Source organism: Choloepus didactylus, chromosome 6 (assembly GCF_015220235.1).
Source record: "Choloepus didactylus isolate mChoDid1 chromosome 6, mChoDid1.pri, whole genome shotgun sequence".
Classification (NCBI taxonomy): Eukaryota; Metazoa; Chordata; class Mammalia; order Pilosa; family Megalonychidae; genus Choloepus; species Choloepus didactylus.
The window spans coordinates 43,036,517-43,180,695 of record NC_051312.1 but is presented as its reverse complement, the minus strand read 5'-3'; the positions used below and the strand labels follow the sequence as shown (position 1 = coordinate 43,180,695).

At 37.8% G+C, this 144,179-nt stretch overlaps 3 protein-coding genes and 1 pseudogene across 4 annotated transcripts; 3 read left to right on the top strand and 1 right to left on the bottom strand.

Moving 5' to 3' along the window:
- Positions 1–32,069: 32,069 nt before the first annotated feature.
- Positions 32,070–35,201, top strand: RAG1 (recombination activating 1). The gene has a single exon (XM_037838020.1). The coding sequence runs from the start codon at positions 32,070–32,072 to the stop codon at positions 35,199–35,201; it is 3,132 nt and encodes a 1,043-aa protein (XP_037693948.1).
- Positions 35,202–47,515: 12,314 nt separating this feature from the next.
- On the bottom strand, positions 47,516–49,096 carry RAG2 (recombination activating 2). Its single transcript, XM_037841732.1, has one exon. It carries the CDS (start codon positions 49,094–49,096, stop codon positions 47,516–47,518), a length of 1,581 nt encoding a protein of 526 aa, XP_037697660.1.
- Positions 49,097–49,419: 323 nt separating this feature from the next.
- On the top strand, positions 49,420–118,598 carry LOC119538366 (intraflagellar transport associated protein). 2 transcript variants are annotated; one of them, XM_037841278.1, is made up of 8 exons: positions 49,445–49,570; positions 62,206–62,319; positions 66,435–66,590; positions 87,785–87,939; positions 89,191–89,262; positions 90,812–90,878; positions 109,877–110,016; positions 116,938–118,598. In XM_037841278.1, exons 3-8 carry the CDS (start codon positions 66,458–66,460, stop codon positions 117,079–117,081), a joined length of 711 nt encoding a protein of 236 aa, XP_037697206.1. In that variant the 5' UTR covers positions 49,445–49,570; positions 62,206–62,319; positions 66,435–66,457; the 3' UTR covers positions 117,082–118,598. The 2 variants fall into 2 exon arrangements, with proteins under 2 accessions (XP_037697205.1, XP_037697206.1); XM_037841277.1 differs by lacking the exon at positions 62,206–62,319 and having other exon boundaries at positions 49,420–49,570.
- Positions 118,599–121,529: 2,931 nt separating this feature from the next.
- LOC119536918 lies at positions 121,530–122,409 on the top strand (annotated as a pseudogene).
- The last annotated feature ends 21,770 nt before the right edge of the window (positions 122,410–144,179 follow it).

Sequence of the window (144,179 nt, the reverse complement as noted above, 5' to 3'; positions counted from 1 at the left end):
AGAAAGGTTCAGTACTAAAGAGATTCAGTATGGGTACATTAAAAGACATTAAGAGAGAGGAGGAAAAAATATATGTGAAAAACATAAACCAAAGGATAGGATGGCTGATTCAAGAAATGCCTTCACAGTAATAACATTGAATGTAAATGGATTAAACTTCCCAATTAAAAGATATAGACTGGCAGAATGGATCAAAAAATATGAACCATCAATATGTTGCATACAAGAGACTCATCTTAGACACAGGGACACAAAGAAATTGAAAGTGAAGGGATGGGAAAAATATTTCATGCAAGCTACAGCCAAAAGAAATCAGGAGTAGCAATATTAATCTCAGACAAAATAGACTTTAAATGCAAGGATGTTATGAGAGACAAAGAAAGCCACTACATAGTAATAAAAGGGGCAATTCAACAAGAAGAAATAACAATAATAAATGTTTATGCACCGAATCATGGTGCCACAAAATACATGAGACAAACACTGGCAAAACTGAAGGATGCAATGGATGTTTCCACAATAATTGTGGGAGACTTCAACACATCACTCTCTCCTATAGATAGATCAACCAGACAGAAGACAAATATGGAAACTGAAAACCTTAACAATCTGATAAATGAATTTGATTTTACAGACATATATAGAACATTACATCCCAAATCACCAGGATACACATTCTCCTCTAGTGATCACGGAACTTTCTCCAGAATAGATCATATGCTGGGACATAAAACAAGCCTCAATAAATTAAAAAAAAATTGGAATTATTCAAGGCACATTCTCTGACCACAATGGAATACAATTAGAAGTCAATAACCATTAGAGACTTAGAAAATTCACAAACACCTGGAGGTTAAACAACACACTCCTAAAATAAGTGGTTTGTAATGTAGCATGTAGGGGAACTATCAATAGAGAGCAATTAATGAAGGGGGAATGATAACCCAATAAGAATAGATAAGCTATCGTGGGTAAATTTAACATTCTGGGAATGCCCAGGAATGACTATGGTTTGTTAATTTCTGATGGGTATGGTAGGAACAAGTTCACAGAAATGGAGATTCCCTTAAAACAATAAGGTTGAACACCTTTTTATATATTTGTGATCAATCTGGATATCCTGCTTTACAAAGTGCCCATTTTTCTATTAGGTTTTATATCTTCCTATTATTGACATGACAGACTTATTTTTATATTTCTGTATATAAGTTTTTTTAATGAATTATAAGTGTTGCAGATGTTGTTTCCCAAACTAATATTGCTTTTCAGTTTCTTAATGGAATTTTTGTAACTGTAACTTCTTAACTTGAATGTACTCCAGCTTATCCTTTATAGTTAGTTCTATGATTAGTGTTTTAAAATATTTTAAGGAGCTGGTGGAGAATGCAGGGATGTTGGGCTTCCCCACCTCAATGGTTGCTGATGTGCTTAGACACAGGAGACTGATGGTTTAATGGACTGAGCCCTTTACCATGGGACTTGCCCTTCGCAAGACTGTGACTGCAAAGGAGAGGCCAGGCCTGCCTATAATTGTGCCTAAGAGCCCCCTCCTGAATGCCTCTTTGTTTTTCAGATGTGGCCCTCTCTCTCTATCTAAGCCAACTTGGCAGGTGAAATCACTGCCCTCCCCTCTACGTGGGATCTAACACCCAGGGGAGTGAATCTCCCTGGCAACATGGAATATGACTCCCGGGGAGGAATCTAGACCTGGCATCATGGGATGGAGAACATCTTCTTGACCAAAAGGGGGATGTGAAAGGAAATGAAATAAGTTTCAGTGGCAGAGAGATTCTAAAGGAGCCAAGAGGTCACTCTGGTGGGCACTCTTATGCACAATATAGACAACCCTTTTTAGGTTCCAATGAATTGGAATAGCTAGCAGCAAATACCTGAAACTATCAAACTGCAACCCAGAACCCATGAATCTTGAAGAAGATTGTATAAAAATGTAGCTTATGAGGGGTGACAATGTGATTGGGAAAGCCATATGGACCACATTCCCCTTTGTCCAGTTTATGGATGGATGAGTAGAAAAATGGGGGAAGAAAAAAAACACTCAGTGTTCTTTTTTACTTTAATTGTTCTTTTTCACTTTAATTTTTATTCTTATTATTTTTGTGTGTGTGGTAATGAAAAGTCAAAAATTAATTTTGGTGATGTGTGCACAACTATATAATGGTACTGTAAACAACTGAATGTATGCTTTGTTTTGTATGACTGCATGGTATATGAATATATCTCAATAAAAATGAATTAAGAGGCATTGGGGAGGAGGCTTTTAGGCAAAGTTATAGGCAGGCCTAGCATCTCCTTTGCAGTCTTCCCAAGGGCAAGTCCAAGGGCCACTCCTGTGGTAGAAGGCTCAGCCCATCAAACCACCAGTCCCCTATGTCTGTGAGCACATTAGCAACCATTGAGCGGGGGAAGCCCAACACCCCTGAATTCTCCACCAGCTCCTCAAGGGGGCTCTGCATATTTTTTTCATTTTTTTTTAAATCAACTTTTTTTTAAAATTAACTATATCAAAAAAAATAAAAAAACATACAGTAAAAAAAACATTTCAAAGAAACAGCATAACAAGGGAGTAAGAAGAAGACAACTAACCTAAAATAACTACTTTACTTCCAACATGTTCCTACTCTACCCCAAGAAAATAACCTAATATAGCAACATTTCTGTGAACTTGTTCCTACCATACCTATCAGAAATTAACAAACTATAGTCATTCCTGGGCATTCCCAGAACATTAAATTTACCCACGATAGCTTATCTGTTCTTATTGGGTTATCATTCCCCCTCCATTAATTGCTCTCTATCACTAGTTCCCTTACATTCTACATTACAAACCATTTATTTTACATTTTTCAATGTTCACATTAGTGGTAGCATATAATATTTCTTTTTTTGTGCCTGGCTTATTTTGCTCAGCATTATGTCTTCAAGGTTCATACATGTTGTCATATGTTTCACGACATCATTCCTTCTTACTGCCGTGTAGTATTCCATCCTGTGTATAGACCACATTTTATTTATCCACTCATCTGTTGAAGGACATTTGGGTTGTTTCCATCTCTTGGTGATTGTGAATAATGCTGCTATGAACATTGGCTTGCAAATATCTGTTCGTGTCACTGCTTTCAGATCTTCCAGGTATATACCAAGAAGTTCAATCGCTGGATCAAAGGGTAACTCTATATCTAGTTTTCTAAGGAACTGCCAGACTGACTTCTAGAGTGGCTGAACCATTATACAGTCCCACCAACAATGGATAAGAGTTCCAATTTCTCCATATCCTCTCCAACATCTGTAGTTTCCTGTTTGTTTAATGGCAGCCATTCTAATTGGTGTGAGATGGTATCTCATTGTGGTCTTAATTTGCATCTCTCTAATAGTTAGTGAAGCTGAACATTTTTTCATGTGTTTCTTGGCCATTTGTATTTCCTCTTCAGAGAACTGTCTCTTCATATCTTTTGCCGATTTTATAATTGGGCTGTCTGTAGTATTGTCACTGAGTTGTAGGATTTCTTTATATATGCAAGATATCAGTCTTTTGTCGGATACATGGTTTCCAAAAAGTTTTTCCCATTGAGTTGGCTGCCTCTTCACCTTTTTGACAAATTCCTTTGAGGTACAGAAACTTCTAAGCTTGAGGAGTTCCCATTTATCTATTTTTTGTTTTGTTGCTTGTGCTTTGGGTGTAAAGTCTAGGAAGTGGCCACCTAATACAAGGTCTTGAAGATGTTTCCCTACATTATCTTCTAGGAGTTTTATGGTACTGTCTTTTATATTGAGACCTTTGATTCACTTTAAGTTAATTTTTGTGTAGGGTATGAGGTAGGGGTCCTCTTTCATTCTTTTGGATATGGATATCTAACTCTCCCAGCCCCATTTGTTGAATAGACTGTTATGTCCCAATTCAGAGGCTTTGGGGGCCTTATCAAAGATCAGTCGGCCATAGATCTGGGGGTCTATCTCCGAATTCTCAATTCAATCCCATTGATCAATATGTCCGTCTTTGTGCCAGTACCATGCTGTACTGTCTACTGCGGCTTTATAATAAGCTTCAAAGTCAGGGAGTGTAAGTCCTCCCACTTCATTTTTCTTTTTTAGAGTGTTTTTAGCAATTCAAGGCATCTATCCTTTCCAAATAAATTTGATAACTAGCTTTTCCAAGTCTGCAAAGTAGGTTGTTGGAATTTTGATTGGGATCGCATTGAATCTGTAGATGAGTTTGGGTAGAATTGGTATCTTAATGACATTTAGCCTTCCTATCCATGAGCATGGAATATTTTCCCATCTTTTAAGGTCCTCTTCTATTTCTTTTTGTAGACTTACGTAGTTTTCTTTGTATAGGTCTTTCACATCTTTGGTTAAGTTTATTCCTAGGTTCTTGATGTTTTTAGTTGCTATTGAAAATGGTATCTTTTTCTTGAGTGTCTCTTTACTTTGTTCATTTCTAGCATATAGAAAATTACTGACTTATGTGCATTATTCTTGTATCCGTCTACTTTGCTAAATTTGTTTATTAGCTCAAGTAGCTGTTTCATTGATTTCTCAGGGTTTTCCAGAGATAAGATCATATCATCTGCAAATAATGACACTTTTACTTCTTCTTTTCCAATTTGGTGCCTTTTATTTCTTTGTCTTGCTGGATTGCCCTGGCTAGCACTTCTGGCCCAATGTTGAATAACAATGGTGACAGCGGGCATCCTTGTCTTGTTCCTGATCTTAGAGGGAAGGCTTTCAGTCTCTCACCACTGAGTACTATGCTGGCTGTGGGTTTTTCATATATGCTTATCATATTGAGGAAGTTTCCTTCAATTCCTACCTTTTGGAGTGTTTTTATCAAAAAGGGATGTTAGAATTTGTTGAATGTTTTTTCAGCATCTAATGAAATGATCATTTGATTTTTCTCTTTTGATTTGTTAATGTGCTGTAATACACTGATTGATTTTCTAATGTTGAACCATCCTTGCATGTCTGGAATGAACCCCACTTGGTCATGGTGTATGATTTTTTTAATGTGTCTTTGGATTCAATTTGCACATATTTTGTTGAGAATTTTTGCATTTATATTCATTAGTGAGATAGGCCTGTAGTTTTCTTTTTTTATAGCATCTTTGCCTGGTTTTGATATTAGATTGATGTTAGCTTCATAAAATGTGTTAGGTACTGTTCCATTTTCTTCAATGTTTTGAAAGAGTTTAAGTAAGATTGGTGTCAGTTCTTTCTGGAAAATTTGGTAGAATTCCCCTGTGAAGCCATCTGGCCCCGGGCATTTATTTGTGGGAAGCTTTTTGATGACTGATTGGATCTCTTTGCTTGTGCTTGGTTGGTTGAGGTCTTCTGTTTCTTCTCTGGTCAGTCTATGTTGTTCATATGTTTCCAGGAAATTGTCCATTTCCTCTACATTATCCAGTTTGTTGGCATACAGTTGTTCATAGTATCCTCTTATAATTTTAAAAATTTCTTTGGGATCCACAGTAATGTCACCTTTCTCATTCATTATTTTGTTTATATGCATCTTCTCTCTTTTTGATTTTGTCAGTCTAGCTAGGGTCTTGTCAATCTTGTTGATCTTCTCAAACAATCCACTTGGTGTTATTTATTCTCTCCATTTTTTTTTTTTTGTTCTCTCTGTCATTTATTTCTGCGTTAATCCTTATAATTTCTTTTCTTCTACTTGGTTTAGGGTTGGTTTGCTGTACATTTTCTAGCTTCTTCAGTTGCTCCATAAGTTCTGTGATTTTAGCTCCTTCTGCCTTTAATATAAAATGTCCAAATATAAGACTCATTGGTGTCCCAGAAGGGGAAGAGAAAGGTAAAGGTCTAGGAAGTGTATTCAAAGAAATTTATATTATCTATCATATCCCTGAGGTCCATTTTGATTTTTTTGATTTTTTTCCCCATTCTTTCGTTCTTTCATTTTCCATTTTGTCATCCTCGATGTCACTGATTTGCTGTTCAGCTTCCTCTAGTCTTGTACTATGAGTATCCATAATCTTTTTAATTTGGTCGACAGTTTATTTCCATAAGATCATCTATTTTTTTATTTACTCTTGCAATTTTTTTCTTTATGCTCTTCTAGGTTCTTCTTCATGTCCTCTATAAGACATGTCTTAGGTTTTCCCTTCACAGAGCTCTTACACATCTTAATAATTTCTTTGCTAAGTACCCTATTTTTTTTCTGCTTTTGTAAATAGGATCTTTTCTTTCATTTATTTTTTTAAGTAGTTGCTAGATATGTTGGCTATTTTGTGGGTGTAATTTTTTTTTCTGTTGATTCTTCTGCATTTTTCAGGCATGCCATTACTCGTCATCTGCAGATGATGGTAAATTTCTTCACCTTTTCCAGTTTTATACCCCTAATTTTTTTCTTATCTAATGGTGTGAACTAGATCCTTCAACACATGAAATACTTTACTGAGAAGCAAATGGAAGCCTTGTCTTTTTTCCCCTGACTTTAATAAAATGATTATAATTTTTCTTCCATTTACCATTATGAAGAATTTTAGATAGATGAATGTTTATCCGTGGCTTTCTATCCATGAAATAGTACATATTTCCATTTACTCAATTCTACATTTGTCTCTTGGGAAAGTAATGTGATTTCATTTCCTATAGCAGTTATATGCATCTTTTATTATTTCTAGATATTTTTTGTAGCATTTGTTATTGAGATATTCTCCCACATTATATTTCCTTTTAAACTTCCTTTTAAAATCTTTTTTCTTATGAAAAAAAAGGAAATTTCAGAAAATACTTAAGAGTATTGGGAAAAAACTAAAAGTGGTTTTTAATTCTCTGATCTAGAGATAATGTGTGTTAATATTTTATGTCTGTCATTCCAATCTTTCTTTAATATAGAAATTTATATATATATTTTACAAAAATGCAATTAGATTGTTATATAACCTGATCTTTTTACTTGAAAATGTTTTTGTCTTTCATTCAACAACATAATTTTAATGATTTCATCAATGACAAACTGCTTTCTAGGAATTTGTTTGTAGTATACCTTTGGTTGCATGTACAAGAAAGCTGTTATATTCTGGGACATTTATTTCATATGAAGTTACTTCACTAAACTTTTATTAATTCTCCTACTTTTTTAGTTTATTCATCAATGAATTTTCTAAATAGGAAACCATATTGAAGAGGTATAATGATAATTTTATCTCTTCCTTTCCAAGAATTATTTCTTAGTTTTGTTTCATATGTGATTTTCTTAGCTAACACTTTCAGAAAATGTTAAATAATGGTGACTCTTTTTTTATATTTTGTTCCCCTCACATTGCCTCCATCCTTTTTAATTGGGGGTGCCTCTACTCTTTCATGGTTAAATATTATGCTGCTGGTGGTTTGATTTGAGATAATAATCATTATTGATTTGAGATAAACATCTTTCACTTTAATTGAGGTGATCACATGTATGATATTAAGTATATTTACTTATTAATTGCTAATAGTTGTCCTAATGTCAAAGCATCCAAGGAAAAATTCCTCTTGGGAAAGGGGAATAATTCTTTTAATGCAGTGCTCAATTTGAGTTGTTTATATTTTATTTAGTTACTCTTATTATAATCTGTGAGGTTTTGTTTAAAGGCTTATGCTTGATTCATGAGTGTATTTCCAGCTTTTTAAATAATCGGAATAAAAATGTATATAGCAAGTTTCTTTATTATTTTTAAAAATTTTAAATTTTAATAGCCAATGTCTTGGAAGAGATTGCTGTTCATTATCTTCATCAGAATATTGTGGTAAGTCCTCCTAAGGCTTTATTTTTGTCTTGGAAAAATGACTTCAATTATATTTTGAGTACTACTTTATTCCATTTGTTAAGTTTTCTCTTTTGGGGAACATTTACATTCATTAAGTGGATCCCTTTCATTAAAGGGATCTTTTTTCTCATGATTTTCATCTCTTCATTCATTTCCTGTGCATTCCAAGAGTGTGTTTCCAACTTGTCTTATGAACACACTGCAAATTTGTCTTTTATGGCATCCAAGGTAGTCGTCTCTTCTTGCCGGGTTTTCATTTCACTGCGCTTTCCTCTATCTTGACTTATCTTTTCATCAACACCCCTTCTTGTTCAATGGAAGCAATTCCTTATAAGAACTCAAGTAAATATTTTCCATTTTTTCTTCTGTTTCAGAAAAAGATTCTTCTACTGAATTATTTGAACATTTAAACATATTTTTCCTTGTGCTGTAGAATTTTTTTGTAGATACCATATAGCTTTGTTCTGTTACTCATCCTTGAAAAAGGAGAATTCTATATAGAGCTATGATAGGTCTATTTCACCCAATACCTTTACAGCCTGCCTTCCAGCTGCAGTTCCTGCTTGGGTTTAAGATTAGACTGCCCACGTACAGGAAAAACAATACTAGTTTTCTTTCCAAATGTAAAGCTCTTCAAAATGAAACTAGAGACTCACACTGAAACTTTTCTTACATGATCCAATGAGTTCTTACTTGACAGAATAAGAAAGTAAAAAAGGGGTAGCTTTGTGGCTCATTTTGCATCTTGCAGGCTCCTCTTAGTTTCATAGTATTTTTTTTTCCAGATGATGAAACAAGTACATATTTATTGAACTCAGAATAAATCTGACATGCTTCTAAAGCTGCAGTTGCAAACAGGCACGATGGAGTTTTAGGGAGAGGCTTCTTGAGGGCCTCCTTACCCTTTTCCCTCTAGCTGATCTCCTGGTTAGTGCATGTCTGCTTGCCTGAAATGGATTTTTATTCTTGCCTTTGAAGTGAGCTTCCCAGATACTTGTGACAGCTGCTTATTTGATTATTTGATGGTCTACTGGGCTCCGTGCACCAAAAGCTTTTGCTTTGAGTGACCTTGTTCATCGCAGCAGCCTTCTTTCCCATCTCCAGGTTAGAAGGTTTCTGTAGGGCTGTTCTGTGGCTCAGAAAGTAGGGCTCAGTTAAACAATGGGCTCTCTCTTTTCTCCCTTCCTATTGCCTGTTTTCCTTCCAGCCTGTTTTCTTTGCAAAAATTGAAGGATAAATTGGGATCCTATCTATCCATTGTTCTGCTAATCTATAGAGACTGCTGGAGATCTGACTTATATCCAATTTTTATCAATAATATCTGATGCCATTGCAATTTTCTTTCCTTTCGGATGTTTTATAGGTATCTTAATGGAACATTGGGAAAGAAGAGTTCATTTGGCTTTCTCATGATCTCTGAAACTTTATATCTCTTATGGCCTCCACCGTGCAAGTTATGTACTATCTTGTTCTATTCATTGATAGCAACAGTTTTAATTTCATCTGGCTAATTAACCTTGCACGCAGCAGGTTATTCTGTTCTGTAATCCCTGTCTAGCATAATGCACATGGTTACAAATGCTTGAAGGTTGGTTGATTGGTTTCCAACCTTAAGTTGGATCCAGGGGTACAACAATCTTCTTCATCCTCCCAGTTTCCTAGATTTAGATGGTGAATTCAGATTCTGTGAGGAGTGAAGACTGAGGGGGTTGGAGCCCTCTCCAAAGAAACCTGAGTGTTTTGGTGTCCCCAGTTCCGGTTTCCACATGAAGTGATGCACTGGTTTGATATTTTCCTTGGGGACCTAGAGGCAGCTACAGACAAACAGCAGGTGAGGAGGAAGAGTTGGCCTGAGCTGCTGCAAAGCAGTAAACAATGGGAGCTATATTAAGAAAGTCTTGTATCTGCAAAATTTGTTTCAATCCTGCCACCCACTGGGTATATTCCTGAATTGACTTTCCATTGTCAACTGATGAGTGACAGGTGTGAAATGATTTAAAAAATACACAAGTCACAGCATCTTAGAGTTGGGAGGGATTCTTAGACCTCATATACTTTGGTGTTTTACACACTATTGTTGTGATAAATGAAATGAATTTAGATGGTACACAAGATGATTTTAAGGGTACACATTCATGTCAGATGCACATTAACATTGAATTGCTTTTCCAATTTTCTTTCAATACTTTTGGTTTGGGGAAGAGAAAGTATCTGTTTGGTGCCAGTAGATACTTCCAAGTCTTCTTTTTACACTCACTCACCTTCCCTTCTAGTAGAGTTTACATTATGTTTCTGCTACTAACATTTGCTATGATATAGAAGTCCTTTTTTAAATAATTTAAGTAAACAAAGTGAATCCTTTTAAGGACAAACATTATACAAATAACAAAACAGGTGGTATTTGGATAAGGCAAATATTGTGAAGGTGATAACCGGAGATGCTGACCTAGTTCAATATCCACCCCCCTTGCTCATACAAGTGAAGAAACTGAGGCCTCTTTTGGAATGTCTTGTGAGAGCCTGAGTTGGGACAATTGAGGCGGCTGACTACTGGCATCTGTTGTGACTGAGATGCCCAAGAGGAATGTGGAAATACATGAAGAGCACCCAAACAAAACAAAACAAAACAAAAGCCTAGTTATTCAGAGCTCAATATAGCAAAGGAGTCAGACACCATCACTCACCTGGAGAAAGAGTGGGATGAAAGGAAGACTTCATGTGTGCCCTGATTGGAGGCTGCTGGTATGGGGAGGCTGGAGGTGGGCTAATGAGAAGTGGGCATTCTACGTGATTGGTTAGGGGAGCATGTCTGACTTTCTTGGTTGGTCCTATGTTGGCAGTGGGTGAAAATTAGGGAAGCTCCCAGTTTCTATCAAGTCCTGGCTATTTGGGGTGGATTGTTACGTGAATTGTGGTTTGAACTTCCTGGGATGTTTGCTGTAGGTAGTGGCCAGCTTCTTGGACTGATTGTTGCAGGTAGTGGGCCAGCGTTTTCCAGGCTGGTTACTGCTGAGAGTGGGTCATTGTCCATTTGCATGCTCAGTCTCTCAGGCAGGAGAGGCTGCCCCAAGAGTGACCTGAATGTGGCATCTGTATGTACCTTGACAATAGCAGGCCTGACCTGCAGTGAAGGACCCTGATCAGATACCCTTCCACTGGTCCCCGGAAGGCCAAGGAAAGAACAGCAACAGGAAATGGAATATTAGTTTCAGGGAGTGTGGCCTCTGTGGCATTGAAATGCATGGGAAACTGGGGACTTAAAGTCACGTCAAAAGGGTGGATGAGCTGGCAGTGCCACGTGAAGGCAGTAATGCTTGTTGTTAATGGTTGTTGAACTCAGGGCCTTATATCTTATTTTTTCCTTTTAACCAATGAATCACTTAATTACACATGTTGTATACCTTCAATGTAGGAAGAAAATTTAAAATTCATGTAGCAGGACTATGTTTTCCATTCCAAATCCCAGCAGAGCAAAAAACTGAATTTTGTTAACTTCTTAAGCCAGCTGACTCAGTATCAGGAACCCCCATTCAATCAGACAGCAAGAAAATTAGTCTAATCAATGCCAAGTTTTTCTGTCATTTCAGATCACACTAATCCCTCTTGGTGTTTCCCATCCTCACTCCCTCCTTCTTCTTGGGTGGCTCCTACAGTCTTGACATTACAGCTTGGCGGTGGAGGATGGAGCCCGGCTGACATCCACCAGGGTCTTCGGTGTGGGATTGATCATGCCTCAGTATCTGTGGACACAAGCTTAACCTTTTCTGTCTCAGTCATCCGACTATACCTGCGTCTCTTCCTCCTTGTGACTGTGAGGTCCTCAACCTTGTCTGTGTTCTTTTCACCATTCCAACATCCAAGAATACATTGGAGGGCCTGTCTCAGCCCTTTGGCCCTGTACCCCACACAGTGTTATCTACTCCATTGCTGCTGGGCCTGAAAAAGGCATGCTGTATCGGGGCTGTGGGATTTTGCTCACTTTTCCAGGCTCTACCCAGGAAGTCAGACCCTCTCTGCCCTCAGATCCTAAAACATTTTGGGAGGTGGTTCTACGGTCACCCTCGACTTTGGTCTGAGGTGGGGAGTGAGGCACAAGATCCCTTCTCTGAGGCTCTCACCAGCATCTCTCTCTTGCTTGGCCTCTTTCCTTCCCTCCATCTGCCCCTCTAATCTCCTTCTCCACCCTCAGGAGTATATATCTCATCTGGGGAATGGGATGATGCCTAGTTCTTGATCCAAATGTATTCTTAACTGGGTAAACTAAATTCAGAAATAAAAATGTTTTCTTCTAGACTTATTTTCTGGGTAATGAGTTTCAACAGGTTAATTAGAAACTCATAAGTCAAGAATTGCTTTCTTTGTTTTCCCTCCCTGAGGAAGTGGAGGTGGCCTGCCTGAGTCCAGAGAGAACCCCTGGGGACTAAGGGGGTACATGTTGGTTAAAAGTTCAAAAATTTATCTAGCAGTGTGCACATAACCAGCAGAAAAAAATACACTACCAAAATTCCTAGAGATAATCACTGTTAAGGTGTAAATGTATAGCTTTTCAAAACTTATTCTCATGTACTTTTGTGTGTAAATACATTTTTATTTGTTTTTTTCACTTAACATGGAATTATAAACTTATTTCTTATTCAATATCACTTTTTGAAAAATTAAACTTTTTATTTTTAAGATAATGGTAGATTCACATGGAGTTGTTAGAAATAATACAGCAATCCTATTTCCCCTTTGCACCATTTCCGCCAATGGTAATATCTTGCAGAACCACAGTACAATATCACAACTAAGCTATTGACATTGGTGCAATCAAGACAGAACATTTCCATCACTATAAGGATCCCTCATGTTGCCCCTTAATAGCCACATACACTACCCTCCAGTCCCCAAGCCCCCCCTCAACTCCTGGCAACTACTATTCTGTTCTCCATTTCTACAGTTTTATCATTTCAAGAAAGTTATATAAATGGAATCTTACAGTATGTAACCTTTTGAGATTGACTTTTTTCACTCAGCAGAATTCTCCAGAGATTCCTCTAAGTTGTTGCATGTATCAATAGTCCATTCTTTTTTTTAATTGCTGAGTCATATTTGTGGTATTGTGAGAAATAAGCACTATTCCTAAAAAGGAATAAATGCTCACCCAATTGTGGAGAAGAGAAGAATTTATTCACGATCTTGCAAGAACGGGCGCCCAACTAAAATGTGGGGGGTTGCCGCACAGAACAATACACTCAGCAGTATTTATTCCCTATGCCTAACCGCAAGTCCCTCCCCTGTTTCTCCATTGGCTGGATACTTCAGAGGTTACATTCTATTCGACAGGCCTAACTAGCCTTTGCAAATTTGAAACATGCAGCTGGCCCAAACTGGAAACATTTGAAAAAAAAGTCTCCTGCAACAAACTTGGAACATTTGAAATAAGTTTCCACCCCTCTTTCCTTTGTTCTTTAACTGCAGAGCCAGTCTGAGCTAGTTTGGTAACAACTTATGAAGCTATTTTAGGAAACTCTACCCCCCTCCCCAGTCTCTACCTTGCAAGGACAGTGGGCAGATAAACAGGAGGACCGGCTACTGATTATAGCTTGGCTTCTTGACCCTCTGCCATTCCTGTGAGCTACCCCCACCCTGTGTGAAAACTAAACTTAATCTAATTCTCACAGTATGGATATACCATAGCTTGTTTAAGCATGTGCCCGTTGAAGGACATCTGTGTTGCTTCCAGTTTTGGGTTATTACAAATGCAGCTGCTATAAACATTTGTGTACAGGTTTTTGTATGAACGTGTTTCATTTCTCTGGGATAAATGCCCAGGAGTGCAGTTCCTGGGTCTTATGGTAATTGCATACTTAGTTTTTTTTTTTTTTTTTTTTTAAATAAGACTTTATTTTTTAGGATAGTTTCAGGTCTACAGAAAAATTGAGGAGATGATACAGAGAGTTCCCATACACCCCACTCCTAGTTTCCTCTATTACTAACATCTTACGTTAGTGTGGTACATTTGCCACAATTAATGGACTGGTATCAATACATTATTGTTTATTAAGTCCATAGTTTATTCAGTTTTCCTTAGTTTAACCTAATGTCTTTTCTGTTCTGGGATCCCATCCATAATATCACATTACATTTAATTTCATCCCTCCTCAAGATCCTCTTGGCTGTGACAGTTTCTCAAACTTTGTTTCTGATGACCTTGACAGTTTTGGGGAATAATGGCCAAATTTTTTGGAGGATGCCCCTCTGCTGGAATTTGTCTGATGCTTGCTCCATGATTAGACTATTATGGGTTTGGGGGAGGAAAATCATAGAAGTGCCATTTTCATCACATCATATCAAGAGTATGTAGTATTAACATGAGTTATCACTTTTGATATTGGCCTTGATCATCTGGTTGTGGTAGTATTTGTTTGTTAGCAAACCCTTCGCCTTTCACATAATACTCTTTGGAAGGAAGTCATTATTTACTTAAGGAGTGAGGATTCATTGTCCTCCTCCTTAAGGGTGGAATATCTACAAGGGAGATTTTTCTCTTCTCCCCACTATTATTTAGTCAATCATTTGTTTATATCAGTATGATCATTTTATCCTTTGGGTTATAGTCCAATACTACATTATTTATTTTGTTGCCCTAATTCTTTCAGCTTTGGCTATTGAGAGTGTTTTCTGTTGGCTCCTATGTCCCTTTGACATACCCCCATCAATGTAGGTTTTCAAATTTTATTGTTTTATTAAATTTTTTGCACTTCCTTACTATCAGTCCCTGTAAGATGTCTCAGGCTCAACTTGCATTTCTCTTGCCGCAGTCCTAGGGTTGACCATTTTTCCAGGAGTCCTGGTTCATTTTGTTGGCAAATGGTATTAGAAATCAAGAGCTAGGTGCTAGGTGTGTTCTTTGCTGTTGGGATGTCATCACTTCTAGGCCCTCTTAGCAAATCAAGCAAAGAAATACATGTGTATATACTAAGCCGTGTATGTACACACATCTATAAATATTACCATATGTTATCATCTGTACCTACATTCAGCTACACATGAGTTCATACTGATGTCCTCAACTCTAATCCATTCCTACAAAGGCCATTCTAACCTCACTTATCTGTAATTTCCTACCCCAACAGTGAGAAAACTGACTCCCATTATCCACTTGAATGGAAGTTAATTTTTCAGTTCGAGTACACATTTACAGCAACTTTGGAACTGTTAACCTATAACCCTGTAGGAAACAACTTTATCAACTGGAGGATAGTGATCATGTGCAGTTCTTTTTCACTTTAGTTTACAGCCTCCTCTCCAAGTTTACAAAGATTAGCACTTTTTCCTCCCTGACATACCAGTGAGGCTGTTTCATACATTTGTAATACAAATTACAATGATTTGTAATACAAATGATTCTCTTGTCACAGTCTGCATTCTTTCCTGGAATTCCTCAAACTTTTAAATTTTTTTTTTTTTTTTTAATTCACTCTTGGTTTTGTCAAGTTCTTCAGGTTTTGACATATGTGTAATGCCCATGTTTAGTTTTTAAAGAAACTGCCAAACTGTTTTCCAGAATGGCTGTACTAATTTATATTCCTATCAGCAATGTATGAGTTATCCTGTTTCTTTGCATCCTCACAAGCATTCGCTGTTGTCACTACTTTTTATTTTAGCCATTCTGATAGATGCAGTGGTATCCCACTATGGTTTTAATTTGCATTTCCTAATGGCTAATGATGTTGAACATCTTTTCATGTGATTATTTGACATTAGTCTATTTCTTTGGTGAATTTAATTTTTTTTTTCTGTTGAGTCTTGAGAGCTCTCTAGGTACTAGTCCTTTGTTAGATATGTGGTTTGCAAATCATTTCTCCCAGTCTGTAGCTTACCTCTTCTCCTATTAATGGAGTCTTCCACAGAGCAAAAGTGTTTAATTTTGATGATGATCAATTTATCAATTTTTTCTTTTATGGATTGTGCTTTTGATGTTAAGTGTAAGAAATCTTTGCCTAACCCCTGTTCCTGGAGATTTTTTCCTGTTTTCTTTTCTAAAAGTTTTATAGTTTTGCATTTTACATTTAAGTCCATGATCCATTTTGAGTTAATTTTGTATAAGATGTGAGACTCTGGTCAAGTTTCCATTTTCCTGTGCCTATGGATGTCCAAGTGCTCCAATATCATTTGTTGAAAAGGCTGTCTTTCCTCCCTTGAATTGCTTGTACACCCATGTCAAAACTCAGTTGTGCGCATATGTGTGGGCCTATTTCTGGTTTCTCTGCTCTGTTCCATTGTTCTGTCTACCCTTCTGCCAGGATCACACTTCATTACTGTAGCTATATGTAAGTCTTTGAAATTAAGTAGATGGATTTCCCCTATTTTAGACTTCTTTTAAAAAAATTGTTTTTGCTATTGTAGTTCTTTTGCCTTTCCATATACATTTTAGAACAATCTTGCCTATATCAACAATGTAGATTTTTTTAAATTCAATTTTGATATATATTCCCATACCATACAATCACCCAAAGTGTACAATCAGTTGTTCACAGTACCATCATATAGTTGTGCATTCATCACTCCAATCTATTTTTTGAACATTTTTCTTGTACCAGAAAAAGTGAAAATAAGAATAAAAAATAAAAGTAAAAAAGAACACCCAAATAATCCCCTCCCACCCTATTTTTCATTTAGTTTTTTGTCCCCATTTTTCTACTCATCCATCCATACACTGGAAAGGGAGTGTGATCCACAAGGCTTTCACAATCACACTGTCACCCATTGTAAGCTGCATTGCTATACTATCGTCTTCAAGAGTCAATGCTACTGGGTTGCAGTTTGATAGTTTCAGGTATTTACTTCTAGCTATTCCAATGCATTAAAACCTAAAAAGGGTTATCTATATAGTGCATAAGAATGCCCACCAGAGTGACCTCTCGATTCCGTTTGGAATCTCTCAGCCATTGAAGCTTTATTTCGTTTCATTTCACATCCCCTTTTGGTCAAGAAGTTCTCAATCCCATGATGTCAGGTCCAGATTCATCCCAGGGAGTCATATCCCATGTTGCCAGGGAGATTTACACCCCTGCGTGTCAGAGCCCACGTAGCGGGGAGGGCAATGAGTTCACCCACTAAATTGGCTTAGCTAGAGAGAGAGGGCCACATCTGAGCAACAAAGAAGTACTCAGGGGGAGACTCTTAGGCACAATTATAAGCAGGTTTAGCCTCTCCTTTTCAGTAACCAGCTTCATAAGGGAAAGTCCTGTGATAGCGGGCTCAGCACATCAAACTGCCAGTCCTAATGTTTGTGAGAACATCAGCAACAATCTAGGTGAGGAAGCCAACACCTCTGCATTTTCCCCCAGCTCCTCAGGGGGGCCTTGCATATACATTTTTATTCTCTGTCCAAATTACTGTGTAATGTGTCACTATTTCACACTAACCTATGCAAACCTACCAGATGTCACTTCCTATTAAAAGTTCCATATAATTATGGTATTTGAACAAACTGTATGAGTTAAATTGTTTAGGAAATACAGATCTTGCGCCAACTAAACATTTCTTCCCTTGGTCTCACATAGAATTTGAAGTTTTAAAACGCAGCCAGTATTGTCCTTTACCCTTTTGCCCAATTTGCCCTAGTCCTAACCACATCTGCTTCATTCATATCTCTAATTGAAGTCTGGACTCTTTTTCAGCTTTTTTAACAGTTGCTGTATGTGCTAATACTGACATTCAACAATGATGATTTTGATAAGAATTTCGTTAAACTTGTATTACAATTTGGGAAGAATTGACATCTTTACTATGTCGAATCTTCCAGTCCTCCAACACGGTATCTCTCTCCATTTATTTAGATATTCTTCTATTTTTCCATCAGTATTGTGTAGTTTTCATAATACAAGTCCTATAACACGTTTTGTACAAGTTTTGTTAGAGTTAGATGTACACCTAAATATTTCATTTTTTTGAGCAATTGTAGATGGTATTGTATTTTAAATTGTATTTAAATAACATGTTCATTGTTAGTATATAGAAATACAATTGAGTTTTGTGTGTTTATCTTGTATCCTGTGGTCTTGCTGATTTCAATTATTGGTTCTAGGAGACTTTTTGTACATTCAGTGGGATATTCTACATAAGCAACCATGTCATCTGCATATAGGGATAGTTTTATTGCTTCTTTTCTGATTTGTATGCCTTTTATTTACTTTTTTTTTTTTTGCCTCATGGCACTGGTTAGAACTTCTAGTGCTCTATTGAATAAGAGCAGTGAAAGCAGATATCTTTGCCTTATTCCTAGTTATTATGTTATATACACATAACTATTTATACTCTACTCTTGTCATCATTTTACCAGTTCAAGTGAGGTCTTGCTTCTGTCACTTTACCCCTCCCCCCATCCATAATATGAATATTTCCTCTACATACGTTTAGAACCACATCAGCCAGTTTATAATTTTTTCTTCCACTATCAAACCTATCTAACCTAACTCTTAAGAGGGGGAGAAAAGTTGATTATATTTTCTGATCTTTTTACTCTTTCATTGTTCTTTCAACATTCCTGATGCTGCAAGATTGTTTCTTTGATGTTGCCTTCTACTTACAGAACTTCTTTAGCCATTCTTTTAGGGTAATTATAGTAGGTTGAATGATGGCCCCCAAAGGTGTCAGATCCTAATCTCTGGAGCCAATAAATGTTAACTCAGTTGACAAAACACCTTGCAGATGGGCTTAAGTTAAAGATTTAGAGCTGGGAGGTTATCCTGCTATCCAGTTGGGCCCTAAAGAGCAAAGAGATATTTGATGCAGCTGTAAGAAGAGTCCTTGTGACCACAAACAGGAATGGGAGTGATGTGGACACAAACAAAAGAACCTCAGCAACCCCAGAAGTGGCAAGGAATGACTTTCCCCTAAAGCCTCCAGAGAGAACATGGCCCTGCTGACCTCTTGATTTCACCTCTACTTCCAAATTAAATTCATCCTGGAAACCATGGTATTTTGTCTTTTTAGTATGACTTTTCATATCTCAACTCTGGTCTGTTATGGACTGATTTTATAGAGCTACCCTCAGAAGGCAAACAATTCCAGCTGTTCAAGTGAGAGGATACTTCTCTATTACCTCCATGTAGCACCTAATATTTACTAATGCTTAGTAGGTGTCAGACTCCAGGCCAGGCACTTTCATATGTCATTCATTTAATTCTTTAATCCTCACAGGGACTCTGGAAAGCAGAAGCCTAAACTGAGGCTTTGAGCGAATCACCTCTTAAGCATGGTAACCTAAGTGGGCCAAGGTCCATGGATACATAACGACAAAACAGAAATTACATCCGTGTCTCTTGACTCTGGATTCCAATCTCGTTATCTCCCTCTCCTAATTACTCCAGGTTTGTTTATCCTTATTCCTCTTTAGACTGTAAGTTCCTGGAGGTCAGAGGTAGTATCTAATGCCTCTTTTTGGACCCCTCCTTCATTCTCTGGCACTGGTGAGATGTGTTACAATCACTTTAATTTTTTGATGTTTTTGTTCCCATTTGTTATTTAGTTCTAAGAGCTTCATTTCCCTCCCCATCTCCCCAAACATCACACATTTTTGTCCTGAGACAGAATCATCATCATGTATTAAGACAGCTAGTATCCAGAAAGCTCTGAACTAGAATTCCATTCTGACCCAAATATAGTGAGATCTAGACTGGCCTTCTAGAAGATGCAAGGATTTCTCTTAAGAATTAGCAAGCCCTGAGTCCTGCTGAAGGACTCATTTGGATTTCTAAAGAAATGGGTGCAGGGAGAGAGGAGAGCGCCAGTTAGGGAGGGGGAGAGCATCCCAAGGGAGAAAGTCCAAGGAGAAAGACCAAAGAGAAAGATCATCCTATAGTAGTGGCAGTGGGGCAGAGCTTTCTTCCTTTCCCTTAATCAGTGGCTAAACATCCATCCATTTATTCAATAAATATTGATTAAGCACTCTTCTCAACACTGGGCATAGAACAGTAAGCAAAACAGACAAAATTTCCTGTGCTTGTGGAGCTTACATTCTAGAGGTAGAAAACAAAAAAAGATAAGTAAGTACTTGTATAGTGTGTTAGAAAAGAGGATGGAGAACAATAAAGCAGGGAAGAGGGATCGGGTCTGCTGCAGGGAGTTAGCAAGGATGCTGCTTGCAGTTTCAGTTAGGATGGTCAGAGGAATTCTCACCAGAAAGATGTCTTTTGAGTCAAAGCTCAAAGGAGGTGCGGGAGGTATGGAAATCTAAGGGAAGAACATTTAGGGAGAGAGAATAGCAAGTGGAGGCGTACGTGGACTTTTCGTGGTGGCTGGTGATGTGCGTGTGGTGGTGGAAGTGTTGGGGGAAATACTGCCCCCTGTTGGCCACAGGGAAGGTTTCGCTCAGAGAAGTCAAATGATCTGACTGAAAACAATTTTAACAAGATTAGAATTTGCTAACACATTGGATATGGTGATTTAGAGAAGGAGAGGAATGAAGGATGACTCTAAGAGTTTGTCTTAAGTGTGGCATTGTCATAAACTGAGATGAAAAAGACTGAAGGGCGAGCAGATTTTAGAGGAGGCAGGGGAGTTCTTGAGGCAATCTTGTGTTTAATGGTGTGGTAATCACCTTGCAATTATTATCTCATTTGATTCTACCAACAACATTATGAGGTAAATAATATTATTTGAATTTTCAAGTGATGAAACTGAGTCACAGAGAAGTTAAGAAATGTCCCCAGGGTCCCACAGCTGGTAAAAGGTGGGGCTAGAATTAAACCCAGGTCTATGTCATTCCAAAGCCTGGGTTCTTAACCACTGCACAACACGACACAGACAATAATGGCCATAATGGACATAGTTGCCCATTAAAACTGAGGCCAAGGCCCAGTGAGTATCCTCAAAATTGAATATCCTAAGAGTCCCTTCCTCCTTGGGTGGGTGAATGAAGGGAGTACCTAAGATGGGAGACTTGATGACCATCTTCAGATCAACAGGAAAATAACATAACTTATTTAAAAACTATACCTTGTTGTTATTATTACTAAGGAGAAAAATCTCTCTCCCTTTTTTTGGGGGGTGGGTAGGTAAAGGGAGTTATGAGTACAGGAGACTAAAAGGCAGGACTGATCCTGGAGTTGACTCTTGGTATCATACATGCAGTCAGTTTTCACATAATCGTCTGTGGCTAATGAGATACAGATTGAGGGAGGCTGCAAAGAGGCTCGATGCCTGAGGACTGTTTGTGATGGCCTGTCATGTTGCTGAGAACTTTTTTCTGTTATAATACATGCAATACATGCTCTATTAGTCAGGGTTCTCTAGGGAAACAGAACCAACAGGAGATATCTGTAAATACGAGATTTTATAAAATTGTCTCACACAACTGTGGGGATGCACGAGTCCAAATTCTGTAGGGTAGACTGTGAGCTGGCAAATCTGAGAAGGTCTTCAATGAACCCCTCAGGAGAGGCTGGCTGGCTGAAGAAGTGAAAATTCTCTCTTCTTCCTTAAAGTCTTCAATTGATTGGATTAAATCCAACTGATTGTATTCACTTGTTGCAGAGGACACCCCCTTAGTTGATCATAGATGTAACCAGTCATAGATGCGAACAATTGACTGATGATTTAATAAACCAGTCTTCTGGTTTATTAACCAGCCACAAATGTCCTTGCAGTAACTGTTAGGCCAGTGCTTGCTTGAATAGACAACTGGGCACCAGGTTGACACATGAACCTAACCATCACACATGCTGATTAAAGAAAATTGTAGGTTTTTGTGATGGCTGGTGATTGATTTTTGGGGTGGGGGTGGAGAAAGGTGGAGAGTCACACAAGAGGTTGGAAAGATTGAGGGGAGGCCTGAGGAGAATGAAAGTAAATGGCCCTTTGTTAGCAGCTGAAAATAATTGCAAATCTCAATTGCAGCTTAACTCAACTAGTCTCCCCTTATTTGTCCACAAAGCAAAGTTACTTTTGAAACTTGTAACTGACATATGGACAGGAGTCAGTAGAATCCAGACTGGTCTCTATGGAATCTTATATAATGAAACAAATAAAATATACCATTAGGGACCATCTCCAGACGTGGAAATAATGATACAGACTTTTGTTTTCTCTTTACCATCATGATAATTGTAAAGTGGAATTTTATCTGTATTGGGAAATTGTACTCTTTGAGGAAATGTTTATAACAGGATAACATTTGAACAGGGCCTTCATGCCTTCATTTGTTTGAGGACTGAGGAGAAGACATTTATTACACACTTTCTGGGACTAGTCTGCAGTAGCAAGACAGTGAGACCGGGGTCCCTTGTTTCACCCTCCACTTTAGTGGAAGACTGGAGTTAACTTAGTGTGTGGTCTTGAGCTAGTTACTTTGACCTTTTGAGCTTTTAGGCTGTTTCCTAGTCTAGAGGAATTATGGGGGATTAGTGTAGGTGGTGGTGGAGGGAGGTAGGGAGGATAAAGGATTGGGATAAAGGAAGGAAAGAAGACAGCTTAATGGATGATTCTTTTCTTAACCAGTTCATAGATTCAGTGACTTCTTGAGATTGTGCTGTTTTTTTCTAATAGCTCAATGATAGAGATTTTTTTTCCCCACAAGGTGGCACTAGTTGTTTAGAAAACAGCCTAGCTAAAGTTGGCAAGCCTGCTGAGGCACTCCTGAATTTGTGAGGAATTGCGGGACACTGATTACGTGCTTCAACTTGGCGGGCCTGGGCTGGGGGACCTGATCAGCCCCTGGGGAGGGTAGTGGGCACGGGCGACAGCGCCCTCTACAGCCCCCCGGGCCTGGGAAAGTGAGGCCGGAGGCAGGCCCCATTTCCTCTCCCAAAATACCAATGTTAGGGGAGGCTTGCCGGAGGGAACCGCCTTTTCCCCACCCCCTTATCTTGCCCAGACACTCCCCGTTGCCAGTGCAACTCCCATCACCACCGGTGCGCATACATTGTTGCCGGACACCGTTACGGGAGCAACTCTCGCCCCTTTTCAATCAACCTCCGCGCCCTCTCAGAACCAATCCAAGCCTTTAACCCCTACAGCTACCCCGCCCTCTAAACGCCCGATATAAGCTTGTACTCTCCCCTAATAAACTCTCTTGGTTTCTTCACCCTAAAAGAACCGTGTCCCGCCTGTTCCTTTCTCGCCGCCCTCCATACTTTGCACGTCTCCCGCCGGGGACCTGGCCAAGTCCCCCGCCTCGCCCTCGCCTCCGGGAAAGAGCCCCCGCCGCCGGTACCCTCGGAGCAATCCTGAGAGCCTAGGATTTAGCAACCGGCCGCCACCCTCCCCCAGACGAGTCAACTGCGACCGCAAGGAATGAGCTGCAGTTGATGTTTAGAGCAGTTAATAACGCATTAGAAATTTACTAACAGGGATAATCCACGTTGAGTTAATTAGGAAGCAATTTCAAGACTGAGGAAGTGGGTGAGAGGTAAACGTGGGGACGCTGGCTTTCCCACCACCAGTGCTGTGGCAAGTTGGCCTGATCACTGAAGGCTCTAATCTAGCAATGACCTGTTAAGGTTCTGCTCCATTGCCTGCTGGAGTCCCTTCCAGGCTGAGAGTCAAGAAGGGATCCGGGGTGGCAGAGGGAGTGTAGTGGAAAGAATCTTGTCCTAGGACCTTGCAGATCTGGATTCTAATGCCATTTCTGCTACTGTTTCCCTCCTGTGACACTGAACAGGACACTGCCCTTCAGGGACTGTTTTTCTTCTAGAAGATGCATCTGTTGGGCCGGATAACCCCTAAATTCCCTTCCAGCAAAATCATTTGATTTTGCGCCGTTAGCAGACAAGAGTTTCACCGGCTGGAGATATTTATATACAAGCTTATATATGTAATCACGATGTCATTGAACAGCATCTGCTGGATTATGATAAGAGTGTAAAATGCAGTATTCATGCACTCAGACCACATTGGCAGGAGTAGATTTTGATTGATATCAGCAACTGCAGCTCACTGCTGTCTGGGAAGAAATTGAATTTGAAAAGTTTACTTAAAAGGGCCTGCGTTGGGGCAAGGGGATAAGTATAGGCTAGCCTGCTTAGGAGGGTTTGGGGCTTGGATGGAGAGGCAGGTGAAAGGGGTGACAGCAGGAACAGCTAATCACCTAACTGGGAGGCTGGAAACTGGCTCCAAATTGTCAAGGCTCTCTTTGCCCTTTTCATTCTTTGCCTCCTGCTAAATTTGACCAGGACCCCTTGGTAGTGTTTTATTTCTAATTTTCTTTGAGCAGCATGGGATCCTAGGTTGCTCAGACTTCGTTGTTTTATGATGGGAGTCAAGGTTGGCTCCAGGTGGGGCTAGTTATGTGGAAAAGATTTGAACACGGATAGTGGCTGGAATATTAGTGGCAAAGGACGGGGACAAGGGTTCATGGGTCAGTTTGTTTTTCCAGGGGATCCACTGGAGGTCTCGACTCTCAGAGGGAAAGTGATTTCAACAAGGATGGGAGAAAGAGCTCCCAGGTATAATGGGGAAGAAGATGAAAATATTGTTGATCCTGCTCTTGAAGAATCCAGTGTACATAAATACAGACTTTTATAAAACAAGACAGTGAGAACAGGGTAACTTCATATGCACTTGATATTTGATTTTGTCTCATTTTAAATTTATCACTAATATTTTATTAATTTGTAAATCTTGTTTTTTTTTTTCTATTTGTAAAAGTTACTCATGGATGATAAAAATTAAACAATACAGACTTCTATAGTTAAAAAATAAAAAAGTGAAAGCTCTCCTGTTACTGGTTCGGACTTACCCACACCTCAATAGCCTGGTGCATGATCTCTGATGACTCTCCTTCCTTAAAGAGCTAACACCACCCTCCCCATTTGAAAAAAGATTCCATTTACAAATTTGTTTCTTTTCTCTTTTTATTAGAGAAGCTGCAGTTTTACAGAAAAATCATTCATAAAATACAGCATTCCCATATACTGCCCTATTATTATCACTTAACATTGGTTGTGGTACATTCATTACAGTTGATGAAAGAACTTTTTATAATTGCACTATTAACTATAGTGCACGGTTTACATTAGGGTTCACTGTGTTCTCTGGTTTTTGTTTGTTTGTTACTAATTTTTATGCTAGTAACACATATTCAACCTAAAATTTCCTCTTTTAACCACATTCAAATATATAATTCAGTGCTGTTAATTACATTCACAATGTTGGGCTACCATCACCACCATGCATTACCAAAACTTTACGATCAACCCAAATTGAAACACTGTACAATTTAAGCATTAAGTCCCCATTCCCTACCCACACCTGGCCCCTTGGTAATCTATATTCTGGATTCTGAGTATATGAGTTTGCTTATTGTAATTATTTCATATCAATGAGATCACACAATATTTGTCCTTTTGTGTCTGAATTATTTCACTCAATGTGATGTCTTCAAGGTTCAACCATGTTGTCACATGTATCAGAACTTCATTCCCTTTTATGGCTGAATCATATTCCATTGTATTGATATACCACATTTTGTTTATCCAGTGAGCTCAGAGAAACTTTCCAACTCTGGTTGGGGTGGGAGGGGGACAACCATTTCTCAACATGCAGTGCTAAACCTGGGAAAGTTCCAGACAACCCAGGACAGGTAGACACCCTGGGTTCACTTAACTTCTAAATGAGCCAACACAACTTAAGCTGGATTCTTGGAAGTTTGGATTTGCAGCTTTGTTACAATTCTGGGAGATGTTAATGCTTCTCTGTTTCCTTCAAGGTGGAGCAGGGACATTTGACCCTTTCTTTTTCTCCCTGCGAGTCAACTGGAGATGCAGGCATTTGGCAGGTGAGAAGACAGTGGAAAGGTCACCTTCTTCCATGTAAGTCATATTGTGACACTTCTGAACTTGACCCTATTGTATGAAGAGGACATCAAGGCTTTAAAGCCCATGTCTTGGAGGCCCTGCTTTCTGGGGATTTGAACATGGGCACTGTCTTCCAGAAATTCTCGGCTCCCACCTAAACAGTCTCACAGTGTCTCCTCAAACAGGAGCCTCAGACAAAGGCTCCATTCCCTTAGGCATAAACACAACAAAGCTCTTAGAAACCAGAGGCCCATTTCTCCTCTCTCCTAAAGTTACTGAAATGATTTCTGCTCGTCTAGCTTGGGGAGCAGAAGCTAGGTCCCCAGGACTGTTGTGAGTTAGACAGAGCCAAGTGCAAAATAGTGGGGATATAAAAGGAGTGTTTAATCAGGACAGCACAGCACAGGAAAAGTATTTGCACCTGCTTCCTTGACAGTTTCTGCTGAGATTCAAATGAGGATCATCAGGCCATCGCGCTTTGGGGAATGAAGTTAGTGTATGATTTGTAAAGGGGATTTGAAACAGAGGCTGTGCTGGGTGCACTAAATTTCATTCTCAAATCATCTTCACACTACTATATGAGTCACCTTTCATTATTGTCCTTTAACAGTATAATAGGATGATTCAGAACCCTGGCTTTGGAATCACATCCCACCTTTACCATTTAGTGGCCCTGTTTCTACAGGGGAGTTATTCCATTGCTCTGAACTTCTGTTGCCATTTTCTAAAGTAGAGATAATAATACGAAATGCATAGGATTGTTGGGAGAATTGATGGCATACAAAGCACTTAAAGACCTGGCTCATTGCTTTCAAAAACTGGGGGCCAATATTATCTTAGGTTTTAAATGAGGAGATTGAGGCTCGGAAAATTTAAGTAATTTATCAAAGACCTGAAGCAAGATCTAAATCCAGGTCTGTGGACTTCAAGTCTAGTAATGTTTAAACTTAGTGTAGTTGCAAGGTACATCAACTATCCCTAACCAAGAATTGACCAGGTAGGAGGGTTCTAGGATTGTTTAGACTCCATTTCATAATAATAATATTTTATGCTATAGGTAATATTTGATGAGTGTCTTCTAAGAGTCAGGCACCCTTCTAAGGATTTTCCCATAATAATGCTCACTATATGAACTTATTGGCTCTCTGAGGTTTATAGTCTCAGTATTTCCACCTTACAGGTGAGGAAACTGAGGCACGGAACTATAACAGCCTGCCAGATGCCAGACCTTATATGGGGAAGATCATTTCCCACCCAAGCATACTTGGGGAGTGAACTGGCAGTGTTGGCAATGCTCCAGCACACAGCCATGTGCATGCACAATTCTACACTCAAGTCCCCCAGCCAAGCTTCCTGAAGAGCCAGGTGCCAGCTGGAGCTGGGGCTCCTGGCCTGTGATTGGCTGCTATCATTTGTGGTTAGCCCCTCGGTGGTGGGGGAGGTTGGGAAGGACAGTGGAGGCTGATAAATAATGCAGCATTCTGCTCTAAGGGCACCAGAGCAAGGAGAGAGAGGAGGATACACATTGAGTTCACTTTGGTGTTGCATAATATCAACCGAGTTACAAACATCCCAACACGTTGACCAGGCAGCCTGCTAAGCAAGGTAACACTCGTGCTTTTCAGGACTTGAGTCACAATATTTACAACATTTTCCTGTTTCTAATTAGAAATATTTGTGCTTTTTCCTTGCAGGGGATGAGGGGAAGGAGCAAGGGAAATGGACATCAATCTGTTTGTTCTTTCCAATTTATGAAAATGGGAAAGGAGAAAGAAGTCAAATTTGGGAAGACACTGTAGTTTCATAGAGATGATGTAAAATTTCCAAATTATTGCAAATGAATGCTGTAGGCATAGGAAGGGTTTCAGGAGTGTCTCTTCAATAGGGGAATAAAGGAATCAGCAGAAATGTGAGACTCTTGGAATAAAAATACTGTGTTGTCCAGGCAACAAAAATAGTTGGGAGCAAACAAATTCTGGGGTGGGAGGAAATTTTTAGTTTTCCAGGTATTGCCAAGAATGGCCAGGAATTTCATGAATTAGATTGGACTAAGTCGGGTACCAGTATTTCTCAAAGTGTGACATATGGACCACTTGAATCAGGATCGTGGGAATGCTTGTTAAAAAAATATAAATTGCAGGACTCTATCCCAGACAAACTGAATCAGACTCTCTGAGACCTGATGATCTGCATTTAAAATTAAAAAACAAGCTTCCTAGTGTTTCTGATACATACTAATTTTGAGAATTGTAACTGTAGAGACCCTGCTTTGAGGTTATGTTCTTGAGTCAAGATTCCTGACCAGGGCTATGACAAGGCATTCTCTTTCTGCAAGTTCTAGCTACAAGTTGCCTGGAGGAAGTGCATGAATCTTAGTCATTTTGTGGGTGCTCAAGACAGCTTTTGAGGCTGTCAACGTTTTGATGCACAATGTTTGGTAAATGGTAGACAATAGTACTTGTGGAATGAGTGAATGAATGAGCAGGACAGGTATGACAATGAGGGCTCACATTTGGGCACACAGTGGTCACCAGGAAATCATAAACAGATAAATTATAGGAGGGGTGGTGGGGGCCAAGTGCTAGGTTGTATGTGTGCATAGGGTGGGGAGTGGGGACGGAAATGGAGGGCTGGGATGCTGCTGCTGTGGCTGGGTCTCTTGAAGCGCTAATGACAGTTGTCACCACAAAGTGCAGCTTCAGCCCAGTCCAAGCTACCCCAGATTGGTTTATTGAAGTGGATCCATGCCTGATGGAGAAAGGAGTTTCTGCAGCTGGGATGGCAGGAGAGGGCAATGCTGAGATGGCAGTGCCTGATGGGGATAGCTCAAAGCCAGCATCGGTTGCCTTGGCCTTTTAGATTCTGAGGCTGATCTATGACTGAGATCTTTTGTAAGAAGCATTTGCAAGATTTTGGAGTATCAGAAAATGACTGCAAGATAACCTTTCATAATCCTAACTTTGTGCTGCCTATAGATCCATTTTTCAGTCCCTTTTCTATATGCTCACCAAAAAAGAAAGGAAAGCTAAGGATGGTGGTCAAATATGACTTAGCCATGCCTTAAACTTTTCTGGGAGAAATTTTGGAAGAAATACAGAAAAGTGATTATGGATACACATAAATCTCGCCTTTAAAATCTTATTCTCCTATATTAATTATCATAAAAATTCAAAAATAATACATATTTGTTTTGAAAAATTCAAATGATACAAAAATGTATAAAATAGAAAATGAGGGAGGCCATTTTACTATTGTCAATACTATTCTGCAGAAATTAAACATTAAGATTTTGGTGTATATAATTCCCGAATTTCTGTACTTTTGTGTATACACAATCATGAGCATATATGCATAAATGGGATCCTACTATATGTGCTATTTTCTGTTCTCTGCTTTTTCATGTGGCCATCTTTCTATGTCATAGATGCATATAGATATGCACCAATGTATATAGAAATCAAGGCAATGCATATGGAAATTTTTAAATTCTGTGTGATTTTCCATTGTATGTCTAGACCACAGTTTATTTAGTAATGCCTTATTGGTGATTATTTATGTTGGTTCCTATTTTTCAAAGTAACAATTTTTTAAACAAATCTCTCTCTGTTTCTTGCTTTCTCTATACAAATATCACTGTATCCCTGTGGGAATGTTTCTATAGAGTAACTTCTGACAAGTAGATTTATTGCACTGAAGAAATATATATACATTTAAACTTTTTATAGACACTGCTAAATTGTCCACTAAAAATATTATATCAATTTATATTCCTTGCAAGAACGTATGAAAATATCATTTCTCTATGCCTTTGTTAATGCTGAGTAGTATCAATCTTTTTAATCTTTGCTAATCTGATAGGAAAAAAATAAGATATCTCATTAGATCTAGTTCTTAAAAATTTTATCTTCTTCCAAAAGTAATACATTTTTATTTTAGAATTAGTAAAAATCAGAGGTAAGGGTAAAAAGTATAAAATATCTGTAGCTTCCACAGATAATCATCTTTAGCATCTTGGCAGATATTCCTCTATACTCCTTTAAACACAAGAACAATAACACATCTATCCCCCCACCCCCACCCCACTCCCTCTTGCTTCTAGTTTGAATGGAATTCCAGCAGTTCAGTTGGAAAACAATCTGATAAATAAGTGTGAATTTGGATGTCAGTGGCTAATACTGCTTGGTGATAGCACGGTTTCCATGGGAATATTTGCAATTCCTCAGGGTCTCGAGGAGATACAGCATCTTACCTCGTTGAATAAATGTCTTTTGATAAATTTGAGATAACATTTCAGGCCAGTGGGAGGCAGGGGAGAAGTGGGTGGGAAAGGGAACTAGTTCTAGTGTCCTTCTGACCTGTCTTGTGGTTGGTTGACTTACTCAGTGTGTAAGATCACTATTTAATGTGGTGAGCTCCAGAGGTGGTCACGCAGCTTTTTATAACTCCTCAGATTATTATATTGGAATGCCAGAGAACAAATGCTTTAAAAAAGGGCTGGAAGGTGAAAGGCTAAAAGAATGAAAAAGGCATTTTGGGATGAGTTTAAGCCAACAAGGCAGGGGAGACAGAAAGAAAATACTAGCACCAGACACAGGACAGAATTATCGAATACTACTGAATGATAAACAACTTTTGAGGTCTTTGTTGGGCTGCAGTGAAACATTTTTGCAGGTTAATGAGACTTTTGAAATGGTTTGAAATTGTCTGACTCTCACACAGTCCTGCACATGGAACCTGATTTCCGTTTTAGCCAAGTCTTAGAAATTTTTTTTAAATTTTATTAAAAGTATCAATTTCTGAAGCACAGTGCATGAGAGTTGGAACAAACGTCAGTAGTTTAAAGAATTGACTTAAAAAGGAATTTTGCTAGCCAGAGTCAGGATTAGTCCTTGCCATTGCCTCCTACCCCCCAGCCCTGGCCAAAGTGTATTTGTCTAAGGATTTGTCTCCATAATTGCATGCCTATAAAAAAAAAATCTTATCACTTTGGTTAGTTAATTAATTGAGGAGAAAAAGTATTGTTTGATATCATTGGTGTGTTGAAAGAGTTGACCCAGGCAAATTTGAGAGATGTTGACAACAGTTTGAAAATACAAATGTTTTTCTCCAGTTATGTGTACTAAAGATTTTGGGGAAGATTGGGCTAATTGGGTCTAGAGAATACTCAAATGGCATTTTCAGACGTTTCTCTACATTGTTGTTTATGTCTTCACTACAACCAGGTGGGTAGTGTTTCCTGACATGTAATGGCTAATGATTTTTACCAGAAGGAAAATATCACTCTCATTTCTTCCTAATAAAAACTACCGAGTTAATGATCACTGACCAGGAGCAACCTTTAGGATGACTTGTGGAAGTTTTATCTGAAACCATCTGAATTTTTCATCTTAAAAATTCTTCAGAATTTTAGTACATATACCACTATGGTTTGTTACAGGTTTGGAGAATTGTGTGGTGTTTGTTTCTAATGTAGACACAACCTTATAATTTACAGCAGCATCCACTAATTAAAATTGTGAGCATAATTACTATCCATGATACTTATTATTAGTTTAAATTCATACAGCTCAAAATGCACTTCATCCTTTCAAGTAGTGAGTAATTAGTTTCTTTGAGTCTGTAACTTTATCATCCCTGTATGACCCATTTGGAGGAAATAAGCAACCAACCTCCCAGAAGACTGCTTTAAAAAGCTGGAGATACATTGTCCAGCTAGTGCAATGAGGCTAATACAATGTGAAATATATGTCTTTTCTTTGGTTTTAGTAGCCAGTTTGTCCATGCATTTACTCATCAAATAACTATTGAAAACCTAATGTGTACTAGGGAACTTGGGAAGACAAAGATGAATCACTCAGGGATTCTATCCTCAAAGACCTTAAGGTTTGGTGGAAAGGAAGTAAGATACACATATACATATCTTATTTCCTTATCTTACTGAATGTACCAGCATGGTTTGAGACACACACACACACACACACACACACACACACACACATATGTAACTATATATGATGACATATGTATATATACATATATGTGTGTGTGTATCAAACTGTGGTGGTGCATTCACTGAGATACTAAGATATAAGACATAAATGACTATAAGTGCTATGAGAACAGGAAATTGCTCCATTCTCTGCTGTTTAATCAGCAAAATGTCTCTAAACAGGAGGTTTCATTTTTTTTTTAAATTTTATTTTGAAATAAATTCAAACTTACAGGAACAGTTGCAAAAACAATACAAAACCCATACACAGAACTCCAGCATACCCCAACCCCACTTCCCCGATACCCTGATCCACCAACTTTAACAAAAACAGTAGGTTTAATAGTTAACTTTTAAAATAAATTAATGAATGCATAATTGAATGTATTAATTTGTATTTCTTCCATGATACATCAGTGGGATATTGAGAAAAAAAAAAATGGTTCCTTTTCATAAATTCTCCGTATTTTTTCCTAATCTGACTTGCTTTCCTTGTCCCCAGGTGCCTCAGCCAGCATGGCTGTCTCTTTGCCACCGAGCCTGGGACTCAGTTCTGCCCCAGAAGAAATCCAGCATCCACATGTTAAATTTTCAGAATGGAAATTTAAACTCTTCAGGGTGAGATCCTTTGAAAAGAAATCTGAGGAAGCTCAAACAGAAAAGAAGGATTCCCCAGAGGAGAGACCCTCTCTAGAACAATCTCCAGCTGTCCTGGATGAGACTGGTGGTCAGAAGCCAACCCTGACTCAACCAGCATTAAAGGCTCATCCTAAGTTTTTGAAGAAATCCTTTGATGATGGGAGAGCAAGAGACAAAGCAATCCATCAAGCCAACCTTCGACATCTCTGCCGCATCTGTGGAATTTCTTTTAAAACTGATGAGCACAACAGGAGATACCCAGTCCACGGGCCTGTGGATGGTGAAACCCAAGAGCTTTTACGGAAGAAGGAAAGGAGAGTCACTTCCTGGCCAGACCTCATTGCCAAGGTTTTCCGGATCGATGTGAAGGCAGATGTTGACTCAATCCATCCCACTGAGTTCTGCCATAACTGCTGGAACATCATGCACAGGAAGTTTAGCAGTGCTCCATCTGAGGTATACTTCCCAAGGAACGCAACCATGGTATGGCACCCACACACACCATCCTGTGATATCTGCCACACTGCCCATCGGGGACTTAAGAGGAAGAGTCATCAGCCAAATCTGCAGCTCAGCAAAAAACTCAAAACCGTGCTTGACCGAGCAAGACAAGCCCGTCAACACAAGAGAAGTGCTCAGACAAGGATCAACAGCAAGGAAGTCATGAAGAAGATCACCAACTGCAGTAAGATCCATCTTAGTACCAAGCTGCTTGCAGTGGACCTTCCAGTACACTTGGTGAAATCTATCTCCTGCCAGATTTGTGAACACATTCTGGCTGACCCTGTAGAGACCAGCTGTAAGCATGTGTTTTGCAGGATCTGCATTCTCAGATGCCTCAAAGTCATGGGCAGCTATTGTCCCTCTTGCCAGTATCCCTGCTTTGCGAGTGACCTGGAGAGTCCAGTAAAGTCCTTTCTGAGCATCTTAAATTCCCTGACAGTGAAATGTCCAGCAAAAGAGTGCAAAGAGGAGGTCAGCTTGGAAAAATATAATCATCATGTCTCAAGCCATAAGGGATCACAGGAGACTTTTGTGCATATTAATAAAGGGGGACGGCCTCGCCAGCATCTCCTGTCCTTGACCCGGAGAGCTCAGAAGCACCGTCTGAGGGAGCTCAAGATGCAAGTCAAGGCTTTTGCTGACAAAGAAGAAGGTGGAGATGTGAAGTCTGTGTGCTTGACCTTGTTCCTGCTGGCGCTGAGGGCGAGGAATGAGCACAAACAAGCTGACGAGCTGGAGGCCATCATGCAGGGACGGGGGTCTGGCCTGCAGCCAGCTGTGTGCTTGGCCATCCGCATCAACACTTTCCTCAGCTGCAGCCAGTACCACAAGATGTACAGGACTGTGAAAGCCATCACAGGCAGGCAGATTTTTCAGCCTTTGCATGCCCTTCGGAATGCTGAGAAGGTCCTTCTGCCAGGCTATCACCCCTTTGAGTGGCAGCCACCTCTGAAGAATGTGTCTTCCAGCACTGATGTTGGCATTATTGATGGACTGTCTGGACTAACCTCCTCTGTGGATGACTACCCAGTGGACACCATTGCAAAGAGATTCCGCTATGACTCAGCTTTGGTGTCTGCTCTGATGGACATGGAAGAAGACATCTTGGAAGGCATGAGATCCCAAGACCTTGATGACTACCTGAATGGCCCCTTCGCGGTGGTGGTAAAGGAGTCTTGTGATGGAATGGGAGATGTGAGCGAGAAGCATGGGAGTGGGCCGGCAGTTCCAGAAAAGGCCGTCCGCTTTTCATTCACAATCATGAGAATTACTATAGCACAGGGTTCACAGAATGTGAAGGTGTTTGAGGAAGTCAAACCCAACTCTGAACTGTGCTGCAAGCCACTGTGCCTTATGCTGGCAGATGAGTCCGACCACGAGACTCTGACTGCCATCCTGAGCCCTCTCATTGCCGAGAGGGAGGCCATGAAGACCAGTGAATTAATGCTCGAGATGGGAGGCATCCTCAGGAATTTCAAGTTCATCTTTAGGGGTACTGGCTATGATGAAAAACTTGTCCGGGAGGTGGAAGGTCTCGAGGCCTCTGGTTCAGTCTACATCTGTACCCTCTGTGATGCTACCCGCTTGGAGGCCTCTCAAAATCTTGTCTTGCACTCCATAACCAGAAACCACACTGAGAACCTGGAGCGCTATGAGGTCTGGCGTTCCAACCCCTACCAGGAGTCTGTGGAAGAACTGCGTGATCGGGTGAAAGGGGTCTCAGCCAAACCTTTCATTGAGACGGTTCCTTCCATTGATGCACTCCACTGTGACATTGGCAATGCAGCTGAGTTCTACAAGATTTTCCAGCTAGAGATAGGGGAGGTGTATAAGAATCCCAATGCTTCCAAAGAGGAAAGGAAAAGATGGCAGGCCACATTGGACAAACATCTCCGGAAGAAGATGAACCTAAAACCAATCATGAGGATGAATGGCAACTTTGCCAGGAAACTGATGACCAGAGAGACTGTTGAAGCGGTTTGTGAATTAATTCCCTCTGAGGAGAGGCATGAAGCTCTGAGGGAGCTGATGGACCTTTACCTGAAGATGAAGCCTGTATGGAGATCAACATGTCCTGCTAAAGAGTGCCCAGAATCCCTCTGCCAGTATAGTTTCAATTCACAGCGTTTTGCTGAGCTCCTCTCTACCAAGTTCAAGTATAGATATGAGGGCAAAATCACTAACTATTTTCACAAAACCCTTGCACATGTCCCTGAAATTATTGAGAGGGATGGCTCCATTGGGGCATGGGCAAGCGAGGGAAACGAATCTGGCAACAAACTGTTCAGGCGCTTCCGAAAAATGAATGCCAGGCAGTCCAAGTGTTACGAATTGGAAGATGTCCTGAAACACCACTGGTTGTACACCTCTAAATACCTCCAGAAGTTTATGGATGCTCATAATGCTTTGAAAAACTCTGGGTTTCCCAGGAACTCAGAGGCAAGTGTAGGGGACACATTGGGTCTAGAGAACTCTCTGGAAACTCAGGATTCAATGGAATTTTAAGTAGGGCAACCTCTCTTGGGGTGGTTTTACAAATGAGTTCTCTTCTGGGTTGCACTGAGACCTTCTCCTGGCACCCTTCACTTCTACGGGTGAGGGTCCACCACCAAGAAGTGGCTGTTTGGAGAGGCTACAGGTGCTGAAACCATGTCAGGAATGAGCAACTGATGAGCTGATTGCTTGAGCCATTTAGTGAGTTCAGAAAAGCAACAGGAGAAATCAGTTAACTGAAAGAAAGTAACTCAGAATAGGAGTAACTGCAGGGGACCAGAGATGAACAAAGGCGTATTTTGCCTGTGTGAGACTGAGGGAAGTGAAAATCAAGTCAAGGTTGTCAAAGAAGGGGCCAGGAAAGGAATTTGTTTGGTGTTTTTCACTACCCATCCCCTCAATTTATTATCCTTTGTTTTGAGATAGAAGTGTTTTCTATTTCATTTTTGGAGGAATAGTAATTACTACAACATTTAATTTCTTTATTTTAGAAATTCCACCTTTATTCTAGAAGATTCAAAGAGTTTTTCAGGTTTGTTTAATAACATCTTAAATTTGTATTGCCATACAACTGGCAAAGTACTCCGCATTTCCTTGTTTGGTACCCTTATGCAGAAATCCCGTAAACCAAAAAATTTTTTGTGTGTATGAAAAACAAGAAACTTTTTATGAAAATCGGTCATTTTCCAGCTTTCCGTCATGTCTTTGTTGTAATCTTAAGAGTTCAAGAGGTCACCTGCTGCCATGGATTTTTCAATAATGAGATTAGAAGAATACAGTTGTTAGCCACAGTTATTAAATCTTCTGAAAACACATATGTACCTAGCTACCAGTAGCCAAGTATGATACTTTATTTCTACTTTTAAATTTCAGTTAATTTAGAGCCTCCAAAAAGTTTTCCATATAATTGCAAGGCCACAGAGGCTTTTAAAGATCCACTGCATAAAAGCAGATTTAATATCTTGCTAAAAATTCTCTTATGAAACTTGGGTCATTTCACTAAATCCGGGTTTCACAGACTCCTTCCTTCTGTAATGTGGTACATTCTTTTTTATTATCATCAGTTTACTTTCAGTGCATTCACATTTTGTAGTAGGGTAACTTTGTATTTTTCCGATCTGCTAAGCTTAGATGGAAACAATGGATAGTACAGTAGAAGTGTTCACATTTGTACAGTGTTTTTGTTGTTTGTTTGTTTTACCACATTTAGAATGTTTTTACACTCATTCTGCCTCATTTATCCTCACAACTCTGTGTGGTAGGAATTATTATTATCCTCACTTGATGGAAAGTTAAATGATTTTCCCAAGGATAATAGATGTCTGATTTAGATTTTGAACTCAGGCCTTTTGTTTCCAAATGCCATTTGCTTTCCCCCACAAAAATTAACCACAATTTTTGTTTATGAGGTAGCATCAGAATTTGTTTAGGATCTACAATTAATTACTACAGTTCATAACCTTGGGTTAGGGTTTTGTTTTGTTTTGTTTTGTTTTGTTGTGAATGTGGGGTGGTAGTTGGGGAGGGGTTTAAGTCATTTGTATACTTTGGGTCTTTTGACTTAAGAAGGTAGTGCTAAAGCTCCAATGAATCACTAAAGCTTCTGGGGTCTCCATTTATTTGGAACTATTGTCTGCATCCTTAGGAATTTGGGATTTGCCAGTTGCTGGCAATTTAGAGCAGGCATGGGGATTTATATGCTAGTGAGTCATAATGATATGTTAGTGTTAATTAGCTTTTTTCTTCCTTTGATTTTATTGGCCATAATTGCCACTCTTCAGTATATCAAAGAGCTTTGTAATTTAGTTGTCAAACATGCATCGTGACATCATCCTAAATGGTGTGCATTTGGTGCTTTTGCAGGGATTGAACCCAGTATTTTCTATTTTAAAATACAGCATTTTCTTTGCTTTTTATATACAGAGTATCAATACATTTGTAATTTAGTTGTCAAAACATATACATATTTTAATACAATTTTTTTTTCTTGAGAACTCTTAGTTTTGCATTTAGGAAACTAATGGACTTCTAAGCCATCCCTTCCTTTCATCCCATTTAATCCTTACAGCATGTCTCTGCACTAATAAACAGCTAAATTCATGTAATCATCCTATTCCCTGAAGCATGCTGGCGCTGGTTTTTAGATTTTTTCCCCACTTCTCCTCTGATTCAGTTGGTGCACTGTACCTGCTTTCCAATATTAAATTCCCCTTGTCTAACATTGTAGGAACTATTTTGAATACATGTGACTAACAGCATGATATATAGCAAACCTTCCCAATAATCCTTTAATCAGATCACATTTTGATAAACCCTAGGAACATCTGGCAGTAGGAATTTCAATATGTAGAAATGCCGCCTATAGTTGTTTTGCCCTCGGTGTTGAGGTTGCAATATCCTAGACCCTGGTTTTATATTTGAGTTTTATTTTTAACAATACCCATTGTAAATGCAGTCACATACTCCAGGGAAATTCACCCCACTGAACGGAGCACTTTTTTGAAGTACAGACTGGGACTTCAGAAGTGCAATGCATTTTTCTCCCGTGAAACCTGATTCTACAAGTTTTCCTGCCAACCCACTGAGGTGCACTGCAGGGACCAGTGATAACGGCTGATGAAAATTGATGGATGGCCGGTGTGACGTCAAAAAGCGCCTTGGGATAAATAAACATGCACTGAGAAACCAGAGCCGGAGGAAAAGATGTCTTTTCCTTCCAGGTGAACAGGAATTTAGTTTTGCCTCAATTTGTTTTCACAAAATATAGATGAAGATAAAGATTTTTTTGGTTGAGAGTGTGAATTTCGCATTACATCAGACAGATGTAATGCGCAGCTAGCAGGCAGATTTGTAAGCACTGGTGGTGGCTGGGAGAACAAATCATCATTTGGATGAGAATGGTTTTTGACTGCAGTTATGTATGTGTTTTCACTTATTGTATGAAAGATGGTCTGTTCTTTAGTTGTTAAGAGATTTTAAATGAGAGTGGATACTTTGTTCTCATTTTACTTTTTTCCCCCTTTACTACTGTAACCTACATTAATATACCTCAGAATTCATTTTTGGTGAGATTTTTCTTTTTGTGGAATTGCACTTCACTTTATTTTCTTACAAATAATCATACAGTTTTTTTAATGACTTCGACAGCCGCCTTCGTTGCTGTTTTAGGGAAAGCTCAGGTATGGAGTTGTGATGGATTTATTTGATGCGGGGGACCTGTATTTCCATGTCAAATGTTTTCAAATTAAACAAAATGTCAGTTTTTAGTACTTATTTTTATATTTTAATATTTCCATTCCTTCTTAATATTATGGTTATTGTTAATTTTATGCCTATGTTTTTGAAATAAAAGATTAAGATTTGAAAATACTGGGTATTGTGATTTATAATCAAATAATAATATTGAGTGTAACATTTAAAAATGAAGTAACTTTTCTTTTCTTGAGGGGAATCCAAATAAATTCGGTGACATTTAGAATAAAGGGCAACCAGATAGTGATAATGAGTATAATTTATCCTAAGGTAGGACGAGACAATTTTGTTCCAGATACTTAACATAAATATTAAAACTTCGGAAATGTAGGATTTGAAAATCATTTTCAAATCCTTTGAGAAACTGATGAATATATGACCTGTTCCCCAGAAAATTCATATACAAATATACTCAAAATTTTATTCAGAGTGGTTGACTTCTGCAGGACTACACAGATAAGGGCAGAAAACTGAGCTATCGCCTAGGTTTCTTTGTCCAGTGCTTTTCCTATCAGCAATGATACATTAACAAAAACAGCTAACAGTTAACAAACAGATTTTGGTGTGTGTGGTCAGCACTTTGTATACATTTTCTCATTTGATCTTTTTGAAGCCTGTGCTACTATTATCTCCATGTTACTCCTGGGTTCCCTGAAGCTTATTTCAGCTAGAAAATGGCAGAGCCATGTCTTTCGCAATTTCCCCTCAAACTGTGTCCTGTGTACCTTTGTCCTACTCATTTCCTCAACCATCCATCCATTTTCAAGCATCTCAGCCCCACCTTTTCTGGAGGCTTCCCAGCTGCTGCCATTCAGGACCCATTCAGCCTCGCTGCCTCTGGAGAACTGTACCAGTTTCTAAAATATTGAAATACATCTGTACTTGGAGGTAAATAGCCTGTGCCCCAAGGCTTCAAGTGCCCGTCACCACCCTGGCAGCCTTGCCCCATTCTCCAGGAACCTCTGGACACCTCTACAATCCAGCAACTAACAGGTTAACTCCTGGCACAGCAAGGAGCCTCCAGACCTGGTTCTAGCATCACCATCTGCATCTGCTTTGTTGGATTGTTAAATACTTTGACTATAACCCCAGCCTTTGAAAATGTGGGATTTCCTTATCCTTCAAGACCTGGCTAAGTTCCATATCATTCCTGATGCCCTTTCTAGCTATTTTAGTTTATATTTTTAAACAAACATTTATAGGATGCCTTCTAGGAGTGCCCAATTTGTGCTCAACACTGGCGACATAATGGTGAACAAAATAGGAGATAGGGGGAAGTAGGCCTTAAATCACCAATAAGAGAAACAAATGTGTGGCTGTGGACTCTGGGAGGTGTCATGAAGGAAAAGTACCAGGTGCAATGGAAATACAATAGGAAGTACAATGGATGCAATAGGAAGTGCAATACAGCAATAGAACTTAAATTGGAGAATCAGAGGAAGAAGGAACACTTAAGCAGAGACTGCTAGGATGAATGGGGTGAGATCAGGTGAGTTATCAGGAGGTGATAGACCTGGAGAGATTTAGGCTTTGGGAAGACTCAGAAGTAGGAGAGCATTCTGCAAGGTTTGCTACCAAAGCAGGGTGAGGAAAGGTGAGAGAGGGGCCTTGGGGGCCTGGAGAACAAGGCAGAGACCTCTTCACAGAAAATGCAGTGGGCTTGGTAAGGACTTAGAATCCTACCCTAAGTGCAAAGGAAAGCATTGATAGGTTTGAAGTAGGCAATGATGGATTCCATGCCATGCCAGGTATGGGCCACAAGTGGAATGGTTTGGGAAGGTATAGAATATGAGGGAATTTTGTCCAAGGTTGATAACGTTTTTATGCATATTGTTCAAGTTTGCTAAAGCTGCTGTTATGCAAAATATCAGAAATGGATTGGCTTTTATAAAGGAGGTTTATTTGGTTACAAATTTACAGTCCTAAGGCCATAAAAGTGTCTAAATTAAGGCATCAACAAGAGGATACCTTTACTGAAGAAGGCCCGATGGCACCCAGAACACCTCTGTCAGCTGGGAAGGCATTTGGCTGGTGTCTGCTGGTCCTTTCTCCCAGGTTGCGTTTCAGCTCCTCTCTCTCAGCTCCTGTGTTCTTGCTTCTCTCCCGCAGTGCATTTCTCTCTAAGCATCTGGGGGTCCTCTCTTGGATTCTCCAGGGCAAACTCTGGGCTTCATCTCTTAGCTTAGCATCTCCAAGTGTCCTTCTGTCTGCATCTCCAAGCATCTCTAAGCATCAGCAAATATCTGGGTCTGTATGGCCCTTAGCTTCCCTCTTAAATTCTCCAGGGAACTAATCAAAACCCACCCTGAATGGGAGGGGCCACACCTCCATGGAAATAATCTAATCAAAAATATCACCCACAGTTGAGTGAGTCACGCCTCCACAGAAACACTCAATTGAAAGTTTCCACCCTAATCAAAAGAGTAATAAATCTGTCCCCACAAGATTGCATTAAAGAACATGGCTTTTTGAGGGACATAATATATTCAAACTGGCACACATATAAATTTAGATTTTGGAGAAACAATTTCAAACATTTTTTGACTCCCATAAAACATTGCCTGCTAGCTCATGTATCTCACTCTCTGATAATTACAATGTATTTCTGTCTTCACAAAATACACACTAACTTACATGGAGGCCAAGACTTGCATAATTTTAGACTGAGTTCTGATCAAAGTCTAAATAAATACCAAATATTCACATAGCCATCTCTTCATTTTTGTCTTCAAGAAGTTCATACATTTTCATGGCTTTAAAATTGACGATATTGCCATCTGTTGCATAAACACACAATAAATTTCTTTTTTGAATTATCACTATACATTTTGTGTGACACTTCAAGTGGTCTTTTCTACATTTTGCAATTTTCTTGGTTACAACATCTCTTCAGCAGAGGTCAATATGATATTTTAAACCAGTTTCTGAATTATATCAATACGTTTACTAAATCTTAATTTTACCAAATTGTTAATTTTACCAATAACTGAACTGTTATTGTTTGGATAGCTCATACTGCACAGTATCATATTTGTCACTAAGTGCGTCGAGGGTATTATTTTATTTTCTATAATTCTTCTGCCTTGCCCTCCTTTCCCCATTCTCTAGTGAAACTATAAATTCCCTGAAGATGGGGCTCATGTTTTATGTTTCTTTTGTAGGGACCATGCTATTTAACAGTGATTTAACACAATATTAACATGGATCTTGGATTTTCAATAAATGCTTACTGATAGCTTGAAGAGGCTTACCAATAGTGGATTTGACCCATACATTCAGGGATCTTTAGTCTTAAATTACATAGAATAGTCAACCTTTTAAAATGAATATTATCGATCATTTCCCATTTTCTCAAATTATGATTCAGATGCATATACATTTATTAGATTGATATTTAGATGGATAAATGAAGAATTAGCTGTCTTAGAAATATGTGCAATGTTAGATGTTTTCTGATAGAGTTAAGTTTGAGAAAATGTGACATCAACAATTTCAAGTGAAATTGCAATATTCTATGCTAGAGTGGAGTTCAGTAGCATATAAATGATTTGGAATTCTTGTCACTGTGGATTAGAATGGCTGCCTATTCTATCTAAATTCACCATGGTATCTATTCTTATACTCTGTGAACTCTTTTCACTAGAAAAGAAAATACCCAGGGCCTTATCTCCTTCTCTGCATTTTGCTGTACTTTTAGAAAACAAAGGATTTATTTCCATATCTTACCCTTTATTTATTAAAGAATCAGAAAGATAATAAGACAGCAATTGCAGAAGTGAGTACATTTCAGTTCATATACAATGGACTTAATTCAATTCATGGAACATTTTTGGAGCAATTATAATGTGCTAGACACCATGCCTAGAGTTGTGGATACAAAGTTCAAGAAGAAACTGTTCTTGCTTTCAGAGTTTACTGTCAAACAGAGAAGGCAGGTGTATAAATGTGTTATATGGCTTAGGCACAAAGATGAGTGTATTCCACTCTGTTTAGGCTGAAGACTTCACAGAGGGCATCAAGATTGAGCTCAATCCTGAAGGATTAATTGTTGTTCACCAGGGGGAAGGGTTTTACAGGTGGAGGATGTTCAGCATTGATGGAGAATCAAGTTCAAGAGGAGTATAGGGAGAGAAGGGATGGGTCTGGAGAATTACGGCATGTCATACTAAGGAGTTTGGATTTTTCCCCCATGAGAAATGGGGAGTCACTGGAGTTTTCATCAATTAAATATCAGGTTTTAATTTTAGAATGATTATTGGGGTCTCCAAAACAGTCTGTGGATTGGAGGGTGGCAGGTGGAGTCAGAGAGGCCAGTTAGGGAGATTGTTTAAATAGGCTAAGCAAAAGATAGTAAAGGTATCTACTCACTACATCCATTTCCTTTCTCTGGACACAGAACTAAACTACATTGTTCAGCCCTCCACGTGTTGGGGCCATGTTACTTGTTCATAATTATCATTGGAATGTCAGAGGAAATGATGCATCGCTGCGTGCAGGGATATTTACAAGTAGGTGTGCCTTCACCATGCTCTCTATTTCTCGTTCTTGTGTCTGAAGTCTTGAGGACACATAATAAGATAAAGATGGAAGAGTTGCCAAATAGAAAGAGCCTGGATCCCTGAGACACATTTTGGAGGAGAGCTACCTAGGTAAATACCCTGATGAGGAACACCTACATTGGACTCTGTGTGAGCAAGAAATAAACTTTAATTGTGACAATTTACTGGAATGTATGGGATTTTTTTTAAATTACAGCTGCTAGTGTTAATTACCCTGACTGATACGTATTCTATTCTCACTCATGTAGTCAGACAGAGGTTTTTTGTTTCCATTTATTCTCATATCTCTTGTTTCTTTAGCTTTCTTTTCTTTTTTGCAGACTTTTGTGTGGATAACTTAATTTATTCATTCAAAATAAATATATATATTTTTGAGCACCAGAAAGTCAGTTAGGCACTGGGGATGCACTAGTGAATAAACAAGATAGATCTTTGCTCTTGCGGAATTAAGAATCTAGAGGAGGTAAAAGAATAATTAACTATAACAAAGGTATAACAAAGTGTAATCAGTGTTATGCTAGAAAAGAACAGGTCATTTGGACTACTCACAGCAGGAGACAGATGCAACTAGCCACAGAATTCAATTCAATTCAACAATTTGGATACCTACATATCATGTTAAGTACTCAGTACATAGAAATAACAAAAACTTTGTTTTAGTCCTCATGGAACTCATAATTGGTTGGAACAGACAGACATTTAGTAAATTTAGCAACCAGTATTTCACTAGTTCAGCTGTAACAATAGAAATAATTACAAGATACTGGAATAGCACCAAGGAGGGAACGATGGACTCCATGTAGTGTGACAATATTTTGAGATAGTGCTTGATTTGTTTTCATCCTATTTATTCCTTTTACCCTGACTTTGGGTTTCAAACGTCTGTGTCTCAGGGGGAATGGAAAAAACTGACAAGATGAATATTCATTTTTACAGAAAATGTAATGAGTAAGAGTTACTCTATCATGCCTCATTCATTCATTCCTTCATGCAATGCCTATTTATTTGGTGCTTAGCACACACCACAAGCTGTTTCCATGACAAGATAAATATTTCTCAGAAGGGATATAGAGAAGAAGCTGTGGTGAACATTCACTGTGAGGCTCAGAGAAAAGGGCCATTATACTCCGTGCCTTGGGCTGACCTGTGGATGTTGGGAGAACAATACAAACCCCAATAAGTTTGGGGGACTCAAAAGGAGACAGGCTATGCATCTTACTTTGCTGTCAGAGCAGGATCCAGGGACATCCAGAGGTCGTATGGTGGTGAGGTGTGTCTAGCTAGAGACAGCTAGGAAGAGGCTCTGTGTCTCAGCAGCAGGATGCTCCCAAGGGTGGCACGGAAGTAGACAAGCCCTAGAGAGTCCCACAGAGAGCTGTGGCCCAGGTGGGAGAGGAAGGCATGGAGCGGCCACTGTCCACCCCCCACCCCACCCCATGTGAGCCTGTCAGGAATATGAAAGTAGCCAAGAAACAACTGGACTTAAAAGGGGCTTGTGATTAAGATTAGGTGCAACTTTTCAGTGACCTTAAAAGACTGATAACTGCAGGCCCAGGCCCAGTGGCTGTTGTAGCAGAGTAAGGAAGGATGATGACCCTCAGGACTCGATGCTTTGCCCCCACTTGCTCCCACTCCTGACAACTCAGCTTTACATTTCTTCCTAGAACATGCATGAAAAGTTGGGTGAAAAGAGGATAAACCTTAAATTTAGAAATTTAATTTCTACCATACAGTAGAAAGGATCCATAATATAATGTGTGTTGCTATAGAAAATATAGTCAGTTTCATTTCTTGCATTCCTGAGTATGTAAGCTGATAGTCGTAAGCACTCCAGCCATACTGGAGGTGGGGAGGTTCAGAGAAGGCTTCTTGGAGGAGTAAGAACTGGAATGTAATGAGTGGATAGGAATGATCCAGATGGACTAAGGTGTTAGCAGGAGTTGCAGAGTGCTTGATTGAAAGGTATAACCTGCACAAGCAACAGCTAACACAAAGGCCCTGGGGCCTAAAATAACCCTGGTGCTCAGTAGAAGTGTTATCAGTTCAGTATTTTTGGAGAATACACACAAAGTGTGTGAAGGGAGTTGTGTGGCCAAGAGGTGAGCAGGGAGAGGACAGGTCAAAATGACCCATTCATGCTAAAGTAGTGATTTGTCCTCTTCATCAAACTTTATGTACTTTGTTTTATCAATTTGTTGTCTAACAAAAAAAGAAAGATTTTCAATTGATGAAATGTTATTCCTGACAAATCTGATCTCACAATTTGACTTTCAGTACAGGGTGAGATCATGTACCATGAATCGTAGCTTCTAAATGGAAATATTAGATTGAGCATCTTTCTGACAATAATTCATGACCATGAGCGTTCCTCCTTTCAGCCTACCTAAAATATTATTATGTAGTAGATGATAATGTCTGGTCTCTATTCTGTATTTGTCACTTGGAATTTGTAATTGGTTACATATATTCATTATCTCAAAATCTCTGGCAAATAGCATTAAATACCCTCTTTTTAAATGCTTTTGATCCAGAGTGTCTGGAGAGTAATAAAACCATTTTTTGAACACACATGTGACAATAGTGTATGTTCAGATAGTGTTTTTCTGTTTATATTAATTGGTTGAACCCTCATAATCACTCTCTGATATGGATGAAATAGTAGTACGTAATTTTATTTTACTGATGAACAATTGGGGCCCTGGCCTCTGCCCATCTCCCAGGCTCATATTATTCCACACTCCCCTTGTTTACCTTTCTTTAACCACATGACCTTCTTTCAGTTCCTAAAATGTGACAAGCTTCATCTCACTCCAGGGACTTTGGAAAAACGATTCCTTTTTCATTATGCATTCCTCCCCCTAGCACATGGAATTTGTAAATGAGTTCTATCCCTTAAAATGGTCATATACTTATTTCCTGATACATCTCTGGTATAAAAAATTTGAGGATTTAACTATGGAGCCTATTTATGAGCCATATCAAAAAATCCATTTGGTTAGCTTGTACTTACACTTCGTTTTTGGCCTAAAGTGGCAATATACTACTGAGAATCACATCCTTCTAATGACATTTGTCTGCTTCCAAAAATCAAATCCATTCCTAATAAAGGAAGAGGGACAACTGATGATTATCTCAAAGGAATGAACCATAGGATCTGAAGGTGACAGAAACAGGAGCCCTATAAAAATGTCTTAGGCAAAGGCCCTATCTTTGGAATCAGTATGTACTTTTCTAATGTGGTTCATTTGAATGTTTGCATATGCTTATTCAAAAAGCAACCTTATTATCTTAAAGTCACATTGATGGACTCAGTGGTGAGATGACTTAAAAGAACCTATTTCTACTCAAATATTTGATTAGTAAAACCAAACTACTTGTTCTTGAAAACACACACACATACACACACACAAACACACACACACACACCCCAAAAGTAGCTATGCTGGTGAAATCCGAGTTTGACTATAGAACTTAGTGAGTTCAGAACTGAATCACCTAGGTTTTCCTATCTTGATCTCATGGACTGCAAAATAAATATGGGGCAATAATGCTTTAGTTCTTGAGTACCTATAGATTAGTTCAGATTAAAGAGGGCACCTACTCTTCAGGGGAATATCTTTTTTGGACTCTTGTGAAGGATATTTCAGCTCCAACTTATGCCACTTTCTACTTGTAGACTGAACACAAATCAAAGTAGAGTGAGCCTGAGAAAGTTAAATAATGTAATTTTGCTCTTATTTGGGTAACTAGGTATGTTATTAATTTGAGTAAATCAATATAAACAGAAGACATTTAAACTGCTTTATCAGTTTTATATAGGCGATAGAAACAACAAAAAATCAAAACAATGGTACAATTAATTGTTCAAAAGGACTATTCATCAAGCAACATTACTGAAACAGAGTGAACAAGATTTAATTTATCCAAAATAATGATACCGAGACATGAAACTATTCACAGAACTTAATACTCCCCAGGGCTTCATCTCCTATACAGTTCATGTCTCCTCTAAATTTGGTAATAGTACTTTACACTGTGGACTCTCAATGAAGACTCTTGAATAAGAGGCTGTGGCTTAACCTCTTAGGAGAAGGTGAAATCCTTCTGAAAAATACTTCAGCAGGGAAGATGTGTGTTTCTAAGGTCATCCAATTTCAGTTAATGTCTTGCAGTCTCAACATTAACAGTCCTTCTAACTTTTATTCTGGCAAGTGCCTAATTAATAAAATGTAACCAATGACGTAGATTCTTTTGATCTTCCTTCATGTCAGTGAGGACTATATAGCTGCCAAAGCTTTAAGGATCTTGCTCTGTCAAGGGTTCAGCTTAGAAAATGTATAGGTTCTACAGTGACTGTATTTAGCACTGTATTACAAGCACTTTTTCCTGGCACTTAATTCATGTAACCAAAATAAACAGACATTTCCAAAAATGGCAATATAATTTTTATCATTATGATTCTTTAAAATTGGTTTAAAAATCTGATGCACTTGAATTGCATAGGCTTTTGTGAAACTAATCAAACAACCTTCTAAGAAAGGATTTCTTGGCAGGTGTAAAGACTTTCATGGGGCCCTTTTTGCGGAGGGACTTCAGTGGGGGCTTTTTTAAGGGCAGGGTTCTTTTAGGGGTTTGCAGTGCTCTTGCTATCTGCACGTGCTCATTGCAGTAATACTTGTTGCTTCCTTCTGACAGGTGAATGAGTGTGCACTCTGCCAGATCCATGCACTGAGCATGGACCCAGTGCCCATTTTCATGAGAGCAATAGATCATTGCAGGTTTGTTGAGCTCAGTTGAATAGAATGGTACCCAGGTGTTGATATCCACATTACAAGTAGGACAACATGTAATCCAGTAGCCTGTTTCAGACTCATCTTCCTCATCATCTTCATTATAGGTGTCAAATTCATCATCACCATCAAAATTATTTGCTTCTGCGCTGAAACAAAATTCTTCTGAGTCTTCAAAAGGAGTGGAATCTCCTGGGTCTTCTGTTGATGTCTGACTGTTTGTGAGTGTTTTCTCATCTTCATTCACATCATCTTCAGCACATTTCAACATATAGAAATAGAATGGTTCTGAAACAACCTGCTTGTTGTCTCCTGGTATGCCAAGGAAAACAGTTCCATTTCCCATGTTGCTTCCAAACCATACCTTGCTGTGCTTAATATCTGGGGTCCAATCTGGGGTCTCCATCTCACGAATTTCTATCTTGTTGTCCTCTAAAGAGACAATGTTGCAGACCATTCTTTTTTGATTTTCAAGCTGATAGCCACCAACAATAACGAATTCATTATTGTTAATTTGAGTCAGAATTGCACTGGAGACAGAGATTCCTTCTGGCAAGACTGTGCAACTCACAGCTGGGCTACCCAGAGGTAGATCGACCCTTATTCTGTACAGGTTCGCAGGACGGATGTTATTGGCAAGTGAATGACCTCCTAAAATATAAATGGTATCATTTCTGGCAATGGAGACATGAAAAGATATCCCATCCTGAAGTTCTGGAAGAACATAGGATGTAGAGCACCCAAATTCGAAATCCACCAAGAAAACATGGGGCAGGCAGTCAACTACACTATTCCATTTTTCTGTGGTTCTTTGGGCAGAAGGCATGTACGATCGTCCTCCAAAGAGAACACCCATACTTTTTCCCCGACTATACACTACATCAATGGAATGGCCGTATCTAGCTTCAGGAACATCACCTACCAAGTCTTTCTCTGTACAGCGAAAAGTAACTTTTTTGTTCTTGCAAACAAGAGACATGACATAAATCTTATCTGAAAGTTCATTGTTTGGTGTTTTCCCTCCATGGATGATATACTGATGCTTTTCAGATTCGAAGCCGCCTTTGATTGTGCAAGTGGCTGGATAGCGAAGAGGAGGAAGGTAGCAGGAATCCTTAGAGAAAACTGCTGGCTTCAGTTTGAGATGGTTATGCTTTACATCAAAATGGAAAACTCCAGTGGGGCAGGATCTCTTGGGCCAGCCTTTCTGACCAAAGAAGAAAACTTGCCCTTCAAAATTCATCAACGAGAAGCCTGGTTGAATTAAGGCTATGTTATTACTGACTGTTACCATCTGTAATGACATATTTTCTGATTGTGGGTAGATCTTTTATCTGAAAGAATTAAAAAAAAAAAAGGACTTACTGTACCGCTTCATATAAATCTATGCTTAGACTCCCTCACATATAAAAAGCATGCTAGAAATCTCCTCCCACAAGCTTGGGTGGGACTGAATTAGCAAAATTCAGGATGCTAGGTATGCAAAGAGCCACGGAACCTTCCTGCATAATAATACAATCCAAGCAGCTGGGACATGTTTTAGGGATGGACTATCGTCCCTCAGAGTTCTGGGAATTGTAGTCAATTTTCCTCAAAGATTCACTACTCCTCTGCAGAAAGAACTACATTTCCCAGGAACCAGTTCTCTAAGGAATGTGTAGCTAGGATATTGTCTTTGTTGATCCAGGAGAGGACAATCGTAGGATGACGCCCTGAATAAAGACGTGAGAAGTGCCAAGTGACTAGATGGGCGCCAAAGCGAAAAACTAGGAAATGGGAGGTGAGAGTGGCCGACACACATTCAATCTGGGTTCCGGGGAGGCTGCAGCACGAGGAGAGGTGTCAGGCAACTCCCTGTCCCGATGTTGCTGGAGCCTCTCGGGGGAACTCTTAATAGGGTGACCCATTAAGAAACACTACTCCTGGCCCGAGTGGGGTTGCCTGGAAACCGCAGGCTGAAGGGACTCCTCGTCATAGGTTGTTTTAACAGGTTCCTGTGGGACGCTTGGGGACTCCACGCAGAATAGCACCCCTGAGATTCCTGAGGTTGTTGGGACGTGGGGGTGGACACCGAGGTTACAAAAGCTGTGATTATTTCACAGGACCAAAAGATAAATCTCTGAATGCCTGGAGTCCGGGAGGGGTGGGGGATGGGTGGAGGAGCGGAATGCTTTTTGCCCCTCTTATATTTAGTAATAGAAATAGTGTACACTTTAGCAGTACCACTCGTAAAGCCCCTCTTAGCCTTTCTTACTCATGTTTTAGGGATTCTTTTGGGGAAAAGAGAAGGTTCCCAAACACATTTCTCTTTTTTTTTTTTTTTGGTAGGAATATAGTTTAGTGGCAGTTATTTCAGATCTCTTTACAGCTCAAGAACTTAGACCAAAATTCCTTGGTACTTCCTTAATAAGCAAAGAGGTGGCAGAATTAATCAGGGTAATATTTATATTATAAAATTTTTGAACAGGTATTTACCAGATGAAATAAGCTTATTAAATTCTTTTGTTTTTGTTATATTACCTACCTTTGAGAGTAGTCAGGAGCCTTAATGTGAAATACACTCCCTGTTTGCAGAGAAAAGTCCTAGACACCAAAGGTTAAAGGAAACCAAACAGCCAATTCATTGGCTTTTAAGAGTACGTTTTTAAAATGTTTCAAAAACAGTATAAAACTGCAGCTGAGAGTATGGACTCTGAAGGCTGGCTGGCTCTGTCATCTACTAGTTATATAACTCTGGACAAGTTATTTAACCTCTTTGTGCCTCAGTTTCCTCCTGAGATAATAATTTGACTTACTTCACAGGTTGTTATAAATTATAATTAAGTTAATTCATGCAAAGCAGTTAGAACAGAGCTTTGCACACAGTAAGTGATATTTATTATTATGATTATACTTGAACTTACCAAAAGTAAGGTTTTTAGTGCACAGCTACCTTTCAGTCATGGCAGATGCTGGTTATAATGTTGGAGATGATTAAAAGGGGCCTTAGGGTCTGAGAAACTGAATAGTAAGTATAGATGGATAACTTTTGGGGCTAATAGCAATTTGATAAGCATATATGAAGAGGGCAGATTTCATTCTTCTTGTCGCCCTTTCCTAACCCTTCATTAATTATGCACACGCTGAAGGATTGTCTCAGCCCAAATCCAGGCTCTAACACTTAGTTGCTGTGATTCCACTTTGGGCAAATGACGTTTTTTTTTTCTTATTTATAAAACGGGGATATTAGTACCTCTTCATTGGGTTGTTTGAAGCGTAAATGCGATAACACATGTAAATCACATTGCACAATGCCTGGCAAATAGTAAGTACTCAATAAATGATAGTTGGCACTATTATTTATTTATCTTTATTCCCCCTACAAAGGTTCCTTAAACCATTTAGAATCTATGATCACACTAATGAAATGTTTGGGGCTTTTCATCTTGAAGCACTTCTGTGGAACAGATGTAATTAATAGCTAAATAGTCTCTCATACTTAAGATAGTGAGTTTACTTCAAATCCTTCACTATGGGAGATTCCTCAAGATGTGACCTTTTGTTAAATGCAGTTTTATTGAGATATATTCACACACCATATAATCCATCCAAATTATACAATCAGTGGCTCACAGTGTCATCACATAGTTGTCCATTTATCACCACAATCAATCTTAGAACATCCCCTTTACTCCCATAGCAATAATAAAATAAAAAATAAAAAGATAAAATTAAAAAGAACACCCCAAACATCCCATATCCCTTATCCCCCTCTATCATTTATTCATATTTTAAACTTTATTTAACTGGATCCAGGGAGTATCAGTCACAAGGTTCCCACAAGGTGTGATCTTTTAATAATCATCCTTTGGATTATTAAAACAAGGCTGGAAATGGGGAATGAGAAGGATTATTACCAAAGTTATGAAAGCAAACCTTTCTATTCCTTAGACCTTGGTGGTTTGTAGGTTCAGCAGTTTACCTTGTTTAGGAAATAACCTGGGTGAGTGTTTTATTTATTCATGGCTTATTCAAATATACGTAAGAAAAGGCATCTGTGCAATTAGAAAAATGTTATCCATAGGAACCAGAAAAATAATTGTTGACCCTCAACTCAATAAATGAAAACCACAGGTGATTGCACTCAGCTTGATGTATGATTATTCTCAGAGAATTGCCCACTTTTGTGGTAGAGGCAGCACTGAAGCCAAAGCCTGCTAGTTTTAAACTCTTGTGAAGACTGTCTTTGGGATATAACAAGCCAAACAGGGGTAATGGATTCCAGAGCTCAAGAGCTGAACATCACAAAGGACACTTGCTTTTAAGCAGCAAGCATCTAAAAAATTGTTTTCATCATAGCCTATTGGCTTCATTTTAAGATTGTTATAGGAATTCGGCCTCTCATAAATGAAAACAGTATTGTTTTGGATTAAACAGTAACATTGTATTGGGAAGGCTATAAGGAAAAGTCTGTCCCTTTTTGTAGCTTAGTCAGGGTCCCTAAAGATTTTTGCTGCCCTGCTGTAGGCTCATCTCATTATAATTTCAGGGCCTTAAAAACAAATGTAAACTTTATCACCTGCTCTTGTAACACAGCTCAAATATTTGTGTATTTAATTTTTAGAATTACACTTATTAAACCATGATTTATGTATTTAAAGAATAAACAGGAACATTGAAAGTGTTTTTGTATTATTTTGCCATATTTATTTAGATTTTAAAGTTCTGCTTTACTGACTTGAAAGTTTTCACTGGAGTATACTATTGTATATTTTCCATGGTTTTAATACGACTCTATTAGCCACATCTTGGTTTTTAAAGGAGCATTTAAAAGATTGTACTAGAACTAAAATAATTCTACTGAAGTATTTTTCTTTAAATAGACTGTATAAAAACAGGCAGATTTTTAAAAACAGGACACGGTTCTTTGGCTGAGGGAAACTTTAAAGTCAACACATTAAAGATTCTTTCTAAAAGATAGAAATATAGGACCATTAAATTTATACGATTTTCCCAACCCCATGCTAACCTTCCTCAGCAGTAGGATTTTCATTTATTCACTGTGAAGCTAGGGCATAGTTGAGAATCAAAGGAAGCCTAATGGTGTGAGTTCTGGGTTTGTAGTTTCCTTTGCCTGAACTGGGCACTTTTTTGTTTTCCTTTGTTTTGTTTTTCCTTCCAAAGAAAGACAGTGTACTTTGAAGCATTAAATCTTTCTGATCAGTGTTGCTATGTTTTCCTGATTGCTCCAAAATAGCAGGTAATTTTTTATAACTGCCAGCATTTAGTGTGTGAATTAACACTCTCTTGCAGGGTTAACCAGATCTGAGCATATATTGTTTGATTTTTGCTGGCAGTAAAACTAGGATTAGGTTTTCCTTCTGACACTTATGCTAGAGAAGCTTTTATGCACTAAAATTAATACATACTCCTCTAAAGGCATAGGAATTAAATCCTTTCAGTAACCAGAGCCTTAAAAGGCACAGTTTCCAAATTCTGCCTCATCCCTTCCCCATCTGGACACCCAGTCCACCTGTAATTCACATGCTCCTGAAGTGTGTCATCATCTTAAAGTTACACACGTAGGCTCCCATCCTTTAGCTTTGTTAGAAATGAAGGTATTGGACCTACCTGAAGGCCAGAGAGGCTGCTCACCCCTCTCTGAATCTTTGCCGCTAAACAGGTATTAAATGTCAGCACTTGGGAAGATTCACTGACTTCCCACCATGACCGTGGCAAGCAGACGGCTGACGTTAAAGAGAGTGTGTATGTGTGCCTACAGATGTTCTAATGAACACTGATCTAAGGGGAGTAACTGACTGACTTTTTTTTCTTCTTTCGATGATTGAGGGAGATATCCACTAGAGTGTGCCCTGAAGATTTAACCATTTCCTTACTAGCAAACAATAGAAACATGGTTCACTAGTCACTTGTAAAGAAAAAAAAATGTTGTTGAAACCGGATTTCCTTTTTTATTAAAACATTTTAGAAAAACATAGAAATATTAATATAATTACTATGATTTAAACAAATACAGTTGTAAATCAAATGGGAAATTATTTGTTCTGAAGCAGAGATCATTAATATCAATGCCAGTACTTTTAACTTAGAATTGCTCTTCTGAGGTTTTGTTTTATTTTATGTATGGGTCAGAGAAGCTCTAATTATTGAAAGATCTACTACCAATTTGATGACAGTGAGCTGCCATGTAATATTGTACAGTGTAGTGGTTAAGAGAATGGGCTTTGGAGTCAGGCAGACCTGGTTTTCTTTGCCAACTCTGCCAGTTTTCAAATGGAGACATTCTGCCAGTTTTCAAATGGAGACATTTTAATCTTTAGGCAGGTTTTCCATCTATTTATTCTTCTCTGAAATGGAGAGAGAAGAAGTATTTACCTCAAAAGATTGTTGCAAAAACGTTAAATGAGATAATGCAAGTAAAGTGCTCAAGCAAGGAATGTATTCCACTATGGTCTTAATGTCAAGAGCTATCTTAGCCTTCTCTACCTCCCCCACTCTGAGTTTTCATAAAAAAACTGAAGGGTTGAGAACAGATGTGGCAAATGCTGACTTAATTTTAAAACAATTCATTAAAAAGACTTACATCAAGAAAAACATAAACTGAGTCTGTCACCTAATTATAAATCTTTCCATTTCTTTGTACTCTAATTTATTTCTAAACATGTGCATGTTTTTACCTAATCCTAATCAGAATGTATTAAAATTAAATTTTTTTTATCTTTTAAATCTAACATTATTTCATATATATTGTGAAATACATAAAATCCCATTGAGTAATATAACACAATTTATATAGCCATCCACTATTTTTGGACATTTAATCAGTTTTCCTGTGGTTTAGATGACAGAATGCAGCATTCAGAGGTAGACAAATCTGGATTTAGCCTCAGTTCTGTTACTTACTAGCTGAATGACCTTTTTGAGTTTCAGTTTCCATTATCTGTAAAATGGGGATGATATCTACCTTATTGTGAAGATTAGTGGATAAGAAGTGTCCAGTATATAGAATGTATTTAATCCATCTTGCCTAATGATGGTGATGCTATATATTTGTATAAATGACTGTTTCATTATTTGCAAAATTTTAGGATAAATTTTCAAGGTTGATTAAAAAAACTGATGAGTAGTTTGGTTGCTTGGTTGTTTCTCATCATTTGGAATATTGGTTCATCCCTTTAAAAAGTATCATTTTCTCTTCTAGTTATTTCCAAGGTGATATTTTTGTTTGTGCCAAAAGGATATTGGGTTATTTCCCCAACCTGTTTATGGTGTTACACCATGATTATGATATTTAAATTACAACAACAACAAATAACGACAGCAACCCTCTTAAGTTAACATATTGGATATCTCCACAATAAATACAAAATAAAAAAGACTGCATGGAAACCGTGGTAACTACATGAAAACACATGCTTGGCAAGTGCTTTAGCCTTTGGACTTGACTGACACCAAAACACGGGCATTGTGTACCAAATATTTACTTATTGAATGGGTTGTCTTCTGAAGAGACTTGAAATTAGCAACACATTTAGAAATGGTTTTTAAAACTGAGCCCTTGCGGTGTCTTTAGGAGATTATTAGACTTGCAGCGATCTCAGCCAATGTGCCTGATCCTTGGGTCCTCGGCATAGAAATGAAATATGAAATGGTAAACATTATTTATTGAGCACCTATTTTGCACCAAGGTATATAGAGAATTAAAAAACAAAATCACAGACGCAGGTCTTGCCCTTAAGGAACCTACATGATAGTAGGCAGAAGCAACATTTGATTTTCTGTAAATGCACCTTTCATTCTTCCCACAGTCAACCTGTTTTAAAAGTTCACCAACATGGAAATCACAGTTATTGGTTACCCAGCCCTTTCTTAGGCCTTAAGGCAGATTTGAAATCAAACTACTACTTAAATATATTAATTTGTATTTCTTTAAATCAAAAGACAGTGGACAATTAAAGAATAAAGTCAGTGTAATTACAGAATAAACTAACCTTTATTCCATGGGGAGATAAGATAAAAACATGGTAATGGGTTATATTGACATAGTAAGTGAACAGAAAAGAAAGCATAATTGGAACAAAAGAAATAGAATGTCAGAATCAGAAGACAACTTCAAGTCCAGTCCCTTTATTTATGCATTCAAACTACTTAAGGCCAGAAAAGATAAATAGCTCAACAAGTAACACAGCTGCAGGGGTGTGTCCATGGTGGGGCACAAAGGTGGGGAAAGGCAGGGGAGAAACACTTTCGTGAACTCATGACAGTTTTTTTTTTTTTCTTTCCCAAGAAATGCATACACTTCTTGGGCATTTCTATCCCCATTTTATAAATGGAGAAACCACTTAATATTGTCATTCAATGAGTTAACAAGTGTTCGAAAAAAGTTTAAAGTGGCAACTTTTCAAGCATTAGGATAGGCATAGACAGTTATTCTCTTTTAATAAGTGGCTGATTTTTAAGAAAATGCTAAAACTAATACTAGAAAAGGAGATCTGTGGCTTGTTGAGTGACTCGCACACTATGACCCACAACTGAAACTGGCAAAGAAGAGAAAAGAGGAAGGAAAGGGAAATATAAAGAAGGAAGCAATCTACAGTTAGTATGATAGAGTGTCAAGAGAAGAACATGACAAGTAACTTGCCATTTTTTATTTAAAGCAATTAATTAAATATGGACACCTGACTAGAATGACGAGATTTTCCTATAAAAGTTCCATGATTTCTGATTGAAGGCAGACTAAATATTTTTTCTGTTAAATAAAATAGAAAAATTTCAGAGGAGTCTGGCAATGTTGTGCTGGAAAATATTCACTTAAGAATTTTGTTTTGAGAAAGGGAGGAAATTTCTAATTTTTCTGCCTTTGGGTATAGAAAACATGTTGGCAAAAATTATATATGTGCACTGTGTGTATGTGTGTGTGTGTGTGTGTGTTGTATACAAAATGGCAAATAAAATAGTGAAAGAAATTGGAAACTAGGAAAGTACTGTATTATCTCTTAAAGCCCATTTATTATCCCACAGTCACTGGAATTGAGAATTAAAAATAGCTGGGAAACACATCTCTAAAATCTCATTTCTTTTAAGAGAATGTCAAATGAAAAGGTCGATTTTATTTGCAAGATCTGGCATTTTAAAACACTTGGAAATAAATTCCTGCAAGCAAAGTTGATTTAGTTCAGTTGGTTTACACCTGCTCCTAACCAGGTGCGTGAGTTTTTGCTTTAAAGTGGGTTTTCTGGTATTGTAAAAGGGCTGGATACTGTGCAGGTGGCTGGTAGAGTAGGGAAGTTGGAGTGAAAGGATAACTTTAATTAAGGGTGGGTGCCTTTGTGCCACAGTTGTTATTCAGATAAAATAAGCACTAATGGGACATCACATCCCATGTGAAGGTGGGATTACTTTTGAGCTAGTAAATCTTTTATGATTGAAATATTAATGTGTGATTATAGAGCTATAAAAATGGTTCAGAAACTCTACTGCCTTATGGATTCACAGCTTTATTAGGGGCCTTGAAAAGATGCTTATGGAAACACTCAACTGTTATCATCCATAACTCATCGATGTTGTTTGATAACATTTCTGAGGACAGGATATCAGTTTTGAACATAGTTGAAATATGTGTATGGTGTGTTTTTCTTGAAAAACTTACTAGTCTAGAGGTCAGCTAATGTGCTTGTAAGAGTTGTTAGGGAGTGAAGGTAGAGTATTTTCTTGCATAGTGGAGGTAGAGTATTTTCTTGCACAGCTCTAAATTTTTCAAAAAAGTGCACAAAGAAGCAAAAATGATACAGAAAAGGTAAGCTTCCTGATTTCAGGTGCAATGCATTTTCTGAGATTTGTCTTAACGGGCATATCCTGCAGGTTCCATGTACACAGGTAATCTGTTTTTTTTTAATATGATAGGGAGTGAGCGGGGAGAAGTCCAAATGTTTAACTGTTTGCATTTTTCTTTGTTTAATGGAATTCATAGCTTACACTGATATGTAGTTGACCTGCCCCAGTGAATCGGTGCAGACATTTCTGACTGACTTAAACAGCTGGGAAGAAGAGTATATTTTGGGGAAATAACATTGATTTTATACAACCTGCTGATGAACAGCAAGCCTTAATGAATGATAGCTTCAAGAAACCTCATTACAGTAGCTTGGATGGATGAGCAGGAAAGGGAAGCAAATTTTTCAAGAGGAATGTTTCTGCTTAAACATGTCATTTTATAGATTAGCATTATTCCCATTCCCCCAAAGCTTTCTGCAGGGGAAGAGCCTGAGTGCCGATATTCTTGGCAAAGTTTTAGTGGTAATTTTATTTTCCTAAACATCTTCTGCCTTACTTGGCTTATTCTTACCCTCCTGCTCCTCCCATCCCCCTGTTTGTAAACTTTTGTTTTGAAATAATTATAGATTCATAGGGAATGTACGGGAGGTTGCAAAAGAATGTACAGGGAGTTCCCATGATCATTAGCTCCTCCTTCTCCAATGGTAATATCTTGCATAACTACAGTATGAAAATCAGGACATTGATATCAGCACAATCCACAGAGCTTATTCAGACTTCAGTAGTTATACTTGTGCTCATGTGTGTGTAGCTCATTTTATCATAGCTGGAGCCTTGCAAAACCACCACCACAATGAATATACTCAATGATAGCATCACCACAAGACTCCCTCGTATTACCGCTTTATAGTCACATCCATCCCTTCTCCACTATCCCTAACCCCAGGGAACCATTAATCTGTTCTCAGTCTCTATAATTACGTTATTTTATGAATGTTACATAAATGGAATCATCAATATATATTCTTTTCATATTGGCTCTTTTCACTCAATGTAATTTCTTTGAGGTTTATCTAAGTTGTTGCATGTATTAATGGTTTGTTCCTATTTATTACTGAGTGGTAGGTAGTCCATGGTATGGATGTACCATAGTTTGTTTAACCATTCACCTGTTGAAGGAAATCTGGGTAGTTTATAGTTTTTGGCTATTACGAATAAAACTTCTATGACTATTCATGTATAAGTTCTTGCATGAAAATAGTTATTCATTTCTCTGGGATAAATGCCCAAGAGTGCAATTGCTAGATCTTCTGGCAAGTCCATTTTTAGTCTTGAAAGGAACTGCCAAAACATTTTTCAGAGCGGGTGTACTATTTTACATATTCACCAGCAGTGTATGAGTGATCCATTTTCTCTGCATCCTTGTCAGCATTTGGTGTTATCACTATTTTTCATTTTAGTCATTCTGATAGGTATATAATGGTATTTCAGTGTGGTTTTAATTTGTATTTTTCTATTAGTTAATGATGTTGAGAATCGTTTTATGTGTTTGCCATTTATATATCATCTTCAGTGAGATGTCTGTGCATTTCTTTTATCCATTTTTAATTGTATTTTTCTATTAGTTAATGATGTTGAGAATTGTTTTATGTGTTTGCCATTTATATATCATCTTCAGTGAGATGTCTGTGCATTTCTTTTATCCATTTTTAATTGGATTTTTTTTTGTTTTAATGTTGCATTTTGAGAGTTTTTTTTAATATATAGTTTAGTTGCCGATTCTTTGTTGGATATGTGATTTGCAAATATTGTCTCTCAATGTGTAGTTTGTCTTTTTGTGTTTTTAATTTTGATGAGGTCCAATTTATCAATTTTTCCTTTTATAGATCATACTTTTGTTGTTAAGTCTAAGAACCCTTAGCCTAATTCAAAGATTTTTTCCTACATTTTTGTTTCCTGCTTCCTTTTAAAAATCCACTGTTTTTCCTTAATATGTTTTAATTTTTCTCATTCCTGTTACTTCCTTTATTTAAAAATACTTTTGATCCCATACTGCTCCTAATCTTAAAATAATCATGAAAAGGGTAATCAGAGTCATTCCTGCTGCAAAAATGGAATCCTGTATAGAATATATAGATGATAATCATCTTTAGGGAAGGAGCCAGATCTGTTTCTTTTAGGGCAAACTTTGTGATACCTGTGTTCATGGTAAGCATGTACTGAACTCACATTTTTTATTAGACACAGTTTTTAGTATGAGTGCTTTTTCTGTATCTTTTCTTTAAGGTGAGATTTGTCAAGGAAAAATTATAGCTGTTAAGACATACCTACTTCCAGGAACTCTGCATGGAAGACAGTATAGCTCTCTTCTAAAAATTAATGGTAAACAGTAATCCCCTTCCCTTCCCATTTCCCCAAATGCTTCCCTACGTATACTGTCAAGTTTTTTGTTGAAAATGAAGAGGTAGATGCCTTTTTAAGAGTTAGAAGACTTGTTTGATAGACATTTATGACTTGATATGCAGTATATGTTTTTTTTAATTAAATTCAGTTTTATTGAGATATATTCACATACCATACAACCATTTATGGTGTACAATCAACTGTTCACAGTACCATCATATAGTTACGCATTCATCACCACAATCTATTTTTGACCACTTTTCTTACACCAGAAAGAATCAGAATCAGAATAAGAAATAAAAGTAAAAAAGAACACCCAAATCAACCCTCCCATCCCACCCTATTTTTCATTCAGTCTTTGTCCCAATTCTTCTACTCATCCATCCATCCACTGGATAAAGGGAGTGTGATCCACAAGGTTTTCACAATCACACTGTCACTCCTTGTAAGCTACACTGTTATACGATTGTCTTCAAGAGTCAAGGCTACTGGGTTGGAGTTTGATAATTGCAGGTATTTACTTCTAGCTATTCTAATACATTGAAACCTAAAAAGTGTTATCTATATAGCGTGTAAGAATGTCCACCAGAGTGACCTCTCGACTCCATTTGAAATCTCTCAGCCACTGAAGCTTTATTTCATTTAATTTCTCATCCCCATTTTGGACAAGATGTTCTCAGTCCCGCGATGCTGGGTCCAGATTCATCCCCGGGAGTCATATCCTGCATTTCCAGGGAGATTTACACCCCTGGGAGTCAGGTTCCATGTAGTGGGGTGGGCAATGAGATCACCTGCCAAGTTGGCTTAGTTAGAGAGAGGGCCACATCTGAGCAACAAAGAGACACTCAGGGAGACTCATAGGCACAATTATAAGCAGGTTGAGCTTCTCCTTGATATGCAGTATATCTTTTGATGCTAGAACTGTATATCTGTTTTTATCTCATCCAGATAAAAGGCAATAAAGGAGCTTAGGCTCTGCCTTCCACTTGATTCCTTTTATCTCTTCCCCTCTTTTCTTGTTTGTATTGGTAGGCGTCCGTTTTAATTACCTTGGCTGTTTAAGCAAATACCATGCAATGTATTGGCTTAAACAAGGGGAATTCATTTGCTCACAGTTTTGAGGTCAAGAGAAAGCCCAGATCAAGTCATCATCAAGATGATACTTTCTCCTTTTTAAAGACTGTGGCATTCTGGGGTTGGCTGCTGGTGATCCTTGGTCCTCAGCTTGTTACATGGCAAGGCACATGGTATTGTCTCGGTCTCTCCCTACTCTTCTGGGTTTCCTTGATATTTTGCTTCTGGCTGCTCCCGTCTGTCTGAATTTCATTCTGCTTATAAAGGACTCCAGTAATAGGATTAAGACCTATCCACACCTTAACTGAAGTAGCCACATCAAAAGGTTCATACCCACAGGAATGGATTAAGTTTAAGAACATGTTTTTCTGGAGTACGTATAGCTCAAGAGTGTCTCGAGCAGCAGCATTATCTATACTCGTACTCAAGGCATTTTGTATGTTATTAGAGTACAGAATGTAGCTGGAGGCATGGATACACCCATCCAGGGGAGATTACTGCTGTGTTTTAATTTCCTCCTGGTTTCATGGATGCCTTACAATGCATCATCGCTAACATCTCATTACTGTCTATAAGATGAGAACCGTATAGTACTGCTTATCAATAGAGTCATTAGCTGAAAGAATCCCACCTGAACTTTCTCTCCCAGACTCATTCATTTATTCTTTAAAGTTGAACTAGATAACCTTCCTGATTTCTCTCAACTCACAGTCTGACAATTTCTGTTGCTAGATTTCTTTTTCTCTTCTTAATATAAACTAAAAAACACAAGAAGGATTAGAGGCAGAAAAATAGTTGTAGTTCATTCAAGGAAGAAGAAATAATTACTTTTGGGTCTCTTCTATTATATGAATAAATCTGTATAATTACAGTGTAATTTTGTTTTTTTGGACATTTGCATTATATTTGCAAAAATATAAAGGAAGGCCTACCTTGTGAAGTACCAAGGTTGATGGTTTCCTTTCCTTAGCAAAAGTGATTTATTTTGATAACATCCCATCTTACCTTTCAGCTCAGCAGTAGATTCTTGTTGAGCAGAACTATAAAAATTTTAGAAACTGGGCTTTGATAGTACCTGTAAGACTCTTTAAAAATGTATTATTATTTATTGTCTTCAAGCAGCAGTAGTAAACCTCACAGTTTTCTAAAAAACTTTCTTCGCAGACATACCCTGTGCCATTAAGAAAACAGGCTATTCACTTTGAGAGAAGACTAGTTTTTGGTGACTTGTTTCTTAAGGCTTTGTGTTTTTGCTGCTGAAATCTGCATTTTGTTTGGGTAAGTTGTGTTAAGTAGAGAACCTGAAGATAAACATTTAAGATGTGCTATATCAATGGAGTTAATTACATGTACCACATTTCACAATAATGTCCTTTCAGAGAGCACACAGAACTGACTAGCTCAGAAGGTTATTAGTTTCATTTTGATAATAGAAAACATGACTCCAGGGAGGTTGTGTAATTTTCTTTCTCTCTCTCAGTGTCTTGGGAGGAAGAGAATTCTGTTCCCAACTCTGTAGTCTTTGAGGGAAGTTTAGTAGTCCAGGCAGAGCAGTGCATGCTCCCTGCATTTCCTTTAGAAGCAGTGACTGTGAAAGTTTTACTTATGATTTACTCGCAGATGTTCATACACATTTACTTATTATCACAGCATATTCTGGGCTTTTCTTGCAGAGCTCTAAGCCTTAAAACATAAAACCAAACCAAAACAAAGAATCCTGTTATCCAGACACAGCTTTTTTTTTCTTTTAGAAAAATACTTCATGATAAAAACATGAAAGTACATGAATGGTAACGGAAGAAGCATTGCTTCCTTCTAGAAAACCACTAGGATTTGCATAAACCACTTGACTGTCTGGTAAATGATAATCTGCTCTGTCAGTCCCTTGGGGACTTTTAATAGTAGGCTGTTTTTTTTTTTTTTTTTTTTTTTTATTTATTTATTTATTTATTTTAAATAGATAAAGACAGTTCTAAATATGAAGCTGTATATTTGTTAAACTCTTCAAATAATAGCAGTTTGTGAACCTGAATATTGTGAAAGTCTTTGAGAAGTCAATAAAAACAATATTGTCTCTTCTGTATGTGATAACCACATGAAAAAAATAAAGGCCTTTAAGGATTTTGAATGTATGCTGCGCATAATCTGGCAATTATTCATCTTTAGTACTACTGAGACGTGTTAAGGGTAAAAACTCAGAATATACCAATTTGAGAATTGGAAAGAAAGTCGAAAGAAATTTCCATTATCACCCTTAAAGTGTCCACGAGGAGAACATAAAGCACAACCTTGCTGCTTCTGCTTGTGATTTACCAGAAATAGTTTTAGTAGGAGACTGATAAAATGCATTGTTGGAATTTCGATGGGGTTCCATTCTGAAAAAGCAGATTGACACTGACATTCTTGTAATTAAGTACATGTCCTATGATAGTAAAATAATAGCCACCTTTGAATTTATTTGTTGTTATTTATTATCTAGCAACTGCAAGAATAATTTATTAAGCTTTGCATTGCTGACATCTACATTTGTCTAAGACATAACTGATTCTTTTTTGTGTGTCTAATTTTCAGGTACAAATAGCTTGAAATAGTTTCTTCTATTTTAGGTTGGGACTGAGCTATCCTTTTTATTTTTCACTCAGCCCTCTCCAAAACCATGTTTTATCTGGAATTGTAACAATTGAGGAATTATCTTGATTTTTCTTTAGGTAACATCAGTGCCTTCAAAGACAGAGGGGTCACAGTCATAATAGATCTTTCTGTAGACAGAATACTGACAGTATTCCAGTATCGTCGTTGTCATCATCATCCTCATCATCATAGCTAACATTTCTTGTTGTGCCAGGTACACTTATTTAATCATCACTACAATCCTATGAGCTGTGTATAGGTTCATAAAACCTTATTTGAAATCCTTCAGGTCAGATGTATTTCAGAATTCAGAATTTTTTGGAGTTAGAAAAGTAATGAATGAATCTACTATGTATTACACAAATTCTCAAGTGGGGCCTGGGAAAGCACTTCATAGGCAAGCCCATTAGTATTTCTGCAGGAAAACACATAAATAGTCACACTGAGTAGAATAAATAAAAGTCATAAATACTCACATGTTAATTCAGATCAAGTGTTGCCACCAAATGAGTTTGGACATCATCTTAAGAAAGCATTTTTGTTTTCTTCTGAGTTCTTTTGTATTTTGGAATTACGATTGAGGAAATATAGACCTGTACTATTATTATCCCTCTTTATAGGTGAGGGGAAACTGAGGCCCAGAGAGGTCTTACCCAGTGTTACCCAATTAGTAAGTGAATAGCTGGTGTCTGACTATTTAGCAGTTTGAAAGAATAGGCTAGATTTGTGTCTTTTATTAAAGTAGTGAGATGTCCATATTAATTTGTTAAATTAAAAAGCATTTGAAAAGTATAATATATAATATGGCTCCAGTGTTAGGGAAAAACTGTCATTCTGTATAAACATTATAGTAATAGATTTAGAAATATATTTTCAGACTGTAGACAACAGTTATCTCTGAAGGGTGGATTGGGTGGGGTCAGGGGAAATGAAAAATCTTAAAATTTTTACCTTATACACATCTGTATTATTTGTATTTTGTGATGAAGAAATGTATAAGGGAAATATTGAGGGAAAATAAAATTAATAACAGGTATTTACTCATGTTTGAGAAAAACGGAAGGAAGGTAGCCACTCTCTCTGCTATGCAGTATTGGAGAACTCCTTTTTTCTAATGTCTCCCACAGATTACATTGACTACTTGGGCAGTAATTACTCTTCTGCTTTCTCTAGATGGTCGTTTTTCTCAAAGCCATAAAAGAATAACATTTCACACAGAATGAATGGTGTCTAACATGACAAAATACAACAAGTAAAAAGTAAAATTCAAACTGTGCAAGTACGTGATTGAGGTATTGCATTTTAACAGGCATTTAGTTAGGAACATGTTAAATGAATTGACAATGAGAAAGGGCCGCTAGAATGAACGTGAATGTGGTCTATCAGCTACATGGCAGGAGTGCAATAGGATGTGGGAGTTAGTCAAATATCACCATACTTGTGCTGGTAAGACCAGATCTGGAGTCTTGTCTTCAGTTCTGGATGTCATATCTTTAAAAGGATGCAGGATGTGAAGTCTTTTCCAGAGAGAGTGATCAGGAGGGTGAAAGGACTTGAAACTGTATCATGTAAGGTACAGATGAAGGAACTGGGCAGGTTTAGCCAAATGTTTGCCAGCATCTAGCAACACTTGGTTGGAGTACCTGCTCAAATGAATAATTTTAGCTCATTATTGATTGACTGCCAGATCCTGAGCTATTAGGCATTTGGGATGCAAAGATGGAAAGACATGGATCCTGCCTGTCATGGGCTCATTGACATTGTCATGTCAATGTATAGTGAAGGACTATACATTGGAATAGTATATAACTATTTCCAATATAGTATGATAAGTGTAATAGTAGATGTTTGTACAAAGGCAACACAGAGAAATTACGATTAACTCTTCCTGTGCTAGTGGGAGATGATAGGGCCAGGGCTTCTGAGAGAAATTGAATTCTGAGCTGGATTTTGAAAAAGAATTTTTTCACTGAATGAAATAAAAAGATTGAGAAGACAGTATGGACTACTTCAAAATATTTGAAAGGATGTCAGGTACAAGGATTGAAATTATTCAGTACAGCCCCAGGGTCTCAGGGACTAGTTGGGGCAAGGTACTGGGAAATAGATTTAAGCTCAATTTTACAAGGAGTCTTTAATAGAGCTGTCCAAAGGTTTCTTTGGAATGTTGGGTCCACAGTCCCTGGGTGTGTTAAAGCTCAGGCAAGTCATTTGCAATAGAACAGGGGTCAAGCAATGGATAGAGTGAAGCAAAGTAAACTGAAAAGAGTGAAGTGCTTCAGGGCTTGGGTTCGAGGATCAGGCTTCTAGAACTGACTCTTCTACCTTTTGACTCTGTGACCTTAGCTAGGATTATTATGATAATTAACATTAAAGTGCTCAGAACAGCACCTGGAAAGTGGTAAGTGCTAAAAAAGTAGCAAATAAGTATTAGCTATTATTGTTGTCATTGGATGGGTGGTTGGTTGACATACTCTTTAAAATTCCTCACTTTACAATACTGAATTTCTAATTGTGTTTAATTTGTGATGAAATTCCTGTGAATTAAGAAGATGGCAATGAGGAAACTGAAGCAAAAATAAAATAATGCTAGCTAACAATTCAACAGTAAAGATATGAACAAAAATTTGGCCTCTTGAACGAGAATTCATTGATCTGTCCTTTTGGGGCCTTGGAACTGTTCCATCTACCCATCCAGGGTCTTTTCAGAGGTGCTTCTATGGCACGACCTTCTCTAATCTGTGTTTTTCTTGATCTCATAGATAAAGAAGCCACCTGAGTAGGAATGCCTGCCCAAATATCAGGTTTGGAGATCATGGATGAAGATTGGTTAATTGAAGAAGTCTTGGATAAGTTTGTTAATTGTCATGAGCAAACATATGAAGAATTTCTGAGCACTTTTACTTATATTTCAAAAGGTAAAATGGAAGAGTAAACTTTCCACAGCAATAAATAATTTTATTATAACTTTATGTCTTTCCTGCTTTTTCAGAAAGAACCTTAGACTATTGAATGTTTATGTCATTCCTTTGATCAGTTAATTCTTAATTAGGGTATTCATGACTAATACATGTAAATATGAATGTTTTTCTATAACCAAGAGTTGTATTAGTCAGAGCCATTGAATTTGAGAGTTAAAAAGGACCCGAGAAATCATTTAGTAAGACATTCCTTGTAGTTTTGAAGAAATTCATATGTAAAGAGTGGAGGTTGTTAAAAGCATATTTAAAACTTCTAGGAAATTTAACTGCACGTATCTGGATTCTGGCATTGCCATTCACTGGCTGTGTGACCTTGGGGAGGTTATTTAACTTTGTGCCTCCCAATAACACAGGGATAACAATAGTACATCCCTTAAAGGTTGATGAGGTTCAATTGAAATAATCCCTGTAAAACTCTTAGCATAGTGATAAACTGAAGCCTAAAGACCAAATCTGTGCTTCCATTATGTGTTTTGTTTGGCTCACAAAGTGTGGTTGTTGTCTTCCTTGTTTTTATTAGGTGGACATTTAACAGTTGGGACATTTTATATAAACATCTTGATTTCTGATTTTTCTTGATTAAATCAGAATATCTGTTATTCTAGAGTCAGCATAACCTCAAGGCAATAATCAGAGATCAGGAGCCAGGGGCTATTGCCCGTGAACTTGTGAGCTGTCTAGTTTGCCACATTCTGTCTCTCTCACAATTAAGAGTGTGTCTGTGTAGTGATTTCAGTGCTGCATTGATTTCAGTGGCTCTTGTAGGCATTTGAGTTTGTAGTCTTTGTTCTACGTTTTGCTTCAGATCACCTCTAGCTTATTCTGTACTTTGGTCATTTCTGGGTTCCTTGATGCTCATTTGAGAGACCATTGGGTCTCCAACCAACTGCACATTGGATTCACCTGGAGAGCTTTTAGAACCCGTTGATACCAGAGTACAGCTTAAATTTTGGACTGGGGACCAGGAATCAGTATTTTGTAAAAAGCTCTTCTGGTGATTCTAATGTGTACCCAAGGTTGAGAGCAGGGATTTTCATAATCTCCAAGCTTATGGCACTCTCAAGATATCTGACTTCTGATTTTTAAGTCATTATTCATGTGTCCTGAATAGATGTGGTAGAAGGGTAGTTATATTTAAGATCAGGAAAGTGATTACAACTTGTTTCTTTTATTGTGCAAGGTAGCTGGAATAACATTATCTGTGGTTCTGTTTATACTTAAGGGAAATGGAGAATTTAAGAAATACCTAGTTAGCTTTGGGGCTGTGAATGACTTGCTTTTCCATGATATGTTGATCATCTTCTGGTCTGTGAACTTGGATTCAGGAAGAGGCATGCTTTCTCTGAGTCTAATGATTTAACCACTATTTTCTGGATCCAAACATGGCAGAATGGATGGCTCAAAGGGAGGTGGAAACAAGGGTAAAACTGGCAGAATTAATACCATTCTGTTATGTCAGTGACATTTTGATGGTCCCAGTTGCTTTTGAAATTATTTGTAAGGCTGATTTTATTTATGTACCCTCGAAGAATAAGAAGTTCTTGCAAGGATGTTGATATTCCAGGGGGTCTACAGTGGGGATCTGTTTTCAAGTTTCAATATCGTCATTGCATGCCAAGAAAGCAACTGTTGCAGATCTGGTGACTTCATTTTGAGTTCAGTTTTGTGCCCCAAATTGAGTTGAAACAAATGATTATGCAAGTCATATAAACACCATCTTCCTGCACATTAGCTTCTTTTTTCCTTTCAAAATATCCCTAGGCACCAGTTCACATTATAAACTAATGACCTGAAAAAAATTCCTCTTAAAACAAAGAGTTATGAGTACAAAAATTTCATAAGCCAGTAAGTATGCTTTTTCCCCCCTGAAACTTTTAAATACCTTCTGAAAAACCAAACAGGGCTTAGGGGCAAGTGTAAGAGTTGAATTGTGGTCAGCAGAATTGGTCAAGGTAGATGTGGGTGGTTATTTCCATTAAGAAAGATGTGAAAGCTATTTCTTCAAATAGCTTTTGAACCTGTTTTTTCCCTTTTCAGCCCTTCATTTGACTCATGTTTGGTTGCTTTGTGATATGTAGTGGAATCTTTTCTCTCTTAAAGTAGTTATCACCACATGTACTTTTATACATTTCCCTAGTAAGTTTAGTTTCTCAAGTCCATTACCATTTCCACTGATTGACTGTTCTGTTTGCTTTTATAATAGTTATATGCCAGAGTGCTTATGGGATTCATTTTCTTAACATGGGTGTTAAAAGGGTCAGTAATCCTATTAAAAATATTTCCCTGGAAAAAATTAAACTATAGCCTTATTGAAAGAAATTCACATTACTGCTTTAAACACTTGGAAAACAGTTGGAAACTGTTAATATTGTAGCATAATTTTTACTATAGTACATTTATGTTGATGATGTTTTGCAGTTTTTTTTTCTTTTAGTGTAGCTGTGGTTTTAAAACCATGGAACATATTCGATAATATATACGATGTTCTACCAAAATGTTTAAAGAGACTCATTAATTATTAGTTTTAAACAGGTAGTTGTAATTGAATCCTCTACAGTGTTTTTAGTTCAAGAGGGTAAGACCAAGTTATAACATTATATATATACATATATATATATAACCTTTTTATGTATATAAAGATCAGCTTGCAGATTTTGGTTTTATTCATTATAGGTGAATACATTATTATATCGTTGACATTGTGGATAAGATAAAAGACTAAGTTTCAGTCTTTTGTATCTCAGTCTCTATGATTTGTTTATATTCCTTTCTAAATTATCTGTCTATAGGAAAAAAGGATTCTTCCTCCTTGTTTGACATATTTCTATCATTTTTTAGGTTGTGAAAACAGACATAAATACTTACATTTGATTTTTTGTTAATGCAGCATTCATTCATTCATTCTGTGCCTGTATTGTTATGGTCTAAGTATTTTTTTGGGTGCTGATGATTAAAGAATTAAATAAGGTAGAGTTTGTGTTTTCAGGTACTCAGTGGGAGAAAGAGAGTGAGAGATGGTTGGAGAGTCCAGTGGGAGAGATAATTAAGCAAGCAGGAAGGTACACTAATGGATGATAAATGCTGCAGTGGAGAGAAGCACAGGGTGCTGTCAGGGCTTATAGGAGGGGCCTCCAACCTGTATTTGGAAGGCCAGTAATGAAGTCTCCCACAGGAGAGAATGCTGAGGTGAGTCTGGGATAACCACTGAACCAAAACTTGCCTGGGGCCCTAAGAAATTAAGTAGAAAGAACACAGGAAGTTTTGACACATTAGAGCCGAATTTGACAGATATTAAAATGCCTCCATTGGTGATGGTCATTTTGGGTCACAGTTCCTTTTGTTGTAGTACTGATATATATAAAACGTTTAAATAATAAGTCTTCAAGATGGAGATGTAGACTTGCTTTAGTAAGGTTTCGAATTACTTCTAAACTGCTGAAAGAAAAAGTCTGTTTCTTTTAATTTCTTCCCACACTAGTATTACCACACTTTTGGAAAGTATTCACTCCCACCTTTTAGAGTGTTTGTTACTGGTCAAATTGCCATCACAGAGAAACTGTATATTTAAGAAGCCTGTGACTTAGAAATTGACATTAAACCCTTTCAACTCCATTTTGTTACATCAGGTAAACTTGGAGGATTACAGTTTGATCCAGCTCTCTCTCTTTCTGTTACTCTCTCTTTCCTATACAACTATTTCATATGCAATTATTGTTCTGATTTTGTGCTTCAGGCCAAATGATTAATTTCCACTAAAGTTGCCCATTTTATCAACTATTCAATTTAAGTAGTTTGGAGATTGAAATGAATTATTGTGCCTATATGGTTAACTCTTAAATGACTCTGTTTTTCATTCTTTTATTTCATTCTTAAAAAAACCTAGGATCCAGTTTCCTAAGTGATTCTGCCAGTTTTCATATATTCTGTATTACAATGTAATAACAACTTTCTGTTCACTGTCATATTTATCCTACTTTAGCCTATTTTCTTAAGCCCAGATCAAAGATTTTGTTTCAGATTTTGATGTGTAATTTTGTTTCCAGTTTTTAAATGTGATTCTCATTTCACTTGCAATACATTGTGCTTTTAGCATTTTATTGTTCTTTAACATATTTTTGGAAAAAAATCTCCCGTCAACTCAACCTCCCTTCCTAGTTGTTAGTATTTGAGTAACTACTGATTTTGAAGACAGTATGAAAAAAACAATGTAAAATATCTCAATATTAATATTTTTATATTGATTATATTTTGAAATGATAATATTTTGGAAAATTGGTTTAAATAAAATATATTATGAAAATTAACTTCACTTTTTTTTTTCAACTTTTTAAAATGTGGCTACTGGAAAATTTAAAATTGCATATGAGGTTTGCATTTTATTTCCATTAGACCATGCTGATACAGACCAGAGGTTATCAAATATGGCTGAATATCAGAAAGACCTGGCAAACTTTTATAAAAATAACAGATTTCCAGATCCCATCCCAGGCTTATTAAATGAGACTCTATAGGGAAGGGTCTAGAAAGAATCTGTATATTTGTTAGATTCTGTAGGTAAGTCTGATGCACCACTAGTTTTGAGAACCACTTGTCTAGAACACATATTCTGATAATGCATTTTCTTAGCATCAGGACTATCTATACTCCTTTAAGATTCCAGATAGTTGCTGGAAGCTGTTAGAGTTGGAAGAGACAGACCAGTGCTTTTATTTTTAGATCCATTCATTCATATATTCACTAAGCATTGTACTATCATATTTGATTGTCATAATAACATGAAGAAATAGCTATCACTGTTCCTTTTGGTAGATCAGAGAACTGAAAATACTGTAGATACTTTGTAGAAAGTAACTTGCTTGAACTCACATCAAGGATTCAAACTCCAGACCTGAGCCCCTCCTCTATACCACTAGACCTCTCTCACAGAAGCATCTGAGATTTTGAGACTGTAAAGAAACCAGTCTACTATTACTGATAGCAGCTAACATTTATTAAGTACTAGGTACTGTGCTTAGCACTTTACATGGACCATTTCAATTAATCCTTACAATAGCCTTGTGAGGTTATTTTATATTTTAATTTTATTGTTTTTATTATTCCCAGTTTACAGAAGAGGAAACTGAGGTGTAAAATTGAGTAACTTGCTCAAGGTCATATAATTAGTAAGTGGTGGAGTAGGACTAGAGGCCTATTCAAGTGTGACTCCAAAGCTCACACTGCTTTTCTGTCTTCTTAATAGCATTAGACGGTTCTTCTCAAGATCTGGGAAGATATCATATCCTATTGCAATAAAGTAATATGAGAAATAAGATGTGATATAAGTAAGAAGATGTGATACCTCCAAATATATTCATTCTGTCTTCTCTAGAGTGTAAGTTCCATGAGGGCAGGCTTCTTGTGGGTTTCATTCACTGCTTTACTTTATTAAAACAGTCCCTAGTAATGTAGAATGAGTAGATACTCAATAAATATTTGTTGGGTAAATGAAATAGAAAGAAAACAAAAGAAAAGACAGAATGACAGAAAGACAGACAGCCTCAGACTGAACCCTAAAGGGTATCTACACTTAACAGATAGGCCCAGGAGGAAGAGCCTGCTAGGAGACTGCATCTTGATGTCCCAAGTTTGGATTTGATATGCTATGTAACTGGGAGCCATGGTAGAATTTAAACAGAAACCAAACCAAACAAACAAACACACCTTGGAAGTGAATTTGAAAGGTGCAGGCAAGGAAGGAGGAAGAAACATCTGAAGCCAGGGAGAGTAGCCAGGAGGCTGAGCAGAAATGCCTATGTGGAATCTGGACTAGGGTAGTGGAGGAGGAAATGGAAAGCAAAAGTGCCCATGAAACACTGTAAGTGAAAGAGTGACAACACTTGGTAACAGGCACCTGACAGAGGGTTAGGGAGGAAAAAGAGTCAAGGACAAGTGGCAAGTATCCTGCCTGGGAGATACTGAGGCCCACAGAGGCTAAGGTACTTGTTCAAAATTATAAACATCTCATTTCGGGAGTCTTTTGGATTTTGTTTTTTTTTTTTCCTCTGATTGAGTGTATGTTCTGTCAAGAGCTTAGAATCTTGAGCTGGGATTTGGGTTATACTTCTGGACTGATAAATTTTGAGTTGTCAGTTTAGCCAAAGGAATACCACTACTTATACTTGACAACTTCTAAAAAATGTAATTAAAAATGAAACTGGTGACAATGCATAAAACAACGCATTTCCAAAGTTGTATAAAACAACGCATTTCCAAAGTTGACATACCATTGTGGTTCCCAAAGCTATCTTGAATTTGTTCAAATAATTCAAATTGTTCAAATTGTTCCAACATTAGAAATGCATCTTTAAACATCCATGGGGGTACAGAGAAAGACTTCCCAGTCTGAAGAATGAATTTAGAAACTGGTGTAGAAAAATACCACAGAGAAAAATATAGAAAGCAGCTGGCCCTCTTAACAATTTCAGAGCAGGATAGGAATTTCAGTGGAGCATAAAAACAGCTTTTCTCTCATAAAAGAAAACACAACAAGAATAATAATCCTTGCTGTGTAGCCTTTTGCAGTTGTTTTCTTTCGGGTATTAGATAGAGACCAGCAGGCTTAAAATTGTTTTGATACCCTTGCAACTGACAGATTGCCTGCTGGAGGAAGTTGGAAACGAACTGACCAGCTTTATGCTTCCAGGTGGCACTTAAGCCACATTTTCTGTGCTGTTGTTATCAGTCATTTAATTCCCTACTGAATACTGAGCGGTGTTTTTAGTTCACAGGCCATTTGCAGTGTCTTTCTGTTTCCTTTTTTTCGTTAGCCACATTAAGAAAAAGAAGAGGTAACTCAGGAAGCACTTTTGCAAATGTGACTTTAACAGTAAAGGGTACAATTGAAAATAGCAGTAGCTTACTTTAACTTAAGACACTAGCCATTGGAATAATGTTAACTTCAAGAGAAATTTGCAGAAGGCATCATGTGAGTGGGCTTGCTAATAAAAGCAAATAGGCAGTTCAAAAAACAAATTAATCTTTTATCGCAAGGGATAGAATAAGGAAGCAGTGTTATTTTAAAGCTTTTTATTGATGTATATTTTGGAATCGATGAAAAGAATGAAAGGGAAGGAAAATTTACATCAATCATAAAATCAGTAGCTTTCTGTATGTGACCTCTTTATCATACCATAAAATCAAATATCAAGTAGAACATTGAAGGAGAAAAACGAATTGAATGTAGTGAACTAATGTATAGCAGAGTCCTGTGGAAGAAACAGTATCAGCAGTATTAACCTGTACTTTCTCTTTGGGGAAATATCTGCAGGCTGTAATTAAGCAGTTTTCATTTGTTTCTCTTATTTCTTTTGGCATTACTAAATCACTACAGTTAGGGAACAAATTGACAAATTATGAAACACAGAAAACTGCTGGTTCAGTTGCAGAAGGAAATTTCCCCCTTAAAATTATGACAGACTTTGAGCTGATAGAGCCATTTTGTTTTACATATATTAGCATAAATCTTCAGCTGCACTTGTTAGGATTCCTATTCATTCTACGCGTGAATATTTGGTCCGTAGATAATCATTTGTTTTGTGTCTGCTTTAGGAATAATTGGTTAAGGAAAGAAAATATATTTAAGTATTTACAACATTTTGAATTATAATCATTAAATTGATATTTTACAATGTTTTTAATGCATTGTATTTTATTACAATAAATTTATTTTCTAGGATTTTTTCTCAATGAAGTAAGATATTATGACAATTTTATTTTTTTATTTATTTCTACAAATAAAAGAATCATTTTCTCCAATTCTCTTTGTATCTTTTCAACTTACATATATATTATATATGTAGTATGATATATTTTATGTGTACATATAAATTAGCGAGGTGAACTTTCTTAGGCAAATGAGATTTTGAACTTTTATGGAAAATAAGAGAGAACTACTATAGCCAACCAAACTTTTAAGATGGTCACTACCAACCTTTCCATAGTGAAATTAAACAATATTAAGTGAGTACACACTTGTTTTGTATATGTTTCTCTTTAATTTGAGACATTGGTTTTACTTATGATTGTTACATGCATTATTATTACTTGAAGGAAAAGGGTAAGGTGCTTGAGTTGAAACTGAGGTGGTCATAAGCCTGTGTCCTTTAATTCAATTGAATGGGCACTTATTCAAATCTAGGCGGTTTTAGCAAAATGTTCTTTCAATCATGGAACAATAATATTTTCTTTGAAATGGTCAACTAAACCAAAAGAGATACAAACAGGAAACCTTATCTTAGCCAAATGCATATCTTGCTTATATGAAAATCAAACCACAATCTATAGTATGTGATTTTGGTGTCTCTTTTTTTGTCATACCTATTTGGATTTGTTCCATTCGAGATACGTTTTAAGTACTGCAAGTTAGCTTACTCTTCTTGCAAGCTCATTGCTCTGTTAGTACAGGGAGAAATCACTATACCATTTCCATGTATTTTCTATAATATAATTTGCATTAGATTTTGTAGTGTATGAACCACTGATTAGAAAACAGTATTATCAATCAAGTACCAATTTTTCTTCTTTTCTTCCTTCTCCTTAAATTATACTGTGTATGAAGTGTAGGCAGTCATTTAATTTCTGGGTATGGAGTTTAGTCCCTAGCTATAGGGTCAGTCCAGTTCCTCTTGCTAGTGTTGAGGTCATTTCAGTATTGACTGTGTTTCTGCTCTGTTTCAGGCGTTGACTAGAATCTGGGAATACAAAGATGAATGAGACAAGGTCCCTCCCCTAGAACAATTCATTAGTTGATATGCAGTTCTTATTTATTCTTTCTGCTTATAAAGGATTGTGTGATTCCTTAATGCTTTATTTTAGAATGTGAAGGAAGAATAGCAATCTCATTTTTATAAATTGTATAGTTAGAGGTTGATTGGTTAGGCAATACTAACTACCCTTTTCATAGTGTGGATAAAAGAACAGCCTTAATATTGCCTTTATTATTTTTTTATTAAGATTTATTCATATACCATACAATCATCCAAAGTATGTAATCAATAGATCACATTACCATCATATAGTTGTTCATCCATCACCCTGGTGTATTTTTTTTAACATTTTCCTTGTACCAGAAAAAGTGAAAGTAAGAATAAAAAAATAAGAGTAAAAAACGAACACCCAAATTATCCCCCCCCACCCTATTTTTCCTTTAATTTTTTTGCCCCCGTTTTTCTACTCATCCATTCATACACTGGATAAAGGGGAGTGTGATCCACAAGGCTTTCACAATCAGATTGTCACCCCTTGTAGGCTACATTGTTATACAGTCGTCTTTAAGATTCAAGGCTACTGGGTTGTAGTTTGATAGTTTCAGATATTTGCTTCTAGCTATTCCACTTCATTAAAACCTAAAAAGAGTTATCTATATTGTGCATAGGAGTGCCCACCAGAGTGACCTCTCGGCTCCTTTTGGAATCTCTCTGCCACTGAAACTTTATTCCATTTCATTTCACATCCCCCTTTTGGCCAAGAAGATGTTCTCCATCTCACAATGCCAGGTCCAGATTCATCCCTGGGAGTCATATTCCGTGTTGCCAGGGAGATTTACATCCCTGGGTGTCAGATCCCACAAAGGGGTGAGGGCAGTGATTTCACCTGCCAAGTTGGCTTAGCTAGAGAGAGAGGGCCACATCTAAGCAACAAAGAGGCATTCAGGGGGAGACTCTTAGGTACAATTATTGCCTTTAGTTTTAAGGTCTCAGTTTTAGATTAAATAAGCACTCTGTGGGTTAAGAACAGAGCATTAAGAATGACTAGAATATGGTGGGGTGGTATATGGGCATCCTGTATTTTATGCCTGATTGTTCTATAAACCCACAACTTCTCTAATAAAGGGGAAAAAAACATTAGAATAATAAATTAAATAAGAAGAATGACTAGAATAATGGTTTTTCAGACTCATCTATTCATGAGAGATGCCCTATATGTTTCCTTAAAAAAAGAGGGAATGTGAAAGACATATATAATTTGTCTGCTCTTGTACTGTCCCACCACCACAAGCCAACACTGAGTCCTAGATTATTGCAAATTTTGCAGATGTTATTCTACCTCCTAAAGTCTGAAAGCATCGAAGAAGTATTTATTTGTCAAGGAGAGGGGAAATAAAATGACTCCCTCTAACATTCTCAAACCTACAGGGGTAAAAGAATTTGCCTTAAGTAGATCCATCTTTGTACAGGCAGGAGAAGGGCATGACCTCAGGGAAAAGAAAATCTTTTAGTTTGAAGAAATTTGATTTTATGAAAATTTGACTATACTGCTGTTGTATTTCTCATTTTGGCGTGGGCAGGGCTGGTATAATGGAAAGGTACTGTTCTAGTTTAGGATTCAGAAGACCTGGGCATTAGTCCAAGTATTGACTAATTGCTTAAGACCATGGTTCTGCCACTTTCTTTCTCTGAATCTGTAAGCCATGGATAATGCCATCTGCTCGGTTAATCTAGTATGTTTACATTGAGGGTTGGATGAAACATATACGAAGGTACTTGGTAAATTTTAAAGACTTACACAAGTGTAATATTTTATGTTGAGTATTTATAATTTAAAAGAGGAATGTCAAAGTTAAATATTAAAGAAACCTTGACTGTACAATATCAAAAATGTAAAATATTTTCTACAGTGTTAGTTCACATCCTTTCCCTTGAAGTAGTTAAAACCAACTATGTAAAGTGCATACCCAGAGTGTACAATCTAGATACACAGTATATCTATGTATCTAGGTACTGAATATAATCCTATATATTGTGTAGTCAAGGATTAATCAATTCAGGCAATAATCCTACACTGCCCTCTGGTGGATGAACTAAGTAATATGCCTACATATGCCACCAGGCCAAAAGATTTACAGGATTTGACAAAGATAAGGTATCACATACTTTTTTCTAATTATCAATTTTCAGATTCTTAGGTGGGAATCTTACCTTAAATGTATGCAAAAATCACCTGGGAGATGATTCCTGAGGTATATGTCTAAGGCATCTTCCCAAATTCTGATTCAGTAGTGCTAGTGTGCAGCCCAGAATCCTTGACTTTCAGACTAATATTGAGAAGTATGCCCTGAAGGAGTTCAAGGAGAGCTTAGGTATATGAATTCTCTGAAATTATGTGCTCAGTTTTATATATATTGCATGTTTCTAGGGATAAGTCCATAGTTTTTGTGAAATTGTGTCTCCTCCCCCACCCAAAAGATAAGAACAATTATTTTGCTTTAAATATGACTTTTTGTTTAATGTTACCATTTTATGTTATTTATGAGGTACTCTAAGTGGAAAACTGCAAAGGACTAAGGAGTAATTTTACTGTGGTATTGCTGATCTCTGATGTAGAGGTTAGGATGGAATAGCTTACAGTATTTTAAGGTGGATTTTGGTTGAACATACATTATTTCCCATGTCTGAAGGATTTCAATTCATGTATCCATAGGCCCAGGGAATCTCCTTACTACTACTGTTTATGGTTGCTGGAAGAACTGTGTTCCTTGTGAGCATTTTGCCATTAGCAAGTACACAAGTAAGAGACTTGGGGGACCATATAGGCTGTGGAGGTGTCTTGTTGCATGTATAATGGAGAAGTGCTCCTCCAATAATTTTGTAGCTTCTGGCACATTTTCTCATGTATATTCCATGTGTGTGTGTGTGTGTGTGTGTGTGTGTATTTGCTGTATTTCCAGGAAGACTTTTAAGAAGGAAGGAGATGCATATAGGTATTCTCCCTACATTCAGGATGAGAAGAGACTTGGTTGGATAAAATGCTTCTGACCTCCTCTATAAATAAAAATTATTTTTTAATTTTTTTGTTTATGGTAGAAAAAATAGAAAATATGGAGAACCACCAACATGCACATAGACCACACATACTAAAACAAAAAAACACAAACACTCTTTCTATAGCAGTAAAATTTTTACCTATTCTAAGACCATCCATAATAAAGATTATATTTCCCATCTGCCCTGCAGTTGGGTATAGCAATTCAATTAAGTTTGTGCCAGTGAGATGTGAGGGGAGCTGATATGTGCAACTTCTGGGTCATAGTCTTAAGACACTATTTCCTGGATTCTTTTTATCCCTTTTTTTCCTGGCTTGGCATTGGTGCTAATTGGAGCAACTTCTTTAGACCCAGAGATTGAAGCCATGTGCTGGGGATGGCAGAGCATATATCACTTCGTGGATCCCTGAAACATCTCATGAAATAGAGCTTGCTCATCTCTCTTAAACTTTTACATGAGAGAGAAATAAAATTCTTGTTTGAGTTGCTTTCTTTTAGTGCCTCCTTGATACAGTAGCTTAACCTATGCCTTAACTAATGCAGAGGGGAAGTGATGTACTTGCCTTCTTTTTCCCTTTCTTCATCCTCTTGCTTGGAACAAGGGTGTGGTGGTGGCATGCCAACCTGGACCATGTCGATGAGGGTGGTACCCTAAGGTGGCAGAGCAGAAAGATAGAAGTAGTCTGGGTTCCAGGGTGACTTCATGGAGCATAACAACTATATCAGCCCTGGATTATCTACCTCTATACTGTTGCATGAGAGAAATAATCTATCTTGTTTAAGCTATTATTATTTTGGGTGTCTGTTTCATGGAGGCAAGCCTAATCCCAATGAATAAAACCATAATCTTATGTTTTAGAGATAAACTTTGAGTGGATACATCCTTCTTAAATTTTTCTATGTATAATAATACATATACATGTATACCATTATTAATTAAGAACATAGAATTTTGAAGAGCGCCAGCATTTGAATCTAATCTCTGCTACTTCCTAACTATATGATCTTGGGCAAATTATTTCAAATCTCTAAACTTCAGTTTTATCACATGTAAAATGGGTATAATAACCTCTACCTCATAGACTAGTTATTAGGATTAAATAGTTTTATACACACACATATATTTACCTAATTATATTTACTGTAACTGAATGATAGTAAGGGCTCAACCTAATATTTGCATTCATTTATATAGTGAGCACATTTATAATTATTTTATAAAAATGTGATCATATTGTATATACTATTTGTAACTTTCTTTTTCACATAAGATTAGATTGTGAACATCTCATGTCAATAAATTTATTATTTAACAATATTTTTAATGACTGCATAGTATTATGTGGATATGCCATAATGTATTTAACCAATCTCTTTTTTGTTGAAATTTAAGTTATTTCCAATTTTCAGCTGTTATTAATGATGCCACATTGCATATACTCATTTACTCAATAAATGCCAAGTGGCATGACCAAGGATGAGAGGAACAGAGATGGGGGATGGATGGATACCCTTGTAGGTCCTTGTGAAGACCTTGACCTTTTTTTTTTTTTTTTTTTTCCTTGTTGCTACATCTTTGTACCCTTCTTATTTATGGCCTTTGGATAAATTTCTAGACATGGAAACTGTGGTTCAAAGATATGCAAAATTTTAAGGCCTTGATTAAGTAAAAAATTTCAAGGGAGTACATTAGACTTTTTTTGGCTTTGTAGTAAAATCTTTGCCCACATAATTTTTTCTTCTGGATAAATTGCTAGATGTGGAAATGCTTGCTGTAAGATTGTAAAATGTCAAGCCTTTAAGTAAGTAAAAGATTTAAAGGAATATATTATATATTTGTTATAGGCAGAGGCCATGTCTTATAACTTTCTTTACTCCTCTTCCAATCTTCCTGCCTAGTATCGTGTGTTAAGCACATAGTGAATACTCAATATGTAACTCACTGGTTGAAGGGTCGAGTATCCCTCTATGTTCCAGTGTTAATATACATGTCCCTTAGAGTGGAGAGTGAATATTTTCCCTTTATTTTTGATGGTGACTAAACACCCAGACACCAATGCCCCTGAAATGGCTGGAGTGCACCTATAGTATGGGATACATGGTAGATACTTACTGTGTATCGACCGATTCTTGTTTTTGGATTGCCTTTTCTTTTCCCTATTCCTCAGTGTCTTCATATGGTTGCTTGGTACCCACATCCTACTTAGATAGCTGGGAGACTTCAGACCAGTCACTTAGCATTGTTGGGCCTCAGTTTCCTCATTTTTAAGACAAGGATGGAAGTAGTTAATTTGTAAGGTCCTTTTCAGTTACTTCATTCATTCATTTGGCATCTCTTAATAAGCATCACCCATGTGTCAGGCACCATGAGGAAAGAGAGGCTCTTCTCTCCCTAGGCTTATATTTTGGTTAGAAGAAATAGACAGTGAACAATTAAGCACGATATTTCCAGATGGTTTCTGATCAGTTTGAAGAAAAGAAAGCATGGTTGTTTGATACAGAGTGGCCTGATTCTCTGGCTGTGAGGGTGCTGAGAGATGGGTGAATATCAGCAAATATCTGCATCTCTCCCATTGTCTGGGTGTGGAGGGATGCTGGGACTTTACCGCAGCTGTCCTTTGTTTTGATTTCATCACATCATGGCATGACATTGAATTAGATTAGCAATGATGGTCCTTGGAATCAAGGGGCTACAAAAAGTGGAAGCAATCCAAATATCCATCAATTGGTGAATGAAAAAACCAAATGTAGTATATTCATACAATGGAATATTATTTAACAATAAAAAGGAGGGAGGCAGTAATACAATATGGATGAAGCTCAAAATCGTTTTCTAAGTGAAAGAAGCCGGATGCAAAAGACCACAAATGACATTATTTGACTTACATGGAATTTCCAGAAAAGGCAAATCTGTAGCAACAGAAAGTGGATTAGTGGTTGCCTGGAGTTTGGGGTGGGAAAACAGAAGGACTGCAAATGGACACCGGGGACCTTTTTGGGATGATAGAAAGGATCTAAAATTTAATTGTGATGATAGTTGTACAATTCAGTATGTTTACTAAAAATCATTGAATTGTTCACTTAAAACGAGTGAATTTTATGTTATATAAATTACACTTAAATAAAGATGTAGAGAGGCAAAGGTACCTTTCATGGTTACTTAGCTCCTTACCCTGGGTTCTTCACTGGATGAGTATGTGGATTTGTTGACTCTGGGTTTGGCTTAAGAATTAGGAGTGTTCTACCTATCTGTAAATGTTTCTATTAAGAAAATAGTTTGTGCACAGAGTTGTAAGTTTCAAGTAGAAAAGGCTGTGGTGCAAAAGGAAATAAACTTGGAGGCAAAAAGATCCTACCTTGTATAGACAGTGTCGCCAGCGTCTGTCATCCTGTAAGGGATTCTGGGACACATGGGAAGCAATGCTCAAATATGCTGCATCCCCCTCTGGACCCCCCTCAGCTTGACTGTTGGAAATGCAGTCTCATCTTATGGGGTCGCTATGTGTAATCTCTTTGTACCAAACTGTAACCCATTTGACAACTCACAGCCATGGTGAGTTGTCGTGATCATAGAGGTGGTTGAAAAAAAATACACCAAATTATTTGTAAAAGAATGGTACAGATTGCAGTGGAAAGATGAAATGAATATTCTGAGATATCTAGAGAGAGGAAGCATAACTATTTGGAGATAGTGTGTTCATTTCTGTTTTAGAAACATAAAAAAGAACTTACTTTGTGAGGTTTTTTCCCCCTTAAATCTTTTCTATTTTTACCACCAGCCCCATAGTCAAGGCTTCTTTACAGGCGCATCACAGAGATATTGTGGGTTCAGTTCCAGCCCACCACAATAAAGTGAGTCACATGAATTTTTTGAGCTGCCAGTGCATATAAAAGTTATGTTTACACTACACTGTAGTCTATTAAATGTGCAATAGCATTACGCCTAAAAAAACAATGTACATACCTTAATTAAAATGTGACAGACATAATATGAGCACATACTGTTGGAAAATCGGCACCTGATAGACTTACTTGAAACAGGGTTGCCACAAACCTTCAATTTGTAAAAAATGCAATATCTTTGAAGCACAATAAAGCAAAGTACAGTAAAAGGAGATATGCCTGTACCTTCTTGCCTGGATTCCTGCAACAGCTCTATACTTTCTGCCTCAAATATCTGAACCACTCTGCTCCATTCTACCTGCTTCTTCTTAGAGCACAGCTCTGATTGTGACTCTGCAGGGCCTAGGCAAGGGTACCAATGTTTTCCCCAGTCCCTCCAAATACTACCCCCTGCACGTGTCACTAAACATGTGCTCCAATCTTCCTGGAATTTTCTGGGATTCTTTCTCAGTCCCGGTGCTTTTCTACCTTGGGGGCTTTGCTCACAGTTTTCCCTTTGTGGAATAACCTCCTCCCAATGCTCACAGGTTGAAACCGTAGCCATCTTCAAAGTCCAGCTCATACTTCTTCTTATGTGCAGCCTTTTGTAATTCTCCCAAACTGATTGTGATTTCACTGTTTTCTGTCTCTGCGCCTCTCATACGTCACCTGCCGTAATCATCCTTTAATTTGGTGGTTTGTGTACCTGGCTTAACTTCCTAGTTTGTAAACTCTGGAAGGGCAGGTATTGGGTCTTACCCATCTTTGTCACCATGTACAGAGTTGAAACCTAGAATGTAACTGTTCAATCAAATTAGCTGTATAACTCAGATATCACTCAGATTTTCTTCCAACTTTCAGCAACTTTACATTCTTCACATTTTCTCCAAGTGCCAAACATTGGACATTTCAAAAATTTCTACTTGCAGCTATTATGTCCCTCATCTTGGGCTTTTGACACACATTCTTCTGGGCCAGGGTTGTGCATTTGTGCCTTGTTGAGAGCTATGACTGTGAATAATGAGTCAATTATCATCCAGCCTCGGGGAAAGCACAATTATTCCTGACTGGCCAGGCTGAGGTAATCCTCTCCTCCCTGTGCCCTTTCAAATGGAGAACATAAAACAGTTGGAATTCAGAACAATGCAAAGGGAATTTAGACAAAACATTTGTCTGCTGAATTTAGCTTCTTTGGGTTTATTCTGATTTATGACCGATTGGTTTTTAAATTGCTTATTTAATCCTAACGACTGTTGCTCCAGGGGAGGCCAGATACCAAGGAGCATAAGATCAAGAAGCAGTGTAGTGAAGTAGTTGGCTGGGCAAATCAAGAGCAAATATTATTGTCCAGAGAAACACTGCTCCAGGCTAACAGTAAAATGTGAATATCACCCCCTGACTTTCAAAGTGCCCAACCTTGTTATAAGCATGACTGCATCTCCCCTATTCTCTTTGCAGAAAGCATTTTGCAGCTCCCCAGTGTTGCACAGAATTTTTTCCCCCATGAATTTTCTTTTCCTTCCAGCAATATTATTCAGTATCTCTTTGTAACAGAACATGCTGTTGATTTATATTGCTATTGACCATTGTGCAGAAAAACAGACAATCAAAGGTTGCTGGCAGGATTTGGTCATAGATTCTGGGGTTGGTTGTGTTGATCTGTGAAAACTCTACTGTGGGAGTGGTAACTCCCCTAATCTCATTGATATTACTATGATTTTTGTCTTGATGAATTTGAATTTTTAAAAAGTTTCTTTCAAAATTGAGTTCTCTGAAAGTGATTACTTTTATCTGGAAGATATATAATCAATATGTGGTTAGTGTCTAATTTATCAAGGAATCAATAGTTTCAACCTTTACAAGGAGTGTAATTTTTGTCTTTAGCCTGATATTAGACACTGTGGTTACAGTTGTGGCCTTGTAATGGTGATCTGCTAGAAGCTTGTCTGTTGAGTATCAAAAGGAAATTGAAATTTCATTGCTTCAGAATAACGTAACCTTTTTAAACCTATAGAAAAAGCTTTTGTTTCATCCGTATTGAAGTTTTGACTCAGAGATGCCCAAAGAAACGCTCTTTTAGCTCTCAATAACATACTTGTTCTCTGAAATATTGCTGTTAGATTTCTAGAGTGTATTATGTCTGACACTCATTTCAAAGCAAGAAACATTAGGGATAAGATGAAAGGGTAGAAAAGGACTCTGATGAAAAACAGAAACAGAAGAAGATGAGATGAACACTAGGGTGGCACATTTGGATTGTGATGAGGATAACTCTGGGAAGCAGCATCTGCCTCTGTAATCAGGCTTTAGGCCTCTTTGGATTCTGGGCCATGCAAACATCTGCCATTTTGACATTATCATATTGAAAAAGACTATTTTTCCTATCTCATTCTGCCAAGAGATTTATTATTTGCTGGGTTTTTTAAAAAATGATAAAAAGCCTTTATAAGGAGCACTTCTGGGTCTTTGGCCAGATACAGTATGCATTCTTGTGAAATTACTTTCAAGGGTTAGGAAACAGCCTGAAATTGTAGGTCCAATCAGAGACAGAAAAAGTTCTTAAACAGTGAGAGCAGAAATGATTCCACTTCTTACCTCTTATTAAAATAATGCATTGGGGAACGGCCACAGGAAGTCTTCTTCCTTTTTAACTTGCATGAAGTTTGAGAAAACCTTTGGTTCCTCAGATAACTCCTTGTGTTTCCAAGCATCTCCCTGCTTAGCTTGCTCTTTATCAGTCAAGGTTTTATCTCAAGGAATTGGCTGGCAAGTCTGAAATCTCCAGGGCAGGCTGGCAGGCTGCAAACTCTTGGGCAGGAGCTGATACTGTAGTCTTGAAGAAGAATTTATTCTTCCTCCCAGAAACCTCAATTTTGCACTTTTAGCCTTTCTTTTTACTGGATGAGGCCCACCCAGATTATCACAGATACACTTCTTCACTTAAAGTCAACTGATTGTGGCTGTTAATGATATCTACAAAATACCTTCTCAGCAACACATAGATTGATGGTTAATTGAATAAATGGATACTATAGCCTAGCCAGGTTGACACACAAAACTAACCATCACATGCTCCATCTGCTACCACTGTTAATTGTTGCCCTAAAACTGACTCAGGACATCTTTGTTGCTGTAAAACAGGAAGACATTATTAGGAGGGTAAGTCCTAAAACCATTTCTTCCTCAGTTAACAATCTTTCATAATGCCAGTTACCCCAGGAGTGTCCTCAGCAGCCTTCCCATCACCTTACTCACCTATCTCCCATCCTTTCCACCCCCAGCAGACAAAGCTGGGGCTTTACACCAGCTTCTGTCTTCATTCATGCAAATACTTGGATGACAAGATGCACTAGATATTAAGTGTATATAATGCAGAGAAAAGACATGGTATTATAGTCTCTAGAGGGAGAAGACATTAATCTAGGAATCATACAAGTGTATATCTGAAGTAAATGCTGTCAGGAGAGCTATGTGGCACATGATACTGTATGGTAGGGGACCTGACCCTGTCAAGGAGAAGATCTAGAAGCAGATCTGAAAGAAGAGACACAGAGGCAAATAGCCTGTGGTGAGAAGAATCGAGAGAAGGCCAGTGCAGATGGACGTCCGAGACAGAGGAGGGCATTGAATGGTGCAGTTTGAGATTGGAGAGATAGGTAGGAATCCTCCCCACCTATCTCTCCAATCTCAAACTTAAGTCTGACTTCCTTGAAATGTAGCTGAATCTTTTCTCCTCGGGGAACAGAGATCGTCTAATGCAGTTATTTTTAAAGGTGTGTGGTAAGAAATGGAGAGTGTAGCATGTGAAAAAATTTAGCTTTTATCTGTATTTTACTATGGTTGGTGTGAGATTTCACTTATAAAACGTTTCCACAAAGTTGGAAAACCTCTAGTCTGGAGAAAACAAAAGAAAACACTAGGAGTCATCCTTTATAAACTTTTTATTCTTTCTTACTAATAATTAGAAAACTGGAAAAGCAAATACTTAAATCTCAAATGGGCTCCCCCCACCCCAACTCATCAGGAGTGTAACAATAGAAATTTAGGGGTTACATTCTACATTAGTCAGGCTAGGCTAGGCTCTACCTTATGAACAAACAAGCCCTAAAATCTCAGGGGCTTAACCATTGGAAGTTTATTTCTTACCTCTGCTATGTTCTGATGTGTATTGGGCAACTCTCCTCACTTGGACCTCTTCAAGTGGTGACTTAGGGACCCAAGATCTATTCATCTTGTGACACTGCCTTCTTATACACATGGCCTCCAAGGTTGCCCTGAAAGGAGCAGAGAGACCGTGGACAATTGTGTAGGGAGTTTTGTGGCCAGACCTGAGGTAGCATCTATTACTTGTATCCATTGGCCTGAACTCAAGTCTCAACCTAATTTGCAAGAAAGCTGGAAACTATAGTCTTTTGCTGTTCCCAGGAAGAGGAAATGAAATGAGATTTGGTGAATACATCGTCTCCACGAATTTTCCCAGGGAGGGATGAAACCAAAGTTGAAAATCACAGGTGGTAGTAATGGTAAAGGAAAGAGAAGTCCTCCATGGAAAAGGAGGCAGTGTTTTAATTATTTTCTTTTTTTTAATGCTGAAAAACTGCCGAGGAAGGGCAATTTTAGGCAAGAACTAGCTTTGGTTTAAAGTAGCATTAATCAACCAAAGCTAGGTTTTAGAAGGCATGTAGCAAACCCTAATCAGAGTGACTGGGAAGGTAAGAGTGATGTCCCTAGAATATATCCATCATCAATCATTCTCCTGCGACATGCTTTGTCATTAGGAGCTATAGCCAAGTATAAGGGATTGATTAAATAAGCTGTTATATTTATACAATGGAGTTCTCTATAACCATTAAAATAAAAATATTCAATAATATGGAAAGATATATTGTTAAATGTCAAGTTGAGATACAATATGTAAGTATGATTCCATTTTGATTTTTTGAAATACCTGGATGCATAGAAAAAAGATCAGAAAGGTAGCAGCTGAAAAAATTCTGCTGTGGCTTTTCCAGCTTGTGGGATAATGAATGATTTTTGAATTTTACTTTTTTTCTTATGAATTTTCTAAAATCATCCATTCCACATAAGGAAAAAAATCCCTTTCAAATTTAGAAAAAAAAATTGGATATGTGATAATTTGCTCTTAAAAAAGGTTGAGTTTTGCAAATACTGTATCTTATTGACCTCATAACAATGGCTGAGAACAATGCTTTGGTACATAGTAGGCACTCAAGTATTTGTTGAATGAGGAATGAAATAATTTTATTTTTCTATGTTTTTAAAAAAATAACTTTGTAAAGTTAAGAGTGCTTGCTGTCTCAAGTATAGTTTGTAGAGTTCTTTGAAAGGTATTTTTTTTTGGATGAATGATTTTCAATAACACAAAATAAACAGACTGGGTGTGCTAGGTGTTTCCTAATACTATGTAACTTATCATTTCATATTTCAGATAATGTGACCAGAAGAAGAACATTTGAACCCGATTCTTCAGAAAATATACTTACCTTGATGAAAGTTCATAATAGAAGTGAACCAAATGACTACCATCTTGGAAATAAAACCACCTTGCTTTGCACTTCGTCACAATGTTCAGAAGAAGAACAGGTAATATGACAACACATTTATAGAAATGGTCTGAGGTAAAACAACAAAAAAAAACAAAAAAACAAAAAACATTCTTCATGGAATTATATAAAAAGAGACCAAAATAGCATAAGAAACACTGGACATTTATTGGAACAGTATCTCAGACTCCTAATTCTAGAAGGAGTTAGTGCCATTGGGATACTTTACTGAACATTCAGAATTTTAGTAGCCAGCCTTTATGACAGTAATTTTGTTATCCCCAATTTTCACTAAAAACCTCTTAAGGATCTGCCATCTATAAATTTTTCTTGAAATTATATACATATATAAAATATATGTATATAAAATCTCCTCTCTTTGGGGTACAAGAGTTCCTTGTACAACTCGCAGTGTAACAAAGGGCTTTCTTTTACTCTCCTAGATTCATCTCTTTCTGTTTTCAAGTAGAATCCATTATTTTGGTTTCTTCAAGATTTTGTCATTAAATGTTGGGTGCTGTCTTCCTAATCTTCAAAACTTTTTAGACTCTATTCACATTCTCTTTAGCTATAGCTTTTAATTATCAAGAAATCCTACCAGAAGCTGCTCTATTATTCTAAGTCATTTGAGTTTCCACTTTCTAGCTCATTAAGTCTTCCCTGTGATATTGTGGACAGAATTGCATATGGTATTGTGGTTTTATACAAATTAACAAATATCTCTGTTAGAAATGTGTGTGTGTGTGTGTGTGTGTGTGTGTGTGTGTATGTATGTATGTGTATATAAATATATCAGAAGTCTATAATTTTTTATTTCCAGAACTTGCTTCCAGTGAGTTTTTTTCTGGGGGATACACTCTCTACTGGTAATCATTGGCCATTGGGATTATATTATATATTAAGCCTTTGACCAGTACGTGAGAGGAAAGGAATTGTTGAATGGATTTTTTCCCAATAACTTGGGAATTTGTCCTTTAGAGTTTTGTTGGGATGGGATGGGATGGGATGTGGGGTAATGAGGTGAAAATTTTCCTGTTTTACACACAAGAAAACGGAGGTCAAGTAATCTACTCTAGGTTACACTGTGGTGAGTCTAACGGACAAAAGTAAAAGTCAGACCTCCTGAAACCTATTGCCTGACCACTGCTATGACTTAGTGAGTCTGGTTCATCATGCATAGCCAATGAACAAAAACAGAAGAGGAGTTTTGTCATCCCAAGGGCTATGAGATCAGCTCCTTTATTTTTAGTTGTTTCATTTTTCCATCAGTGTGTCTCCACTGTCTTTTCAGATAGTGATGGATGAAGGCCAAAAAGTTGGCAGCTTCGTTCAAGGTGATCTGAATCGAGCAGGAAAAGTGAAGGTAACACATGATTCCATTTTCTTCCATGGCAAAATACCAAAATCACAGGACTCATTTGCCGTCTTTCATACAAAGTTGGAGAATTCAGGTTTTATTTTAATTTTTTTAATTGGTGTTTTAGTATCTTAAACTATCCTTGCTTGTCTGGGTTTTGGGTCCTTTTTCCTCAAAGCTTAACAAATGAAAGGGGTCCTTTGAAAGAGAAACATAATTCTAGTTCCCCTCAGCATGTACCATTAAAAGAAATTACAACAGATTCTCGATTTTTTTTTTAAATATGGCAGTTGTGGGTTTACAGAAACATCATGCAGAAAGTACAGAACTCCCAGTTTTCCGCATTATTAACACTTCACATTAGTGTAATACCTTTGTTACAATTGATAAAACAATACTATTATAATTATTCTATTAACTGGAAACCATAGTTTGCATTAGGGTTCACTGTTCTATGGTTTTAAAAATTTTTATCCTGGTAAAGATTCTCAAATTTTAGTACTGAAACCATTTCATAGAAGGTAAATGTATTGCTGTCACTTGTGTACCAAGAATTAATGGCATTTATATATTTACAAACAATAGAACTGACCATTCTTAAGTCCTATGTAATAGCCATGGACTCGCAGGTAGAAAGATCCAGTCCGTCTTTTGAATTCCAATTATGAAATCTGAATTTGTAATCTGAAGGCATTTTGTTATGCACATGTTTTAGGTCATGGACATAAAAGACATTGCGATATTATGCCTTTACTCCACTAGGTCTCATTCGCACCAGTGGTGAAATCATTTTCTTATTTATGCTCTTTGATATTCACCTGAGATGAATTATCTCGCTTCTGAAATGTTACTATTTTGTTAGTCTAAAACGTCTCATTGGCAGCTTGCAGTGGAAAGCAGCATTCCATGTGGAACAGTTTTTCACAGAAAGGCTGCTACTGTGTCTGTAAAGGTCATTTGCTCTGCTTTTTACCTTTGAAGTAATTTTCAGTTTTATTTGTTCTAAAGAGAGAACACTTGATTTTTTGCCCTACTCACCTCTGGTGATTTACCTGGGGCAGGATGATTTTATTTTGAATAAACCTCTGTCTCCTGCTTTCTTTAGTTTCTTCTTTCTGGCTCTTCAGAGTGCTATAAAGAAAGCATGCTGTTATCAGAGTAGCCATACTCGTCATTACTATTTGCTTGAGAACAAAAGTAAACAACAGCAACAACAAAAAGCAACAGAAACAGAACCACTGTTTTGTACTATTATGGTGGTGACATGTATTGTGGGATAGAATCTGAAACAAAGTCGCTTTTCAAAAACACCCCAAATTGCTTTTCCCTTTTTGGTATGGAGATCTTACTATAGTCCCTACAAATTCAGGCCAACTTCAGAATTTACTGCTGCTTTCAGTAAGAAAGAAAGCTCAGTGAACACAAAGGCCTTTAACTGGGACCCAAAGTTAATGAGAAAAGTGGATTCAGCTGCTCTTGTGGACGTAGACTTACTCTTAATTGCATTTTCCCTTTCAGTCTACCATGCATAAAAATAATGTCGATCCTTTTCTAGGTAGACAATTTTCTCGATTTAGAAGACTTGGACATGGATGAAGAGATTAAGGCACACGTGGGCCAGGGTATGCTTTCTACTTTTCTTTTATACTGGTTGACCCCTTTCTAGAAACTAGAAATAAAGCTTTAGACTGTTCCCTTTAATAAACCAACTCCTATCTCTACCTTCCTTGAGATGGGGAAAACTGGAGTTGTGAATTTTGTTTTTTATATTGATGATTTCAGCTTAAAGGTTATATAGCCTCTTTTTTTTTTAGTGTCCTTGAATAAAGTTTTATTGGAATACAGCCATGCTTATTCATTATGAATCGTCCATGTCTACTTTCACATTAGAAGGGCATTGTTGAATAGTTGGGACAGTGACCGTATGGCCCACAAAGCCTAAAATATTTACCATCTGGATCTTTGCAAGAAAAAATTTGCCAAATTGTGACCTAAAGCAGTGCTGTTCAGAAGTATACTACACATCAGACATGAAATATTAAGCTACCTGGTAGCCACATTAAGTAAAGAAAAAAAAAAAAAAAAAAAAAAAATAGGTGAAATAAAATGTAATGAGATATTGTATTTAACCCAGTATATCCCCCCAAATGCAAAGTGTAATCAGCCTAAAGAATTATTTATGAGTTATTTTATATACTTTTTCTTGTAGTAAGTCTTCAAAATCTGATATGTATTTTAAACTTATAGCACATCTCAATTCAGATTGTGTATAGCCTCTTTTTTTTTTTAAATTCTTTTTATTGATATACATTCACATACCATGCAGTCATAGAAAGCATACATTCAGTTGTTCACGGTACCATTATATAGTTGTGTTCATCACCAAAATTTATTTTTGAACATTTTCATTACACACACAAAAATAATAAGAATAGAAATTAAAGTGAAAACGAACAATTAAAGTGAAAAAAAAACTGGGTGCCTTTTTTTTTGCCCCCATTTTTCTACTCATCCATCCATACACTGGACAAAGGGGAGTGTGGTCCATATGGCTTTTCCAATCACATTGTTACCCCCTCATAAACTACATTTTTATACAATCATCTACAAGAGTCATGGGTTCTGGGCTGTAGTTTGATAGTTTCAGGAATTTACTGCTAGCTCTTCCAATTCATTAGAACCTAAAAAGGGTTGTTTATATTGTGCATAAGAGTGCCCACCAGAGTGACCTCTCGGCTCCTTTTGGAATCTCTCTGTCACTGAAGCTTATTCATTTCCTTTCACATCCCCCTTTTGGTCAAGAAGATGTTCTCCATCCCATGATGCCAGGTCTAGATTCCTCCCCGGGAGTCATATTCCACATTGCCAGGGAGATTCACTCCCCTGGGTGTCAGATCCCATGTAGTGGGGAGGGCAGTGATTTCACCTGCCATGTTGGCTTAGCTAGAGAGAGAGGGCCACATCTGAGCAACAAAGAGGCATTTGGGAGGAGGCTCTTAGGCACAGTTACAGGCAGGCCTAGCCTCTTCTTAGAAGCAACAGTCTTGCAAAGGGCAAGTCCCATGGTAGAGGGCTCAGCCCATCAAACCACCAGTCCCCTATATCTGTGAGCACATCAGCAACCATCGAGGTGGGGAAGCCCAACACCCCTGCCGTCCCCACCAGCTCTTCAAGGGGGCTCTGCATTTTTTTCATTGTTTTTTTTTTTAAATTAACTCTTTTTTTAAAATTAACTATATCAAAAAAAAATTAAAAAAAAACCATACAATAAAAAAACATTTGAAACAAACCATAACATAACAAGGGAGTAAGAAAAAGACAACTAACCTAAAATAATTACTTTACTTCCAACATGTTCCTAGTCTACCCCAAGAAAATAATCTAATATAGCAACATTTCTGTGAACTTGTTCCTATCATACCCATCAGAAATGAACAAACCATAGTCATTCCAGGGCAATCCCAGAATGTTAAATTTACCCACAATAGCTTATCTGTTCTTATTAGGTTATCGTTCCTCCTTTATTAATTGCTATCGCTAGTTCCCCTACATACTACATTATAAACCATTTATTTTAGGAGTGTATTGTTTAACCTCCAGGAATTTTTGAATTTTCTAAGTCTCTGATGGTTATTGACTTCTAATTGTATTCCATTGTGGTCAGAGAATGTGCTTTGAATAATTTCAATTTTTTTTTTAATTTATTGAGGCTTGTTTTATGTCCCAGCATATGGTCTATTCTGGAGAAAGTTCCGTAAGCACTAGAGAAGAATTTGTATCCTGGTGATTTGGGATGTAATGTTCTATATATGTCTGTTAAATCAAATTCATTTATCAGATTGTTTAGGTTTTTGATTTCCATATTGGTCTTCTGACTGGTTGATCTATCTATAGGAGAGAGTGATGTGTTGAAGTCTCCCACAATTATTGTGGAAACATCCATTGCATCCTTTAGTTTTGCCAGTGTTTGTCTCATGTATTTTGTGGCATCTTGATTGGGTGCATAAACATTTATGATTGTTATTTCTTCTTGTTGAATTGCCCCTTTTATTAGTATGTAGTGGCCTTCTTTGTCTCTCATAACATTCTTGCATTTAAAGTCTATTTTATCTGAGATTAATATTGCTATTCCTGCTTTCTTTTGGCTGTAGCTTGCATGAAATATTTTTTTCTATCCTTTCACTTTCAATTTCTTTGTGTCCCTGTGTCTAAGATGAGTCTCTTGTATGCAGTATATTGATGGTTCATATTTTTTGATCCATTCTGCCAATCTATATCTTTTAATTGGGGAGTTTAGTACATTTACATTCATCGTTATGACTGTGAAGGCATTTCTTGAATCAGCCATCCTATACTTTGGTTTATGTTTGTCAGATATATTTTTTCCCTCCCTCTCTTATTGTCCTTTAATGAACCAATATTGAATCTCTTTAGTACTGAACCTTTCTCCATATGTCTCTCTCCTTTCTTTGTTTCTCTGTCAGTAGGGCTCCCTTTAGTATCTGAAGTACAGCAGGTCTTTTATTAGCAAAATCTCTCAGCATTTGTTAGTCTGTGAAAAATTTAAGCTCTCCCTTAAATCTGAAGGAGAGCTTTGCTGGATAAAGAATCCTTGGTTGGAAATTTTTCTCTCTCAGAATTTTAAATATGTCATGCCACTGCCTTCTTGCCTCCATGGTGGCCGCTGAGTAGTCACTATTTAGTCTTATATTGTTTCCTTCGTATGTGGTGAATTGCTTTTCTCTTGCTGCTTTCAGAACTTGGTCCTTCTCTTCAATATTTGACAGTCTGATCAGAATATGTCTTGGAGTGAGTTTATCTGGATATATTCTATTTGGAGTTCGCTGGGCATTTATGTTTTGTGTATTTGTGTTTTGTGTATTTATATTATGTAGAAGGTTTGGAAAGTTTTCCTCAACAATTTCTTTGAATACTCTTTCTAGACCTTTACACTCTTCCCCTTCTGGGACAACAGTGAGTCTTATATTTGGACATTTTATTTTATCTTTCATATCCCTGAGGTCCATTTCGATTTTTTTCGATATTTTTCCCCATTCTTTCTTTTGTTCTTTCATTTTCTGTTTTGTCCTCCTCCAGGTCACTGATTCATTGTTCAGCTTCCTTTAGTCTTATGCTATGAGTATCCAAAATCTTTTTAATTTGGGCAACAGTTTCTTTTATTTCCATAAGATCATCTATTTTTTTATTTACTCTTGCAATTTCTTCTTTATGCTCTTCTAGGGTCTTCTTCATGTCCTTTATATCCTGTGTCATGCTCTTGTTGTTTGTCTTTAGTTCTTTGATTAATTGCTCCAAGTACTGTGTCTCCTCTCATCTTTTGATTTGGGTGTTTGGGTTTGGGTTATCCATATTGTCTGGTGTTTTCTTATGCTTTAAAATTTTCTGTTGTCTTTGGCCTCTTGGCATTTGCTTAACTTGATAGGGTTCTTTTAGGATATGTAGGCTAATTCAAGGACTAATCTCTAATTTGTCAGATCTACAGCTTGGTGGCATACACTTTCTCTAACCAGCAGGTGGCATCTGTGAGTCACCTATTCCCCTCAAGTCAGTTCTCCCCAACTTTGTCTTTGTGGTGTGTGGGGGTCTGACTCTTGTGGGGGTCCAATTGGTGAACCAAGTTTGGGTATGTTGTTGGTGCTGTCTGCTCTGAATGTGGGGTTTGTGTCTGAGCGGTTAGGGAGGGAGGGCGGCTTTAACCGTCAAACCTCCCAGTTGTTCCTGGTGATTCAGGGCTGTTGCAAGAGTCTAAACCTTCATTTCAGTTTTGCCACAGATTGTCTCTGCCACTGACCCACAAGTCCTTGGTACTGGCATATGGTCCCTGGGTTTTCCAAGTGGGTCCCTCTTCCAAACTGTGCCCTCCTAGGGCCTCTGCTGAGGGAAGGCTGTGCTACATCACAAGTGCACGGCATCCCTCAAGGGAAGTTCTGGGCTGCTGGGCCATGTAGGGGCGTTCCTAGCCTGCTGTAAGGATGGCTGTATGGGGTGTGTTAATTTCCCCCTTTTCGCACAGCTCCGCCTTCCTAGCTCTGGGACAGTTAGCTGTCGGTGTGCGAAAGGCTGTTGTTCATGCCCGATATTGTGATGTGTGCACGTGTTGCTGGAAACACTTCCTGTTGCACTGTTTTTTTTGGCGCGGCTCTGGACTGTGGCGCCAGTGCCAGGCAGGAGCATTCCCAGCCTGCTGGGAAGATGGCTGCAAGGGACATGGTTTTTTTTCCCTTTTGGCTAACCTCTGCCTGCCTCACTCTGAGACAATTAGCAGCGGGTGTGTGAAAGGCTATCGTCCATGCCAGGTATCGAGGCGTTCACACAGCCCGTTCCTGCCGTGCTTCACTGTGTGGTTCTCGCTGCTGTATCCGCAGCCGCTTTTGGGTTTTTTAAAAAAGAACTAGTCCGATTCCAAATGCCAACCCACGGTTTCCCCCCACCACAGCGTGGCTGCTGGATATTCAGCAGGCGTACTCCCTCGTTTCAGAGTGCAGATTCCCGGATTCACCAAGTACACAGTCCCTGTGGATTTAGCAGACCTTGTCCAGCTGGTGCATTGCTGGAATTGGTGTTCTGGGTCACTTTCTGGCTTTTATCTAGTATGTTTCATGGAGGTGTTTTTTTGCCCTGTCTCTCTTAGCTGCCATCTTCCTGTGTATAGCCTCTTGAAGATTGTAAAGCCTTTGGTCTTAAACCAAAACCACATGAAGGTGAACCTTTCCCAACCTACCATGATTGATTCTTGGATATTTGTTAGAAGTAGAGCTATTTTTAAATCGAACCTTTATTTCTTAGACACACAATGTTTTAAATGGAGATTATTTTCAAGGTATACATAAAATATCAGTTGATCGCAAAAATCTTAGAAATATCAGAATGGAATGCTCAATAAACAAATAAAATCCTATTTTTTGCTTTTATAAATATCTATTAAATATATAAAACCAAATACTTAATATTATGATAAATGTTAACATATGATAACTGTTCCTTCTGGGGCTGTTTTCTGCATGGGCTATATTGGGGGAGGGTTCTTAATGCTAGTCCATTGATATTTATATAGATGATGCCTGTTTCCTTTCCTGGTCAGCATTTTTATGTAAGCATAGGTATCTTTTCTTGCTCAAAGGACCACCAAAGTGTGTTCAAAGTTAGGATTCTTTATTTTGAAAACTCTTATTGCTGCTTTAATGTGCAAGAATATCTTCACATGTCAGTGTTACATGCTAGGGAAGGGGCAGTTTCTGTGAGGGTTTGGTTGTTTGCCTAAGTGTTGTTTAGTTTTTTGGTAGTCAGAAACATGAATTATGGTCATTATTGTTGGAGGAGAGAGGCTTAATAATCAGACAGGAATTAAAGTGGCTGGGGTAGTTGGTTTGGGGATGGGGACTATCTATAAATCAGTTATGTAACCCATGCTCTGGATTCTCAGACTGCCTGACTTTGAGAGGCCTGTAATTGGAAGCAATTAACATTTTTATTCTATTAAAAACAGCTCCACTAATTCATAGAAGGGATCATTTCTAAGCACTCTATTAACCAGCAGACTTTTCAGATTTTTTAGTTACTTATTTGGTTCAAGTGAGATCGGAGATCCAAAGAGTCACATTCCCCAGGGAGAGGTTCTCTTACTTTAATATCCCAGGGTCTCTGAATTTCTATTGAAGAGCAGTTTAAGGGACTCTGACTAGATTACAAGGGAGAGCTAAGGACTTTTGGAGAAGTGAGCACTCTGTTTTTTAGTGTTACTGGTGGCAGTGGGGGAAATACTTGTTAAAAATGCAGATTCCTGGGTTCTGTCCTTAGAGAACGACTAATGCAGAAGGGCTTTGGTGGCATCTGATTATTTGCATTTTAAACCAGTACTTCAGGTGATTCTGATATTGGCAGTCTGTAGATGGACACGTGGAGTCAAATGGTTCTTGTCTGCATGCAATACATTTACAGTATAACATTAATCTCATATGAGAACACAGAAGTGAACATGTTGGGCATTTTTGTGATAGTTTAAATTTCTCACTTCTTGCCAATAATAAGAAGGTCTTTATAGTGATGTAAAGTGATGTGGTCAAAAGATTGCATGAGCAAACTCTTACCAAAACCTTTTCCAGTTTTTATGATCTCAATCTTTTAAATTAGTCTTTTCCATTATATTCACATTGTTTTCTTTAAACATTTTTTAAAGTTGAGTTTTTTCCTGCAGTTTTATTGAGATATAGTCACTTACCATTCAGTCAACCACAGTGTACAATCAGTTGTTCACAGTATCATCATATAGTTGTGCATTCATCACCACAGTCAATGTTTGAACATTTTCATTATTCAAAAAATAATAAAAATAAAAGTAAAAAAAGAACACCCAAATCAACCCGTCATCCCTACCATTATTCATTTATTTTTTTGCCCCCATTTTTCTCCTCATCTGTCCATACACTAGATAAAGGGAGTGTGAGCAACAAGGTTTTCTACAATCACACGGTCACACTGTATAAGCTATATACACTTGTCTTCTATAAACAAGGCTACTAGGTTTCAGTTCAACAGTTTCAGGTATTTCCTTCTAGCTGGTTTTTTTCTTTTTGTAATTGCGATTGTTCAGATACCATACAATTATCCAAAGATCCAAAGTGTACAATCACTTGCCCCTGGGTACCCTCATACAGCTGTGCATCCATCACACTTAATTTTTGTTCAATTTTTAGAAACTTTTCATTACTCCAGACAAGAAATAAAGTGAAAGATGAAAAAAGAAAAAAAGAAAAGGAAACTCTAATCCTCCCCATCCCTAACCAACCCCCCTCAATTGTTGACTCATAGTATTGGTACTGTTTATGAAAAAAATGTTGAAATACTACTAACTGTAGTATATAGTTTGCAATAGATATATATTTCTTCCCTATATGCCCCTCTATTATTAACTTCTAATTGTATTGTCATACATTTTTTCTGGTTCATGGAAGCGATTTCTAGTATTTGTGCAGTTGATCATGGACATTGCCCACCATAGGATTCAGTTTTATACATTCCCATCTTTTGACCTCCAACTTTCCTTCTGGTGACATATATGACTCTGAGCTTCCCCTTTCCACCTCATTCAGACACCATTCGGCACTGTTAGTTATTCTCACATCTTGCTACCAACACCCCTGTTCATTTCCAAACATTTAAGTTCATCCTAGTTGAACATTCTGCTCATACTAAGCAACCACTCCCCATTCTTAAGCCTCATCCTATATCTTGGTACCTTATATTTCATGTCTATGAGTTTACATATTATAATTAATTCCTATCAGTGAGACCCTGCAATAATTGTCCTTATGTGTCTGGCTTATTTCACTCAGTATATTGCCCTTGAGGTTTTGTCATCAACCAATTTTTTTTTTAAATATGGTTTTGTTCACTCACCATACATTCCATCTCAAGTAAATAATCGATGGTTCTCTGCATGGTCATACATTTATGAGTTCACCACCTTCACCACTATCTATATAAGGGCATCTACATTTCTTCCACAAGGCAAGAGGGAGAATCAAAGAAGGTAGAGAGGCAAAAGAAAGAGGAAAAAAAAATGACAGCTAGGAAGCAGCAAAAGGAAAAATAACCTTAAATCAAAGTGGAATAAAGAATCAGACAATACCACCAATGTCAAGTGTCTAACATGCCTCCCCTATCCCCGCCTCTTATCTGCATTTACCTTGGTATATCACCTTTGTTACATTAAAGGAAGCATAATACAATGATTCTATTAGTTACAGTCTCTAGTTTATGCTGATTGCATCCCTCCCCCAATGCCTCCCCATTTTTAACACCTTGCAAGGTTGACATTTGCTTGTTCTCCCTCGTAAAAGAACATATTTGTACATTTTATCACAATTGTTGAATACTCTAGATTTCACCAAGTTACACAGTCCCAGTCTTTATCTTTCCTCCTTTCTTGTGGTGTCTCACATGCTCCCTACCTTCCTCTCTCAACCGTATTCATAGTTACCTTTGTTCAGTGTACTTACATTGTTGTGCTACCATCTCCCAAAATTGTGTTCCAAACCATGCATTCCTGTCTTCTGTCACCCTGTAGTGCTCCCTTTAGTATTTCCTATAGGGCAGGTGTCTTGTTCACAAAGTCTCTCATTGTCTGTTTGTCAGAAAATATTTTGAGCTCTCCCTCATATTTGAAGGACAGCTTTGCTGGATAGGATTCTTGGTTGGCGGTTTTTCTCTTTCAGTATCTTAAATATATCACACCACTTCCTTCTTGCCTCCATGGTTTCTGCTGAGAGATCCGCGCATAGTCTTATTAAGCTTCCTTTGTATGTAATGGATCGCTTTTCTCTTGCTGTTTTCAGGATTCTCTCTTTGTCTTTGACATTTGATAATCTGATTATTAAGTGTCTTGGCGTAGGCCTCTTCATATCTCTTCTGTTTGGAGTACGCTGCGCTTCTTGGATCTGTAATTTTATGTCTTTCATAAGAGATGGGAAATTTTCATTAATTATTTCCTCTATTATTGCTTCTGCCCTCTTTCCCTTCTCTTCTCCTTCTGGGACACTAATGTACATTATTGTACTTTGTTTCATCCTTGAGTTCCCAGAGACGTTGCTCATATTTTTTCATTCTTTTCTCCATCTGCTCCTTTGCGTGTAGGCTTTCAGGTGTTTTGTTCTCCAGTTCCTGAGTGTTTTCTTCTGCCTCTTGAGATCTGCTGTTGTATGTTTCCATTGTGTCTTTCATCTCTTGTGTTGTGCCCTTCATTTCCATAGATTCTACTAGTTGTTTTTTTGAACTTTTGATTTCTGCCGTATATATGCCCAGTGTTTCCTTTACAGCCTCTATCTCTTTTGTAATATCTTCTCTAAACTTTTTGATTTGATTTAGCATTAGTTGTTTAAATTCCTGTATCTCAGTTGAAGTGTACGTTTGTTCCTTTGACTGGGCCTTAACTTTGTTTTTTTTAGTGTAGGTTGTAATTTTCTGTTGTCTAGGCATGGTTTCCTTGGTTATCCAAATCAGGTTTTCCCAGACCAGAACAGGCTCAGGTCCCAGAGGGAAGAAAAATTCAGTATCTGGTTTCCCTGCTGGTGTGTCTTAGAAAATTGCTCCACCCTTTGATGCCTCAGGTCACTGTGCTTTTCTGCCCAGCAGGTGATGCCTGTTAGCCTGTAATTCTTGACTGGCGTGAGGAGGTATGGCCTGTGTTCCCCCAGGCTCTGGGGTCTGATTCTGAATGGAAAGGGCCCCACCCCTTTCCTCCTAGAGAAGACAGACCCCCCAGGTGGAGGTCATTAGCATTTCAATGGTCTCTCTCTCTGCTTGTGCTGTCTCCACCCTTCCCCGAGTCAGAGCCCTGGAAACTGAATATGACTGGGGCTTTCTCCACTGAGCCGAAAAAGAAACAGATAGTCCCCTTCAGACCCAGTCCAGGGCGACCCTTTGGCTCTCCCAGGTCAGTCGTCACCCAAAGCCTCTGTCTGTTTTTTGGGGATGCGTACCTGTAGTGAGCAGTTCACACTTGCTACTTAAAACCCCAGTTGGAGCTCAGCTGAGCTATATTCACTTGCTGGGAGGGAGCTTCTCTCTGGCACCACGAGGCTTTGCAGCTCAGGCTATGGGGGAGGGGGTCACATGACTTGGATCCGCAGGTTTTACTTACAGATTTTATGCTGTGATCTTGGGCATTCCTCCCAATTCAGGTTGGTGTATGATGAGTGGATGGTCTCGTTTGTCCCCCCGCAGGTATTCTGGATTATTTACTAGTTGTTTCTGGTTTTTTGTAGTTGTTCCAGGGGGACTGCTTAGCTTCCACTCCTCTCTATGCCGCCATCTTGCCCCACCTCTATCTTCTAGCTGTTTGAATACACCAAAAACTAAAAAGAGATACCTACATAATGCATAAGAATAACCTCTGGATGACCTCTTGGCTCCATTTGAAATCTGTCAGTCCCTGAAACATAACTTTGTTCCACTTCTCTTCCCTCTTTTGGTCAAGAAGGCTTTCTCAATTCCACAATGCTGGGTCTAGGCTCATCCCCAGGTGTCATGTCCCACGTTGCCAGGGAGATTTATACCCCTGGGAGTAATGTCCCAACTAGAGGGGAGAGCAGTGAGTCCACCTGCCATTAAAGTTGTTTTTTTATTACCAGATCTATTTCTTTATTTTTAAAAGCTGAATATAAAGGTCTCACTATGATGATATTTTTTAAGAAATCAGATAACAGGCTGTCTTACATATGGTCATGAAAGATTATTGAGGCTGAACCATGTCTAGCAGACTGAAGAGCTAGGCGAGACCTTCCCACATGTAAAATAATTTGAAAAGCCTAGGCTGAAAAGCAACCCAGGCCTCAGTCGTCTAGTCCAATTACTGTAAAGACCACCAGGGCTTCACAATTTCATAATGCACAATCTGAGTCACTCGAAAAGAAAAAAAATTAAATAGTTTGTGCCAAGGTGAATTTTAGTTTGGGCCTAATTTGTATTACACTTCAGGAATGTGAGCAGAAGGCAAATATTTTTATCAGATGGGAATGTGACATTTTAAATAGGCAAGTTTACTTGTATAATTTTGGCAGCTGGTAGGTTTACTGATTAGATTCTGTTGTTATTGTTTAAGGAACTAATTTGCCTGGGGCAGCAAGGAAGTGGGTTGCACATGCCTTTTCTACCATTGACTTCATTTGCTTACCTTATTTGCTTTTGTAAATATTCTCCAAGATTCAGAAGCATGCTTCTGTTGTAATATTTGATTTATCTTTTTGGCAGCCCAGTCGGAGAGAGTAAAGACAGTGTTTGAAAGGAGCAATTTTGTGCAATTGTCTGAGGGTAGCCTTTTAGCACTACTAATGCTTGGTGCCCTTGTGTTTGTTTGACATCAAGTTAACCATGTTTTCCTACCTTGAATTTGAGATAAGGTAGTTAATCTGATGGTACTGACCATTTGTAGTGACTATCATGCCCCAGTCAATCTGGCTTAAACACTTATCCAGCAAAATTATTATTTGCTGTAGATACTAGTTACTATAATGAGACCATTAGAATAGTAAGAACCTTCTGGTTATCTGGCTGAAGAGACTCTTTTTGAGGTTGTGTTTTCAGGATTATACCATCTTACAGAAGTCACTTGACCAGTGGAATGTTTATGCTGTGATTGATTGTGTTGAATGAGAAGTGGCGCTCATTCTACTCAGATTGGCATCCTTTTTTGATGTTCATTTTCAAGTTCTCCAGTACTTCCAATCATTGTTAGCCATTAATGGACAAATGCATATAAATGAGGGGATCAGTTACTTAAAAAAAACTTCCTTATTCACAACTTTAAGCGGCTTTAGGCAGCCTCATGAATGACTAGGGGCACTTTTTCAACAAATGTTTTACAACTGTGACTGGTGTCTGGAATATAATGAAGAATAAAACAAATCCTGTCCTCATAGAATCCATAGTTTAACAGAAGAATCAGGCATTAACCAGATAATTACCAATATATGATAACAGATTTTTCTAGATCTCATGAGAGCATATGGCAGGGGATCTTAAATTTGTCTTTAAGATCAGAGAAGACTTTCTGAGAAACAGAATTTGAGCTATCTAAAGGATGAGTGATGGTTAATTAGGCAAAAAGGAGATGGAAGTGAGGGTCAGGGGAATGTAGGAGAGTATAGGAGCAGCATAAGGGACAGTATGTGTAAAGGTCCTGAGCCAGGAGAAGAGGACTCGTGTCAGTCAGCTTATAGTTAAGCCATTTCATTTAATTTATATCCAGGACTGCTACAATTCCATTCTTTCATTGCACTAAAAACATTGAGGGGAAAGTCCTTGCTTCAAAAAATTCTCTCTCCCCTCTTCTCTAATTTTTATATGTGCAAACTTATCCACCTATTAAGTCCTGCTTGAAAGCCATTTTAACCACAGGGAAATCTGCTGTCCAGTCCTCATGTTGCGTGAAGAAACTTCCATTCCATCCTCCATAAGAGAATAGAATTGAGAAGAGAAATTCTGCCCTTCTCACAATTCCTCTGCCTATTTCTCCCTATGGAAGGAGGAAGGCTTTATGTAATTGGTGAGATTGAGAAAAGAAACTAAGCGTATATGGATCAGCCCTTTGAATCTTTTGGGCTCTTGCAGTTCAGAAGGTGTATGCTTTCTCTTCTGTGGCTGTGTCTCCTTTCTTACAGTAAACATACCTTAGTTGGGGCCCAGGTCTGCCTTATGCAGTGGTTTTCAATATTAGTGACACATTGGAATCACTTGAGGAGCTTTAAAAACATACTACTGCCTTGGTCCAGCTTTTGGAGAGATTGTTTCAGTGACCTGGTGTGTCTTGGGCAGTGGCAGTTTTTAAAGCTCCCCAGGTGATGCTAATGTACAACTAAGTCTGAAAACTGAAGTCTGGAGGTATATCTCAGACCCTATACTCAGGGCTCTATAGATATGAGACAGTTCTCCTTACATCTGTCTGGATAAGTGTCAGCTGTGTGGACTTTCTCTCAGATTGGCTAGCCCAAGGTCTAGATTTGGGAGGAAAGCCTGATAAATAAGCAACCCAATTATGACTGTGGGACAAGCCCCATTTTCCAGTTCAGTTTTACCAGTTATAAAGTTCATATTTTGATAACTATCTTTCTGATTCTTCCATTTCTTTTTTATTTGTGAACTTGGAGAGTAGAGGGAGATAATCTGTTATCACTTTTAAATGCCAACTCTACCCATGAAGTAAGTCTTCCCTAAACCTCCCCCACCTTATCCTTGGATGGACAGTAATCTTTCTCATTTTGCATTTCCTTTTTCATTTATTGTGCTTTTTTTTTTTTTTTTTGACTCAAGGAAGTTTCTAGTTAATGCATCTCTTATAAGCAGCATACTGTTTATATATATACGTATATATATGTATATGCACATATATATGTTCTGAAACCTTTGCCTTTTAATTGGAGGATTTAGTCCATTTACAGTTAATATGGTTGCTGATATATTTGGGTTTAAATCAGTTATCTTACTTTGTTTTCTACTTGTCCTGCTTGTTTTGTGTTCTCCCCGCCCCCCATTTCCTCCCTATTTTTGGATTAATCAAGTATTTTTTATTATTCTGTTGTCCTTTAAATTTACTGGGTATAGAATTCTAAGCTTGCAATTTTTTTTTTTTCAGAACATTTTAAAGATACTATTCCATTGTATTTTGGCTTTTTTTTTTTTTTTGAAAGCTGTTGAAAAAATCATGGGTCAATTGATGTTTCCTGATGTTTTTCCCTCATTTCGCTGCTTTTAAGATTTTTTTCTTTTTGTTTTTCAGTAATTTCAGTATGATGTGTCTTGACATGGTTTTCTTTGTATATATTTTGATTGGGATTTGTAGAGATTCTTGTAAGTGTTGGGAAATTCTCAGTTGTTATTCTTCAAATATTATTTGTACCCCAGATCTTTTCATCATGTCCTATATATCTCTTATGTTCTTTTTCTTATTTAGTATGTTTTTTAATTTCCTTTCTTGCTTCAGTCTGAATATTTACTACTATCTATATTCTACTTCCCTAATCCTTTCTTGGTCTGTTTCTAGTCTGCTGTTAAACCCATCTATATTTCAGTTATTGTAATCTTTAAAATAGTTCTGGAAATCTATTTTTATAGATTTCAGTTCTCTCCTGAAATTCTCCATTTTTGTCATGTAGTCTTTGAACATATTAATAAGTTATTTTAAAGTTTATTTCTAATACCTGAGATCTCTTATGAGTCCATTTTCATTATCTGTTTTCTCTTTTGATACCATATCTTTTTATGCCTGGTAATTGTTCTTTGAGTCTGAATATTGTGTATGAAAAATCATAGAGGCTCTGATATCTTCTTCTAGAGAAGATTTTCTTCAATATTTTGCAGTCACTTAGAGTAGGAATAGATCACCTGATCCAATCAGAGATTGATCTGATTCAAGATTAGGTTTAAGTTTCGTGAGAGCTGCTTTCATTCTAGTTCTTGCTTATTTCTAGGGTGTAGCACTTCAGCTCCATAGCCCCTCCTTCTTGGAGTCTCTGAACTCTAATTTTTATTTTCTCAGCACTGTGAATCTTTTGGTAGCTCTGCTTAGCTTCTCAGCTTCTTGGCCTCTCCTTGCAAATCAATAAATGCTATTGTTAAGAAGCAGCTTAGACTTTTAGGCTCACTGCTCAATACTTTTCTTCTTGGAATCTTGGTCCCCCTTGTCCTGGGCTGCCTTGGTAGCTCTCTAGTGCCTTTAAATAGTTCTTTTTTCATAAGTTACCCAGCTTTTTTAGTTGTTCTTTGTGGGATGGTATGACTGATATTAACTAGACTAGTAGATCCTTGGGGGTGTGGTCTGGGAATCCCCAGGGAACCTTGAGACACTTTCAGAGGTCTATGGGTCAAAACTATTTTCATAATAATACTAAGACATTATTTACCTTTTTCAGTGTGTTGACATTTGCACTGATGCTGCAAAAACGATGATGGTGACAGTGTATACAAGTCAATGTAGTGGCATCAAAACTGTACTAGTAGTCATTGTAATTTTTACTGTTTATGCATTTGCAGTTAAAACAAATGCCAGTTTCCATTAAGAATGTCCTTGATGAAGCAGTAAAAATTATTTTATTAAATCTTGATTCTTGAGTACAACTCTTTAATGTTCTGAGTGCCAGAACAGAAAGTATGCACAGTGCACTTCTACTGCATACTGAAATACAGTTGTTGTCTTGTGGAGAAACACTTGTGCGATTATTTGAGTGGCACATTAACTGGTTTGTTTTTCATGGATCACTATTTATACTTGAAAGAATAACTGGCAAACTATAGTTTCAAAAATGAGTGATGTAAGCGTGTCATTTGAAGGCAAACAACTCATAATATACATTGCCAATGATAAAATTGTCAATGAATCAAGTGAAAATTAGATTTTTGGAAAACTCATATTCAGTATTGTGAATGAAAGCTTCCCATATTTAAAGTTTTTTCTGATGAAATTTGTGGTGATATTAACAAATGTGAATTTTATAGTGAATAATGAAATAGGTCAATATTTGGAAGATCTGCATAACACGACTGACCAATATTTTTCTACTGACCCCCATACGTGATGGTACAAAATCTTGTATAGGTAACAGATCCAATGTATATGATAGACGAATAGATTTTAACATAGCAGTATGAAAAGTTTGCCAATATAATTTCAGATTCCACATTGAAACTGACCTTTAAAAAGTTTTATCATTTGTTGCATCCTGATATAGTATCAAAGAAGAATATCCACAATTACGTAAAAAGACTATTAAAGTTCTCCCCCCCTTTCCAAAAACATATCTGTGTGAGACTGGATTTGCTTGATTTACTTCAGTAGGAACAGTATAGCAAAATTGAATGCAGAGGCAAATATAGAAACCAGCCATCTTTTATTAAGCCAGTCATTAGAGATTTAAAAAATGTAAAGCAGTTCTATTCTTCTCATTATTTATTTTTGGAAAATATATTTTCCATAAAAAATATTTATTTTAGCATATAATAGTATTATTATTTTTAATGACTCAATAATTATTAAAATCTGTGTTTTAATTTATAGTATGGGAAATAATGATAGATATAACCCATAAACATAAATTCTTTGGGGTCTTCAATCATTTCTAAAACTGAGAAATATTGAGCTAGCATATCATAGCTAGAAGATGTGGCTTGCTAAAGCATTTCTATCATTATTGTTTTTGTGGAATGTCCAAACTATCAGGAAAATTTGACCATTTATACATGGCAGCAAAGGAACAGATTGATTAATTTTATAAATAAGCCAGGCAGATTAAATAGTATTGTAGTCAATATTTTTAGATGCCAGGTGTACTGCTCACTTTTTATTGTTGTATTAGATTACATATTTATAGCCTCTGACTTGCTGATCATTGACTAAATTACAGAAAGACAAGAAGTCTTCTTAGAGTTGAGAAAGAAAAGATAGAAATATTTTCAACCAGTCTTGCCATCCCTTGGTGATTCATTTTTGAGAGTTGCGCTAACTTTACAATGCACATCAGAAAAGATGGTGGTGTTTAATTAAGATGACAGCAAGGCGTCTGGTTGTTTCACAGATAACAATAAGATCAGATTAAGTTTCTGAAGGCATTTCAGTTTTAGAATGTTTGACAGTGAACTTTGAGAATTCCATCCCCCACCATCAGTGAATTCAATCATTTTGCTCCTTAGAGAATATGAATATATAATTATCATAAAAGGAATGAATATATAATATTATAAAATAGTTAAAAAATAACTTTGTTTTCTTAATAACAAATGCCTTACCAGATTGTTCAATCTTTAGCAGTTTCACTCTTTTATAAATTTCTGTCACCTTTAGAGTTAAGGCCATTCAGTTTTGTTCTTGATTATTCTGATAGATTTTATGCATAGCAGTCATCCCTGTAATGACATTTAGTTTTTGAGGGCAAGGACTATCCTTATTTTACATCACCCACAATGTCATATTGTCAGGTAGACTCTTGATTCTTGCTGTTCAGTTTAAAATTTAAGATGCAAGCAATTCACTTCCTACCTGCAATTATTTGTGGAGACTTGACTACGTGTAAGGTGCTGTGTTAGGAACCAAGAGATACAAGTTTGTGCACTTTGCTTTTCTAACGAGGAAACTAATGACAAGAATTTAAAATGTGAGGGATACTGAGTCTTACTGTTTTGAAAGATATATTTCCATGGAAATAGAATTTTTTTGAAAGAGAGCATTTTTGTTGAAAATCCTACCTTCTTTGTGAAGAAATTAGGGAGGTGAAGAGTTTCAGTGAAGGAATTGCCCAGTTTTCATCCATGGTGTACAATATTGTCAGTTAGAGTGATGATTTTAAATAGCCTTGAAAGCAGAATTAATTTTGATTTCACATTTGAACAGATGTTTGTCCTGGTAGTGAATGGATCTGATGGATATTGCTTTACGTACTAATGGACCCAAACCTTTCTCTTCTTGTCTTTGTTGTTGGTAGGCCCCTAGCTAGGCCCCTGTACCAGTCCTAGACAGTTATACCAGAGAGCTCGGTGAGGGAGTTTGACTTTGAACTCATAAATAGTAACATTAGAAAGCCAGTCTTTCCGCTGACCTTATTGGATTTAAGAATATTACTTCTCTGGGTACAAAATGCTTGAGACTTAATGTTTACTATCCATGCTAAAGTGCAATTTTCTTTGGACCTGAGTTTGGATGTCTAATCTGATAAATTTAAATAAAATATATAATGAAATGCTTATCTAAAAGAAGTTCATAATGTGACATTGTGGGTTAAAAGCATGGGGTCTGCAGACAGACTGCCTGGTTATGCCACTTTCTAGCTGTGGGATTTTTGAGTAAGGTTACTATTTGTGTTTAGAGCTCATTATTTGTAAAATGGGAAATAATAGAGTTGTTGTGGGGATTAGCTGAGTTAATACATATAAAATGCCAGGCACATCATAGTCTAGGCTTTCAGTAATTAATCATAGTAGAAGTAACTTCATCACCACCTCTCCCTCTCTCCCATCCATTTTTGGTTTCTAGGCTGTATGGCGATTTTCTCTATTGCTGGAGTCTAAGAATTATGTAGTTATGTGGGTTTTTGGGGTATGTGTAGGTGTGTTTTGTGAAGGTGATACCTGCAGTGGTGAGAGAGATGCATTTCAAATAAGTTTCATTTTTTGAATATCAATAACTGCTCAATTATCTCCTTATATATGCTGCCATTGGCAACGGCCAAAGCATGCCTGTTGTTAATTAATCACTTCCTCTGAGAACTTAATTAGGGGCTTAATTAGGATCATCACTGAATAGCAGGCAGCATCATTCTGTGCCAACTGCAAGTTATTGGCCAGCTCCAGCAAGTCCTTCTGGTCCTATGAAAACTTAGACTGAGGAGTTGTGCTTCTATTTGTTTTTTTGTCCTCCTTACTGAAAGTTGTGGAAGCCCAGCAGTTGTCTGTGATGCATGCAGGTACTATCACACATGCAAAAATAAGGGAACATATCTACTTATAATGGCTCTATCAGAAAACCAAGATTGGCTATTGAATTCTTGTGATTGTGCTAAACAAGCTGGAAAAAGCTGTTGTTTGCAAGTGTTGAAAATTAGACCATGCATTCTGAATATGACAGAGTATTTCATTTTTCTGCTGAAAGTTAAAGTACTTTCCTTCTGGCATCATTGTTTTTTAATATGTATTTTTTGAAATATTGCCATATTGTTACGGGATGAAATCAGCACTCTATTTTCTTTCTCTTTATCCCCTCAGGAAAATTTGGAAAAATGAGGCAAAAGTAGCATCTTCTTACCTTATTTTACTATAGAAGTAGATATTGGTTTGGGAGTGAAAGGAATGATCAACTTTTCCCAAACAATATTTCTCCCAGACCTTTTGGATGGAATGTAACTACAATAGTCAGATAAAAATAAATGCATGAAAGGCTTATATTTTATAGTAAGGAGAATCACTTGAGTCAAGATCCCAATAAGGACAGGCACTGTGAAGTGGACCTGTACTTCACTTGGGCCTCTTTATGTCCTTCTTTTGACTGTTATAGGCCTTTAGATGATTTAGTTAAATTGTGAGCTTACTGAAAGGATCAACCGAAATATTTTGTATCCGACAGATCTGCTGCTGCTTCCGGGAGAAGTGGAACAGGATGTCAGCACCAGTGTTCCTTCCTACTTTCCTTCTGTGGACCGGCTTCTGGCCTGTGAAGGAAAGCCAAGGCCCACTGTAAAAGGAGCAAACAGACAAATGGAAGAGGTACACCACAAGGAATTCAATTAGACTTGAAACTGCTTTGATTGGGTGACTTATCCTTTCAGAGAAATGCTGCTAGACCTGGGCACTTCTGCATTTTTCTCTAATTTGGGAAAATTTAGCATTCAAGTTGCTTAATTGGTCCTTCTCCCTGCCACCTGTCGCTAATATGTACATTTCTTTTTAAACACATAGAGCAATTATGCTTTCTTGTGGAAACTATTTTTGTTTTATGATATATGCCATGCTCCAGGATAGTGCTCTCTGCAGACTACACAGTAGAAAGGATGGACAGTTTTCTTATCTCTTTTCATCTGAATTGGCCATTTCTCTTTTTTTCAGTGATTCAAAGGTCCTTATAAACCTCTTGTATTAGTTAAGTTAAGCCCAGGCTGCTATATCAGAAAATCCCAACTGTAATTTCAGTAACTGAAAGGAGATAGAAATTTATTTCTCTTATGTAACATTGGATATTGCCTTTTGCCTTTTATCAACCTCCTTAGTCTAACATAAAAGGGGATAAGGCATGAAAAGCTATTGATGGCTCTTTATTATTGCTTCTTAATAAAATCCCTAGTGTGTTTCTTGATTATATAATCATTCAGGTGCTAGTGTTGTCACTTGAAGATATTCTGTTATGAAAGTAGTTGTTTAATCAGAAATAACCCATACATTTCCATTTTTTTGGTCATTTTTTTTTTTTTTGCATGTGTGTGTTAATTTGTTTTTAGTTAGAGAAGTAGTAGGTTTACAGAAAAATCATGCAGAAAATACAGAGTTCCCATATATCACCCTATTATTAATACCTTGCATTAGTGTGGTACATTTATTACAATTCATAAAGGAATATTTTTATAATTGTGCTATTAACTATAGTCTATCACACATTTAAAATTGCCCTTTTCTTAAAGAACTTATATTCACTGACATCACAAAGATACATCCGTGATGCTTGCAGGCTTACATTAAATCCCCAAACTGGTTACCAGATAAACTGGTAGGATAGTCACTTTTCAATGTGCTTTTGTCAGTTATGGATTGCTCTCTCTGAGTAATAAGATGGTAAAATTGCAAGGTCATTTCCAGTAGGAATCAGTTTCTTTTAAAGACTTGTTCAATTTCTTGGCTTCAGTTATGCCCATATAAATTATTGGATCAGTGAATGATCATGGCACCTAATATTATAGAAATTGTTATAAAATGGTTTTAGTCAATGGATTTTAAAAAGCTGAATGATTTCTAGAATCTTTTAAATTGCCAGTAAATGCGACTTAAACCTCCTGTATATGATCTCATCTTTAAAAGGAATATACATTTCTTACTGGAAAATATGAACAGTTTTAAATGTTGGAATCAGACGTGAACACTTTTTGAGTTGGCAAACTCATGAGCCATAGATGAATAACTTTTGCTGTTGTTTGAATATCTGTAACCATATCTTGGTTGGGATTCTATTTCTAAGCATTATTTGTTAGAGAATCTTTTCAGAACTATTTAGAATCACAATACTGTACCAACTCTTCCTTGGTTTAATAGTATTAGTTGTATTTTAAAACATCCAATGACAAAAAAAGAAAATAGTCATCAATTTCCTGCAAACGTCCTGCAAGGCTCTACCAAGAGCTATTTTGGGGCTCGAGATGGTAGTTGCTTTCTGTGACTTCAGTCTTGAAAGATGAAAATGTAGCCTGTATGTCCTGACTTCCTCTTAATTGCCCTTTAAGAGTACATGAATTTTCTGATGCGGGTGGACCAATTTAATTTTTTTTCTAATTTTATCACTGGTGTTACACATGTGCATTTTTCCCTTCGAGTCCAGCATTTTCTAAGAGCCCTCTACTTTCTATTTGTGAATAACTTCTTGCCTTGTTTATTCTATTTTGATGAATTTTGTAATTATTGAACAGCTTTATAAAGCAAAAATTTACTTTAGGAAAATGAAAAATTGTATTTTCCCCCCAAAAGCCTTAAGAAAGAGCACAAAGAAAAACCTTTGAGACATTTTAATAGATCTTCAGATTTTCCAATTCATAGTGGACTCTAACAATGTTCACCTATAAGGACAGTTTATTTACCATATTGCTTTTTAAGATAGCCTCTAGCCAAATGCTGCTAGTATAGTTTGAGCCTTAAATTCGGTTTTCTTTAATTTGCCTGTGTCGAACTATAAATGGAGATGATTCCTCCTTTAACAGTGTCTCTGTTAGAGTAAGTCACTTGAACAATGTTAAGGAAACTAGCAGTTTTCTAATAGTGTACAAATTCTATTCCCTGCAGAGGCTACAAAAAAAATTTCAATTTGATTTGAAATTAGATGCCTGAAATCTACATATTTCTCTCAGCTCCTTAGGCTAAATTAACAAATTAATAACTTAATCCACAGTTGCTTTTTTGTTTCTTGGCAGGGGATTTGTTGTTCCAGTACACAAATTCTTCTCTTTGAAATAAGTCAGAATTTCAGTTTGTAATCTAAAAATCTTATTGCTTAGAACCCTAAAATGAACCTAACTAGAAAGAACGGAATTCCCAAAGCTTGCCACAATAGCCAACCACTGAAATACACAGAGATGCAACCTTACTATATTTTAGAAGCTGTCACTGGGAAGAGCACAGTGATGTCTTCTGAATTCCACTTACACCTAGTCTCACTTTGAATTTCATGTGTCCGTTGTTTTTGAAAGACTTTGAATTCATTCGTGTGTGTCTTCAGAAGCTTACTTGATTAAAATGCCAAAAAAGCAGAACCAGTGCTGAGCACAGTGCCAGGCATATAGTTCATAGGCAATAAATATTTCCTGAATGAACAAATAAATAAACAAAAAACACTATTTACTGGGAGTGAATTTCTGATATAATAATATGGTTAGGATCATTCTCTCTTTTCCTGTCTATTAGTTCATCCTCCTCAACATGTAAAGATGTTCAAGTCTCCCCCAAAATGTGTTGTTAATAATTCTTAGTTTCTAAGTGAAGAAATTTATATCTTTTAGTATATTTTTATTAATCTTTAAGTATATTATCAATGAATAATATATGTGTTGGCATCATATTTACTGACTTGCTAAGAACTTTATTCCTTGCTATTTCTATGGCCTATATCATTACACAAATTGCTGTGTAAGATGAAGACAATCATGTTCCATAATAGAGAGGAATTTAAATGTATGAAACAAACTTAAAGGAAAATAATATTTTTCCATGTAAGAACAAATTCCTATATCCCTGCTACCTTAATGTTGGATATTGTGGCCATGAGGCATACTGGGACCCCAGTGAAGGAAGAGGATTAGGAAGGCAGTGGGTTGGCAATATCTAGGAGAACTAATTAGCCCTTAACAGAGAGTCTAAAAGTTCATAATGCAACATTGAAGGAAGCCTTATGCTACCTGGGTTGCTAATACCAGGTGAGTAATGAATGGGGTAATAAATGGAGAAGGAAGTAGAATTTTCTGGAGAATGACAATACTTGGTTGAAAGTAAAGTATGCTTTGGCACTTTCCCTTCTATTTTGCCATAATTCTTTTTGCATTCTTCTGTGTCTTTAGCATGGCACATGATATTAAAATTGTTCTTTTACTTCTGTGTCTTCTCCTCAAGGTTGTAAATCCTTGAAGACATAGATTTTGCTGTATTTATCTTGTGTTCCCAGTATCTAATACATAATAAACCCTCAATAAGTGACTAATGCGAGAATTAATAAAGGAAAGGAGGTGAGAATGTGAGGGTTGTTTGTGTTGAGTAGAGGGAGTGTGGGGGCATGGTATGGTATTGTCAGGATTTCACTATAGCAGAGGGACTTATTTAATTTGAAACTGTTTGAAACTGCATTTTAGCCTCGGTGAGAGAGTGGTGAAGGAAATATTATTCCATCTAGTGAGAGTGGCTAGTCAGGTCTAGGCAGGTTTTAGGGACATCAGGGCCAGGATATCAAGTCCTAGTGTAGTATACACACATGGCTACATACACACTTGGTAGCCTGAAGCTTGGTGGACATGTGTGTGCCAGGCCTTTCTCCAAGCATAAAAGAGCAGCAAAAGTCCCTTCAAACTGAATGCACTGATAGAGATGGGGCTTCTTCTCACACCCTGCTGGGATTGGTTAGAATCGACTCAGTGTTGAAATGTAGCCAAGTCTGCTGTCCTCAGTACTTACCGCTGAGAGGACGCTGATGTTCAGGAAATGAACATACTGTGTCATGGATTTCTCCATCGGAGCTTGTTTTACCAACATTGCTCTGTTGTCACTTTGGCTGTAATGATTAATGTTATCTCAGAAAGTGACCAAAATGGACAGATCGTTCACTCTGTAGGCTGACTTGCTTCCTGCATCCATGTACCCTTTTAAAGATGCTCATGGTTTTACATTTGGCCTTGAGTATTTGTTTGATGGTAGGCATGGGAATTGTTCAGCTTATTTAGAAAGTCTTTTCTTCCAAACACCTTTTCTGAAAGATTGGACTTGGTAAAACTTCAAAGTTGATTTTTTTTATATTATTATTTTATTGCAGAATATAACATATATACATAGAAGTGATAACTTTCCAAGTACAATTTAACAAGTAGTTGGAGAGCAAATTTCAAAGAATATTATAGGTTACAGTTCCATATTTTCCATTATTTCCTTAATATGAAATATAACGTATATACAAAATTGTAATATCTTTCAAAGTATGATTTAACAAGTAGATATATAGGAAATTTCCAAAGTTGTTGTTCCAGTTTGCTAATGCTGCCTTTTTGTGAAACACCAGAAATGGATTAGCTTTTATAAAGGAGGTTTGTTTGGTTACAAAGTTACAGTCTTAAGGCCGTAAAGTGTCCAAGGTAACACATCAGTAATCAGGTACCTTCACTGGAGGATGGCCGATGGCATCCGGAAAACCTCTGTTAGCTGGGAAGGCACGTGGCTGGCGACTACTCCACAGTTCTGGTTTCAAAATGGCTTTCTCCCAGGACGTTCCTCTCTAGGCTGCAGCTCCTCAAAAATGTCACTCTTAGTTGCTCTTGGGGCATTTGTCCTCTCTTAGCTTCTCCAGAGCAAAAGTCTGCTTTCAAAGGCAATCTCTAAAATGTCTCTGTAAGCTGCAGCTCCCCTCTCAGCTCCTGTGCGTTCTTCAAAGTGTCCCTCTTCGCTGTAGCAAGCTCACTCCTTCTGTCTGAGCTTATATAGTGCTCTAGTAAACTAATCAAGGCCCAGGCTAAATGGGCAGGGCCACACATCCATGGAAATCATCCAGTCAGAGTTATCTCCCACAGTTGGGTGGGTCACATCTCCATGGAAACACTCAGTCAAAAAATTACAATTTAATCAACACTAATAATGTCTGCCCACACAAGACTGCATCAAAGATAATGGTGTTTTGGGGGACATAATACATTCAAACTGGCACAGTTGTTATGAGTTTTGGTACCATAGTTTCAGTTATTTCCTTATTGTGAAATATATATATACAAAAAGGTGATAGCTTTCAAGTTACAATATAACAAGTAGCTATAGAACTCCCAAGTTGATTTTTTGCTGGTGGTTTTGTTGAGAAGAAGAAACTTTATCTGAAGCAGATTATACTGGATCCAAACTTTGCTGCTCTCTTTTCTAATTGTGTAGCTCTTGGGCAAGTTACTTAACCTTTCAGAGGTTAATAAAATAGAGGTAATGGTGCCTACTTGCAGTGTTATTTAAAGATTCCTAGCACTGTGCCTGGAACATCGTGGGGACTCACTCAGTGGCAGCTCCCATCATTGTTCTTGTCAGAAAAGCATGGCAGCACCTTCTAATAAAGAGGAAATGAACAAGTTTCTGAAATTTGTCCCCTTGATGGTTTTGCAAAGAAAGGATAATAGATGGCTGGGTGTTTGTTTATAGAACTGCATAACTAACTACAAGACATCACTTGTTGGATAAGATATATCTGCTTTTCATGATTTCTTTTTCTTTGGTAATGGCATATAGGTTCTGAGTTACATGCTTCCTTTTCAAGAATATTGCAAAAACCATTCAATGAGATCATCTTCTGTGCAAGAATATTTAAAGCTGATTATAGCTTCAGGGTATTTTTCTTCATTCTTTCATAAACCATAGTTTTCAATTATATCACCATCAGCACACATAGTATAGAGCTACACAGAGGTGCTGGATGATTTCGTTGTAGCACACATGATTTGCTTTTGGAGAGGCTTTTAAGGAGGTGATAACAATGAGATGTAAAGCATTCACTTTTTGTGTATTGGAAAATATGCTTTTTATCTGTTTTAGGAAGTCTTTAAAAATTATGAATTATGAATAAATAGAGACAAAATTATTGCATCTCTTTGCAGCTACTCAGACTTCTAGATAAACCCTGTAATATTTTTAAAATTCTTGGAAGGAAAAAAAGGGATCCTGGAATTTTAATTTAAGATGATGCTATGTGTTTTAATTCCTACTTTTATTGGCCTAAGAATTATGGGTATTATCTGAAGAAATGTATCAAATTTACAGTATTTTTTTTCTTAGAAAATTATGTTTTGATACAGTCTTTTTGTAATAAATGGTCAAAATGTACTTAAGATTGATCAAAACCTTAAGGTATAGTTACTCACATTTTGATATAACTTAGTTCTTCTATATGCCTCCAGCCCTAGCACTACAAGAAGTAAAAATGTAATGAATGTGTGCAAGGGAGACTTTCTGATTCTTGCCTTAGGCGGAATTAGTTAATGATATTCATTCAGATGCAGTGTGCTACAAATGGGGCATATTAAGAGGCTTAAATTAGGTCAAATTGAATAACTGAATTTGTTCTCTTACTTAAAAACAGATTAATCAGTTAAGAATGCTGAGGTCTAAAAAAAGCTTAATTAAATATTAATAGAGAGTTTATGTTTTCAACTTTATCTTCATTTATAATGATTTATATGTTTTTTCCTCCTATCTTACCTTTTACAGATGCTCAGAGATGAAGTTCAGCCCTTCTCACTTGATGAAGAATTTGATTATGACAATGTGATGCTAACTCCCAAGTTCACTCCTGCAGAGATGGACACTGTCAGAGAGCTAGCCAACACAGACTTCGAGGAACCTCATGACTGATTCTCTAAGGGGTTTTTGCATTTATTTTTGTTTTGTTCTTATTCAGGCAGCATTAGTAAGAATAAAAAAGTAAACCTTCTATAGTCCCTTTTGTGGAAATTTATATGTGTGCATTCATTTTCAGAGTTATTTGTCAGTAGGGAGCTGGTGCAATTGATAAGACTAACAAGTTCTCTACTCTTGCAGAGATCTCTTCTGTCGAGTTGTTGCTGCACCCCATGACTGGTTGGGGAGTGATGAAGATAGAAAGTGGGGAAAATAGACCCTACTGAAGGGTCCATTTTGATAAAGAGTGTTGCACTAGGTGCTGTGGGGTATTGTGATGAAGATTGGAGACGTGATTCCACCTTTTAGAGTGCAGGACAATTACACATGCAAAATACATTGTAGCAAAAAAAATAAATAAATACATTGTAGCACATAGAGGAGAATTACTTACATGGGTGGTAGGTCATGAGCCACAGCTGTCCAGAGAAAGTGGTATACGTGTGAGTGCCAAAAATTGGGCTCTGGGGATTGATTGGAAAAGTCTTCACTGAAAAGAAGGCATCTGGGAATTGAGTATATGTCATTTATTAAATTCTTGCACTTTGTTATTATTATTAAGCCAAGTGGGATGATACAAAATACAAAGAATGATCTCTATCCCCAGAAGCTTCAAATTATAGTTTGAGAAGGGAAGACATAGGTAGAGAAAACAGCTAGAGAATATAAAAGCATATTATGAAGTGCTAATTGGGTAGAATATCCATAAATGCGTGAAGTGAAGGAGAAAAGAAGGGTATAGGCAGAGAAGAAGGGGGAATAGTTTGTAGGAAGTCATTTTTATTACCGAGGGAATTAGTAACAAATCAAATGTACTTAGGCTTAATTGGTTTTCATACAGGCCTGTGCTTGTGTATGCACTTATGCGTGTGTGAATGTGTTTATGTATTCATAAAAATTGCTCTTTATATTACTTACAATATGATACCCTTGATTTCATGTTGGAGTAGAGTCAAGTGATTTCCACATCTATTTTTCTTTATTCATTCAACAAACTTTCATAAAACACCATTTATGTGCCAAGCCTTAGGCTAGGCAGTAGGGGAGGATACAGGTATATTAGACAAGGTCTAATTTAGTAGGGAAGACAGCTGTATGCACAAATAATTAAAGTAGAGATGCACTGTCCAATATAATAGCCCTTGACATGTGGCTAGTTCAACTGAGGAACTGATTTTTTTTAACATTTAATTTTAATTTTAAATTAAAAATCTGATATTTGATTCAGTTATCGGAAAACTTTGGGAACAACTTGGATATGTTAATCTACTTCTTCATAAATTTTATGAAATTAAATCCCAATCAGTTATTTTTATGCCAACTTAGTACCTGAATTGAAATTGCCATAATTGTAAAATATGCATTGGATTTTGAAGAATTAATATGAAAAAATTATACAGTATGTCATATTTTTTATGTCTATTACTTGTTGAAATAATATGCTATATCATTAAATAAAGGGTTAAATAAAATAGATTATTAAAATTGACAATTTCTTTCTACCTTTTTAATGAGGCTACTAGAAAATTTCAAATAACACTTGCATAGTTTTATTTGTCAGTGCTGCAGTGGAGGCTAATGCATGTTGTAAGGGTGGTATGTATCAAGAGCTACTGGAGCAAAGGAAGTTGGAGTTATTTAATCATGCCTTGGAGATCTGGGCAATCTTCACAGAGGAGATGTTTGAGCTGGGTCATGAAGAATCAGTAGGATCTTTTGAGGCAGAGAAGAGGGAAGGACATTCCAGTCAGATGAAATAGCATGGAGACAGGCATAAAAGTATGTGACAAACTGTTTTAATTTCCTTGGCTACTCAAGCAGATACCATGCAATGGGCTGACTTAAGCAATGGGAATTTTTGAGGTTAGGAAACAGTCCAAAGCAAGGCATCCTTAAGGTGACGTTTTCTCCCCAGAGATGGTGGCATTTTGGGGCAGGCTGCTGGCGATCCTTGGACCTTTGCTTGTCACATGGAAAGGCACATGGTGGTGTCTCCTGGTCTCTCCCTTCTCTTCCGGCTTCTGATGTTGAGCTTCTGGCTGCTCCCTCTGGCTTTCTCGTGCTGTCCAAGTTTCATTCTGCTTGTAAAGGACAACAGTATTAGGATTAAGACCCATCCTGACTGAGGTGGGCCACACCTTTACTGAAGTAACCTCATCAGAAACCAATGGGTTCACACCCGCAGGAATGGATTAAGTTTAAGAACATGTTTTTCTGGGGTACATATAGCTCCAAACCACCACCCGAGCTATGACTTGTTTGAAGAAAACCATTGCTTTCTGTGGGGCTCATGTACAGGCAGCTGCAGGAGAGGAAGTAGGTTGGGTCTGGATTCTGATTTTTTAGCAGAGGAATAACAAAATCAGAAATGTATATCAGAATGGTAATGCTAGTGTGAGTATGAAGGATAAAATGAATGGAAGTGAAACTAAATCAAGGAGACGAGTTCAGAGACTGCTAGAAGCGTTGGTTGGGAGATGATAAGAGCCCACATCAAGACAGTGTGGATAGAAGAGTATGCATGTATTCATTAGAGATTTGGGAGGAGAACTCACAAGACTTGTTGGCTGAGGCACCGTGGGGATGAGAATAATTGTGAGGTTAAGATAAGATTTTTGCTTGTAATCTTCAATGTAGCATGCTGAATTGAAGAGATGACCACATTTGGGATATTATTATTTACAGGCCTAGAGACTCAACTCCATTTAGCTTTTCTGTTTCAAGACAGTCACATTTTTCTTTTTACTTAAGTAACTTTATTAATAGCAGAAATAAAGCCATCTTTTTAAATGTTTAAAGAGAACTACATTTTAGTGAAGTATTTAATTATCTAACTTGGCAGGACAGATGGCAAGTAAATATTACTGCATAGTAAGGTTCGTGTACCATGTTTTGACTTCCTTTCTTTTGGCAAATGTTTGATTCCTGCATTATTTGGGACACTTGTGCGTTATAGCAAAAGTGATACTGGAAAATGGATCCCTTAAAACCTTTGAAAGAAATGTTTTGTTCTTGAGTGTGTCATTACTTTTAACCTAACTAGCAAATACTCCTGCCTTTCAACTTAGAGATTCCCTGAATCAATGGAAATGGTTTGTTTCATGTTGGCTGGCAAATACAGACCAAGTACCTTTAGAAGAAACCTGTGCTTCTAGTGATGGGTGATGCTTACCTGGATTAGGTAACGGCAACACAGGTAAGGTAGGAGGTAAAGAGAAACATCTGAATGTAGACACCAAAATGGAAGAGAAGAACACGAACATTTTTAAAGTCTCTTAAAATAATGTGACAGTTGCAACACAAACTAATTTGAGTAGGGAAAATGTCACTCAAGCCAGCCCTAACTTGTTCAGTGTGGTGGCATATTGAAGGATCTTCCACTTCAGGATCCATCTTATATGGAGTGACTCAAGGAGCAAAAATATTCAGTCCTGATGTTGAAATTCCTCAATTTCTTCATCAATAATTCTCTTTTCTTTTCCCACAAATACGAGAACTCGATCCTCGTTTAAAATAATAAGTTTTCCCTGTGTGCTAGGTGACTGTATGTATGTTGAATTAAAATATGAAAATAGACAGTTAATAGAAAGTTATTTCATTTGCTTGTTTCTTAGAGGTTGTTGGTAAATGAATACAGTAGCATGGGAAATGATATGAACCAGACAATCTTTTTGAGAATTTTCTAGAAAATGATTTCTCCATATGCTGAAGAGAAGTCCATCTCCTCATCATCGCCTACCCATCCCTTACTTAATCTGGCCCCTACCTGCCTCTCTGCTTTTATCTCGTACTTGTCTTCTGTACATGTTCTGACCAGTTTGCCTTCTTGCCTTGTTTCCACCTTAAGGCTTTACTCCTGTTCTTCCTTCTGCTTAGAATGCTTTCCCCTGGTTGTCATGCTGGATCCTTTGCATCATTCAGATCTCAGGTGAAATGTAGCTCCCCAGAGTCTCTCTCTGACCACCCTGTCTAAAGCAATCCCTTTCTCACAAACCTCCATCCTGCTGCTGTGCATCCCATTGCCCTACCTTCCTATTAGAAAGTAAGATGCAAGAGGGTAGGGTTTGTCTTCGACATCTGAGAACTGCCTGAAGGAAAGTCAGTGTTCAATAAATATTTACTGAATGAACCAAACCTAAAAGTATAAGCTAATTAGTTTGAAGAATTTGCAAGTCCACTTCATCAGTTCAATTTGGTTAGACATATATTGAAACTGTACTAGTCAGGGTTCTTTGGAGAAACAGAACCAACTGATAGATATATAATTGAATTGGGTCGCACAACCTTTTGACTCCAATCTCTCCTCTGTATTTCCTCTGCCGTTATTCAGACCCTCCTTTTTATTTACCTCGCCCTAGAAGCCTTCTTACTTTATAATTAATCTCTGAATGGTTCTATTATCTCAATTCTAGCTTGTACACATTACTTTCATACTAATTTTCATGTTGCTATCAATGTTGCTTCAAAACTACAATAGAGTCCTGAGCCGGAACCACGTTTCTCAACCAGTATGACAATGATGTCACTGTTTGGAGCCCTCAGGGCAGAATTCATCAAATTGAATATGCAACGGAAACTGTCAAGCGAGGTTCAGCCACAGTTCGGCTGAAATTGAAAACCCATGCAGTGTTGGTTGCATTGAAGAGGGCACAATCAGAGCTTGCAGCCCATCAAAAAAAAATTCTCCATATTGACAACCATATTAGAATCTCAGTTGCAGGGCTTACTGCTGATGCTAGACTGTTATGTAATTTCATGTGCCAGGAGTGTTTGGATTCCAGATTTGTATTTGACAGACCTCTTCCTGTGTCTCATCTTGTATCGTTAATTGGAAGGAAGACCCAGATACCAACCCAATGATATGGCTGAAGACCATATGGTGTGGGACTGCTCATAGCTGGTTATGATGATGTGGGTCCTCATATTTTCCAAACTTGTCCATCTGCAAACTATTTTGACTGCAGAGCTATGTCTATTGGAGCCCGTTCTCAGTCAGCACGTACTTACTTGGAGAGACATATGTCTGAGTTTATGGAGTGTAATTTGAATGAACTGGTTAAACATGGTCTGCGTGCCTTAAGAGAGACACTTCCTGCAGAGCAGGACCTAACTACAAAGCATGTTTCCATTGGAATTGTTGGTAAAGACTTAGAGTTTATGATCTATGATGATGATGATGTGTCTCCATTCCTGGAAGTTCTTGAGGAAAGACCACAGAGAAAGACACCTGCTCAACCTTCTGATGAACCTGCAGAAAATGCTGATGAACCAATGGAATGTTAATTGATGAACTGGACTATGTGTGTATTATCAAATATGTAACAATGCAGGAACATGTACCAGAATGACAATAATCTATACTTTGAACCAAAAGATGCTGAGTGGTGGAATGGTTTGTTTTAGGAGGGGAGTTTTTTCCAAGTAACCTAACTGAAACCATATAATGGGGTGCTTTTTTTCTTTGAGAGGGGTTGTATAATAATTTTCTAGAAAGTATAAGGTATCTGTACTACTGTTTTTATATGAAGAACCTGGTGTCTTTGTGGTTTTAAATTCAACTGTGAAATAAAATTGTTTCACCTGGGGGGGGGGGTGGTGGAAATTACCAATAGCTGCTCATTGACTAATGAATTATTAAAAACTTTTCAATTTGACATTCAAGGCCCTATTCCCATGTCCCGCATGATATAGATAAAACTTACTGCTCATGGCTTCTGAATATTTCCTTCCACCTTCATGTTTTTGTTCCTGTTCTTCTTTCTGAACAGTCACCCCTCATTTCTGCCCAGTGAATTTCTACTCATCCTTTAAGATGCATCTCAAAGGTCGTCTCCTTCATGAGTCGCTTCTGATTCTCCGACGACCTTTCTTCTCCAGGACCTTGATGTCATTTTGTAATATTCTTGGTATTCATCATATTCTCCCTTGTATAACAGTTATTTGTGTACAAGTTATTCCCCCAACCCTGAGGGTGGACACAAAACTCACTCATTCTCTCATCTTTATTAAGAACTGTCTCTTGCACATAATGGTTCTCATCACTGGCTTCATTTGCTACCAAATTCAGGTTGAGTGCCACAATAATGGATCATATTAAGTTTTAGCCATTCAATGGTATTCATCTGGTGTCTGGTTTCTTTGTTACATTTTGTTACAGAAACAAATAATTGGTATGACTTACTAATGGCTGGAATTTATGGCAAAGAATCTAACAAAAAACGTCTGCACAAGCTGCACCAGAATGTTGATTTATTGAGATAGGAATCAAGAAGTAATTCTATCCAGTGCAAAAGTGGAGAAAAAAAGACTCAATGTTATAATTCTAATGTAAGTAAATTTTGTATGAAGGAATACAGGAAGACATTTTAGTACCAAAATAATGACAAGCCAATAATAAAGGCTCTGGTACATGATATATAATTATATTGCCTTTTATGTCTACAAAGATGTGCTGTCTTTCTAAAGAGTTATTTTGTTGGTTCCACTTCAGATGGTGCTAGATTGTTATCTCCATTGCATGCACTTAGAATATTGACATCCCTGTTAAGATTTAAAAAGTAAATCCAATAACTCTCCAAATTGTGTTAATATTGGCTATATTCTTGGAAAGAAATTAACATCAATTTTAGTTTAGATTGAAAAGTATTTTCAAAAGATGGGTTATGTGCAAGTGGTGGTAATGGTGCTTGAAGTAATTAGGATGTTTAACAACCAGGCAGAAAAAAACAGTAATTATTCTCATCATCTTTTTTTTTTTTTTCCTTTCAAATATTACAAAGTATTTGAATCATATGCAGATTGGGGCTTTATTTTATTTTATTTTTTGAATCATGGTCTCATATATTTGTGCAAAAAATGGTCTTCCTAAGTCCCTTAGGTTTAACTGGGTTAGTTTCTAGAGGACACAGCACTGGAAAATATAAGGTCAACTCATTCTTGATGAGGCTTTGGTTCCTGAAGAACATTTTAGATCTTTCTTTAAATGTTTTGGTTAGTGTCATCCTGTTATTGATGCATTGACTTTAATGATTTTTGATGACTCTATTTTATAAGTATATAAAATATATTTTGCATGTTTATATTATTGTGTATTATTATTGTATGTCTATATATACATACATTTGTGTGTGTGTGTATACATATATATATATTGCATTGCAGGAAATGGGTTTAATATCCTTTCTCAGGGAAAAATATGTAGGATTTGTCTGTATTCAGTTCTTTATTCCTTTTTAATACTTTGGCCTGTGGGCTTTACCTATAGCATCTGCATCTGCTTCCCCCAATCCACCCAGTGTAAGTGCTACATATAGAAATGCATGTTGATTTTTGTTTTATGCTTAAATGGTGTAACACCTGGCAACTTGTATGCAGGTGCACAGAACTCTGGAGAGGGAGTTTTAGTTTAAAACAAACAAAAAGAAGAACATATGCAAGTTGCAGATAGGGGCTTGTGGTGTTGGATTTGAGATGCTTCTGTGTTCAAAACATATAAGGATATGTGAATACTGCATGACAATGTACTGGTCATAGTATTTGTTTTCTGAAAAAATGTCTTCACTTTTATAATGGTTACTCTATTTGCCAACCCAAATGAGTCTATTGTATTTTTTTTAATTTAAATTCAGTTTTATTGAAATATATTCACATACCATACAATCATCCATGGTGTACAATCAACTGTTCACAGTACCATCATATAGTTATGCATTCACCACCACAATCTATTTTTGAACATTTTCCTTACATCAGAAAGAATCAGAATAAGAATAAAAAATAAAAATAAAAAAGAACACCCAAATCATCCCCCCCCATCCCACCCCATTTTTCATTTAGTTTTTGTCCCCATTTTTCTACTCATCCATCCATACACTAGATAAAGGGAGTGTGATCCACAAGGTTTTCACAATCACACTGTCACCCCTTGTAGTCTACATTGTTATATAGTTGTGTACAGGAGTCCAGACTACTGTAGTCCTTACTTAGCTATTATCTTTAATTTGCAAGGATCACAAAGACTTTTGCACAGATTGCATCCAAAATGATCACTTCTCATTGTGCTGAAATTATGCTCTAATATGCTAAATATCAATTAAATAACCCATTCTAATGCCATCACAAGAGTTTAGAATGAGAAATGAAATGACTTTTGCAAAAGTGTGCATTTTCCCTAAATCTGAGTCATATTTTTAAACAATCATTGATCAGAATAGAAAGAATTAAGAAAATAATAAGTATCAATTAAGTGTCTTCCACAGGTTCAGCATCATCTTAGGCAAGCTGGGCAGAAGGAAAGAGGAATGAATAAATACTTTATAACATGATAGAGAGGCTGATTTTGACACAGGGAAGAGAAGTAATGTAATATTCTGGGGAATCCAGTGCTGAACTAAGAATATATTAGCTTGACCCATTGTCTACAATGAAGTTTTTATAATTAAAAGGAGAAGAAAATAGACTTTCTTTATAATTTCTAGAAGTTGGGCTCAATGTTCTTTTGGGGAGAGATGGCTCATGTTGATGATGTAGAATCAAAGGTAAAATGCCTATATATGTATATATTTCATCGGCCCATCCTGCTCCCCTGTTAGACATACTGCTGCAGCACAGATGGCACATGTGGTGTGAAGGTTTTACATCAAAGGCAAAGAAACCCTTGAAATCCATCCCTCTAGGCCCACAAGAACAGCAACTCTGCACCACAGCGATGAAAGCCGGAGATAACAGGGGCATTCCCAGCGCTGCTGGCTCTCTTGTGGGTGGCTGACAGTTAACACAGGTGGGCGTAAGGCGCTGCCCTCCTTTTGAAGCTTGTCTGTTGAAGGGGAATGCCTCCTCTTTGGTACTGGTGCTCCGCTTTAGGCCAAGGATCTGCTGAGAAATAGCTAGGTGGTGAATACCTGCCTGGCTTTTCAGAAAATCAGAGGTGGCTGTCAAAAGACCCACTATCATTCAAAAGCTGCCAGGCAAGGTGGTGAGTCCTTGTGACATGTGGCTGTTTGAGGGGCCATCTTGATTCTTGTTTTTGTCCGGAGGTCACATTAGATTTCTGACCAGCTGGCGAATCTATCTCCTCTCCTCCCACAAGCTAGATGGGAGGGAAGGTCAACTTGTTCAACTTGGGGTGTGTACAGTGAAACTGCATAATAGAGAAGCACATGTTAAATGAGTCTGCCATTCACCAAGCAAACATCATTTCTTTTAAATTACACTGTACTATTTTGTCTTGACTCACAACCAAATGGAACTCATTGTAATACATTATTACATACAAGATGGTTGGCTCATTAATAAAACCCTGGGAAGGAGACGGAATAAACAGTGAAAACTCCCACACATTAGCACCATAATGTACTACAATATTTTTTCTTCTTTTCATCAAAATTCTCTATTTAATTAAATCCCAAGTAATTCAGCAAACAAGCCCTCAGCTTCTTTTATTGCCTTTAAAAAAAGTGAATTAGTTATTTTTCGTACTCCTAAGTAGCAAATAAACACAAACTCCTGGACAGTGCTGAAAGTTTTGCTATAGCCAGTAAGCATTTACTGAGTGCTTATGATGTGCCAGGTACTGATACATTTGTGAACAAGACAGATCACATATTGGTTATAAATGCATATCAATGTGGGTGATGTGAAAGAGAGTATGTGGATGGTTAGGGAAAACCTCATTAAGGAGGTCACAAATAACTTAAGCCTGGAATGACAAGATGGATCCAGACCCAGGGAAAGCATGTTTCAGGCTGAGCAGACAACTAGGAGAAAGACTTAGGGTGTGAATAAGCCTTTTGGCCAGAGGAACAAAAGGAAGGCCTGTGTGACTAGAGTGTGAGCTACAGCAAAGTTTGTTGGAGATGGGGTCAGAGAGATGGGAGGGTCCAGAGAATGTATGAGTGTTGTAGTCCATGTTGGGGAGTTGGATTCTAATCTCAGTACTATGGGAAACCACTGGCTTTATGTGCTTAAGAAATCAATTCTGCTGTGTCAAGATGGGTTCAAGAGCAGGAACAAGGAGGCTGCTTGTGTGGCTAGTTTTGCAGCGATCCAGGTGTGATGTGATGGTGGCTGAGCTTGGGTGTTAATGGTGGAGGTGGAGAGAAGTGGATGGATTCAGGACCTGTTTGAGCTGATGGGACTTACTGAGGGATTAGATATAGGGAGGGTGAGGGGATGAGAGGATTTGAGGCTGAATCCTAGGTTTTCCTTTACAGGCTTCTCTTTCAACCTCCAAAGTTTAAAACCAGGAAAAAGAAAAAAGTGTTGACTGGGGTTGGGATTTACCCGAAACGTCTAAAAATAATACTGCGTGATAGTAATGAAGCACTGTGTTCTCCAACTTGGATACAGTACTTCTCAGGACAGGTGGTATTTTGTTTCTTTTCATGTAAAAACCCATGGATTACTTCATAACACTATAACTTTGCAGCAGCCCAGCCTCATTCTCATTCATCACAGCATCTGAAAGAGGTTTTAAGCCAGTTGGGTAACCATCACTGGTGCTTATAGCACCTAGTGTAGACCTAGGACTTGCCTAATAAATATCTGGAATTGAGCTGAGTAGGGATGCAGAGTTAGGGAGATACTACTCAGTGTGGTTCACAGACCTGGGTGGTTCTGCAAACAGTTTGTTATGAACTATTTGGTACTAGTCTATGGTGAGATCAGTTCTGAAATGGAAAATAAGCATTTAAAAACTTTAGTAGAAATTTGAAGTTTCTGTGATATCCAGTAGCATTTCATTTTTCCAGTAAGTTATTTTTATTGTAGTTTATGAAAGTATCATTCTGAGATGGAATGGAAATTAAAAAACAAAACAAAACAAAACAAAGCTGGTCCTTCACCCCAAATAGTTTTAAAAGCACTGATTTAGGACAATAAGTAATGTCATTGCTTTTTCAAGTAAGAAAGGTATATATTGTGGAATCACATGACAGGTTGAAGGTATTTGGGGGAAACAGAACTAGTGCTTGCTGATTTGTTCTTTGGCTTCTTACGATCACAAGTGAGTCATGGGGAACTCCAGGACTGTCCTGACTTGCCTGACCTCTGTAGGTATCTGGAAAGTGAAAATAAGAAGCAAATAGAGTAATTCCAGTAGTTCACATTATGGGAAAGAATTAATAAAACCGAGCTTGAATAGGCAATAGAAAACTTAACGTGTGGAGAGGGCCAATTTTAACTATGTCTCCTTCCAAGGAATGTTGTGTAAGCTGCTCCCAAAGGGTAATTTGAAATTGGTCTTGCCGTTTCAGAAAGCCATAAAATTTGGAGTTGGAAGGCACTTCAGAGACTGTTGAGTTCAGTTCCCTCATTTTACAGATGAATTAACTGGTATCCTAAGGATACCGTTTGAGAAGAAAGTCTCATAGGATCCAGAAGCCTAGGAACACTGGCCGATCTTTTCTGCCACAAACTCAGCCATTTCTCAGTGTTGTAATTTTGATCAGCTTTCACCAACAATCCACAACTCTGTGAAATTGGAGTTTATGAACCTATTTTTAGTCTCTTGTTTTGACATAAACCAAAGTTCTGTTCAGTTGTAAATTTGTGCTGGAAAAGTACAATTGCATGCTATAGCAGCTTTCCTTAATTTGCACATCTGATGTTGGAAATATTTGCCAAAAAACCTTCATGAGGTGACTTTATGAGGAAACCAAGCAACAAGTATGATTTGTCTGCATCTGCTCCCCCCTCCACTTATTCTACTTCCAATAGAAATTTACAAGCATTAATTATTTTAGTTGAGGGTTTTGAGGGCTTGGTGATTAAGAGAATGAGCTTTGGGGGCTGGGAAGGGCCGAGTTTGAGTTCAGCACATATTAGTTGTGTGATCGTGTAATAACCTCTATGGGCTTAATTTACTCATCTTCAAAGTGGAGTCAACACGTGTAAGCAGAGCTTACATGGGCATTTTCTATGTCCTACATTAATTAAAAAAAGGGGGGGCAAAGAATTGTTCTTTGTTTTGCAAAATCTTTCAAAATATGGACTTCATAGAGGTGTGTGGACACATATAATAAAAGGGATCTGTATTCCTCAAGAAATTGGGAAAATGTGGGTGATGATTGCTTGTGTACCATAATGTTACTCTCCTGCAATATTCCCTGTCATAGGGGGATTTGCTGGAGTGACTGAAGAGGAAATTCAAGGGGCCATGGAAGTGCCGGAGTAAAGAGATTTGGAAACAGGGAAACCTTTTAGAACCCCCATTAGCAGTGGAGGCAGCTGCTTCTATTGTCTGAATATGCTCATGGTAGAGTGTACAGAGCCTCTTTATGGAAGTGAATATTGCAAGTGAACAGTTTTTTCCAGAGAATTGGAGATGAACAAACATGGCTAGCAATTTTTCCTCCCTACTGCTCTCCCATTCCAACAACTGCTAATGATCCTGTCCCCACCTGGGCTTTTAAAATACATAGCTCCAAGCTTTAGAGAGTGAAAGAACACCATCTCATCATTCTCTTAGCCCTCCTCTGAGTATTCAGAAGGAGTTCTGGTGAAGGTTTCCAGGAACTCTGACTATAGCTGCTGGCAGCCCCATAATAAACTCACTATCTAAGTGCCCCATTGCCCCTATGGCCTGGGAGCTCTTTTTAGTGGGAAGTGTGATCTGTTTTGAAGGAAATATCTCAACATTCTGCTAAGTTGAGATATTTTGCAAAACCCAGTCTTTTAGAATCCTCATTTGAAACCTAAAAAAGTGATATGAAAATCAATTACCTTCACACATGAAAAAATTCCTCATATGGTTAATCTTCCTTTTCATAATTTCTTGATTATGTTTGGAAGTAAATTGCCTTGATTATACCTTGGATGAAAAGAAATGTCTTTTAATTAATTTGAAACATGCTGTAGTGATGCTGATTTGCACCATAGAATGATAAATTGGGTCGAGAGCAGTAAGTCTCTTTGATAGGAATGAGCTGCAGTTGGGTTTTTATTTCATTTTTGGCTGTGCTGTGTACTTAGAGCTCTGCTTTCTTAAAGCAACCCACTCAAGAGTTGGTGCCTTATTCGGAAATTAGGCTGGCTTTACTGGCTTTTGGTTGCATGTTAATTTTAGGGTGGTAATTTTGCCAACTGCTCTTCTTTTTTTTTTAAACTAATAAGGTCATAAACCGAGACACTGGCACATACAAAGCTAAGACCTCTGATACCTTTGAATGACAGAGGCCAACAGAGCAATTTAAAAGAGATGGCTCCCAGGTCCTTGAGTAAACATCCTGGGTTATAAAATTGATGAAAATTGACGAGAGACTTATTTACCTTATGAAAATATTTACATACATTTCAAAGAGGCAGAGAAAGATCTTACAATTAGAAGTTTTCTAGAGTGCTAAAAGAAAAAGGGTGGTGGGTATCTCCTCCCTTTTCTTTGCACCAGGGTGAATTAAAATTTTTTCTTACTTCTATTTCATATTTATCCTTACACCAGCAGCCTCAGTATCACCTAGAAACTTCAGTTAGAGATGCAAATTCTCATACCCTAAACGTATTGAATCAGAAACTCTGGGGATGGGGCTCAGCAATCCGTGTTTTAATAAGCTCCCCTGGTGATCCTGTCACTCCCTTAAGTTTGAGAACCATTCTAGAGCACTATGGACAGCAGCCCATGTGAAAAGGATCTGGGGAAGGCGAGGAATTTTATTTCACTTGAATTAATAGTTATCTGTAATTTTCAGTAGATAGACAGTCACCTGTTCTGCTGGTGTAAACTACCTTCAAACATTTGGCAAGAAATAAAGGTATCTGAAATTAAGATATTTAAGTGAACTTTAGTTTAGCCAAGATGATAAAATCTTAATGACTTGGGTAATCGAGGGGGAACAAAAGCAAAAGCACTTTCATGTTCATTTGGCTCTAGAGTGCATTCTCTGATTTAATATATGAAGAGTTGCTTGATTTTCTGGGAAATCACAAAACACCCAAATTAAGTGAAGCCATTAAAGCCAAACTCAAGAGAAATTAGACAACTGCACAATTTTCTTGCATGGACCACCTGGCTCTCTACTAGGGACCAAATCTGTCTTTTATCAGTGCTGCTCAATTTTGGATGCAAATTGGAAACACCGGAGGCTATGTTTAAAGACAAAACTGCTCTGACTCAGAGCAGCCCTGGGGCAGGGAACCAACCATTAACTCTCCCAGCCCATCAGTTGACACTGGTGGTGAGCAGATGGCTTTGCCCAATGAGCCGATGCCGTCCCCTTCTCAGCAGGGGCTGGAGCCTGCCATGGACCTGGAAGGGGAGAGCTTTGGAGATTTAGATGTAGTTTTAGGCACAGGGGCTGATGTGGATTATATTGAGCAGTTCAGAACTTCCTCATTTGAGTTTGCCTAGAGGACACGGTCTTCATACATCAAGTATGATTCACTCCTGAGAGAAAGCACTAAAAAGTTGGTTCCCATGGCCATGCAGACAAACAGCATTCATGATGTCAACAAACCTTCCCTCAGGAAGTTGGCCTGAAGGGAAGCTGGTGGAATTTGATTTCTTAGGAATTTTTGGATTCTCCTATAGCAGACCTCCCCATGGGTGTCCTGGAGTCTGCGGATCTGCCTCTGCCCCTCAGCACCGTCTTGGGTGTGCTGCAGTACAGCCAAAGCTCGTGGATGCTGCTGTGGTTGAAGCCATGCAGAGAGAGAACCTGGACTTGAAAAGCCAGGACGAGGAGCTGCACCGGAAATGCCTGCAGATGGTGAAATCCATGGACAGGTTTTAGGGATCATACTCCAGGTAATGGAGGAGGCTCAGAAACAGGAGTTTGCCAAAGCCGAAATCCAGAAGGTTCTGAAAGAAAAAGATCAACTTACAGACCTGAACTCCATGGACAAATCTGGTCTTTGCAGGAAACTTGAGAAATAGAAGAAAGGGGTTGAAGGCAATTGCAAGAATGAAGAATTGCTAAAGGAAGGCCAGAGATACCAAGCATTGATAGAGGAAATCACTCAAATATAGAGGAAGGCCAAAATGGAGGTGTTGGCCTTCCGGGTGATCCTGATAAAGAAGCAGTTGTGGATCCATTTCCTGGAGAAGGCCACTGAGCAGAAGACTAAAGAAATGAATTGAACTGATCAGAATCTGTGATGACCTGATTTTGCAGGTGGAAAATCAGATGTGGAAGTCACTGACCAGTGACTTTCTCTTCCTTCTGTCCATCTGTCTGTCTGTCTGTGTGACGGTGTCTAAGCAGGTCTCTTGTACTTTTTTTCTCTTATCTTTGCTTCTAGTGGAGAGCAAAGTAATCCTCAAAAAAGAAAAAAAGCTATAGAAAATTAAGCATATTTTGACTTCTGAATGCTACACTTTTTCATGCTACATTTGACTTATTAGAATGTTTCCGCTAATCTTTAAAAACAAATAATGAAAAAAGGCACAAGGCAAAAAATGACTCATACACACAGAGTGATCTAGAATAACCAACCACTGGCAACATTTAATTGTATGTCCTTCAAGACTTCTCTTTATTAAATTAACTTTTTTTTTTTAAATCAACATCTACCACTCTCTTATGAAGTCTTACTAAAATTGAAGCAGACATAAAAAATCATTTGACTCACTTTTCAATAGACTATATTTCACATATGGGAAACTGCAGAGGAACAGGAAAATTTGCATAATATTTAATTAGTGGATGTTTGCTTGGTAAAGCCTTATGTGACCCGTGAAATCAACAAAATAATGAAGGGCACAAATTGCATATGCAAGATTGAGACCTGTAGGTGTCCTCATCCACTCGGCTTACACCCCCAGGGTCTAGTTCCTGACAAGTTCCTGACAATAGGTTGTCTGCAGCCACAACTGTACACTGGTTGCTCACTTTCTCTTTGCTTCAGTGCTTTCGTTTCAAGCAGTAGAGACACTAAAAAATAAAGAAATTCAGAAAAGTAGAGGAGGAAGGGAAATCAGGGGCCAGGAGAGCCCCTTGACTGTAGGTAGGTCTGCTTTTGAACTACTAGCTAGAGCATTTATTGCCTTCACCGCTCATTTGTGCAAGTCCAATCTTGCATTTCTAAAAAATAATTCAACAGTAAACTGTCTCTCTTCCCATTATACTAAAGTTTCCTTTGAGGCTGGGAACACTATCATCATGTTTCGTATGTACTTCCTGTAGTAGTTACTCCAGTGTTGAGGATGTAGCAGATGCTCAGGAAAGATCTGGAGAACTTAATTGAAGAGCGATGGTAGTATAATGGGATGACATTTTGAAATAAGTGTTTGCTTTTTTGTTTTGCATTTCCCTACACATAATCTTCTCTCTAGTTTACTTAGGCATCCCCCTACCTCTTACGATGATTACAAGGAGTATGCAAAGCGAAAGAAAAAGTTGATATTCCAATTTTGATATATAAAGCAGTATGTTTTTGATTTTGAAGGAAGACAAAAAGATCTTTAACAGACAAAAAAGATATTCCAAGTTCCTTTTACTCCCTCTATCTTTAACATATCAAGAGTTGGTCCTCAGGGGATTAAAGCATAAAGATTTTCCAAGCGTAGAGGCTACTCCTTCTGTCTGGGAAACCTAGGCCCCAAGACTTAATGCCCAGAAGGAGGATAATTTGTGGAGGACGAGAAAATCCCCAGTGCACTCCTGCTGGCATGGGGGATTTGGGGATGAACAGGGGAAGAGGGTGGAGGTGAGGAAGGGGTGAGACACAAGGGTTTTGGTTTCCTTTTCCTGGGAGCCCTGGAGATGGAAGTTGTGTGTGTATGTGTGTATATGTAACACTAGCAGCATCTTTGGGATACTGGTGTGGATTTGCTTCTCAGGTTGTGCTGGCATCAACCTGTGGACAGCTTCATCAAAGCACACTTGTCAGCACAGTGTGATTAGGCTGAGGAGGGCCTGGAATTGGCTTTCCTAAATCTTCCTAGTTTCTAAAGTGACTGAAAGGGACTCAGGAATCCCTCATCCTCCCAGGGCTGACCACTGACTTTTTTTTTTTTTTTTAAATTCAGTTTTATTGAAATATATTCACATACCATACAATCATCCATGGTATACAATCAACTGTTCACAGTAGGATCATATAGTTATGCATTCATCACCACAATCTATTTCTGAACATTTTCCTTACATCAGAAAGAATCAGAATATGAATAAAAAATAAAAGTAAAAAAAGAACACCCAAACCATCCCTCCCATTCACCCTATTTGTCATTTAGTTTTTATCCCCATTTTTCTACTCATCCATCCATACACTAGATAAAGGGAGTGTGATCCACAAGGCCTTCACAATCACACTGTCACCCCTTGTAATCTACATTATTATATAATTGTCTTCAGGAGTCCAGACTACTGGGTTGGAGTTTGGTAGTTTCAGGTATTTACTTCTAGCTATTCCAATACATTAAAACCTAAGAGGTGTTATCTGTATAGCGCATAAGAATGTCCACCAGAGTGACCTCTCGACTCCATTTGAAATCTCTCAGCCACTGAAACTTTATTTCCTTTCATTTCGCATCCCCCTTTTGGTCAAGATGTTCTCAATCCCATGATGCCGGGTCCAGATTCATCCCCAGGAGTCATATCCTGCTTTGCCAGGGAGATTTACACCCCCGGGAGTCTGACCGCTGACTTTTGCAGAGCCCGCTTGGGGAGCTCAAGGAAAGGGCTTGCTTCCGTAGGCAAAGCAGCTGTGTTGCTGAGGTCAGCAGGTCAGGGATCCCTGGCCAGGCCTCAGGGGTATACTCACTCAGGTAGCCCGTGCTGAGGTTGGGCTAGTCCGGCAGACCCTGAGTTATGCCAGCCATGGACTGTGCAGAGGCACCGGCAGAATGCCCAGAGCATGTGTCATGCCTCAGTGGTGTCCAGTCCAGGAAACAGTGCAGCCCGGACCCTGCAGCACATGCCAGCCGGGCCCCTGGCCATGTCCTCTCTGCTGCCACGAAGTCACATAAGCCACATCCTTCCTCTTATCCCCACGGCACCATCTTAGGAGCAGGGGAAGAGGGATCAGCCTCTGAAACCCTGAGTGCTTACCCAGTTCATCTAAGCACAGATGCGATCCCAATGAAGACTAAATTACTAGAAGGAACAGGCATTTCATTCTTTCCTTCTGCCATCAACTGTGCAAAGGCCTGCCAGGGAGACCAGATCAATTACAGAGGAACACAAAGGCCATTTGTTTTTATCAGAGTAGAGTATAAGTGAATCGTGATACTGCACAATGTTTTTTTCCCCTCATATTTCTTAAAATTCTTAAGGAATGGACATTTCCCAGCCTCCACTGTAAGGTTTCAAAGTTAGAGCTCTGTTTATAAAGGCATCAGCTGGTGCAGTACCTCTCAAGGTGGAGGGAAGGGGGTAGAAAAGCTGCTTCAGATGAGCTGGGGGTTTGCATGAAAGCTGCTCGCGAGTGGATCTGAGCAAACAGACAAATGTGGTTATTCTCTTTTAAAATTCTGCCTTCACATGGTCAGACCAAATGTTTCATTTTACACTTAATGTCAACCCATCTCCAGGGATGAGGACAAAAGCTAATTCGAATTTGATTATTTAACTAGAAACACCAAAACTGGTATCCATGGAACTGAAAGATTCTCCATCTCTCACTGCAAATAATGCTCCCCAGATATGAATTATATGTGTGTGTGTGTGTGTCTATTTAGCTTTGAATTGGAGCATTTTTTTAAAAAAAGCAAAGCATTTTGAGAATTACACATACGATGGACGTGGAGGACCTAGCCGGGCCCTGGAATACAGTAGGACCATTAATAACATGGAGTTGACTATAATAATAAGGGGGTAACCAGGTTTTTCTTGGCTGGATATTAAATCCAGTCTTCAGTCTTGAAGTACACACCAGCTATACGGTCAGGTATGCCAGCAAAGCTGTCAAGTGACCTGTCATCAGAAGCTTGCTGGTTGAAAGAGATGGGGGTGGGGGAGGCTGCCATTTATTATATTGTGCCAGGAACGCGAATCTTTTCATGCAATATCACATTTAATCCTCTTAATATCCCCATGAAGTAGAAATTTATGTATTGATCATATTGATAAGATGCACACTCTGAGAGTTTAAATGACCTGCTGAAGTTCCCAGCTAATGCGGAAGTTGGAATTCAAACCTAGATCTGAGTTTTAAAAATGATTGTTATTTTTTAGAGCAGTTGTAGGCTTACAGAAAAGTCATACAGAAAGTACAGAGTTCCCATACAACACCCCTTCACCCAGTTTTCCCCATTATTAACATTTTTGCATTGGTGTGGCACATTGGTTACAATTGATGAACCACTATTATTACAATTATATTATATGGTTCTATGGGTTTTAACATTTTTTTTTTACTGGGGTTAACGTACATATATATACACCACCTAAAATTTCCCATTTTAATCACTCTCAAGTACCTAGCTCTGATTTTAAGACCCATGCTGTCTGCTACTCAACACTGCCTCCTCCAGGAAGAGGTGAGGAAGTCTCCCAGAGGGACCCAACAGTTGTTTGTACTTCTCTTTTGTAATATAGATCACATTTATAATTTTAAAAAAATTAAACAGCAATGGTTTCCCTCCTAGATGTTGAGCCTCAGGAGAGCTGGGGCCATGTCTTTTTTGTTTAGTACCTTTTCCACAACCCATGATACAATGCTTGACACGTAGCACGTAGCTGACTATAAGGAACCCTGTGCTATTGGGACCCTGAAGACAAACATGTTTTGAGGATTGTTCTTTGCAGATAATTAAGTTTACTGATATATTTCTTCAATTCATTCAGAAAAGAGAAATTCTTTTTCTTTTTCCTAGATAACATTATAGATGGTGTGTGAGATTCTTTGATATTCACACAACTACTACATGATTAATAAAGAGGTAAGAAATGTCAAAAAAAAAAAAAAAAGGCAGCTCAACTGCTGGAAGGATGATAATTGCTAGGGTTTTCTGAAATTTCCCCTCTTCTCCTTTGTTTTTTTTCCCACTTAAAGAGGAGGATAAGATTTGGCTCCTAATGGTTGGGAGTGTGTTCTGTGAAGCTTGGAGAGTCAGAATGGGAAGGAGAGCCTGGCTTCCCAGCTCCGGGCCATACTTAAATAGCCAGCAGCTGAGATTCAGGAATGGGAGGTAGATTAAGCTTGAGTCATACAACAGCTACTAACAAGAAAGGAACAGGGTGGGGAGAGAACAGAATGAATTGAAGAGCAGCTGAAAAGGGAAGTGCAGAGGGTAACCAGATTACCCAGTTTCTATTGTACTCGCTGACTAAGATGTCTTATGTCCATCCGGAAACAGGCCACATCCCTTCACTACCAGCTGACGTTTGTACTGAAAACTCGAAAGTTAACGTAGGGAGACTTGGGAAGCAGTGAGTCTCTTTAAATGGGGGTGGGTATTACTCCGCCGCCGTCATTTTCAGCCGGGAACCACTTGGGGGCAGTGTTGCATCATTCCTCGCTAGACCTTTGCCTATAGCTGGCAAAGGTGAATTCAATTGTTAAGCAATAAATTGGGAAATACGGGGATTGTGTTGGTTTAACCAGCAAACATTATACTTGTATTTGGTACCATTGATCGTGTTTTCCATGATAAAATATAGCATACTCCAGGAAAAGTAACATATTATCACCCCTTGTTAGAACACTCGTGTAATTCAAGCAAATAACCAGCAGGGACACAGTCGGAATTCAGTCTTACACACCTGCTGTTCCCCAAGATCAGACTAATTAGTTTCATTCCATCCAGCCAACACCTGCTTGGGGGGAACATTTAATGTCATAAAACAAACCACCCACCAAGAAATAAGGAAACTGGGCAAGGCATCAACGTCATGTTGCCGAGCTCAGCTCTAAAATAAAGCTTACATCCTATCCTAGTGGATTCTCTTAGAGAAAACTATTTTCTAATGTAAGCTTTTCCCATAAAAAATTATATTCATAGTCCTGAAATGTTCTTAAGCAAAGGGGAGAAGAATCTTTTTCGCTCCTCATTAGGAAACAATTTCTGATGACATATTCAGAATCTTTGATTTCCAGTTATGTCTGGAAAGTAGAGACTAAACTGAAATTTGGGGGTGTAAGAATGTGCCACAACTTTTGGGGCCTTCCAAAATGCGGTGTGGCTTAGATTGGCTACCGAATGCCTATGATTTTTAAGGTGAGGATACTGATGTTAGATTCTTTTGTTTTTAGGCTTGAAAAGATTCAGGTGTGAATGAGTTGCTTCCAGGGAGTGTGTTCAGGAAAAGCATGCAGCTTGGAGAGTGGGACTCAAATTTTCATGGGTGTCAGAATCACCTGGAGGACTTTTTAAAACATGGAGTGCTGGGCCCCGCCTCCAGAGCGTCTGATTCAGTAGGTCTGGGGTGGGACCTGAGAAAATGCATTTCTTACAAGTTGCCAGGTGCTATGAGTGCTTCTGGTTTGGGGACCACATGCTGAGAAAGAAAGGGCAACTGGGTGTCTCTCATTTACATTCTTTGCATAAAAATGTTGAGAAAGATTGGCTCAATGGAATGAACAGCTTGCTTAAGGATCTCAAGGTACTAGTTGAAATCCAGGCCCCATGACTTAGGGGCTGAATGAATGAAGGCAGTGACTTAACCTCTGAGAACCCGAATTTGTCATGTGTACAAATTGAGATTGTATTCAGCTATCAGGATTTGAATTCTGGTTCTGGTAATTATTTTCTATGTGACCTTAAGCAGATTACTTAATCACTTTGGTTCTGACTCTTCATGGATAAAAAGAAACGTGATATTTTTATTTCAGGGTTGTTTAGAGAGTAGAATATTTGATGTACAGGCACCTATCATTTGCTTTGCTGCTCCCTCCCTCCTTTTCTTCTTCCTTCCTTAATTGATATATGTACCTGATAGCACTTTATAAAATGTAAAACATCGTAGAAATGTTATTTACCATTTTACAGAGAAATTGCTTTAAGGAGCATGCTTTCCCAGCTCCTTTAGTTGGTTTGTTTTCACTAACTAGCTAGTGCAGGTAAATTGTCTATTTTGTTTCATAATCTCGTAATTGTTTGATGGAAATCACTGGACGAATCAGATTTTTGCATAATGCAGCCCAGGATGCTGGAGGAAGCATTGATAAATCCTGGAATCTTCTTGAGATTGGCTTGGTCAACTCTGCTTCTCTGTTTCGGCGTCCATTGTTTACAACAAGAATAAAGAGCCATGAGTTGGTTGGGTAAATGCAGCTTGGCTTAGAAAATGGGGGGCAACAGGTCCCAGGAGAGGCTGGTGCCCAAGCAGTGTGGACTGAGAGGTCTCCACTGTACAGCTGTGTCTACTCGAAGTCAACATGACTTGTTGTAAAGTTAAAAAATAATTGGTCAGATGACTCTTAGTTGTTTTGAAGATGTTAAAGACATTTAATTCTGTCTTTGTCAGTAATTAATTGTGCAACTTGAGGTTAGTCATTTTCCTTCGGTGAGTTTCAGCTTCCCCATCTACAAAGGGAGGGATTTGCATGAGATCAGGCTTCTTAAAGAGCAGCCTATATACAGGATTCAGGGACTACCCCAAACTCCTTGCCAAATCTTTTGATTGGGCATTTTTTATGGAGAGAGGACTGATGACTTTCATCAGATTCTCAAAGGGATATGTGGGGCTACAAGTTTAAACCTCAGTTGCTACTGATATGAGTATTCAGCTCTAGCCTTACATTTCTGCCTGTGCTGCTAAGTAACCATTTCCACTGGGTTTTTCACTGACCAAGTAAAACAGATCAACAAGCTCTTTTGCTGTTGTGTTGATACTGCTTATGAATCACAACCTTTTTTTTTTTTTTTTTTTTTATCTTCATTTTATTGAGATATATTCATATACCATGCAGTCATACAAAACAAATCGTACTTTCGATTGTTCACAGTACCATTACATAGTTGTACATACATCACCCAAATCAATCCCTGACACCTTCGTTAGCACACACACAAGAATAACAAGAATAATAATTAGAGTGAAAAAGAGCAATTGAAGTAAAAAAGAACACTGGGTACCTTTGTCTGTTTGTTTCCTTCCCCTATTTTTCTACTCATCCATCCATAAACTAGACAAAGTGGAGTGTGGTCCTTATGGCTTTCCCAATCCCCTTGTCACCCCTCATAAGCTACATTTTTATACAACTGTCTTCGAGATTCATGGGTTCTGGGTTGTAGTTTGATAGTTTCAGGTATCCACCACCAGCTACCCCAATTCTTTAGAACCTAAAAAGGGTTGTCTAAAGTGTGCATAAGAGTGCCCACCAGAGTGACCTCTCGGCTCCTTTTGGATTCTCTCTGCCACTGAAGCTTATTTCATTTCCTTTCACATCCCCCTTTTGGTCAAGAAGATGTTCTCCGTCCCACGATGCCAGGTCTACATTCCTCCCCGGGAGTCATATTCCACGTTGCCAGGGAGATTCACTCCCCTGGGTGTCTGATCCCACGTAGGGGGGAGGGCAGTGATTTCACCTTTCAAGTTGGCTTAGCTAGAGAGACAGGGCCACATCTGAGCAACAAAGAGGCATTCGGGAGGAGGCTCTTAGGCACAACCATAGGGAGGCCTAGCCTCTCCTTTGCAGCAACCGTCTTCCCAATGGTAAAAACTGTGGTAGAGGGCTGAACCCATCAAACCACCAGTCCCCTATGTCTGTGGTCATGTTAGCAACCATGGAGGTGGGGTAGGCGAATACCCCTGCATTCTCCACAGGCTCCTCCAGGGGGCACTACATCTTTTTTTTTTTTCCTTGTTTTTTTTTTTTTTTTTTTTAACTTTCCCTTCTTTTTTAAATCAACTGTATGAAAAAAAAGTTAAAAAGAAAACAAACATACAATAAAAGAACATTTCAAAGAGACCATAACAAGGGAGTAAGAAAAAGACAACTAACCTAAGATAACTGCTTTACTTCCAACATGTTCCTACTTTACCCCAAGAAAGTTACCTAATATAGCAACATTTCTGTGAACTTGCTCCTACTATATCCATCAGAAATTCACAGACCATAGTCATTCCTGGGCATCCCCAGAACGTTAAATAGCTTATCTGTTCTTCTTGGATTATTGTTCCCCCTTCCTTAATTGCTCTCTATTGCTAGTTCCCCTACATTCTACATTATAAGCCATTTGTTTTACATTTTTCAAAGTTCACATTAGTGGTAGCATATAATATTTCTCTTTTTGTGCCTGGCTTATTTCGCTTAGCATTATGTCTTCAAGGTTCATCCATGTTGTCATATGTTTCACGAGATCGTTCCTTCTTACTGCTGCGTAGTATTCCATTGTGTGTATATACCACATTTTATTTATCCACTCATCTGTTGAAGGACATTTGGGTTGTTTCCATCTTTTGGCAATTGTGAATAATGCTGCTATGAACATTGGCGTGCAGATATCTGTTCGTGTCACTGCTTTCCGATCTTCCGGGTATATACCGAGAAGTGCAATCGCTGGATCGAATGGTAACTCTATATCTAGTTTTCTAAGGAACTGCCAGACTGACTTCCAGAGTGGCTGAACCATTATACAGTCCCACCAACAGTGAATAAGAGTCCCAATTTCTCCACATCCCCTCCAGCATTTGTAGTTTCCTGTTTGTTTAATGGCAGCCATTCTAACCGGTGTTAGATGGTATCTCATTGTGGTCTTAATTTGCATCTCTCTAATAGCTAGTGAAGCTGAACATTTTTTCATGTGTTTCTTGGCCATTTGTATTTCCTCTTCAGAGAACTGTCTTTTCATATCTTTTGCCCATTTTATAATTGGGCCGACTGTACTATTGTCATTGAGTTGTAGGATTTCTTTATATATGCAAGATATCAGTCTTTTGTCAGATACATGGTTTCCAAAAATTTTTTCCCATTGAGTTGGCTGCCTCTTTACCTTTTTGAGAAATTCCTTTGAGGTGCAGAAACTTGTAAGCTTGAGGAGTTCCCATTTATCTATTTTCTCTTTTGTTGCTTGTGCTTTGGGTGTAAGGTCTAGGAAGTGGCCGCCTAATACAAGGTCTTGAAGATGTTTTCCTACATTATCTTCTAGGAGTTTTATGGTACTTTCTTTTATATTGAGATCTTTGGTCCATTTTGAGTTAATTTTTGTGTAGGGGGTGAGGTAGGGGTCCTCTTTCATTCTTTTGGATATGGATATCCAACTCTCCCAGCCCCATTTGTTGAAAAGACCATTATGACTCAGTTCAGTGACTTTGGGGGCCTTATCAAAGATCAGTCGGCCATAGATCTGAGGGTCTATCTCCGAATTCTCAATTCGATTCCATTGATCTATATGTCTATCTTTGTGCCAGTACCATGCTGTTTTGGCAACTGTGGCTTTATAATAAGCTTCAAAGTCAGGGAGTGTAAGTCCTCCCACTTAGTTTTTCTTTTTTAGAGTGTCTTTAGCAATTTGAGGCATCTTCCCTTTCCAAATAAATTTAATAACTAGCTTTTCCAAGTCTGCAAAGTAGGTTGTTGGAATTTTGATTGGGATTGCATTGAATCTGTAGATGAGTTTGGGTAGAATTGACATCTTAATGACATTTAGCTTTCCTATCCATGAACATGGAATATTTTTCCATCTTTTAAGGTCCCCTTCTATTTCTTTTAGTAGAGTTATGTAGTTTTCTTTGTATAGGTCTTTTACATCTTTGGTTAAGTTTATTCCTAGGTACTTGATTTTTTTAGTTGCTATTGAAAATGGTATCTTTTTCTTGAGTGTCTCTTCAGTTTGTTCATTTCTAGCATATAGAAACATTACGGACTTATGTGCATTAACCTTGTATCCCGCTACTTTGCTAAATTTGTTTATTAGCTCTAGTAGCTGTATCGTCGATTTCTCAGGGTTTTCTAGATATAAGATCATATCATCTGCAAACAATGACAGTTTTACTTCTTCTTTTCCAATTTGGATGCCTTTTATTTCTTTGTCTTGCCGGATTGCCCTGGCTAGCACTTCCAGCACAATGCTGAATAACAGTGGTGACAGCGGGCATCCTTGTCTTGTTCCTGATTTTAGAGGGAAGGCTTTCAGTCTCTCACCATTGAGTACTATGCTGGCTGTGGGTTTTTCATATATGCTCTTTATCATGTTGAGGAAGTTTCCCTCAATTCCTACCTTTTGAAGTGTTTTTATCAAAAAGGGATGTTGGATTTTGTCAAATGCTTTTTCAGCATCTATTGAGATGATCAATTGATTTTTCCCTTTTGACTTGTTAATGTGTTGTAATACATTGATTGATTTTCTTATGTTGAACCATCCTTGCATGCCTGGAATAAACCCCACTTGGTCATGGTGTATGATTTTTTTAATGTGTCTTTGGATTCGATTTGCAAGTATTTTGTTGAGGATTTTTGCATCTATATTCATTAGGGAGATTGGCCGGTAGTTTTCCTTTTTTGTAACATCTTTGCCTGGTTTTGGTATTAGATTGATGTTAGCTTCATAAAATGAGTTAGGTAGTGTTCCATTTTCTTCAATGTTTTGAAAGAGTTTGAGTAAGATTGGTGTCAGTTCTTTCTGGAAAGTTTGGTAGAATTCCCCTGTGAAGCCATCTGGCCCTGGGCATTTATTTGTGGGAAGATTTTTGATGACTGATTGGATCTCTTTGCTTGTGATGGGTTGGTTGAGGTCTTCTATTTCTTCTCTGGTCAGTCTAGGTTGTTCATATGTTTCCAGGAAATTGTCCATTTCCTCTACATTATCCAGTTTGTTGCCATACAGTTGTTCATAGTATCCTCTTATAATTTTTTAAATTTCTTCAGGATTTGCAGTTATGTCACCTTTTTCATTCATTATTTTGTTTATATGGGTCTTCTCTCTTTTTGATTTTGTCAGTCTAGCTAGGGGCTTGTCAATCTTGTTGATCTTCTCAAAGAACCAACTTTTGGTGATATTTATCCTCTCTATTGTTTTTTTGTTCTCTATGTCATTTATTTCTGCTTTAATCCTTGTTATTTCTTTTCTTGTACTTGGTTTAGGATTGGTTTGCTGTTCATTTTCTAGCTTCTTCAGTTGATCCATTAGTTCTTTGATTTTGGCTCTTTCTTCCTTTTTAATATATGCGTTTAGTGCTATAAATTTCCCCCTTAGCACTGCTTTTGCTGCATCCCATAGGTTTTGGTATGTT

Bases quoted from the DNA above. Each gene is read 5' to 3' on its own strand.
- RAG1 (XM_037838020.1), top strand. From the start codon at position 32,070: ATGGCTGTCTCTTTGCCACCGAGCCTGGGACTCAGTTCTGCCCCAGAA.
- RAG2 (XM_037841732.1), bottom strand. From the start codon at position 49,096: ATGTCATTACAGATGGTAACAGTCAGTAATAACATAGCCTTAATTCAA.
- LOC119538366 (XM_037841277.1), top strand. From the start codon at position 66,458: ATGCCTGCCCAAATATCAGGTTTGGAGATCATGGATGAAGATTGGTTA. The intron at 66,591-87,784 runs GTAAAATGGAAG...TTCATATTTCAG, and splicing joins TTTTACTTATATTTCAAAAG to ATAATGTGACCAGAAGAAGA. The intron at 87,940-89,190 runs GTAATATGACAA...CTGTCTTTTCAG, and splicing joins AATGTTCAGAAGAAGAACAG to ATAGTGATGGATGAAGGCCA.